Source organism: Eschrichtius robustus, chromosome 2 (assembly GCF_028021215.1).
Source record: "Eschrichtius robustus isolate mEscRob2 chromosome 2, mEscRob2.pri, whole genome shotgun sequence".
Classification (NCBI taxonomy): domain Eukaryota; kingdom Metazoa; phylum Chordata; class Mammalia; order Artiodactyla; family Eschrichtiidae; genus Eschrichtius; species Eschrichtius robustus.
In genome coordinates, this window is record NC_090825.1 from 56,338,250 (window position 1) to 56,462,093 (window position 123,844).

General features: G+C 42.7%; 1 protein-coding gene across 1 annotated transcript; it reads right to left on the reverse strand.

Moving 5' to 3' along the window:
- Nucleotides 1-21,852: 21,852 nt before the first annotated feature.
- Nucleotides 21,853-85,673, reverse strand: ZNF366 (zinc finger protein 366). The gene is made up of 5 exons (XM_068535488.1): nt 85,551-85,673; nt 39,422-40,779; nt 36,072-36,263; nt 25,703-25,877; nt 21,853-22,733 (listed from the first exon to the last, which is right to left on the reverse strand). Exons 2-5 carry the CDS (start codon nt 40,763-40,765, stop codon nt 22,210-22,212), a joined length of 2,235 nt encoding a protein of 744 aa, XP_068391589.1. The 5' UTR covers nt 40,766-40,779; nt 85,551-85,673; the 3' UTR covers nt 21,853-22,209.
- Between the last annotated feature and the right edge of the window lie 38,171 nt (nt 85,674-123,844).

The window sequence follows — 123,844 nt, forward strand, 5'->3', positions numbered from 1 at the left end:
CGCCGGTCTAAGTGCTTTGCATGTGTGTTTGTGTATGTGAGAGATATAATCCTCACAACTACCCTATGAGGTGAGTACTATTTTTATCACCATTTTATAGATGAGGATATTGAGATCACACAGCTAGTTACTGGCAGAGCTGGGATTTAAACTCTGGCATTCTGGCTCTAGAGTTCCTGTGCTTAATCACGAAGCCAATGGTTCTCAAGTTTGAGCATGCATTAGAATCACAGAGGGCCTATTCAAACATAGATTGCTGGGTGTTTCCAATTCAGTAGGGCTGGGGTGGGCGTGAGAATTTGCATGTCTAACTAGTGCCTGGGTGATACTGATGCTGCTGGCCTGAGAACCACTAGTTGGTGCTGACTGACTCTTTCTCTTGATCCCCATTTTGATGCCTGCCTGGTACCCCAGCCCCTCAGGTACTGGACAGTTCCAAGTACCAGAATACGGCTGGGTATCCTCTCTCTGCTGTCAGATGCCCCTGATACTACGCGCTTTCCTGGACCTCTGCCTGTGTTCTGTCATCTGCAAGATGTTCCTGTTTCCATCCACCTTCCTGGGCTCTCAGATGCTAGAAACTTCCCCAATCATAGCCACTCTGTGGTAGGTTTATCTGGTCTGTGGATTCTACTCTGTCCTGTCCTATGACTGACCGAGCTGTGGCCGACAACTGTCACATAACCTTTAACTTTTCTCTGACCTAGAACAATTAACCTAGGTCCTGTGTTCTCAAGTGACATGGTCTTCAGATCTGTCACTGTTCACATGACCCTCCTCTGACCGTCCTCTAGGCCATCAATGCCTGTCTTTAGTGTGTGGAGCTCAGAACAATGCCCTTATGGGATCCGACCAGAATTCACTGGAACCATCACTTCCCTTCTCCCAGACTCTTCTATTTTATTAATACTGCCTATGATTGCATTCATCTACCCTTTTGGCACATATAGACTTTGAGCCCAAGACTTCCAAATATTTTTCGTATAAACTGTTCTCAGGCCCATCTTTTTCCCATTTTACGCTTATGTAATTTTTTTTACCTTAACACAACGCTGTATAGTTATTCTTGTTAACTTTCATCTGGTTTGTTTTTATATTGTTCCAGACAACGGAATTTTTTCTTTTTGAAATGTCTCTTTATTATTTTTTTTATTATGAAAGAAATACTTGTTCATTACCAAAAAAAGTCATAAAATATAGATAATCTAAAAGAAGAACATTCAAACTTTTATTATGCCACCCACCCAGAGTTAATCATTATGAATACCTCGGTGTATATCTTTCCAGACCCTTAACAAACAACTTTCCAAATTATCCATAAATACACTTCTGTACATAGATGACCAATAGAGATCATTTTTAGACTCATTCTTACATCCGATATATTTAGTATATATCTCTTCTAGCCCTGAGTCAGTCACAAAGTGGCTTCTGTGTTTTGGTATAAGTTGTCAAAAAATATTGTACAAGATGGCCAAGAACAGACTCCTGCAGCATAGTCCAAGATCCTGCCCTCCAGAAGGCTGTTGAATCATCATTCAACATGTATTGTATAGCAGTTTCCAACCAGTTAGAAATCCACGTATTAGGACTTTTAATCCAGTTTTCCATCTTGTTCTGATGGACGGCGTGAGGGGATTCACCTAAGTTGTGATAATCACTATATGGCCCGCAGGTGTGATCTAAGTCTTGTAATTCCCCAAACACCAGGCTTCATATTAAGTAGACTATTTGTAGATTACAAACCCCAGTATTATACTATCCTACCTCCTTTCAGGCACCTTTTCCATTCCATTTCCAATTTTCAGGCACCTTTTTTATTCTTCTTGATTTTCCAAAAATTACTGGCAATAACTCTGCAGTTACTTTGGTTAGTTCTCTCAGCCCCTTGGGATAGAATTCATTCAGGTCTGGAGACTGCAGCCTTTTACAGAGAGACATCCTGTTCTCTTACTATCTTGGCTCCTATCTTGGACGTCAATGACCCCCTAACCATGTTTATTCCACACAGTCAGGTCTGAAGATCTTTCTCTTTTATTGAGAAGGTGGAAGCCAGTTAGGAGTTGTGAAGAAATTCTTTTCCTCTGCTGTCATCCACTGGCCTTAGGACATCAGCCTCAGTACACAATCCTGGCCATTTGTGTTCTCATCATATCCAACAAAAGACTATTTTGATGACTCCAGATTTTTCCATAAAAAAATTGTTTTCTTGGCTTCAGCCTTCCAGCTACAATTTTTACTCTTTTATACCAACCTTTCTTTTTCCCCTTAGTAATGCACTGTTCTCTGATCTTCTGTGTGTGTGTGTGTGTGTGTGTGTGTGTGCATGAGTGTGTGTGAGTTCTTTTACAATCTGATTTCATTGAAGTGGCCCATTTGCTTCCTATATTCCTCTCTCTTTTCCTTCACACCAAGATCATTTTTTAAAATAATTTTTTTCAGATTTATTTCTTTATAGTCTTAAGCCACTTCCCCCTTTATAGGATCTAGATATACCAACATATCTATCTCTTTGAGTTTTTGAAATATCAGATAGATGCCTCATTCATGCCCTCTGTTTTCCTCTGGGCTATCACAAGGATGATATAGAGTATAATATTCAATAAAGAGTGTGTGGATGTCATATTCAATATGGTTATTAGGTTAGTAGCAGCAGAAACAGACTCTGGCTAAGTTAAACAACAATGGAATTTGTTGGGAGGGTTATCAGGAAGCTCACAGACTAATAAGATTTGGAACCGGGCTCTGAAACTGACAGAACCAGGATGGCTCCAGAAGTTCACTTACCAGGAATTATTCTCTCCTTGTGTCAATCCACTTAAAATTAAAAGTCTTAGGAGAGACAGTGCATCTGATTGGCCTAGCTAGGTCCGACAGCCATCCCTTGGCTAGGGGAAGGCAGGAAACCTTGACTGACATGCCCCAAAAGATTGCATGCAATGCTGGGGGAGGGAATCACTCCCCAGGGGATTGGGGTGCAATTACCTGTAGTGGGGTGAATAGAGTGCTAAAGAATAACAAATGTCCACTAGCTACTGTCTCCCAAGGATAACCTCACTTCCACTTTACCAATAGGATCTAGCTTTTTTCTCAAAATTAAGCTTTGGTCAGCATTGATTTTATCTGCTTCTGAAAAAAAGATGTTGTTAGCAAGGGGCATTAGGAATTTATGAGATGCTCTGTTTTGAGCAAGGAGAGACTTCCCACAGGTATCTGAATAGTGGAAGGAAATCCTAGGAATACCAGTAATCTCTGCCAATTTTAATAATATCTCTGAGATTCTATTTCCCTTGTGCTCCCAACTCTTCTAGAAAAGAGGATCAACAAACAAATGCATTTACCTCATATTAAAATACTAAATTACAACCATAGTTTGGGCTTATTATGTAGACACTGGGAAATCATAAATGTTGTTACTGAACCTTTCCCATTATTTCTTCCTCAAAATTATTACTTGTCCTCTTAATAACATTAATAACCTTTTTCATATGGTGCTGAATATGGACCTCCTGATACTCTGTTTCATCTTTCTTTCATTCCTGTACCCTTCATAATATTCGATGTTACATTTTTTTCTTAGACTTTTTTTCCCCTCATCACTGTTTCAGGAATGTCATTTATTATTAACCTATTAAATGTGTTCCTTCCAGGCTTTATAAGTGGCCCTCAACCTCTGCCAGGAACTTCTGCCAGTCATGTATGTAGCCATTCATTTCTCATGATTGTCTTCCTTTAAGGAGAGACTATTCAACAAGAAGGAATAAAAAAGTATTGTGATGCCTAGTTCTTCTCAGTTTCCTATCTAGAATCCCATCTAGATATGCAAGTTTCTTCTAATTTTACCATTTGCTCCCACGTGGCAGGTGACTTATGACAGGCTTTCCTTTTCAGACACCCTCCAAACAGATAACCCAGTTCTAACTTGACCAGGACATGTCAGCTACAGTCATCTCCTTATCCCTCACCACGGAAAAGCTCCACAAGACACCTTCACCCGGAAAATCATTGAGCACATAGATACTGGAGGAGTAAGCAATTCTTAGAATCATTGATTCAGAGGCAAAATCTTAAAAGATAATGACAGTGGGTGGAAGAATGAGATTAAGGGAGTAACGGGGTAGTAGAACAGCAAAATTCCTTGATAAGTTTTTCTCATGTCATCCTGGAGATCTCCCCCTGCCTAACAAATCAGAATGACAGTAGAACTGGGAGATTATTTTTTAAAACTTCATACTTCCAGGGACTGTATTTGAAACTGAGGAAGGGCACACAAATAGTCTACATGTCATACACAGGTGGTGTCATCAACCCCAGAAAGGCTTGGGCTTTATAAGAGAAGTTGGTGACTTGAGAAACCACAGCAGCCAAGACACGCTGAGAGCCCTGTTAAGATTTTATATTGGAACCTGTCATTGGGATGCCCTTTTAGTTTCAAGGACACACTAATCTGGAAATTTGAAACTTGCCCATGACTCAGTTTCCTTTCCTTTCAACTGTCTTTAATGAAGTCACGAGATCTGACAATGGCTAAACAACCAGACATGGATGGATCCTAGGCTCTGGCACTTACTAGGCAAAGTAGCTTTTGGGGGTACTTAGATGTGAAGGAAGCTGAGAGTGAAACAAGGTTTGTTTAAAAGAATGCTAAGTGTCAAATGGGGGAAGCCAGGTTCATGGTCCAGGGATTCAAGAACAACACAAGAAGAGAGGAGAAAAAGCAGGAATAAGGAAAGACCATTTTGTCCTGAGTGGGTCTGGGAGACTGGAGCTCTCTCTCTTTATATGACTGACCCTCTGGGGTGTGGGTAGGGCAGCCTGGGTTAAAGGTACTGGGCAGACTGAATAAGAACCACTGTTTTCAAAGAAAGAAGTACCCTTCATTCTCTTAACCTGACAGCAAAGTAAAAATCAAGAGACTTTCTCCTAGAATGCCAGCCAGTCAGCTGATCCCCTTATCAATAGAAGCTGAAACATCAAAGGCATGGTTTGTCACACAGTGTACCCAAACCAGCAGCTACCCCTGAACAGTGTAGGACAGCCTCGGGATGCAAACGTCGTTGGGAGACGGGGCTAGGAGGCTTAATTGAAGCTAGATTGAGTCAGATTGTATATTTATTTGGGGTCAGCTCTAAAGTTAATGGAAATGAGGGCTGATGGCTATGGAGAGGCCACAGTCCTCAAACCACCTCTTAGAACCACTTCCTTTCACAGTCAAATTAGCTGATGATTAAGGCATGTGAAAGATGCAGGGAACTGTGGAAAAGACGTTCGTGGGGAGCAGTGATGGTGGTGGAGAACAGGACACACAAAGATACCGTCTGACCCCAATAATTTAACTGACCAATGATTGTAAGGGAATACAATTCAGATTTGCAGTCTATATTTCCATTTTCACTCATGCAAATAGAAACACAATGAAAAAGATGGTGAAGGAAAAAGATATAATAGGAACGAGATTATTTCATCATACCAAGGAAAAGAGAGAGAAAGTGTTAATGAGTAAGTCAAAAAGGGATGTTGGGTAAATAATGGGCACATGTTCTCCGTGATGTCAGGGTACACATAATAAAAGCAAACAGACTGCAGCCACAGCCAGAGGGGACATTGACCTGGTAGTAGAATTTCCTCCTCGGGAGGTCTTTAGAGCAGAAGGGATGCTCTTGTTCTAACACGGCTTCCGGCTTAGCTGCAGCCCCTGCCCCTCACTCACACACATCCTCACTGCCTCAGGCGTGGTAAGCTCACCTCAACCAAACACACCCCGCTCCTGTCACCAGTCTCTGCCTGAATTCCTGACCTACAGGATAACAATTCACATTGTTGTTTAAGATGCTAAGTTTGGGGGTGATTCATTACACACACAGAGAACCAAAACAGCAACCTGTGGGGCAGGAGGGAGGGAGGTGTGTCCAGGCAGAGGGAGCAGTTGAGCTGTGAGAGCCTTAGCTGTCCCTGTGAGAATTTCTGAAGCCGGCATGACCCTTTAGAGTAACATGTTTTCTTTTTTTAAGCTATAGCAATTTTATTTTTTCACCCGCTCCATGTAAGTATATAAATGGCTTCCTTATTCTTTTCCACAGCTATATAGTATTCTACCGTGTGGAGGTAGGTACCATCATTTATTTAGGAAATCCCCTATTGGTAGGCATTTAGATTGTTCTGATATTTCAAAGCATGCTTCACAGTACATATGTACACAGTCTTTTTCATGCACAAGCACAGGTCAAAGCACAGAACAAAACCCTAGAACTCGAATTGCTGATATGCAGGTTTCTCACTCATGGTCCAGCACTGATCTATAGGAGTTGTGACCTGGGAACTGCCTGAAGACCCCACTGTACCCATCACACAAGGGGCACTTCATGTGAGCTCAGAAGAGATGCTGGAAAACCTTATGGGTGCATTATACCAAGACATTAAAAGAGAACTGTCTCAACAAGTCCTCCGCTGTGTCCTGCACAGACTTTCAGGTCAATACAAAGTTCTCAAACACCTTCTGTGCTAGGACACCGTGAGACAGCCGAAAGAAAGAAACGACTTCAGGAGCTGAAGATCAAGTCTACCCACTCAGTGGGACCCAGAAGAGCTGCATCCAATCAGCTGGGTTTTCTCCCTCACTGAGGCAGGTCCAGTTACCAGGGGAGAGGCTGCCCTGAGGTCACTGAAAGACCACACTCTGTGGAGGTCTTTCCCTCCCTCTCACCTGCTCTCTCTCTCTCTCTCTCTCTCTCTCTCTCTCACACACACACACACACACACACACACACTTTTTATGATAAAGTACACAAAAACAAAACAGAAGACACTAGCTGAATGGTTTGGGTTTCCCATTATCTGCATATAATTCTTTACTCCGGAGTGGGTGTTTTCATTTGTTTTGATAAAATGCACATATGTATTTCTGTACATCTAGTATTTCAGTGGCTTTCAAACTATTTTGACTATGACCAACGGTAATAAAAACATTTACAACACAATCTATCCATCTATGTATATCTAAAAAAAAGTAGCAACCACCAAAAGCATTTAGCTTTATTGTGCATAAGACTCTCGGATATTTTCTATTCTAGTCTATTCCATTTTGTAAAAATGCTGGTCTCAACCCACTTGATTTCATGACTCACTCATGGGTCAAGATCTGTAGTTTGAAAAACAGGGCACACCATAGGCCTGGGGTAAAACTCAGGTGTTTGCCTTGTGTGATAAGAGCCTTAAAAGCCTGTGCTGTCTGCTTGCTAAATTGTTCTTTCTTTAAAAGTTAAAAGTCATCCTCGTTAAATGTACAGGAAGCAACATAAATCTGCCTTTCTCAGAAGTTGGCATTAATGTGCTGTAATTTGGTGCCGGTGCTGGGAATATCAGTAAGTACACCTGGCTCTGCCATTCTGCTTGCCTCTCTGTCACAGTTGGGGCATCCCTCTAGATGCCCTTTGATGCAGCTCAAATGAAGAGAATGCAAATGCTAGTCAGCCTGGGCCAAGAATCTGTCTCCCTGACTGGGCCCCGTGGCAGAGAGAGGCATGTGCATGTCTCTGTCACTCGCAAGAGTGATTTCTTGCAAGGGGAAGCCAGGCAATGGAGTAAAATGAGAAGCAAGGAAAGGGGTGCAGGTGTGGAAGAATTCTCCCTAACCTTATGCTATCACCCCCAAAGCAGTATAAATGATGCCACATCTGTGTTCAGGTCAGTTCAGGAGGATGGGGGAGAGAAACCGACATGTTCTGTAAGTCACCTGTGTGTCAGGTCCTTTTCCAGGCGCAGTCCCATGTGGTCACTGTAGTAAGTGTAATAGGAGCTAACCTGTATTGAGTGCTTATTTTGCTTTAGGCATCTATAAGCATTATCTCCCTTAAATCTCACAATTCTATGAGGCAGATGCTATGTGATTCCTAACTTTGCAGAGAGAAAACTGAGGCTTAAAGGGGGAGAATCACTTCCTCCAGGTTACATCACTGGTGTAAGATGGAACCAGGACCACAGCCCAGGTCTGTCCGAGCCCAGAGCCTGAGCTTGTCACCACTGATCCGCATCATCTCTATTTGGCACATAGGAAACCAGCTCAGAAAGGTTAAGTAGTCTGCCCAAGGTCACACCTGTCGAGGTGACACAGCCAGGATTCACATGGAGTCTGCCTTGACACCGTGTTCTTTTAATAGAAGCACTCAGCACTGCTGCATGCCAAGCCCACAGTGACCTGGAATAATCTAAGGGGAAATGTGGTTCTTCCAGGAATGCAAGCATGAATGTGGTTGGGTGGACCGACCCCAGGGCTGCTACTGAGAAACGCGGACACCGCTGTTGATCCTCCACACGATGGCTGGGCGGGGGGCGGAAGGGGGCAAGTCTCAGATGAATCATCCCATGTCTTCAGACAAATAGCAGCGCAAGCTCGTGGACATTTCTGAGCTCCCTAAGGGTCAAACCTAAAGTTGTGATGGCTTTGAAAATTTTTCAACTCAATCTAAAGCCTTGACTTAAAATTCCATCTTAAACCAGGCCCCTTCTGAGAGGCCAAGAGAAAAGTTATACTTCATTGCTTAGAGAAATAGAAGCAGATCGCTGGAGGGCAGGAACCATGCTGCTTGGTTCTTAGAATACTTAGTACTCAGGTCTTTCTTCACTATTACCTTCTAAAGCCCCAGAAAAGGAATTTCTAATGCCAGGGAAGACATTTAAAACGTGGGGGAAGGGAGAGGTGTCTAGATAGGTAACCTCTACCAATTCCACTGAAGGCATTTGAGTAATAGTTGTTAACATTATACATAGTTAATTTACATGAGTAGAATTCTAGAATCATCCCCTCAACAGGAACTTAATTATTCTGCTTGTAATTTGAGAACTTTCTATACAGCTGATGTATAGCTGTTTATTAGGGCACTCATATCAATGGTCTTTTTATATATTTATTTAAATTTTTTTTTACCATATGATATCACTTATATGTGGAATCTAAAATATGACACAAATGAACTTATCTATGAAACAAAAACAGACTCACAGACATAGAGAACAGACTTGTGGTTGCCAAGGGGGAGGGGGATAGAGGAAGGGAAGGATTGAGAGTTTGGGATTAACAGATGCAAACTATTATATAGAGAGAATGGATAAACAACAAGGTCCTACTGTACAGTACAGGGAACTATATTCAATATCCCGTGATAAACCATAACGGAAAAGAATATGGAAAAGAACGTATATATGTTATACATATATATGTATATATAACAGAATCGCTTTGCTGTATGCCAGAAACTAACACAACACTGTAAATCAACTATACTTTAATAATTTTTTTTTTTAAATTGAATTTAAAAAAAAATTGAATTTCAATGATGTTAGGTGGGGATGTAGTTCCCACTTGGTCACAGTTCCCCCAGCTCTACATTATCTCACACAAGCCCCGATTCTGATTTTATGCTACTTGCCTGACCCTGCAGGAGTCAGTGTTTGTATCCTCTCTGTTCAAGGCAACCCGTCCCTTTGCAGAGAAGGAGTGTGAAGCCCAGAGAGGCTGGGTGACAGGTCCAGGGTTGCTCAGGGATCACTGTCAGGGCACAGAGGAGGGAACCCAGGGGTCCTCCCTCCCAGCCAACATTCACATCTAGAGTTGCCAATGGCCTTTTCATAAAATGGCCTCCCGAGGTCAGTGGGGAATGGTGACTGTGTGATGCTCATTCTGGCATCTCCAGAGCCTCCCAGCACAGTGCCTGTCACAAAGCAGGCACTCAGTAAACATTCACTGAATGAATAAATGAAGTTGCTGATGCCCCTTTTTAAAATTTCAAATGGGAAAATAATGGTTGGTAATACTACAGACAGATTTTCAATTTTAAGAGTAAGGATCAAGGTTTTGATGAATGGATACTGTTCCCTAGTTTTAGAGGCTAAGTATAGACTTTGATCACTAAATGACTCATATTAGCACTAAAGTAGCCAAACATGTTCTTTCTCCCTAAACAAACAAACAAAAGTCTCATAGAGGTGTTTTGTTAATTTTTTAAAAAGTTTTTACAGTGTAAAATTGTAAGCTTGGACAAGGGGATAGACAGTTCCCAGCAACTTGGCTCCCGGTTGGATGCATGTTCTACTGCTTCCGTGGGCATGGGTGTCACCACCCTCCAGCCTCACCCAAACTGAAGGTGCAGCTCTGCCCACTATTCACAGACAAGTCCCAGCAAAGACTAACCCCAATCTTTTTGGTACAAGTTTTACAAGGGCCAACCCAAGGTATATCCAGCTTACTATAGTTATTAGCTCACCTGGCAATTCAGGGTCAAGGGAAAATAGGATCAGGGAACAAAAAAAGAAAATGGACTAGTAAAACAAAATAAAGCAACTGGGATTAAGACTTCTTTTCAAAACTCAAGCAGAGTCTTTGTCCTTTGAAGGGTAGGAGGTACCAAAAAACAGCAAGACAACCGGAATAAACCCCATATAAATCACTGGAGCATCCACTTTCTGTTTATAAGGAAAAAGCTCCAGTCCATCTTTTATTTTCTATTTTTATATTCATGAGAAAAAAACAAGTAGATTATAAAATGAATTATGGATCTCAGCAGTAGCAGCTGAACAGATAAAGGAATAAATAAAAAATTATGATCACAATGAGATACCATTTCACACTCATTAGGATGGCTCTTATCCAAAAAATGGAAAATTGCAAGTATTGGAGAGGATGTGGAGAAATTGGAAGTTTTGTGCATTGCTGATGGGAATGTAAAATGGTGCAGCCACTGTAGGAAACAGTTTGGCAGTTCTTCAAAAAGTTATACATAAAATTACCATATGACCCAGCAATTCCACTTTTAGGTATATATCCAAAATAATTAAAAGTAGGGACTCAAACAGATATTTCTACACTAATGTTCATAGCAGCATTGTTCACAATAGCCAAGAGATAGAAACAACACTACTGTTCATTACAAGACAGATGAATGGATAAACAAAACGTTTATCATACAATTCAGTCTTAAAAGGGAATGAAATTTTGATATGTACTACAACATGGATGAACCTTGAAAGCATTGCTAAGTAAAATAAGACAGACACAAAGGACAAATATTGTGTGATTACACTTATATGAAGTTATCTAGAGTAGTCAAATTTGTAGAGCCAGAAACTAGAATATAGGTTACCAGAGGCGAAGGAGAGGGGATACTTATTGTTTAGTGGGTACGAAGTTTCTGTTTGGGATGATGAAAATTTTTTGGAACTGAATAGTGGTGAGGTTGTACAACATTACGAATGTACTTAGTACCACTAAATTGCACACTTAAGAATGGTTAATATGGCCAGTTTTATGCTACCCATCTCTTACCACAATAAAAAAGAATATATTGTAAAACCTGTGACTATATTAAGTATCTTCACAATATCGTACAAACATCACCACCAGCTGCTGCCACCTCCCCCAGAATAGGTGTTCCAAAACACAGAGTCAGGCGAAATGGGATCTGCTGGTGTTCACTGGATGCTCAGCTGGCCTGGAATAGTTTTCCTACACCAGGAACTGGGGGAAATGGGAGCTGCCCCTCGGCTTCTAAATCCCCTGGACTAGCTCTTGCACAACGCAGGGCTGTGGGGAAGGAGGGACTGCACTCACCACTGCCCCGCTCAGCTCCTCCTTAGTGAGCAAAGGTTTGGGTGGGGGGAACTGACACCACCGCCTGGTCACCCACCCAGGATAGGTCTTCTGCACGGAGCTGGGGAGATGGGAATTACCACTTGGCTGTCAAGCCCATGGCAACAGTCTTGCACAACATGGATCTGGGCAGGTGGGGGGCAGGGGCGGTGCAGACATGCCTACCACTGTTCCTACTGAGTTTCTGCAGATTTTGTTGAATAAACATTTCTGAAATTGTAAGCTTTTTGGTCAATCTCCAGAGATTTTGAATGGTTATCTTTGCTAATTTTTACCAGGCTAATAAATGTCTCTCTGGGAGTGAGGTTGCACTGGGATCCTCACACCACTGTTCTGGGAGCCCCTCCTTCTCCACAGAGTTTTAACCATAATGGAAAGATGCATATTTTTGAACAGCAGCCTTTTGTACAGGTCCCCTTGAAGGATGTTCCTGGTAAGTTCATGTGCCGATTTTACACCCTTCGTACAGTATTCCAAGGAGAAGCAGAGATAATGGCCACATCCAATCTCAAGTCTGTCTAAAACCCTGCTGGAGGTGGTGTAGTGGTGGCCAAGCCCTTGGCTCAGAGAGCTAACAGTCTGAATGAGGAGAAGCATCTGATTAGATAAATCTGAGATCAAAAGTGAAGTGTCCCTGCTGGAAGGTGAGAGGATTAGCATCTTGGAGGCACACAGAGCTTTTGGAAAGACAAGCCCTTTGAAATCCACAAAATCACCTGTGTTCTGCAGATAGGCACTCAGAGTGACTTCTGAAGGGATTAGACCCTGTCTGCAGTGCTTGCTTCACAGAGATGCATTATCATATTTGATGAATGTTTATCGAATGTCCCCTGGGAGAGTGACATTGTCATTATCTGTTTCTAAGGCTCTGGATAACCTTGTTTTGATTTGTGCTTTCTCTTCCTGTAAAGATGTGGCTGTTGCTGGGGATTTCATACTTCTTTTATTTTTAGTTGGTTTTTAAAGAGTGAGAAGAGGTAGCTGACTCAATGTTCTATATATACAGTCTTGCAAAACCACAGCTGAGGATATTAAATAATATTCTGACTTGGATAAACTGCCACTCTAAGTGAAGGTGTTTTCTTCACTAGACTTGCTGCAGGTTGGAAGGGAAACTGCCCTTCAACAATGGCAAATGACACAGCCATCATGTCTGCAAGTCCAGAATGATTGATAGATTTTACCTCATCTATTCCCTCATCTGACACAGGCTGGAGACCAGTTTCATTATTACTACTTTCTAGAAGAAGAAATAAAATTATTTGCCAGCATGCTCAATGTGATGAATTGCTAAAACGAACGAAGTAACCCCTTTAGATTTCTCTTAATGTATCTCTCCATTTTCCTTCCAAAGGCCATTTGTTTATTAACATCTGCCCAGTGAAGAGACTTGCAATGCATATTTCAAACATCAGTTTAAAATGATTCTTCAGGTACGATGCCAGAAACTAATAGCCCCCCCTTCACATTGCCTCTGTGATCTCCGGCATGTCCTTCCAAGCACCCTCCCCCTTTCCCCCTCCCTGCCCACGTGCATGCTGAATAGCAAGGATTTCTGGCTGGACTTATTGTTTGGGTCAAGTTCAGAGAGTGTTCTTGTGTTTCTTTCATCATCTAATAAAGATGAGGGGCGGAGGTCAGAGGAAGTACGTCTTGGAGATGAAGGGCAAATTGAGATCTTTGATTCAAAGACTGTGGCTCCATCACTTTCTCTTACATTGAAATGGTATTCATCCCACACTTCCTACTGCAAATCACTCTGGTACGACGTGACAATGCAGCAGATACACAAGGACTTTTCCCACATCACACTACAAACACAGACACCCTCTCCGGGGAACCTAAGAGAAACTTTTGGGCTTCCACTTCCCCTCCATTTGTTTGAAGGATCAAGAGAACACAGTTCCATTTTCAACAAAAATTAAAAAGGAAAATCATGAAAAGAGCCAACCTCCTTTTTTTTCTCTCTTAATATATTGTTGCATCCAGGGAAGAGGAAACAGTGAGCGCCACTGATACTGGGTCCCCAGAGACCCTGTAAGGGTCACTCCCCAGCTCTCAAATGAGCTCCTCTTCCTCAGCTTGCAGAGCAAGCTCCTAATGGGACTGGAAGTTACTCTTGGCTCAGGGCTGCTGTGCAAAAATGAAATGCCATGGGGCTTCAGGGAACCAGGCTGCGTGCGCACCTGGGTTTTTACAGGGAAGACAGTTTTTAGCTGTAAGGCTTTGGAGATTTGGATACGGAGATTTGAAAAACCCTGTTCCTGCCACCCTCCATAGGCCTGTAAGAACTGTGTGTTCCTTAAGGGCAGGGACAGACTCCTGCCACACATTTTTGTTTTTTATTTCTTCTTAAGGTACTGTCTGTGGTGCCATGGACCAATTCACTTTGGGACGCAAAATATGACAACATCTTGTTTATTCTGCAGTGTTGCAAAATAATGTGTGTACTGGATAAAATTTTCCAGATAGCTGGACTGCCACCCTTTGAGAATTGAATAGTTTAAAATGAAAGTGGATTTGGAGTACATTTAGTTAGTAAATATGGTAGAGAGGATGCACTGTTCTTTGACTGTGCAAATCCATTATCATGAACATGTATTATTTTACTGGCTGGATCAGAGACGTCCCGAGGGCCTGGGGAGATGAAAAGGACTCTGAGCCTCACCTTACAGTCTTGGAGTTCTAGCCTCCTTCCCTTGGTTTACTGAGTTCTAACTCTGTGTCCCTTTCTCTTCACTGCTGCCATTTCTTCCCAGGATCCGTGTAATAAGGTTCACTGCTTTTTCCAGTCTCGACTATTTTCTTTTTCACCAATCATAACCCAGAACAAAACTGAGAGAAACCAGATGGACTTACTTTTACATATATTACTTGGCAAACATGCTCTTGCCAATAGAGTAAAGATCATGGGTTTTATGATAGCTATAAAAATCTAATTCACCCTTTCTGTCATTATGTGAGGAGAGGGACTTTATATCAAGTGGCATTCTATTTTGTACTTAGAAAAATATGTGTTTATCTTGTTATTAAAATTAAAATTTGCTTTAAGCAGAACAAGTCGATTGGACCTCCAAAACAGATTTGGAACCATCCATTTCTAACTTCCTCTTTGCTACCTTTTAAATCCAGGCCAGTATTACCTTCTACAGACTATTAAAACTGCCTCTTACGCAGACGTAGAGAATGGACTTGAGGACACGGGGACGGGGAAGGGTAAGCTGGGAGGAAGTGCGACAGTGGCATGGACATATATACACTACCAAATGTAAAATAGATAGCTAGTGGGAAGCAGCCACATAGCACAGGGAGATCAGCTCGGTGCTTTGTGACCACCTAGAGGGGTGGGATAGGGAGGGTGGGAGGGAGACGCAAGAGGGAGGAGATATGGGGATGTATGTATATGTGTGGCTGATTCACTTTGTTATAAAGCAGAAACTAACACACCATTGTAAAGCAATTATACTCCAATAAAGATGTTAAAAAAAAAAAGAATTAAATGTAAGACCTGAAACCATGAAACTTCTAGAAGAAAACATAGGAATAAAGCTCTTTGACATGGGCAAAAAAAAATGCCTCCTAATGGTCTCCCAGCATCATCCTGGCTTCCTCCCAACCCACCGTTCACACGATAGTCAGATGAGCTTTAGAAAATGTAAATCTCATTATTTCACACCCACACGCAGTGGCTTTCCGTGTCAGCCTCACCTTGCATCTCCCTCCCTCTCCTGCTGTGTTCTCCGCACTGTCCTTCTCTCCTTGGCCATGTTCCCGTAAATCACAGACCTTTGCAGATGCTGTCTGCTCTGCCTGAAATGCTCTTCCCTTTGTTTTCTCCACGGCTGGGTCTTTCCATCCTTCAGTTCTCAAATTAAATGTCACTCCCTGACCACACTAATTAAAGTAGATATTCACTATTATTGTCTATCTAGAGTAGAGGTGTGTGGATAGACATATGGGAGTGAACACAAAGTATGAAAATCTTTGTATCACATGCTAACACCCATCAGATAGCATCCACCATGGATGAACATTAAACAGTGAGACAGACAAGTGACCTTGCCAGTTGACTTCAGCTCTCTGTCAACAGCCACTCCAGTGCTGTAACAAAGAGCATATGAATGAAGTGGCCACAGTGGCAGAGATGGAGGCTACACATGAGCACAACAGCATGAATTGCATTTACCAAGGCTGATCTATTGCTGAATATCCAACATACCAGCAATGAAGACTGATGCTGAGCTTCCAATATGGCACCGTTGCTCAAGAAGACCAATTAGTCACTTGGTGAGAAGTTGACTATATCGAGTCCCTTTTGACTTGAAGAGCCAGTAGGTCTTTGCCTCAGGAATAGATGCATAGTACTTCAGATGTAGGCTTGCCCTTTCTGCTGGTAGGACCTCAGCCAGCACTACTATGCAAGGGGTAGGGTTATGGAGTGTTTGTTCTATTGGCACAGAATCCTATATAATATCACATCAAACCATAGCATTCACATTACAGTAAATGAGGTGAGAGATGGGCCTGTGACCACAGGATCTATTGGTCATATCACATACACACCACCCAGAAGTGGCTAGCTCCCTAGAGCTCTTCTTGGAGGAAATACTCCACAAGGATGGGGTGTCACCTTCCAGTGCATGCATTGAATCAAAGACTTTTATATGGTCCTATGTCCTCAACAGGAAGAACGCATGGGTCCAGGGATGAAGGCTGGAAGCAGGAGTGGCCCTACTTCCCTTCACTCACAGTGACATGCTGGGAGACTTAGTATTTCTCGTCCCTGTGGCACTGAGCTCTGCAGGATTAGCAATTCTCCTCCTCAAAGAGGGTACACTTCCACCTGGGGCATAGCAAGAGGATCATTGAATGATAAGCCATGTCTGTCGCCTGGGCACTTTTTAGTCCTTGCTTCCAGGGACCAGCAGATGAGGAAAGGAGTCACCATCTTGGCAGAGGTAAACGACCTGATCATCAGGAGAGAGTAAAGCTGTTGTCACACAAGGGGTCAGGGAAGAATACACGTGGAACCCACTTAGGGTTCTTTTGGTATTTCCTTCCCCACCTGTGACTGTAAATAAACAGGTACAGCAACTCCATTCTGAGAAGGACATCTGTCTTAGTCTGTTTGGGCACAGACTGAGTGGCTTACACAACAAACGTTGATTTCTCACAGTTCTGGAGGTCGGGAAGTCTGAGATCAGGTGCCAGCAGCTCCTGTGTCTGGTGAGGACCCTCCTCCTAGTTTGCAGATAGCCACCTTCTTGCTGTGTCCTTACATTGTAGAGAGAGAAGACTCTCATCTTAGCTATCCCATCATGGGGGTCCCATCCTCATGAATTTATCTAAACCTAATTATCTCCCAAGAGTCCTACCTCCAAATACCATCTCACTAGGGGTTAAGGCTTACGGGGCGGGAGGGTGGGGAGGACAAAACCATTCGGTCCAGGGCAACATGATGACCAAGGCTCAGACCCTTTGGAGATGAGGGTCTGGGTCAAGTCACCTGGAAAGCCACTGAGCCTGGCAGAGAGGGATCTAGACAGGTAACGGAGGAAGGAGAAAATGAACATCAGTGTGTCTCCTAGACTAATTGCAGCGATGGGGCTGAAGTTCATCCACTACTCTCCCTTTTCTTAGTTTTCCCTCAGGGAGAGAGGCCCACTGGAATCCTGGAGAAGATATTCTGTGAGTGTATGTGAAGAAGTGGATTGGAGTGATGCAAAAGGTGGGCTGCGGCAGACGCAGAGATGAGTGACCCAGTCTCTCTTCAAAGCCGGCCTTGTGCGGAGCTGTGGGGAATGCAGTCAGCAGACACCTCCAGCCACCAGCTCCCTGACCCCCTCAGGGTCTGTCCCCGCTGCAGGGTCACACCTTCCTGAGGTCACACTCTTCCTGGGCAGCTCACATCTGGTGACTGAGCAAGGCAGGTGCGCAAAGGCCTGGACGTCTCTGCCCAGTGTGGCACAGCTCTGATGGGCAGACCTTGCCCCGGAGCTGCCCACCATGTTGGGTGAGGCTTGGTCGGGCATGCATAACAGTCTGGCTTCTCTTTGCTCAGTCTTCTTTCCTCCCCCTTCTTTTCACTGGTACTGATCCCTAATAAACATCTTACACCCAAATCTGTCTCAGCATCTACTTCCAGAGAACCCAACCTGCTACAGGCTATATGCTCGGAGGGCAAAGGAGGAACTTGCTAACTAGGTAATTTGGAGCAAGTCATTTCACTCTCCTGACCCTCCATTTCCTCATCAGTAAAATGGAGATAGCAACCTTTGCCTCTCAGGGTTGCATGAGGCTTAAATGAGATCGAGTGTGTAAGTCACCTGGCACAGTGCTTGGCAAATAACAGCATATAACATTTAAAAGGGAAGCTTCCTGGGAAACGGACAGCTTCCCATGCCGACAGAGCTTTGCGAGTGCTCTGTTGAAGAGAGAGAGCTGAGCGTTCAGTTTTCTGGCCAATTCACTGATGGTAATAATGATGGCTACGTCTTACAAGGCGTACACTGTGAGCCCGGCACAGGAGTGTCTTCATATACTAACTCATTTAACCCACAAAACAATCTGGTGAGAAGGTGCTGTGCCGGGCCCCATTTTACAGATGAGGAGACTGAGGCACAGAGAGATGCTCACAAACTGGTCTCAGGTCCCAAAGACTGGAAGTGAGAGAGCTGGGCTTCGAATCCAGGAACCTGGCACCAGAATCTGTGCTCTTGCCCACGAGAACATATATTGTACAAAGAACTTGACGCAGAATAAAGTAATCCTGCCTCTAACCTCCCACTTCTCCGTGACACCCTTCCAGAACTAATTTTTCTGAATAGGAGAGAAGAGCATGAGGAAGATGTCACCTGCCTGCTGATGAGCTGAAGTTCATTAATCCTTTTTGAAGCCTTGAGGGAGGGAGACATCACCCGTGTCTCCCTGGGGCCAAGACGCCCACCAGTAGGAAGTGCTCTGGCAGAGCGTCTGAGGGCAGGAGTAAGACGTTGACAGTAGCAGCTTTCTTGCAAAATTTCAGGTATTCACAAATAATTAACTCAGTTTTTTCAACACGTCTTTATTTGCTTAAATTAACAAAATATAGGTTACATGCTATTTTCAGGTAAACTGCTTTTTCACTGAATCAGAAAGCAATATTCACAACTTGGGTTGCTACACACTTCGAGTTTTATTTTTAAATAGCAAGCCAGAATTCTGTACAAAATCAACATTTGGTGTAATGTTGTCCAAATATGTGAAGGATTTTAAATGTTAGCTCTGTTACATTTTGTTCCAGCAAAGCAGACAAAGATCATAATTCAAAACACGATGTTAATATTTTATTAAACGCCCTCAGGGCTTAATAAATACAGTATGCACATTGGGCTGTCTCATGTAACTACTCATATACAAATATACCAGTTACCCTTCTGGGGTCATGGAAAGTCAGCCTCAGTCTCATGGCCAGCGGGGAGTCAAATTTTTAAAAAGAGAGAACGAGTTGAAAGGCAACAAGAGGGGGTAATCATAGGCCGGAATAAAAAGGATAACAAAAATATGCCGGTTGGCTGGGTCAGTTGGTTGGTTCAAAGACAGTGGTCAAAAGCCTGGAAAGCATTTGGTAGTGACCTATTTTCAGAGTGTCACAATGTGATGGATTTCATGCTATCTTGGTCCTGGGATTGCTGATGACCTTGGATGGTTTCATCCCTTAATTCTCTTGAGGATGGCCTCATGGCTTCTCTTTCAGACTTGCGTTCTGGTTAATTAGCTCTAGGCAAGGTTGGCCAACCCTTCCCTTAGCTCTGCACTTAATGCACAGGGTGCCCATATAATTTATCACCCAAACTGGAACACTTTTGAGAGTTAAGGTGACACTCTTAGTAACTACCTGGGGACAACAGGTATAAACCCGGGTTGTCCCAGGCCAACCAGGATGTTGGTCACATACAAAACCAAGGTTTTAGCCTTGGTTCTCAGAAGGTCAATGCATATGAACCAGTGGGTTATATCTAATGAAGTCTCTCACATCCAGAGTCAAGAATGAAAAACAGGCTTTAGAATACATTCCATAAGAATTTTTTATGACTTTTCCTAGACCCTTTTCTCTTCCTCCAAATGAAATTTTACTTGGAAGGCTAACATAAAACAGATGGAATTTGAGCAGCTCTGAGTGAAGTGGGGATGTGGGTTGAGAATTTTCCCTCCCCTAGCAGCTCTAGAAGGGCCTAAGAGGGGCCTCTTGCTTCTCAGCACACAATGTGGAAACCAGCATTCTAGACCATACTCTTTCCATCTCAACATTAACTTGTTCCTCAAACACTCCCACATGATTCGCTTTGGGTGGAAAAGTCTACAGCTTGCTACTCTAGATTTTCTAGTTCCTATTCCAGCTCAGCACACCCAGAACAAACTGGAAATCTGCAGCCTTTGTAGCAGGTCCTCAACACCTTGCTGCTGAAACAATGAATATGTAACAGGACCCTAGGAGGAGGCCTCACAGGACACTCTGCCAGCCCCAGAGTGATGTCATCAGAGGCACTGATGAACTGTATTAATAATAATGGGTGGAAGGCAAACTGCCCCTATGAAGATCTGGATGGGTTCTTGGCCCAGAGTCGTGCTGGTAACCGCAGAAAACCACACTCTTCCCTTCACCATCCCCTCTGCAGGTGCTCTGACCTTGGGGCACAGATGGCAGTAGCCAACCCAAGCAGCTTTGGCACGTTGTAGTGGTGGTGAGGCTGGACGAAGGAGCCTTAAGCAAGGCAGCGGGAGGAACGCATCAGGGATTGACAAAGCGCACGTGTGACTGATGAGAACTAGATGAGGCTGACGGCGAAGCACCTTGGCCAAGAGAAAAAGCCAGCATCCCACAGGCAGAGATGGGCCGGGTCGTCTAAAGAAATGTACTGGTAACTTTGGGAGGAGAAGAAGCAAATAATAAACAGTACCTAGCTCTACAAATACGAGTTGAAACTACCAAGGGACAGTTTTTACATAAACACAGACACAGTACCAGAGGGTCACTGCTTATGGTCAGTCACACATATGTGACATTCTGTCAGCACTGCTTTATTTGTCAGATGCCGGTGCCTAAGGGAAGCCTACCTGCGGGGCACGACCCACCCTTTACAGTCACTACCACTCACTGGACTCGTGATTCACGCATCTAGGAAGAAATAATTAGTCACTATAGGCTGGCTATGTATATTTAAACATTAAGTGACCATAAGCATCACAGGCATCATTTCTAGTACAAAAAGTGTGTGTTTATACAGTGTGTGTGTGTGTGTGTGTGTGTGTGTGTGTGTGTGTGTGCGTTTCCTCTCGTGAGGCTCTTACAGAACATGTAAGAAGGCCTAAGTCAGCAGTATGATTTCAAGGTCTCCTGCTTTCTATCTTAATGAGTCTAAAGCCAGAAGCTGAAATATTTATGGAGTCCCTGGGAGGGGGTCTTGGGAGCCACTATTTTAGCCTAGTCAATCTTTCTCAACTCTGGCTGCACATAAGAATCATCTGGGGTAACTTGGAAAATAACCGGTGCTAGAGCTCCACTCTAGACCAATTAAATCGGTCAGGCCCCAGCATTGGCATGTTTTAAAAGGCTCCCTGAGATGATTCTAATGTTCAGGTAGCATTGAGAATACAGCCCAGAGACTCCTTTACTAGTGATTAGCTGATGGTTATTCTAATACTCTAAATAAGTTAGAGCTTAAATTTCAGGGAGAATTCCTCCCCCCCACCCCCAGCTCCAGCACTGAGGAGAAATCCACTGCTCATGGGGTGACAACTCTTCCTGCAGCTGCTTTATGGGGCATGAAGCCTCGAGCAAGGTCTCCAGGAGGGAGCTCTGCTCAGGACATGGGGTTAGCCTGCAGACGCTGAGCACCGTCGGACCATCTAAAAATATGCTCCAAATGCCACATCTGATGAACGTAGCAGAAGCCAAACGAGGCAGACCCAGGCAGGAATCTAAGTATTGCTGGTTTTTCCTTAGTCAAAATTCTTCTTATTCTCTTGAAATGTTATCTTACATCTGCAGCAACTACTTGAGAACATCCTCTTCAATAACTCACCCTCCTGTGTCATTTCTGGCGCTTTTTGATTATTTAATGAAGCAAATTTTAAAATATATACAACTACTAATATTTTCATCTATCTGGAAAAATATTATACCTTTTACACATTCAACTAAAGAGTCATTAATAAGGTAACATGTCAAGCACCATATTTTTGCAACTAGAAAGAAATTTACCGTATTAGTCGATGGAAAATATAATTTCTAAAAGCACCTCAGCATCAGCTTACAGTTAGATGTCTAGAAGAATATGTACAGTTTATTACACTGGAGATCCATGAAATAACATTGAAGAAGACCTTGCATGTGTGTTAAAAATCAAGGGCCCAATGCATGACCTGAGAAGCGTTTACATGACTGAGGACGCCCCTGCTCATTTAGTCTGAGCCATTTGTAAAGATTCGTGCCCTTCTCCGGTCTCCAGCAAATGAGAGCTCATGCGGAAAGCTGTACTTGCACAGCCTAGTGCTTATTTTCCAAGTGTAATTTTTCAACCGTCCACTTAGATCCCTAAAAGCACTGCTTGTTTTTCCATTTTCCTCTCCAGTAATTCTTTTAAACTCTCATCTCTGTGCTTGAAGTACAAGTAATCAGAAAAGGAGGGGCCCCGCCGAGCGCTCTGCAGGGCCCGGAGGCGGGGACACTCGTCTCTGCGGGCAAACTCTCTCTCCCGGCCGCCGTCGGGCCCGGGGCTGTCCCGGCTCTTCGGCTGGAGGTCCCCTGGCGGCGCGTCCCCCTCCGCCTGCGCGTCCGCCCTGGGGCCCGGCTCGGGCTTGGCGGACAGGTCCTGGGGCGCGCAGAGCGGCGGGCGGCGGGGGCCGAGGCCCGGGCTGTCCCGCTCCACGTCGTAGCAGTTGTCGTCGTCCTCCTCCTCGTGGCAGGAGCTGCCCCTGGCGCTCTCCCCGTCCGACTGGAAGGCCGGCCCCTTGGCGCGGCGCTTCTGGGACAGGTCGAAGGGCTCCTCCTGCTCCAGGCTCCTCAGGCCCCCCGCCGTCTGCGCCAGGGCAATTCTCCCCCTTCCAAAACCTGCCGGAGCAAAGGCACGTTCAGGCCCCGGGAAGCGTTCAGGTCGCTGGGTGGAACCCAGGGCCGGTTAGTGTAGCTTGCTTTTGCATTTTAGAAATAGATAAATCCCCAGGAAGGCTGTAGAGAGATGGGCCTTGTCACAGATGGAGTCTACATCGGTAGGACTCCTTTCAGGGGAATTTGGCAACATGCGAGAAAAGCTTTAAAAATAAGCACACCTTTGACTTAGCAGTTACACTACTGAGAATTTGAACTATGAAAATAGTCTGGCAGATGCACAAAATGTATATGTAAGGATGCTCATCACCACGCTTTTAATAGTGAGACTGTGAAAACAATGATCAATTTAACGATAGAGGTTTGTTTAAATAAATAATAGTACCTCCATACAATGAAGGTATTATGTGTGTTGAAGGTGCTTCTATGTGTAGAAGATGTAGAGACCTATTACTGACCATAAAAGGTATTCTCTATATACTTTAAGTAAAAGAAATATATATTTATCATATATATTATTTATCATATACATTAATAGTGTAGATTCTATTTTATATATCAAAAAATATCTGGAAGGACATATGCCAAAAATCTCAAAAATGATTAACTATGAGGTGATTTTTACATTTCCCTTTTCACTTCAAATATATTTCTTTTTATTTTAACAGCGAGCACATATTGTAACCATAAGAAAAAAAAAATAAAACAATAATAAAGATATTTTCATCTTGAAAAACCCCCCAGATATTCCATTTGGGACCAAGGGGGCCACCCCATAACTGGGCCCCCTAAGCATAGACAGAGTAGGGAGGGCGCAGGAAGGTCCTCTGAGGAGCTCAAAAGCCCTTGTGTCCCACCACAAGGGTCCTTGCTGTTGGGCACAGTGATGTAAGAGGGTCTCATTTTTAGTCTCAGTTTGAAGGCCCTTGTAGGGATGGACTTTTCCGCGGCCAACAGGCATGTGGTAGGCCTCCACCTGATTTGATCTCGGAGCTGTCTGCCCGTGGTAAGCCAGCAGCCAGGCCCTGAGGACCAGGCGGGGAGGACTGAAGAGAGGGATAGGAGGGAGGGGGCTGGGGTGCGGCCAGACCCTGCTGCACAGGGGGAAGCAGGCTTCTGGGGTGGGGATGCACAAAGAAAGCCGATGTCCGGTGCTGCCTGCTTTATGGTGGGGTCAGGCGGTGAAGCTGTCTGTAGCTTTAATCTTGTCAGGGGCACAGGGAGGATCTTTTTAATCTGGGTCTTGATTTTTGAGCCATTTCAAAACCTAGAGTGGAGAAATGCTAACACCTTTTGTAGTTGAAAACATTAAAATTGCTGAAAGTCTGTTAAAAACTTTCAAAGCAACTCTCTGATATACGGTGATGCTCTTGACTTTTCCAGAAGGATGATGGTCTTTAGGTGCCTGTTAGGATATGAGTATCCACATGGGGTGAGTCCTGGTGACCAAGTCAGGCTTTCAGATGGAGGACTGTCTCCTCATCACCTTCTATGTCTCTAGCCCTGGTGACTGAGCACACTTCACCTATTCTGGAAAAATCCAGGCCTAGCTTGGGAAGTAGTTCAGGCAACTAGAGATGCAAAGAATGATTCAGAAAAAGAACATTCTCAGCGAAATAAAGTGCTTTTGTTTTTTAACCAGAACTTTTTCAGGGCTTTTGTACAAATTCCAGGCCTTGTTTTATGATGATCACAGTTTCCTCTCAACCAAGAGTCACCATAAACTCAGTGGGTGTTTGAGAAATCTGAAAGCTACAATCATTTTGTTTCATGCTGGGTGTGCACGCGTGCATCCTATTCATGAATACGGGTGCCTAGTCGACCACCTCTTTTGTAAAGGGGTGGGAGAAGCAGCAAACATGAACAAACCACCCATGTTTTTACCCAGTGCAGTAAGCACTGGCTTGAGCCAGAAATTCTTGAGTTAGAATCTCAGTTCTGCCTTCAGACTTGCTGTTTGACCTTGAGCAGTTTATGTAACACCTCTTGGCCTTGGTCTCCATTTACATAAAATGAGAATAACACAGTCTACTTCGTGGAACATTGGGGATGAGCAATAATATCTAAGTGCATCACCCTGTGCTTGGATCATATGTGAATCAGAACATGTCAGCCAGTTAACATGATACTGTAAGTTACATATATGTGTGTCTTCTCTCCCCACACACAGACCTCCCAGAGGACGAATGAAGATGGTCTCATTCCCCTGGTATCTGCCATGGCATATAGCACACTGCATTGGACAGAGAGCATTTACTGCCCATTTATTGAAGGACAACCTACTGAACCCAGTACATGTGGAACATAAACTCTTCACTGCTAAGGAAGCGACCGAGAAGATGAAGGAGGCAGAAACTTTCATCAGTTCAGTTAGGACTCAGCTAGGGAGACTCAGTGCTCTGCCTATGGGCCAATCAGCCCTACCAAGCAGGAAAACTGTCCTTGCGAGTTTCTGGTTGTGAACAGATAGACGAGACCTAGCCTGCTACAAACACACTTCTGCTGACGGCAGAACTTGCAGACCTGCCCCTTAGCAGCAGTGTGATAAAGAGGATACAATAAGGCTTTAGAGTCAGAAAGGTCTGTGTTCAAATTCTCGGTCTGCTACTTTTCAGTTGAGCAAGTTAATATTTCAAAGCCTCATAACAGAAGTTCCTCCAGCCTGGAGTTACTATAAAGATTCACAGAGACCAAGCACCTGCTGCAGGGTCTGGAACAAAGAACTAACAGTGGTAACGACTGGCATCATTATGATATTCTAATCTACTCCCTAAAATTCACTTTTACTTACTACCTTCAGATATCAGCTTTACGTTTGTTACAGTAACTCTGCCAACCTCCTCCTGCTACTCTGCTGTGGGCTTGAAAATTATGCTCCCTTTTATGACGGTAAGAATAACCCCCCAAAGTAAAGCTCCCTAAAGACAAGTTCAGCTCCCATTTGTTACTCACGGGCCTGGAAGGGTGATTACCTTGAGAATGGAGGCCCCGCTCCATGACCCCATGCTTCACTTTCATGTGGCGTGTCAGGTTCCCCTTCAGGGTGAACTTGCTGGGGCAGTAGAGGCACTTGAAGGGTTTGCTGTCAGAGTGCAGGTGCATGTGGCCCATTAGGTTGTGCATCCGGTTGAATTCCTTCCCACACAGCTGTGAAGACAGTGATGAAGAGAACACAGGTTACTCAAAGGCGGGGACCCTGCCCAGGTGACCACACCCAGGCCTGTGTGAGGATGGATGTGTTGCTACTTTGTTTGGATCTTGGCATTTTTAAGTTGCTTCCAAAGAAACTGTCCCCATGGAAGCCAAGGAGGGGTTGGATTGAGCCCAGGCTCAGAGGTGGAACAGGTAGGGATGGATTCATGAGATTTTATTCCTGTTGTATTGGGATTTTTAAACTCAAGGTAAAAATTGCAAAGCTATTAAAGCTTCTTTTGAACGCAACCTTTTGGAAAGGAGAAAAGCTGCTCTGAAAGCAATTGCTCAAAGTGTGCTTCACTTGAATGATAAGGATACGATGACTTGTTTAATATTTATGGAGCGTTTGCAATATGGAAGGCACCGTCCCAAGTCTGCCATGGAATTTCTCATTTAACCCACATCAGTCCTATGAGATGGGTGCTGTTCTCATCCCTATTTTACAGATGGACAAACTGGGGGATTAAGAGTAAAGACTGGCCAAGGCGCACAGCTGGAGCTGGGATAATAAACTCAGGTCCTCGGACACCAGAGGCCACACCGTCAATCACCACATCCTACCGTGTCCCCCCAGTACAACTCTTCTGTTAGACTATCTCAGGCAATGCTTTTCTAATTTTTAAATTTGCTAACTTTGGGGATGGCTTTCAGAGTTAAAAGGAAGGAGTGTGTCTTTTCTCTGGGTAGAGATCTGAAGTACTGAAAATATCATCCTAGGTATACAAAAAGCAAACATACTTTATTCACTTTTTTAAAATTTCTATTTCCATCAAATTGCAAATGCATGATGGACCACAGCAGTGGTTCTCCAGCTCCTCTGGGAAGAACAGAACTGCCTTTTCAAAGGCAATGTGTGCAGATGCAGATGGTGTAAGACAGAAGCAGTTGTTCTGGGGTGCTTTCCTTTCTTTTCTTGTCCCCAAGCTTCAGCAGAGCAGGGTTTGGAAACTCCAGCCCTTCCTTGACTGTGCTGTGAGGAATGCAAAGGAGGATTCTGTGTCTGTGCTGGGACCAGAGCATTAAGGGAGGAACATTCTCCTTCCCTTTTCCCTTCCCACCCTCAGAGGCCCATGTCATGAGGGTAGTGATATGAAGCAAGAGGTGCCCAGAGAGAGGATGCGGGGTACGGCATCCTCCGAAGCTGACACTGGTCTTCCTTTCTCACCGAGAGATGTTTTCAGGGCCATCGTGGAGGTTCTGGGTTGAACTTTTATTAATGAAGACAGTGTTTTCTTCAGGTGGCTATGGAGGTGAGAGCTGAGCTGAACTTGGAAGAATGGGTACACCTAACAACTGTGACCTTGGGAGATTAGCCTAAAAGAATGCGGGGCAGTAAGAGGAAGCCATCCTGGGATTACAGATTTGTCACAGATAATCCATGCATGGATAATAAACGGCTGGTTCTGTATTTTTAAATGATTCCTATTTGGGGGTTTTACGTACTTTTTCCCTTTTTACTTCCTTACTAGTGAGAATGAACTCAGCATACTGGTACCCCACACTGAGTATTCAGAGCACCCCTCACCACATTCATTTGGAAAAGGTGACCCAAGAGGGGAAAAGCTGAGACAGTGGGTCTAATTTAGGGGAAAGTATGGATACTTGCTTTCTCTTTATTCTCAACCAAGACAATTTATAAAGATATATCAGCCTGTGGCTCAGTTTTGCCCATGTGTGAGAGTTCTGGTAGAGTTCTCTTTATTAGCTTAGTTTATCCAGTTCTCCATCCTGGCTAAGAAAAAAAAATTTGTATCTAGAGCTTCTACATTAGGTATTTCCAGTCATGGGTCATTCTGGAAAAGATAGATCTCATTTGGTTTCATGGGACAGTTCTGATTACTTGGAGCAATGCTGCTGCTGGACTTGCTGAGCTGAACAGTCCTTCATTAGACTGCAGCATCTCTGAAGGCTCTGCCTGCCTTTCGGCTACAGTCCCTGCCTAGCACCAGGCTTGACACATGATAGTTCCTTAGTAAGTCTCTGTGGAGTGAGTGAAGGGGTGAGGCACATCGCAGCAGAAGATCTGAAAACAGCAAAAGCCATGGGTAGTTAAGCACAAGGCATGTAGGTGGAGGGGAGATAGAGGTTGGAAGGTCAATTAGGCCACTGCACTAGTCCAAGCCTGGATGGGTCTCATGGTCCTATAGGCCAGACGGAGAGAACTGAAGGAAGAAATGGGTGCCTTCTTCCTTCAATGACTTCCGTGGAGGGTGATATTCCACTTTTAGCTATCATCTGTGGTTGCTGAGGTATTAGAAGCTGGATTGGTCTGAAAGGGTTTTATAAAGGAGATGAAATTTTAGCCTAACCTTGAAGAATATGTGGAGTGCCTTTTGTTTTTGTTTTGACACAAGAATAAAGTCTCCTCATTAAATATTTTCAGACACTTCAATCAACCTTAAACTACAGGCACAGTAACTATTACTATTGTGATAATGATCCACTGCTTGCTTGTTGCTGCTGCAACTGCTGTAACTTTGGGGTTAGAGCAGATCCTGTAATTCACCTGCCTGAGGTCGCAGCTCCCGTCCCCCGTCACCCTACCTCCACCCAACACACATGTGCACACATAAAGAGGGCTACTGCTGGGTATTTTCCAGATTCTTCCTCAGCCTCAGAAAAGCAACCTTTTATGATCATCATAGCTGAGTGTGTGTTTTCTACTCTAATGCTTTTCTGGATCAATTCATTCAGTACTGAACTTCCTGGGACATTTTAGTGGTATATGGAGATATTAGGATGTTTTATCATTTTAATAAATGATGTTGTCTCCTGAAGTCAAGGCCTACAGCCTCAGGGAAGAAGATCCACTGTGGAACATGGCTGGTCAGCTATATTATCCGATGTGTGATTGGTAAAGAAGACTAATTTTGTTGCTGTTGATAAAATTTAATTTTTATATACCAGAGTTACCCTTCATGGTTTATGATAGCCTACCGATAGCCAATGGAGAGCTTTCCCAGGGCTAAGCAATAATGTGTCAACCCTGAAAGATGTTTAGGGCACTAAAAGGTGTCCCAGGTAGTATTCAGAAACATAAGAACTACCTTCCTCTTCTCTAAGGCCAACCCCAGTATCAAGCACAGGGCTACACACATAGTAACACTTAATGAATATCTAATTATATGGTTAGGAAATAAACAACCAAGTCAGGAAAAATATCACTTCCTTATGCAAAAATTTCACAAAGCAGCCATCACCAACTCTCTCTCGTGCCCCCTTTAAAGCTATACACATTAGTTTGCAAACCAAAATCCTCAGTGGCAGAAGGATAGAAACAATTAACTCAGGACCTGAAGTACTTGGACACCACTCACATCTCAGCGGTTGGCACCCTTAGCTTCTTCCTCTCAGCCTCTGACCCTTCCACAAAGCCCTTTGGTCCTTATCCAGAACACCTGGCCTCTTCATCCTTCTCAGAGGATGGTCCTCACATAACTATACACAAACGTATGGATATATTTTGTGTCTGTGAAATTTGGAGAGGTCTCTCAGTCACCATCAGTGAAGAGGGGCCACAGAAGGAGGATTGGGACAATTAAAGATGGCACCCTCAGGTGGGGTTTGAGTGTGAGCTCTAAGCAGAATCCTTGTAGTAGAGGAGAGGAGTAGACGGGAAGGAAGAAAAGTTGGGAGGGAGCATCAAAACTCTAGTTTCTTCTCCTGGGAAAAGCAGTCATCTACAAGGCCCCCTTTAATCATGAGACATGTGGCTAAGAGCTTGCCCAAGTCAAGACTTGCTGAATCACCTGCTGCCAAGGTCTGTGGAGATTAAAGGCAGGCTGGGTATTGGTACAGGAAGCTGCTGGAGTGATAAGGAGTCAGATTTCATCTTGCAGGTGGTCATCTCAACCAGTCCAGCCCTTTTGAACTCTCAGTTGCTCTAATGAGCAGTATTAGTGTGCTTCTGACGTTAAATATCAGTTTTTCCACCAATACCCACTTTTATACCTACTTTTAAAGAGAGAGGTGGAAGTCTGTTGCTTACTTCCCTGGTGGCACAGTGGTTAAGAATATACTGCCGGGCTTCCCTGGTGGCACAGTGGTTGAGAATCTGCCTGCCAATGCAGGGGACACGGGTTCGAGCCCTGGTCTGGGAAGATCCCACATGCTGCAGAGCAACTAGGCCCGTGAGCCACAACTACTGAGCCTGCGCGTCTGGAGCCTGTGCCCCGCCACAAGAGAGGCCGCGACAGTGAAAGGCCCGCGCACCGCGATGAAGAGTGGCCCCCGCTTGCCACAGCTAGAGAAAGCCCTCGCATAGAAACGAAGACCCAACACAGCCAAAAAAAAATTTTTTAAATAAATAAGTCAGGAGCTCAAAACAAAAAAGAGTTAAGATCTCTAATATGTAATAAGGTCATAAGACAGGCAAATTAAATATATTTAAAAAAAAAAAAAAAAAGATTATACCTGCCAATGCAGGGGACACGGGATCGAGCCCTGGTCCGGGAAGATCCCACGTGCCGCGGAGCAACTAAGCCCGTGCGCCACAACTACTGAGCCTGCGCTCTAGAGCTCGCGAGCCGCAACTACTGAGCCCGTGCGCCACAACTACTGAAGCCCCTGCGCCTAGAGCCCGTGCTCTGCAACAAGGGAAGCCACCGCAGTGAGAAGTCCACGCACTGCAACGAAGAGTAGCCCCTGCTCGCCGCAACTAAAGAAAGCCCACACACAGCAACGAAGACCCGACGCAGCCAAAGATAAATACATAAATAGAGAGAGAGAGAGGGATGGACCTCGAAATGTAATAGAAAATTGGAACAAATGTTTTGGACTGTCCTTTAAAGATGGGTTGCATGGATCATGAGGCTTTGAGATGGCAGAGCAGAGAGGCGGTGGGGAGACCCCAGAAGGATACAGAACTTGCTCCATTTTCTCTTCTGTAAAATGTCGATGATAATCTTAGTTTCCCATGAAGGGCTTTTTTTTTTTTTTTAATAAATTTATTTATTTTATTTATTTATTTTTGGCTGCGTTGGGTCTTCGTTGCTGCACGCGGGCTTTCTCTAGTTTCAGTGAGAGGGGGCTACTCTTCGTTGCGGTGCACGGGCTTCTCACCGCAGTGGCTTCTCTTGTTGCGGAGCATGGACTCTAGGCGCGCAGGCTTCAGTAGTTGTGGCTCGCGGGCTCTAGAGCGCAGGCCCTGTAGTTGTGGCGCACGGGCTTAGTTGCTCCGCGGCATGTAGGATCTTCCCGGACCAGGGCTTGATCCCGTGTCCCCTGCACTGGCAGACGGATTCTTAACCACTGAGCCACCAGGGAAGCCCCTCCTACGAAGGTTTTTGATTCAGGTAAAGGGATTGGCAAATAGTAAGAGCTCAATAAATATTAGCTCTTATTACTATCATTATCATGTACATTTTACATTCTAGAAATGGCAAGTTCTTTGTGGATAAGGGTACTGTCTTTTTAAACCAAATTATGTGGAAGGAACATTAAGGAAGGACCTCAACATTAAGGTATTGAGTAAATACCTGCCAGGTTACTTGAGGCATAAGAGAAATGGAAGCAGGTGTGGCTGACGCAGCCCTGGGAATGTGGATGGAAAGAGAAGATTCATCCTAGATTGCAGGCTTTGGGGAGCCTATTATCTGGCTCTCTGATCCTCTGTCAGCCCTTCAAACAGCTGGCAGGGGCCCTGTCCCCTTATCTTCATAGAAGCTCCTAATTCTGGCCTCCTGACGCCCCTTCCCTCCCGGGTCCAGGCAACTTCCTGTGAGTCCCAGAGACAGCGCTGACAGCCAGAGTCACAGAGAAGTCTCTGTGCACAGAGGCATAGTGATGGCAGTGGGCAACCACTGGGCTGGGGCCAGAGGCCCACAAAGCCAGAAAGAGGCACGCTACTGAGACTGCGATGCACCAGGAAGCCTGTGTTTCCCTATTCTGAGAGGAAAGGTCAAAGAGCTGCAGCCTGCAGCCTCGGAGAATGGCCTCCGCTAAACTGCCCTTCCCTTACATCCTTCTCTCTCTCTCTCTCTCTTTTAATAAGAAGGGTGTTCCTTTCCTCAAAGGGAGAGAGAGAGGGAGGGAGGGAGAGAGAGACTGTAAACTGTCCAAAAGGACCGTGAGAAAACAGGAAGCTTTGAAAAGTACAAGAGAAAGCAAGATGAAATCTATTTGCAGGCGGGCCCCTGGGGACATGCGGGGCATTGTTAAGCAGGCAGTTCATACAGCTATATCCTTCCTTCTGCTGAGGAGGGCTTTGCTGCCAAAAGGCTGCTATCTGGTCACTGCCTTAACCCCCTCGATGCCAGCCTGAGAACCCTGATCCCAAGCACTGGGCCCCTACAAGTCCCCACTGGCTTTCTCCCCTGATAGAGCATCCAAGAGCTGGAGGGGGGAGATGGAGCCAATTTGGCAGAGGCGGTGGGGACCCTTTTCAGGGAGACCTCATCCTTTTCTATCTGTTCTTGCCTCAGCCTTCAGCCCTCTGCTTCGGGCCAGGCTGCAGATGACCTGGTGATTCATAACATAGGCAGCCCCCGGCTTCACCCATCTCAAAGGAGAATTTGTCCCGGAAATTCTGGATGACTACTTTTCCTGGACAGGTTTCCCAAAGACAGCAGCTGGTTCTTTGCTATTATGGAGTGTGGCTGCTACGAGGATAGCATCCAAATCAACCCCTGCGTGCTTACGCAGGATCTGGGAAGCATATTTCTGAAACATGGCTTAAGTCTACAGGCGCAGGTCTCTGGAGAAACTCCAGCTGGCTCCAAGCAGCAAGCAGTCCAGAAGTCGAGCCAATAGCAAAAGAACCCAGAAGGGCAGTAATTTTTTTATAAGAAAAAAAAAACCAGAAACCTTTCCTCTCCTCGAATTTTCCATCCTATTGTTAATGCCTAATCCCGCAGTAAACGAATGTTTCTGTTTGCTGTGGACAGCTGTTTCCACTGAGCCAGGGCCAGAGAGAACCAGTTCATGTGGCCACAGCGGGAGGGATTTATGTTAGGAAGAATTTTTAGTGGTGAGAATCCCAGGAAATTAGAATCTGTTACTTAAAGACTCTCCCTTTTTTTTTTTTTGGCAAGTTTTGGGGTAAAGGAGATGGAGTCAACTCTTGGAATATGGCTGGAGCAAGGTCTGCCTCTTTTTTCCAGCCATGTCAGTCACATAAATGGAATAACCCTTCCCTGTTACCGCAATACAGCTCGGGTTTAGTTGTCTGGGCCCGTTCTCCAGCATCACCGTGTAGCCAGCCATCCACTCCTCTCTGAGGGCCGTGAATTGCATGGTGATGAGCAAATGGCCCTCTGTTCCTCTCCCAACTCTCAGACCCCAGGAACCCCTACCCAGGGCCAGATTTCCAAGAATACAGCACAACGTGAGTAAGAAGCAAAGTCCACAGGACACCATCTGGAGATGGCCTATCCCACAGTGGGATCTGGAGCTAGTTTATAAATACACAGGGCCCCATTACATAATCTGTAAATTCAGACATGCTCTGAAACTCCTTTGAAATGAAGAAGGGTGATGGTATGAAGAGGACACCTAGCAGGTGGCACTTTGCAGGGAGATGGGGACAAAGAGAGGAAGAACCTGGCAGTATGTTCTGGCACTCGCCAGGGGACAGAGGGCTCCTGATCGAGGTGATTGACACCTGTTCTTATTTCAGGAATGTCTAAGAATGGAGAGGGGCCACCTAAGTTTGACAAACATACACTTTAACATCCAGTTCTTTTTGTTCAAATGATACATACTGCCTTCTAGGCAGCCTCCGACCTCCTGTGGTCTCCTGAGAGAAACTGCTGCTCAGGAAGAAGTGACCTTTGCAGATGACCAGTCCAATTCCTGTGCCAGGCCCAACTCCCACTGGAGAGTTAAACTGTATTCTATCACAGCTGGCACTTCACGCTATAAGCCCCTCTCTTATGGGGTTTGATGGTGTGACCAGATATCTGGAGCCTTATCCACCCTCAAGGAGACGTCAGATTGAGTTTCTGAACTGTGTAGTTGACCAGCAGACACCCTTTGAACCCTGTGTGGTGTGCTATCATTGGGGTGAAGGGAGGCCTGTCATCACTGGGCCCGTCATGTCCCACCATGTCCGGTCTCTATGCACTGGTACCAGAGAGAACCCTCTAAATCCTCAAGGACCACTTGGTCCAAGATCCTCCAGGCCCCTCTGAGGCCCTTGAGGTAGAGAAACAGGACTGCCTCTGTGCCCCCAAATCACACACAGCTGGCAAGCCCTTCTCCTGCATTGGCTCTGCCCTGACGTATCCCTCTGTTTCAGAGATGTTTTCTGCCTGGTTTAACCACTACTGCTGGCCCTGAATTGGTGAGGTGGAGAAGGGAGTCGGCTGGGCTGGATGGACGTGGATTTTTAGGGGACTACAAACTATGCAATGGCTCCTGAATATTTTAACGACTTTATGTGCCCCGCCACCAGCTGATAAAAATACAGTTCATGCTCGAAGCCCAAGAGTAAACTCAACACAAGGAATGAAGAGGGGCGATGAGCCCCTGATGGCACCTCTACTGTAGGAGACAGTAAACCCCCGGCAGGCGGGAACAGCTCTGTTAAAAGTGAAGTGTTCAAGGGACTCAGTGAGGCGGAAGGGAAACCAAAGGCATGTCTAAAGGGAGACAGAAGAGCTGGTCTGTGGAGTCCACAGGGTCCCGCAGTCAGGCCTGGCTTGACGGGTGTGTGGCCTGTGTGGTCACACGAGGCCCTGAACTCAGAAGTGTCCCGGGTTTGGTGTTACGCTCTGCTTTCATCGTCTTGAAATTCTGAATAGCATCTGAACAAGGGGGCCCCGTGTTCATTTTCCACCAGGCGCTGCGAATTACGTACACCATCCTGCACGCAGCTTCCTCCCCCTTCAGCTCAGATCACTCAAGATGGACATAAGTTGACTTTCAAACCACTGGGAACTTGAAGGAAAGGAGGGGAAACACAAGTAGGTGGCAGGAAAAGGGCTGGAGGGAGACCCCTCCCTCCCCCACCTCCGGAGAATGCCCACACAGGTCTAGGGAAGCTCTGGCTCCTGACCCCTCTCACCCCGTCCAGGAGTGGCCAGCACAGGAAAGAAGTCAGCTTCACAGGGGGTTCCTTCAAGTGGGGGGACATGCTGCTGAGGGATTAAGGCAGGAACAGCCCCTGGAAGCAGGGAACCCTACTCCAGAAACAGGGGTTGACAAAGAATATCATTTGGACCCCATCAGACACGCAGGACAGAGAGAAGGCAAATCCGTTTCAAACAGAAAGGCTCTAACGATATCTGAACGTGGTGATCTCCCTCTGCTTCCCCCTCAGCCCTCTCCTCGTGACTGAGGTGTCACTTGCCAGTACCTTCCTTGAATTAAACTGCCCAATCCTGAGCAAGCTTCCTCCTCATCTTAGGAGTGGAGGAGAGAAACAATGTGGGGAGGGGAGCCAGCCTGGGAAGCCTGAGCATTTCTGCATCATACCCGTCAGTGCCTTGGGCTTTACAAATCTCCAGCTCACACTTTACCTTAGCGCATGAAATAAAAACCCCACCAAGTTAACGTGACACAGAGATTGTAACGAAGACGCTCCTTCATATTCAGTAATAAACAAGAAGCACTTCAGCTGACCTTGCACACAGTTGTTCCTCGGCCGACGCAAGCATCTCTGAGGTCACCTGAGGGGCTAGCCTTGGAATCTCTTCCATCCCCTCCGGGAGACCTGCCCTCAAATTACAGTGCTCAGTCCAAGTGTCAGGAGGGCAGGAGCGGGGGCAGAGGGAAGGGAAGGGGACAGGGCTGGAAGCTTCTCTGACTCCTCTCTGTGTTCTACTCATTGGCTTGTAAGGGGAAGAGGGCTACACCTGACTGCTGCCTTCTAGAGCACCAGCTCTCACAACCACCTTCATCCTTTAACGACCTCATTCCCCAAATGGGCCTTCCACCCTCAGCGCTCCCTGTACTGGCTGTCTCCACGCCCTGTGCACTGATTCCACCGCGAGACCCACAGGGCAGCTCCTAGGGCTCAGCTGAGCACAGCTGCGGCGGAGAGAGGCACAGAGCAGCAGACAGGCCTGGGCTTGGCCGCAGACCTACTCTGAGCCGCAGAGGTCCCTCTGATGAGACTGAGTAGAAGGTTCCCTGGAGATTCTTCCTGCGCGTTTGCACAGCCCTCTGAGCCCTCCCTCTCCACGCTCCTCCCGGGCAGCCGCCCACCTTGCATTTGAAGGGCTTCACGTCCGAGTGGACGATCATGTGCGCCTTAAGGGTCTGTTTCTGCACAAAGCTCTTGTAGCACAGGTGACACTGGTAGGCGCGGATGTTGGTGTGGATCAGCACGTGTCTCTTCATGTTGGCCAGCAGCGTGAACTCCCGCCCGCAGATCCCGCACTTGTGCTCCTTCACGCCCTGGAAGGGGGCAAGAGGCGAAAGAACCGTGGTTAGCAGGTAACAGACTTTCATCAGGACAGCGGTCTTTGCTTTTCTCTCTGCCACATAAATCCACAAAGGATTTGGTGAAAGATGTTGAGTTCCAAATGGTGTGGCTGTAGCCTTGTTAAACTACTATTTTCTTGAAAAGTGTTGATTACGTAATCCTTTTTTTCTTCTAAAAACCATAAACTAGCCAGACTGTTAGAGGAAGAGAAAGCTACTGCTTTTGTTGTTCCTGCTGCTGCTGGGGTTAATTCTATGGTAACAGTTCTCAGGGATTAATAAGATTTTGGTAAGAGCACCATGGAATGAATGGTATGTGAAATGAGTCTAATCCGGCTTTCATGATAATGAAAAAACAAAGCCCCCTAAACTGATAATATCATTTCCCATATGAAAACCAATGTTCTCTTGAGTTCTCATTAATGGACTTGAAAATCCAAGAAGAACAACTCACATCCACACTTCAAAAAATTACAACTCGATAATCGCCACTTGAGATGGTCCCCTGGGCTCCCACGGGCCACAGTGGCCTCTGTGATTTGGCTATGAAGCCTCCTCCAAGCCGGCTTCTGTCCGACAGAGCAATTTGGCAGAGGACAGCTTTCTGAATTAGAAAACGGGAAAGAAGGAGATTTTCTAGTTCCCTTGCTGTTTGTGAAGTGTTTTAATACTTAAGCATCAATGCCCTCAACTGAAAGCATTTCTAGGGACTCACGGCGTGAGTAGAGCATTACCTAATCCTGACTAACCAGTGCTTCTCTGAAACAGCTGATACAAGAAATCTTGACCCAGAATGACTTTTTGGAAGGACCCAGAACCATGGTATTAAAACTAAGGTTATTACAGGTTTAGAACAAGTCATTTAGCTAACAACTGTATCTTATAAAACCCATATGGCCTGATAGTCATAGTGACCTAAGGCAGGAGGGGTTCCAAGGTTCCCTCTGCCTATATTTTCATTTCTTTAATTTGGGACACGGTAAGAGAGTACCACTCCTCAGTTTAGGTGAGCCCATGGCACTAAAGGGTGAGTCTGGGTCTCTGCCCAGCTGTTTACTGGCTACATAACCTTAAATGAGTCCCGCAGCCTTTCCTGGTGAAGGCTTCCTCATCTCAAGTTGAAGTGCTGGGACATGAGACCCCGGGGGCTCTTTCTAACTGGAATACTGTCTAGTCTAGATGATTGCAGATGAGTATGGATTTATGCTAATGAAGAGATCTAAATTTTAATGTCCTCCTAAGAAGACGAATTTTTGAAATGTGTTGCATATTCAAACAGTGAGTTAAAAAGTATTAAATTAATAAAAACTATTTTCTTGATGGGTTTAAAATTTACTTCAGTATCTTTCTTCTCAAGATTGTCCCTATACTTGGTTATGATCTAGTTAGTACCTACTTATCACTGTTTTTGGAATTCTCTAAAAAGAATTCTGTGAACAAAGTAAAATTCACATGTGGGCTGGCCTAGACCTCAAGTAAATGAGAGACTGGACACAGCTTTAGGAACAAAGGGAGCTGCTGTGTCTTTAATAAGATCAATGAAATCTCAGAGAGGGGACCTGCGGAGCTGCTGGGTGAAGGGAAGGAGGGAGTAGTCTTGATAGTTGTGTTCAAGAGCTCAGGTGCTAGAGACAGAGGTGCTGGGTGACTTCCCCATGGCTTGGTGTCTTCATCTGCAAATCTGGAGTAACGATACCCATAGGTAGCTCTTACAGTTGTTGAAGAGGATTAAATGAGAAGTAGAGTACCTGGCACTTAGCAAGTGCTCAGTAAATGCTACCTCTCACTGTTTCCTGACTCCTTTAATTAAAATGCATTTTGCTTCCTAATTCAAACAAGACCTATTTCAGATACCAGGCTGTTTTCTCCATTTTGAGTTCATTTTCTACCATCTTACAGAATTTTTATCTGTTCTAAAATGCATCTCTGATTCCTTTTCCACACATGTAGGAGTCCCTGAAATTAGCACATGGCCCCCCTGCTGGCTGACTCTCAGTTCAGGCTCTTTGTTGATGGCTCCTGCACTAGGCGGGCACCTCCTCTCTGGATGCATCTCAGGTGCCTTTTGCAGGGCAGCTGTTTGTGCAGAGCCCACAAGGCAGTCACGCATTTTGCCCATATTTGGTCCTAACCTATCAAATGAAACCCACAATGCCAGAGCAGAAATATTATCTTGGCTGAGCAGAGTCCTCCACTGACCTTTCAGAATGAAAGAATGTTTTAGAAACTCTGGCTTGCTAGAAGTCTCTTCTGCCAAGAAAACCACTTGAGGTCAAGGGTGTGAGAGTAGAGGTCAGTGGGGCAAACTTCCCCTCTTGGAAGCTCAAAGCAGACCCAAGTTAGCTTAGCTGGGTAAGATTTCAAGAATGCACTGGGGCCTTGTTTTAGTTCATCCTGAATGACTCCAGGGCTTTGTTTGCAAACTAGGCTGAACTTAGACACACGGGCCTATATTTCTCCTTGAAGACCTGAGGCTGGGGAAGGTAAAACCAAACCCAACAGAGAAGAATGCTCTCTCATGCTTCCTATAATACAAACCATAGAGCACTGCCACCAACTAGGCAGCTCAATGGGGGAAGCACAGACCCCGCCAGACCCAGGCCAGGTCTGCTGCCCTCAAAGCCACCTGCAAATGAAGCAGTTGAGGCAGAAAATAAAGCAAAAGGTAGCCACAGCTTTAGCAGAAAAAGACCAAGAGAATTTTCTAGAGTTTTCTAGAAGGCTCCGATTAGTGTATCCCAGGCACAAAGCTGGTCTTGGGTAGATAGGGACTGATGCACCCTCATGCTAGCGCCCCGGATGAAGTTTCCACAAATAAAATTTTAGGGATTCTGGGAGGTGAAGAAGCAACAGCCCAAGCAGCAGCTGCTTCCTTCATCTTTCCGCACCCTCCTCTCCAAACTGCGTTCTTTCTTTCTAGGACGGTCTGAGACTCCAGAAGTCGAGATGGGAAAGGGCTTGATGGCTAGTATCCTCACTCTCCCCCATTTCAAGGTGAGGAAGAAGAACGTCTGGGCTCAGGTAAGGGACGCCTCCTGCCCAGGGTTACACGTGTCAGGGGTGGGGAGCGGCGCAGGTCTCCTGGGCCCTCAGCCCCGGACTCGCTCCTCTCCCCTGGGGCCCCGCAGTACCTTGTGCGTGAGGGAGTGCTGCTTGAGGTGGTGGGGCTGCACGAACTCCATGCCGCACTCGGAGCAGATGTAGGGCCGGATGTCCTTGTGCTTCATCATGTGGTTCTGCAGCTGACTCGGGTACTGGAAGGTCTTGTCGCATTCGGAGCAGCTGTACTGGATGGGGCCCCGGTGCGTGGTGAGGTGCCTCTTCAGCTGGGCCAGGGTGGGGAAGTCGAGGCCGCACTCCACGCAGATGTTCTCCCGCCCGCTGGCGTGCTTGGCCTCGTGGGCCTTGAGCTCGCTGGGGTAGGCGAAGCCCCGGCCGCACACGCGGCAGTTGTGCGGCTTCACCTCGCTGTGCTGCATCATGTGGCGCTTCAGGTGGCTGGTCTGGGTGAAGGCCTTGTGGCACACCTGGCATTTGTGGGGCCGCGTGCCCTGGTGGGTCAGCATGTGGGTGTGCAGGTGGCTGAGCTGCTTGAAGAGCTTCCCGCAGCGGCTGCACGCGTGCGGCTTGATGCCGCTGTGGCCCAGGATGTGGGTCACCAGGTTGTACTTGGAGGTGTAGGACTTCTCGCAGGTGGGGCACTGCCAGCGCTTCTGCGCGCCGCCCACGTCCACGTAGTAGCTGTCGTCGATCTGCACGTTCACGTCCACCCTCTCCACCTTCTGCTTGGTCTCCTCGCTCTCCCGCGGCTCGGCTTTGCGGGGCAGCAGCGGCTCCGGGGGCCGCTTGGGCTGGAAGGTGTGCCGGCTGAAGGGGAAGGGCGAGGCCGAGGGCACGAAGAAGGGGAACACCAGGCCCGGGGGCACTTTGGGGTAATAGGGGTAGGGCGTGGGCAGGAACGGAGGGGGCGTGGGCGCGGGCCACGTGGCGCTGGGCTTCACGGGCTCCTGCTTGACGGCCTTGCCCCCCAGGTGCTCCAGGCTGCGGTAGAACTGAAAGCCCACGTTGCAAAGGTCGATCATCCGAGAGTCGTACTTGGGCCGTGGCGGCGGCGGCGGCGGCGGCGGCAAGAGCAGGCGGAGTTCTGGGGGCCCTGGGTTCTTGCTCTCCTCCGGGTGCAGGGCAAGAGCGGCTTCTTCCGAGGGGTGGTTATAGGGCATCTTGGTGGGCATGCTCTTCCGTTTGCGAGACCCTCCTCCTTCAAAGACCCCCGGGAATCCGTCTAGGTCTCCTGGAGGAGGCTCATACCGGAACTGGGAAAACGGCCCCCGGAGAGCTTCCGGGAAGGGGTGACTTGGAGGAGCTCTTCCTCGGGAAACCACTGGCTGCAGGCCGTGGGGGAAGGAGGGGGCCCTCTTCGCACCCAAACTGAAATGCACATCCTCGTCTTTGACCATCTTCATTTCCTTCTGCATCCTTGGCAATTTTCCTTTAAAGAGAAAGAAACTTATCGTTAAAAAAAAAAAAAAAAAAATCCCTTTTTCCATGAAGGGTTGTGGCTAGATGTCAGTACTAATTTATGAAGAGTAATGCTTGTTTAATACCGCTCCCCATTTATCCTAAGGCTGTTTAAAATATCATATTTTCCCCCTTGCAAACCCGGTTACTAATGTGGAAAGCACTGGCCTCCTGGAGTGGGACCCTAGGGCTCCAGTGTAAATCACAGCCACAAAACCATAGCTGGGGGTGGAGGAGGGGAGGTATGAGAGTGGGCTGGATTGGGAGGAAACCCGAGACCTCATCTGGCCATTGTCCCCATCTGAGATGAGGGTACCAAGGCCCAGAGAGATGAAGCAACGTGCTTGAGTCCCACAGCTACTCAGAACAGGAGTCAGAACTGGGACACATTCTTCTGCGACTTTTCAGCCTGAGATGGAATTGCATCTGCCAAATGGCGCTTTAAATGTCTTTTAGGGTCAGTTCTTCTCTAAGTGAATTGATTTCCACTGCCTCTGCCTGTCTAGGGGCCTTTGCTGCTGGAGGATGGGGATATTGAAGGCCACACAGGAGAAGGGACTTTACTGCTTAACTCAGATCTCAGACTTTCTGAGTATCCACCCCCAGCAAAGTGTGCTGCTGGGGTATATCGAGCAGATGAGATCAATGTGATTAAGAAAAGCATATAATCCAATGTTACAGAGTCATCCTGGCAACTTATGCATTCTAATCCTCCACCTGAAGCAACTTCAGGGAAAAAAATCCAAGATCGTGCGTCTCTAAAACTGCACTTGTGTCTCTTCCTTCACGTAGGTGTCATTCAGAATAAAGCTTGGCCTTTGGTGTTGGTGACTCCTGTGGTGCCTGTCATTTCCCTGCTGAACCAGTTACTGTGTCCTGGTGACAGCATCAGGTATATCTAGGAGAGCCCGTAGGGCCAGAATCTAAACCAGGGGCCATGCTTCCTTTCACACATCTCCTTGCCAGTTTTCTATCCTCCTCACTTGGATACGAGTGGAAAGAGCCAAGTGGCTGACTTCACATTTCCAGTGAAGGCCCTTTCTACCTAGATCCTCTGAGCTTGAATGGGATTGGTCCCCTTTGCTCAGCAGAGGCTCCCACAGAACCACTCAGCCTGGTCAGGTGTCAGGTCTGGCCTCAGGCCACTGAAGACAGGGCTGGGATAGGTTCTGGACTAACTCAGGTCTCTGGCCCCGGGAATGACTACATGCTGAGCAGTGCAGGGTGAGGGTTCCAGGGGTGAGAGGACCAGTGATTTTCTGTAGTCCCTGGTGAGGCAAATGCAGTTTTTACAAGTACCTGGATATTCCCAAATAGCGTGTGTGTCTTTATGAGAGGTTTGAGAACCATAGCACAATTAGAACAGAAATGGGTCTTTTTTTGTTGGATTACCAATTCATACACAGAAATCCGACTGAGGGAAAAAATATGTGCCCTTATTATATGAATATTTGGACATTCTTTAAAACTGTTATGTGAAAGTGTTAGAGAACTAAAGCATAATGTCAATTAGTCTTTGCTTTGTGTTTCCGTGAGTGGGAAGATAGCCCTGACTTGTCTTCTTTCTGTGGGTTTGGGGCTTAGTAATTAAGAGGGGGAGTTTGACTGTCCAGCCTGTGCCCCATCCTTTTTTTCCTTCTTCCTAAAATTCTTACTGAAATGCTAGGTCTTCTATCACTGCTGCCTCAAGGACCACGTACTTGTAGGAAGGGGTGAGAGCAGTACAAGAATGCAGTGTCTAGCTTTGTGAGTCCAGGAGGGGTGTGGGGACGCCATCAAAATGAGGGGAGTAGTGCAGCTGCTATGAAAGGACCAGGACAAGGACGGAGAGGACAGAGGCTCTTGGATCATTTCCTAGATCATCTCTTGCCTAATTCATCAGGTCCGGAGCCCTGGATTCACACACAGCTAACGAGGGGGTGGCCCTGGTCCACGAATTTGTTGCATCTATAAAAATAATTGGCTTTCAGACAAAGCTAATATGTCCTATTGAAATAGAGGGGAAAAAGTGGCAGCTCCTTTCTCTGGAATTTCATTTTGGCCACAGTTGGTTGTATAGGAGATCCTATTTGCAAAAAGGCTGCTCAGACTGGAGAGAAATGTTCCAGGCTGCAGTGACTAGGGCAATCCACAGCAGAGCCCATCCAAATGCAAACAGGTTTTGCTTTATTCTTATCTGGTTAAAAATGGCAATGGTTCCTACGTCATATTAGAGAGCTTGATTCGAGAATTGGTAAAATAGACACATATCAGAACATGGGCCATAACTTATTGAGTTTTTTGTGTATTTTATTGTTAAAAAGCTATTTGAAAGTGCACGGCTAATGCTGTCTGGTACCTTTATACCATGTGCTGTATCATACCAGAAAGTTACTTACTTGGAAAGGAGTGTTATCACTAATTTTGAAACTGAAATTATTTTGGTTTGTACACATTATTATGGTCTTTGTTTAATATTTTTGTTTTTAGTTGTGACAGTCTACTAATTCACTCATTTTAATGTATTAGGAGTGACACTTCTAATATAATGTTAAGTTCAAAAGCATATTTATTTTCAGTGTTTACATTTTTATTTTGTCACCATTGACCTAGTAAAGCAAAGAAACATTGTTGAACAGAGCTGAGGTGATTTTTAACATAAACGGCAGAATTATGTCTCCCGAATCCAGAGATTTTACATATGTACATTTTAATTTCCTCCCTATTTTAATATGGTAAAAATGTTTACCCAGTTTCTGACTTGTGCATATACATACCCCACCTCTAAAATAGTAGTCTGCCTGCTCTAGAATAAAATCAGTAACTCAGGAGGTTTCAGAAAGCATTGAGATCCATCCATGGACATTTTCCCAGACCTGTAAAACAGCAGCCCCTTTCTGCATAAAGATCTGAAGGAGCACTGCCAATCCCTACAGAGGTCAAGGAGAACTAGATCTGCTTCCTCCTGACCTTCTTGAGACATAAGTCAGCTGTAGCTGCCGCTAGTTATTAATATCCCTGTCTTTTGAGTCCAGGGTGCCAAGGAGAGCCCTGGGGGGCGGGTAAAAGAATTACACCCCCAAAACAAATCCATATCAGGGATGGGGAGTGTTGAAGGGAAGAGCAGGGAAAGGATGTCTTCCTCTGGAGATCATTTATCAGTCAACTTAAAACTCTGAACGGCCTCTACAAAAATATTAACAGATTCCTAGAAAACCTGAATGTGTGCCACCCCACGCTCCCCTCTGTCTCTAAAAATAGCTCCGCAGGCATCCATGACAGATGTGGGACTCCTATGTAGGAGGCAAGAGAGTGCTGGGGGCAGCGTAGGGGGTGGGGGAACCGCAGCCCCTCCCCTGGCCAGTAATCTGTGGCTGCTCCCAGAAAACCAGCAGGTTAGAAGACCATTCCCCACCAGGATGTGCTGAAATAATGTGCAAAAATAAAGAACTGAAATTGTCAAAGTAGACAGCTATGGGAGAGTGCAAAGAGCGTTGGTTTGGAGCCTGAGGATCTGGGCTTGAACGCTGGCTTTGTGTTAGCAGCTGTGGGAAAATGAGCAAATTAATTTGGAGGTTTGATTTTCTCATCCATGAAATAGGGGTTGGGATATCCCCATGGGATTGTTGGAGACTTAAAATAGAATGTGTACGTGAAAGCTTATTGACACTGGACAATGTGGTAGTACTCTTGAGTGGTAAGAAAGAATAGACACGAGAGGAGGGTTGGGGTGATGATCAGTGGATTGAAGCTGACTGACCTCATCTCTGTTTTCCAAGCTGAAGCTCTTGGTCTACAGTGACTGGTATCTGGGCCTCCTCAAAACCAAGGCTTTACCCATTTACCCCGAGCTGGTCTTATCCCAGCAGTGAATGTGAACCACACTAGAAAAGGCCAATGGGTAAAGCCAGGATGAGTTTATTTATTCAGTGTGGAGATCAACCTTCTAGTATAAGAATACTCCCCCATCCCTTCGCTATGGCTCTTTCCTCTTACGGACATATCTTCAAGCCTGCATTAGTAACAGATGACTTTGGTTACAAAAGGGATTGGGGATTGGGTGGGGACGAAGGGGACTGGGTGGTCTCATGAGCTATTTTAGCCAGTCGTTGGGAAGCTGAGGAATTGTCCCTATTTTAATATCAGAGGTCACCTTCCCAGAGACAAGAGGACCTGTTTGTCAAACCCAAAGTCTCAGACACGGGGACAGTGCTGGGTCAACACTGGCAAACCAGCTCTTGCAATGCCTGCGGGACTGTGAGGGCAGAGACTGGGTCTGTTTGATTCACTGCTGGGTTTCCAGTCCCCAGCATGATGCCTGATGCAAAGTAGATGCTCAATAAATTGCTATGGGATGAGAGAAGGAATGAATGGTTCTTGTTTTTAAAGTCTCTATATGGAACTTTAAATGTTTAATTTTATCTTACATTATCTAGACTGCAGGTGACTTTTGGGGGACATCCCTAATCAGATCATGAGCACACTCACAAATTCTCGGGTAGTTATTGTGGGAAGAACCTGATTTACGCGCCTTGTGTGTGCCCTTGCTTGGCTCCGTTCCCAAGGATACCACTCTCTGAATTGACCCTCAGGTTTAGGGTGAGCCCTAAATCCTGGCTATACTAATGCTAGGATACAAGATTCTGCACCTCAGTCAGAAAACAGATGCCTGAAAAGTCCAATAGGCAGCAGATAGAAAGAAAGACCCCTGGACTGAAACTGGGAAACATAAACCAGGAGTGGGTGGTCACCCCGCACTCTTCCACCCCAAGGAAATGTTTGGGAAGTTGGTAGCATCTACCCTTTGTACTAACGTGGGGTGGAGAGGGAGAGGCCTCCAAATAATCACGCATCTTCATTGCTAGAGTCAGACAATGTTCTAAGGTTCCTGGCTTTCTTCCATATATACTCAATCGCCAAACCCAATAGGCTGTAAGTCAGGAAGCAAATGGTTTGAGGAGGAAAATATTGGGTTGATCCGTGTTAGGGGAAAATGGGACTCAGGATGTCTTCTGTAACAGGTATTATCCGTAAGAGTTAGTTATGAGGAAATGGGGAATGAATGGATTTTAAAAACAAAAACAAAATCCCTTTGAACCATAAATACCAATTAGAAATGCAAGGCTTAACCAAGATGAAACTACTTTTAGTTTGGGGAAAAAAATTCTTCTAATAATGCCCTTTAATTGGGAATTCACCTACTGCACCAAAATATAAATATTCCCCAGATAAAATTACTGGTATTTTGTGGTTCTCATTGGAATCGGAGGTCAGTCCAGTAAATGCTATTAGAAGAGTCACTGTGAGTCAGCATCCCAGGGGCAGATCTCTTTATCCCCACTCTACAACACTGATTTCTATTCATTCTGAAATTCATGAAAGAATATAGTCTCTCACATTCTTTATTCCTTGAAGGTTTCCAGTGTTTCATTGGAAAACATTACATTTTACTACTGGAGACACTGACTTGCCTTTTACTTTGAGAGAATAGCACTTTACTTACGTGGTCAGCCCTGGAGCTCTGCCCTCAACAAAGACGGAAGCAGTGAGGAGGTGCAAGTGGAGGAGAAGTTTAAGAATAAGAAGCAGTGCTGAGAGCAGCGAAGGGTGGAGAGTTGTGGGAGGATAACAGAAGGACAGAATGGGAAATGTATGGACTAACTGCCAACGTCTCTCTGTTCATACAAAGGGATCCTGTTATAAGGCTCCTCCAAAGTGGGATTTTATTGGATCACCTGGTTCTTTCTGAATTTGTGACAACAGAAAGAGACTTTGAGTCATAGAATTAAACATTCTAATGATTCAACATAATTGTTTTAATATGTATGTAGTTGTACTGTTGAGTTCTTCATCTGCAGGTGTTTGGCAAGTAATGATTCAGTCTCGCATTCCTGATATTGGCAGGAATAGAAGGATCTCCATATGCATCTGGCAGGTAGAGCAATATGTTCTAAAGAGATAAATGGTCTGCCTTGTCACTCCCTGGGTTAGAGGTAGAGTCAAGAAGAGGGAACTAGAAGCCTGGTAGCCAGATCACAGAGCCCTACTGGATGCCCCTGTGGCCCCTGTTTAATTTATAAACCTGAATTCCTTGCGTTTTGTTATAAAATGTGATCTGTCAGCCATGGCATGAGCTGAGTTTTCTAGGTTGGTCAGAAAATATTACTTGGTGATGAGACCTGTTCACATGTGAAACAGTCAATTGAACTCACATATTTTTTTTAAGTTCCTAAATACCACCAAGACATAACATAAAGTCAAGTTTAGTTTTCCATTGTTTAAATTGCCCATAATGAGCACGCATATATACCATTTACATATAGATATAGATATATTTTGTAAAGAGCCCTTATTAAGACAGCAACAAGAAATTCAGCTACTAACTTGCATAGGTTAAGTGGATATGGGTTTCATTTAGGAAAGTGCTTAATGCCTAGATCTAGTTTCTGGAAAGCAGGGATAAATATAATTACTTGAGCCCTGGAACAGTTGCTAGCGTGTTGGGGTTATCACTGCCCTCGTGACCCATTTAAAGGAAGGAAATGAATTGGAGATATGACTTAGCAGTTCTCTCTCCCATCTCTCAGAGCTAATATATCTCTTGGGGATGGAGCTCCAACTGGAATGTTAGAATTTTTCTCCTAATTTCTTTAGAGTAATGTCCTTAGAATATATCTCAATTTTGTTGTTGTTGTTTTATGTTCACAGATCAAGTAAACTTGATACACCCACTCCTAGCCAAGCAAATAAACACATGCATGTTCAAAAGCTTCATTTTGTCTGTCTCTGAGGATGACTGCATACATGGTCTGGTGGGCCTTAGAATTGGTAGATAATACCAGAAAATATGACGTCTGGCAAGCAAAAGTAGTAAGAATCAACACATAATAGATGAGGTTAGCCATCTGTGGAAGAAACCTATTTAAAAATGTCACTCAAGGCAATATTTTTGTGGGGAGGGGAGTAAAAAACTCTTTTGTATCATGATTGTGGTAGTGGTTACACAACTCAAATAGAACTCAAAAAATGAATTTTACTGTATATAAACTCAAAATAAGTTAAAAAATATAAAAGAAACATACAACAAATGTTACTCTGTACATTATAAAAGGAGAAATTGAGGATATATGGGAAATATCCAACAACAGTTAAGGTGACCAGATTCTACTCTCTAATCAATTCATATCTTTGGAATGCATCCAATAATATGCATATGGTATATAAAGAGGGGTACTGAGTTTTAAGAATTTGATGATCTAAATTCCTGCTCTATCCAAAGGGGAGACTTTATATATGGCAGATACTAGCTTTTTTTTTTTTTTTTTTGCATGTATTCTATTCAACAAGAAACATTGTGAGGCAGGGATTGTGCATTAAGTTATACTTCAAGGTCTTCTAATCTTTGGCCCTTCTTGGATGTTCAGCAAATAGTCTTTAATTCCTCCAACACTCTTTGAACGTAAAGTAGTCTGCTATTAGTGGATAAGATCATTCTGGTGACTAGAAAATATACTCCTGCCCCTTGTCAATTAATAGGTTGATATTGACAGTTAGGTCCATAGATCACTCTTATGAATGAATCATTTACCCTGAGACTGATTAACTGAGTGCTCTTACAAAATGGAACTCATGAATCTCCAAACCCACTGACCAAATCCTGATTCATGGCAGCCCCACCAGGAGCTGCTACCCCATGAAGTCTACCTGAGCAGCCAGCTGCCTTCTTTCTCTGATACCTTTCACTGAATATATTAGCCAGACTGTCCCAAGTTTCTACAGGGCGGGAGGTGGAAAGAACCTCACCGACTGGTGGCTTTATGGAGACTTAGAGGTGAAACTTTCCATTCCACCAGAACTGGAAGAAAAGTCCTCACTTCTCTGAAGTCTATCACATTTGTTTGATGTTCCACTCATTGACTGGGTCCCGTGCTGCTAGTCACCTTTCAGTGTGGGTGGGTAGCTTATATTTCTAACAGAATCTGGTAGAAAGTCAGAAACTTGCCTGTTGCCTTATATATTGTTGGGATCTAATCATTACTTGGGAATTTATTTGACAAATGCCACGTTCTAGCTTGCTCTTGCTCCGTGATCCCAAGCAGAATTTTGTGTTACATGAAAGAAGGAATAACTGCTTTACTTGGCCTGTCCCAATTCATCCTGAGCCAACTTCACATCAATAAACTGCCAAGAACACCTCCAGTGAGGAGAGGGGTTTAGTGAAGGTGTAGCAATGACTAGGGTTGTGCTTTTCAGAAAACATGGCCCCCTCTGCTTTATCCTGGCTCAGAATCTTTGGCCAGTGTGTGCTGTATTCCTTTGACCTGGAAGATGGAATGTCATATTACACTGGAGTATATGAATGATTATGGGAGGGTTCTGGAAATGCCCAAGGGCACAGTGATCAAATGCCACTGAGTCTCCCGGGGAACATGTCACCGTAGAGTACAACATGCCCACGTTCTAGCAAACACTATCCCAGGAGGGCAGGCCAGCACCATTTCTCTCACTTACTCAACAACTGCAAGTGCCCCATGCTCTCCTGGCAAATGCTCATTAGCTTTGTGGAAACACCCATCCTAATGGGCAGATGGATCTGTGACCTCACCCTTTCTTTTTATTTTTACATGGGTAGGAGTCCTGTTCTTTTTCTGCCTTCTGATGAATAATTACTCTTCTTTTTATCCCTTATACTTTTTAGTTCAAGATCTTCTCACTGATCTGCTTTATGTTGATTTTTCTATTGATTCTGCTCACTAAAATCATTCCTGGAAAATATATATACTTACAAAATATATAGACTTATCTCCTCATGTACTTGTACCCACAACCTATTTTTGGCAAGAAACACAGGAATCTTGTAATATTACAAGACTGTATGGCTCGGGGTGGAAGGCTTGGGGGTCTATCTGGCAGCCAGGTTACCCACTTTAGGAGGACCAGTCCCATCAGAGTCTGTAGGAAGGTGCTGCTCAGTTGTACAGCTCCCTGGGCAGAGAGGAGACTTTTAAATGTATACCCTTTCAACTTATATTTTTGTACACTGTGACTGCCTTAGCTATTCAAATACTTGCATTTAAAATATAAAAATGCATATTGTCTTTCAAACAGCAAACATTCAGACAAAATTAGTCTTGAAATCCCCTTCCTTTTGAATGCTGACCAATTCTCTTGAAGCATTTCTTTGGACTCTCCATTTTTCTGCCCCTGGCAGAGTTTACCCTGATTTATACTTTGGGCATGCAGCTTTATGACCCAGGCTTATATCAACAAGGAAATAAGTATAAGCAACCACAAAGACCACATGAAGAAAGTCAGGTGTGTATAAGTCACAAATAAACTACATTCAACCTTGGAAGTTAAGATAAAGATGAGTCTGACTTGAAGATTCACAGTAATTACAGAATCACACTGCAAATATGACTAATCCAGTTTCTCCATTCTACCCACCCCTGAGTTTTTCCTTGGCTCCTTCCCCAGTGCTGAGAGGGAACACTAAGATGCTAAGGATGAGATTGTTGGATTGGGGGCAATGTCAGGTCCTCCCCCTGGGCCTCAAGGTAGTTAAGGATAAAAGTATGATCCTATTTATGCCACTGCAGAATCATAAAATGTCAAAGCGCAAAGCATGCTCCAGCCCTCAGATGGGATTAGTCCCTCCTTCCTCTCAGCCCCCGAGCCTGTACCCACACCCCTGATGTAGCCTCCGCCCGGAGTATTGCAGCCATCTGCCTCCGCAACACACTGTGGTCCCCTTGCGGTCGGGACTAATTCCCAGACTTTTCTGTGTCTTCGCTGACTTGTACAATGACTGGTACTTACCAACATTTTTAAGTGATACATTTTCAAATCGCAATAATTTTCTAGTCTTAAAATGATTTCATTCTGTTTTTATATGTAATAATATATAATGTAATATACTCTAGGACTTGTTATTCCTTCAACATGTCTCTGATTCTGGGATTTTTCTTTTATCAATTTCTCTTTTCTAATAAGTTCTGTCTCATCCACCCCAAATGTTAACTTTCAACATAGAAAAAAGGACCAAGAAGTCAGTTTGTCCACACCTTCCATCTTGACCATTCATTCTTGGATGGTCTTTACAAAATCCTGTTCATTGTTCCTTGGACATGACTATTAGCTTCTCACCTTCTTCCCATTCCCATACCTAGTATTCTAGTTCAAGTGCCCACCACATCACTGCAGGGTTACTTTCAACAGTTTCCATCCACTCTTCCAGATCTTCCTTCTCCTTCCTTCCAAATCCCTTGAATACCAATGCCAATTCCATCTTCTGAAAATTCATCACTTTTCAATATATTTTTGGCTGCACTGCATACTTGCGGGATCTTAGTCCCCTGACCAGGGGTTGAACCAAGGCCCCTTGCAGTAGGAGCTCAGAGTCCTAACCACTGGACCGCCAGGGAATTCCCTGAAAATTCATCACTTTTCCTAAGACAACTCTCTGTTCAGGATCCTACAACAATCGTGTGTTGAGATGCTGTACATCGTGTGTAGAGATTGCTAATTGCTGCTCCAATATCCATTCCCCGTTCCTTGAGAAATGGAACCCTGATTTTGCTTGTGGTGACAATGTGCCCAGCAAAAACACTAACCTTCCCAGACATTCTTTCAGTTAGGGTACCTTGTGCCACAGTTCTGGCCAAAACAGATGTAAGCAGAAGACTGCTAGGAATACCTGAGAAAGCCTTTGCATTCCTAATGCAGAAACCACCCACTTTATCCTTTCCTGTCTCTTTTTTCTGCCTGAAATGTGGTTATGAAGCTGGAGGTGGAGCAGTCATATTGCAACCGTGAAGCAATAAAGTTAATGACAATGCCTTCCACAAATTATGGCAGAAGGGAAGAGGGAAAGTGTCATTGTGGAACTCTTGAACCCACTTGGTGCTAGTCTTCTTGCTTTCTGAGCAAATGAATCCTTTACTTGCTTAAGAAAATGTATTCAGATTTCTGTGGTTTGTAACTAAACACATTCCCCATCTGATACACAGAGCAAATCAAATGTAAACATCGCTCCCTGACCTTCAAAGTCGTTTATAAGCAGGTCCAGCTCAATTCCCCTTTTCTCTAAAATTCTCTCAACCCCAGTTGAGACCAGGCCTTCACTATTCTCTACATGGGGCAAACTAATTCCTACCTCTTTGCCCTTACTTAGACTGGTTGGTCATCCAGGAATATTCTTTCTATTGACCCACCTCTTCTTCCAGACTGAACTTAGATTCAGCTTCTTTCTGGAAACTTTTTTCCCTACTCTTATGCCCAATTATCTCTCCCAAGAAGATAAATCCTACTGTGTCATCTCATGGAGCCCTGGAGATTCCCTAAGAAGTTAAAAGTAGAACTACCATGCAATTCAGCAGTTCCACTGCTGGGTACATATCCAAAGAAAACAAAACTATTATCTCAAAGAGGTATCTGTACTCCCATGTTTGTTGCAGCATAATTCACAATAGCCAAGGTATGAAAACAACCTAAGTCAATCTAAAGTTATGTAATCTAACGTTACAGATCTCCCCATCTTCCACCTCTCTTTCACAGTCCCAGCTTTACTTTCCTGGCAGCACTATTAGAATATATCTTGGCCATTCATTTATTTATTGTCTGTCTTGCCCCACTGGACCATAAGCTTTGTGAGACCAGGTACCTTGCCTATGCTCTTCACTGTTTTACCCACCTAGAAGAGTGCCTGGCACATAGTAGGTTGACACATTAGGTTCATTTGGGAAGTCTTAAACATGTAACACGCCCCCACACATACACACCCAAAATCAATGCAAAGCCTAGACCCCTCCCTAGACCTGTATTACATCAGGATCTCTGGGGGTGGGGCTCCAGGTAAGGCATTGGTGTTTTTTAAGAGCTCTGTAGTTGATTCTCATGGCCATTCAAGGTTAAGAACTAGTTTAGGGAGGTGCTCGATACAGAGCCTACACAATTAGGGAAGCACGAGCGGGCATGAGGGTGGCGGTAAAGGAGGGATTCTGATGGAAGAATCCCTGTGACTTGCAGTCATCCCTGCCTTTCTGCCTCCCGCCCAGGCTCCTAGTGATGGGGTGTGAGGGTGAGGAGAAAATTCTCCTCTATGCCAAGGCTGAGTTGATGAAGCATAGCCCATGGCAGTGGCCACTTTGGGGTCCAGGTAATCCACAAAGGAAAGCATCCTGGAGAGGTCATGCTGCACCTGGTGAGAGGGAGGGCACCACAGTGCACTATTTGCACACATACAAGTCCTAGACTGGAGAACCCTCCTGACCCCTTTTCCTCCTCCCAGGCCACCAACCCACCCCAGGGCCCTGCCTAGCCACCTTGCAAGAAGCTGAGCTGGAGATTTGCACCCACCCTCAGCCCCCCACCACAGGGATGGCTCTTCTTGGCTCTTTTAACCTGCAAAGGTTGACAATAAGGAAGAGGTATGAGATGATTTTCTCCCCACATGATTATGATACTTCTGAAAGGTTGAGCTGCGGGATTTTTTTTTTTTTTTCACTTCTCTCCTGGAAATCACCTCCATATGCTGATTGAACTGTAGGATAAGACTTCTTCTTTACACTGAGAAAGCATTTCCCACTATATTTAGGAGACAAGTGGAACGGCTATTTTTTCAGCTTCCTTAATGGCTTTCAATGCTATTTGTCAAGGTTGATTTTCTTTAAAAAAAATTTTTTTTTAATTTTCTAACAGTAAACAACTAGATGTAAAATCTTCCCTTGTACTTTGATTTGTGGTTCACACCTTTTGGAATATCTAGCTCATAATTTCAGAAGGAAGCAGCTGGTACTCTTGACGTTTAATTCCAACAAAATGCCTCATTCAATTCCCCCTCTCCCAGATAGGGTACACAGACAATTGGAAAATATTCAATGACACTGATCCAAATGTCCACAGTAAGTGTGGAGAAAAGGTAGAGTATGCTTTTAATATCCTGGAAGCTGAGCTAATGGCATTGAAATGTCTGATGTTAAGAAAACATGATTGTGCCAAGAAAGGGTGACTATTTTAGCTGCTGTTGATATCTGCATGGGGGACCTTTGAAACTAGGGTAAACACACAGGTTTTTGTTCCTGAGTCTGGGTGAGTGTTTTACCCAAGGAGCTTTGCTGTAAATCAATGGTTTAAGTATTAATAATGATAGCTATTGTTAACTGAGGACTCACCGTATGCAAGGATTTTACATAGATTATCTTGTTCAATCACTACTATCATTATCCCTATTTTATAGATAAGGAATTTGAGGCATAATGAGTATAAATAATTTGTCTAAGGTCACATAGCCTGGAAGTAGTAGCTCGTAGCCAGGGGTTGGCACACTTTTACTGTAAAGTGTCAAAGAGTAAATTTTTTTGCCTTTGTGAAGCCTACAGACTCCATTGCAACTACTCAACCCTGCTGTTGTAACGAAAGTAGCTATAGTCACCATGTGAACAAATGGGAGTGGCTGTGTTCCAGTAAAACTTTACTGGAGATAGGTATATAAATGGGAGAGAGAGAGAGAGAACTATATCTCAATAAAACTGGAAGAAAAGTTAAAAAAATAAATAAAATTTAAAATTATGAAATTAAATTTTAAAGGCTACTGTATGGTATATTTGAAAAAAATCCGTTAAAACAAAAGCAGGTGGTGGCAGCCAACATCGTTCTCAATGTTGAAAAACTGAAACCATTTCCTCTAAGATCAGGAACAAGGCAAGGATGTCCACTCTCACCACTAGTATTCAACATAGTTTTGGAAGTGTTAGCCACAGCAATCAGAGAAGAAAAAGAAATAAAAGGAATCCAAATTGGAAAAGAAGTAAAGCTGTCATTGTTTACAGATGACATGATACTATACATAGAGAATCCTAAAGATGCTACCAGAAAACCACTAGAGCGAATCAAGGAATTTGGTAAAGTAGCAGGATACAAAATTAATGCACAGAAATCTCTTGCATTCCTATACACTAATGATGAAAAATATGAAAGAGAAATTAAGAAAACACTCCCATTTACCACTGCAACAAAAGGAATAAAATACCTAGGGATAAACCTACTTAAGGAGACAAAAGACCTGTATGCAGAAAACTATAAGACACTGATAAAAGAAATTAAAGATGATACAAACAGATGGAGAGGTATACCATGTTCTGGGATTGGAAGAGTCAACATTGTGAAAATGACTATACCACCCAAGGCAATCTACAGATTCAATGCAATCCCTATCAAACTACCACTGGCATTTTACACAGAACTAGAACAAAAAATTTCGCAATTTGTATGGAAACACAAAAGACCCTGGATAGCCAAAGCAATCTTGAGAAAGAAAAACGGAGCTGGAGAAATCAGGCTCCCTGACTTCAGACTATATTACAAAGCTACAGTAATCAAGACAGTATGGTACTGGCACAAAAACAGAAATATAGATCAGTGGAACAGGATAGAAAGCCCAGAGATAAACCCATGCACATATGGTCACCTTATTTTTGATAAAGGAGGCAAGAATATACAATGGAGGGCTTCCCTGGTGGTGCAGTGGTTGAGAATCTGCCTGCCAATGCAGGTGACACGGGTTCGAACCCTGGTCTGGGAAGATCCCACATGCCGCAGAGCAACTAGGCTCGTGAGCCACAATTACTGAGCCTGCGCATCTGGAGCCTGTGCTCCGCAACAAGAGAGGCCGCGATAGTGAGAGGCCCGCGCACGGCGATGAAGAGTGGCCCCCGCTCGCTGCAACTAGAGAAAGCCCTCGCACAGAAACAAAGACCCAACACAGCCATAAATAAATAAATGAAAAATTAAAATAGCTTTACCTTTAAAAAAAAAAAAAGAATATACAATGGGGAAAAGACAGCCTCTTCAATAAGTGGTGCTGGGAAAACTGGACAGCTACATGTAAAAGAATGGAATTAGAACACTCCCGAACACCATACACAAAAATAAACTCAAAATATATTAAAAACCTAAATGTAAGGCCAGACACTATAAAACTCTTAGAGGAAAACATAGGCAGAACACTCTATGACATAAATCACAGCAAGATCCTTTTTGACCCACCTCCTAGAGAAATGGAAATAAAACAAAAATAAACAAATGGGACCTAGTGAAACTTAAAAGCTTTTGCACAGCAAAGGAAACCATAAACAAGACGAAAAGACAACCCTCAGAATGGGAGAAAATATTTGCAAATGAAGCAGCTGACAAAGGATTAATCTCCAAAATTTATAAGCAGCTCATGCAGCTCAATATCAAAAAAACAAACAACACAATCCAAAAATGGGCAGACGACCTAAGTAGACATTTCTCCAAAGAAGATATACAGACTGCCAACAAACACATGAAAGAATGCTCAACATCACTAATCATTAGAGAAATGCAAATCAAAACTACAATGAGGTATCACCTCACACCAGTCAGAATGGCCATCATCAAAAAATCTACAAACAATAAATGCTGGAGAGGGTGTGGAGAAAAGGGAACCCTCATACACTGTTGGTGGGAATGTAAATTGATACAGCCACTATGGAGAACAGTATGGAGGTTCCTTAAAAAACTACACATAGAACTACCATACGACCCAGCAATCCCACTACTGGGCATATACCCTGAGAAAACCATAATTCAAAAAGAGTTGGACTTCCCTGGTGGAGCAGTGGTTAAGAATCCGCCTGCCAACACAGAGGACACAGGTTCAAGCCCTGGTTCGGGAAGATCCCACGTGCCGTGGAGCAACTAAGCCCATGTGCCACAACTACTGAGCCTGCGCTCTAGAGCCCATGAGCCACGACTACTGAAGCCTGTGAGCCACAACTACTGAAGCCCGTGTGCCTAGAGCCCGTGCTCCACAACAAGAGAAGCCACCGTAATGAGAAGACCACGCACCGCAATGAAGAGTAACCCCCGCTCGCTGCAACTAGAGAAAGCCCACGTGCAGCAACAAAGACCCAACGCAGCCAAATATAAATAAATAAAATTAAAGAAAAAAGAGTCATGTACCACAATGTTCATTGCAGCTCTGTTTACAATAGCCAGGACATGGAAGCAACCTAAGTGTCTATCAACAGATGAAGGGATAAAGAAGATGTGGCACATATATACAATGGAATATTACTCAGCCATAAAAAGAAATGAAATGGAGTTATTTGTAGTGAGGTGGATGGACCTAGAGTCTGTCATACAGAGTGAAGTAAGTCAGAAAGAGAAAAACAAATACCGTATGCTAACACATATATATGGAACCTAAAAAAAAAGGTTCTGAAGAACCTAGATGCAGGACAGGAATAAAGAGGCAGATGTAGAGAATGGACTTGAGGACACGGGGAGTGGGAAGGGTAAGCTGGGACAAGGTGGCATGGACATATATACACTACCAAATGGAAAATAGAGGGCTAGTGGGAAGCAGCTGCATAGCACAGAGAGATCAGCTCAGCGCTTTGTGACCACCTAGAGCAGTGGGATAGGGAGGGTGGGAGGGAGACGCAAGAGGGAGGAGATATGGGGATATATGTATATGTATAGCTGATTCACTTTGTTATAAAGCAGAAACTAACACACCATTGTAAACCAATTATACTCCAGTAAAGATGATAAAAAAAAAAAAAAAAGCAGGTGGTGGGCTGGATTTGGCCCTGGGGCAGTAGTTTGCTCACTCCTGCTCTTAGCCAAGATGCTAAGCTCTGGTTTGAGGCCTGTTGCTGGACTCTTTTATTTCAATAATCCTCTTTCAAGATCTTTTACATTTACGTATGAGCCATTGAGCCTACTTACACAATGACCTACTGAGCAAATAATTGTGATTTTTTAATAAGTCATATTCTTTAATGCCAGCAACACTCTAAATGTTATAGGAAAGAGCTTCTGGATGAGTGGGATTATAAGCCAACCAGGACTCTTCAGAGGAGAGCCTCCGTGTGCATCTTAGCTCTCGGGAGCTTATAAGCTGGCACGGTGGGAGAGGAGCTGGGTTTCGCAGCATCCGCTCTGTGCCAGGCCCTGTGCAGAGGCTCTTCATGCTCTCCATGTCCTCAGAATGTCTATATACCACTCTTTCCATACAGGCTTCAAGGAGGCCCTCAAAAACACACAACGTCAACAAGATAAAAGAACTGAAGAAGATGGAGCACTGTATCATTTAATCCCCACATCAATCCTGCAAGACAGGCACCATTATTCCATTTTATAGGTGAGAAATAGAAGCTCAGAAGGGAAGTTACTTGCCTGAGGTCAGAGAGCGAGTAAGTGGCTGAGCATTTCACCCCAGACGTGCCCAGTTTCTTTGCCTGTACACCTTCCGATTGGCTACAATGCCCCTTTGTAGTGGACTGCACGCCTCACCTCACTTCATAACTCAATCATTGAATGAGTTTGGAAAGTCAGTTCAATTTGAAATTCTGTTTGCTTCTACTCTGTAAAAATGAGGATAGGAAACCTTGGTGTATCCTACTTGCTTGACATAGTTGCTAAGATAGTCAAGCGGGGTAGAGTACGTGAAAGATCCTTGCAAAGCGTGGAACTCTGCCAAGGTGCCATGGTGGCATGTGCCAGAGGACTGGTCAGAGTTGTGGTGAGGCAGCAGCTTTCACCCCCTCACCACACTGCTGGCTACTGAGAGGGTTCCCCTGCCCCCAGGGGACTCTGGGCCACTGAATCATTCAGATTGCCCAAGTGTGGAGAGGAATCGGCCCCCTAAAATCCCCTGAAGTCAGCCCAAAGCTCAGGAACTTGGAAAACGCAACAGAATTGTCATCCAATTTCTATTCACATAAATGACTCTTACGAAGGCACTCATAAGTGTCGTCACCATCTCTCCCCGCACCGCCTTCCTCCCAAGGGACCTTCCTCCTACTTCTATTCCTCTAGTTTCAAGAAGGGCTCTTTCTCCTCAGGATACGTATAAATCCAACCCTTTCTCCCAGCTCTAACCCCTGCCCAGTTGTTTCAACGACGTGGTAAGGAACACTGTGTGAGACGGCTTTCATGGGTCTTTGCCTCAAACCTGTGACGTTTCAAAACTCTTGGCTGAAAGTTAGAAACTAGAAAAGTGGAATAGCTTGATTATATTAGGAAAAACATGTCTGTATGTCAAAAATCACATAACATTCAAAAGGAAATGGCAAACTGGAAAAATATTTGCAACACAGGACACAGAACTAGTATTACTCGGTATCTAAGATCTTCTACAAATCAATCACAAAAGTGACTACTTAAAGTGGAAAACTGGGAAAAAGCCATCAAAATGCAATGCACAAGACCAATTCTAAAGACAAATTATAAAAAACTTTTTGCCTAGTTTGAAGTAACACCAGATATCCAATTCTTATGGAAGCATCAATAAAGGAAATGTTTAGACAAAACATACAGGATTACACCGGCATATTTAAATTGTGTGTGTGTGTGTGTGTGTGTGCACTCACATGGGTGCGTGTAATCTCTCTGTATAAACCTACACCTGCCTGAGACAATTTGGATGACTGGAGAGAATGATATTGGAGATGATGATTGGACTGAATGTCAGATTTAAAACTTATGAAAACCACATATACAAACATAGCCAGGATTTCAACTCTGAGAATTTTGACAAAGGGAGAAAGAAGCAGATATGTTTAGGGAGGAAGCAGCCTCATAAACTCTTGTTTTGCGACAGTGTCTGGAATGAAGTATATAAGGCCTGAGACTCCATCTAAGGCAAAATCATGAAACTAAGTCATCTTAATGCAAATGACATTTCATGAGTAGAGACTGAAACTAGTGTGAAGGACATTTTCTAAATCAATGTAAAAGTGTGCAGGAATAGCTGGATCTAAATTGAATAAGAATTGTGTGACAAATCGATGAGGTGGTGAGGAAAAGCCAATTAAGGTACTGATGGGCCTGTCAAGAGAATCTGAATGCTACAAGACCGAATCTAGAAGATTCTGGGTAAAGATGTTTCCTTGGAAGGGTTAGCAAAAGAAAGAGTTCTTTTGAGTGCTTTCCCAAAGCCTATTTTCTGTCCTTTGGAGCTTTTTGACTTTGAGTGGTTGGGAATGATTGGTTTTGATGATCTCAATCGCTCTCTCGCATTCTCTCTCTCTCTCTCTCCCCCTCCGTTACCACCAACAGGCTGACTCCCCTCGCCCCCTCCAATAACAGGCTGATTCTGTTAGATCATTAACCTTCTCTTTCTTATAAAAAGAGTGCATTTGATAACATCATTTAATGGGGCACTTGAGAAATGGCCCCTTTCAAGTGTTCGTCTTCATTTGTCCTGGTTGAAGAACTGGTGAGGCTAACTTAAGACAGAAGTAAGCACCTTTCTACTGAGGGTCTCACCTGATAAGTAGCTCATTTGGGTCCACTTAATGATAACAAAAATATGAACAAATCCAATATAGAGGTTAGGGAATTGCCTATAATTTCAAAAATCTTTGAGTTTCAGCTATTCTGTAGGGATTGATGGGAAATTCAACATGAGTGGAGAACGTTCCTGCCTTACAACTTCTTAGGGAGAATCAAGCAAACCACAATGTAAGAGTGACCCTTGGTATATCTTTTTCTAGAAGAAACGAGTCCTGGGCCAATTCATGTTTTCTGAACTTCATGTGAAGTGTGTGTGATATTCAAAGAAGGAGAGAGCACCATATGTGGACACCTTAGAATTGACAGGTGACTCAGCTCTCTTGGCACTATCTAGGCTGCTGGCAAATGACAGGCGTAATACAAAGCCCATACACTGTCGTGGTTAGCAGAAAAACTGGAAGAAAGTCATGAAAGCAGTTGAGATAAGCTGGCTGTTGATCAAGATGGATTAAAAGACAAAATGAGTTGGCACCAGAATTAGATTAAGATGAGCAGCTCTACACACTTTATTTTTAATGACCTTTAAATAATATAAATTCATTACCATTTTAAAATTTAATACTGCAATGTTTAAATTCTTAACCCTGGTGGTGCAGTGGTTAAGAATGTGCCTGCCAATGCAGGGGACACGGATTCGATCCCTGGTCCTAGAAGATCCCACATACCGCAGAGCAGCTAAGCCCGTGCGCCACAGCTACTGAGCCTGCGCTTTACAGCCCGAGAGCCACAACTAAGCCTGTGCGCCTAGAGCCCGTGGTGCCCCGAAACAAGAGAAGCCACCACAATGAGAAGCCCACTCACTGCAACTAGAGAAAGCCCGCGTGCAGCAAGACCCAACGCAGCCAAAAATAAATAAATTTAAAAAAAAAAGAAAATGAAAATAATCAATAATACCACCACCAAGAGTAACTGTGTTAATATTTTGGTTCGTTTCTTTCAAGTCTTTTACTATGCATGAATACATTTTCTTTTACAACACTGATTATTTACTATATACCTCTATGCAATATACAATTAACTCTGTAGTACACAACTTTGTACGTAAATCTTGGTTGAGTGTCTATCATTTCCTTAGATTAGATTCTCTAGAAATAGAATTACCGAGTCAAAAGATATGAATTTCGGACATGTGGACATGGGGCGAAGGGGAGGGTGGGATGAATTGGGAGAGTAGCATTGACATATATACACTACCATGTGTAAAATAGACAGCTAGTGGGAACCTGCTGTATAGCACAGGGAGCTCAGCTCAGTGCTCTGTGGTGACCTAGACGGGTGGGATGGGGTCAGGGAGGCCCAAGAGTGGGGGGATATATGTATACATATAGCTGATTCACTTCGTTGTACAGCAGAAACTAACACAACATTGTAAAGCAACTGTACTCCAATAGAAAAAAAGATATGAATTTTCAGGTCTTAACACGTATCACTAAATTGATTTCTGGGAAGGTCAACCTAACTTATTCTTAAATTATCCATTTCTTTAAATGCATCTTTTTACCTTCTCTAGAGCCTTCCATTTTCCCCTTGAAATTAAATAATCTCCTAAACTTGGCTCAATATTGTAATAGGAATAAAAAACAAATCCAGGTTTATTGAGAGAATTATTTTGTGATTTTGTGGTAACTTATACTGAGATAATTCTCAACTTTCTCAAATACTTTCATACCCGTTATTACATTTAGTCCCCACAAAAAAATCCCATGAGGTGAATGGAATTAATTAGAGAATGTTTTAAGCTTTGGGAGAGGGTTTCAGGCATTATCTTGTTCAGATTTTATTAAAGTTTCCATCCGACAAAGGCACAGGGAGGATATGAGACTTTTAAAGTTCTAGAGCCTAAGTGGTTGGAATCTCAGTTCATATATTACCTTCCCACTGGATGACCTTGACTTTATACTGGTCCATGTAAGGTTTTGTGTCACTCCCAATTTCCTCCTCCCCCTGCACTGTTTTATCAATGTATTGGGAACCACACCATTCAATCTCTCCCTATTATAGGGATATGCAAATAATTGGAAATCTGGACTGAGACTCATAAGCAGAGACAAAGCAAACTTGAAACAAACACTTTGTCTATGATGTGGATGATGACCTAGAAAAGTATCCCCAAGAGTATGTAGATGAAAATGAGCCAATGGACTTGAGAGAGTCAGGTTTGAACTTGGGGTGAACTTGATAAACCAAAGTGGGCAAGGGAAACTTAGTGAGAACAAGTTCAGAGCTTCAGGCTCAACATATTTTAGTACCGTACTGTTCTGACCATGAGGACTGCTGAGAGCTGGAGTATGCAGAGACTCAGAGGGAATCGTTTCCACTAGTAATTCTCACCTGCTCACGCGATTTAAGTAGCATAGGTGAGTTCTGTCAACAGACAGGAAGAATCCTCAAGAAGAACCATCAAGCCTCCTTCCACCCCAAATATTTGGACATTCTTTACAGATTATCATCTGCCTAAATCAGTGTGGATTACAACATATTGCATAGAAGTTAAAACAGCACTCTGCTGATGTTTGATGATCAGCCAATGGTCTATCATGGTCTCTGGTCGGTTGTTACTTTGTTTTCCCCCGGGGTCAAATTTATTTTATTTAAAAACATCTCCATAGCATTTCCATTTATTTTGTGTGTCTGTAATTTTAAATTCGGAGGAACCACTTCTTAAAATGCCTGACATTTAAGAAAATCTGGTGCTGTATTGCCACCACGGAAGCCAAACATCATGTGTATAGAAAGTAGCACGGTTCAGCACGTTGAGTGTACCAGATTTTCCTTAAAATTAACATTCATGCCATATGTTGGTACCCTAAAATCAATACTACTTTGGCTGATGAAAATGCAAAAGGAAAACATTCTCAGACTGAGTGCTGTTCTCTTTCTTTGTAGACAATGTTTTATGTAGACATTAGCAATTATCTTTGGGAGAGAAAATGATGAGTGCCTGCTCTGTAATTCTTGGTGAGAGGTCAAACACCCAAAGGCGTGGAAGCCAGAAGATCCAGACTGTAAGGCAAGGGAACCTGAAGGTATTGGCCCTGTAAGATAGTCCTGTGTTCTCAGTTTACTATTCAGCTCCAGACAATGCCTTGGCAGAAACTTGGAGGTAGACTCCAGACTCATCCACCATCATTATGTTCAAGAGGGCAAGGGGGAGAGGAGGAGGCCAGAAATCTTTCACTGAACTTAGAGAGGGCATTACATCAGAAATTTAGACAATGCCCTGGCAACCCAGGGCAACAAATGAACTATACTCACACATTCCCTTGTGCATCCCAGCTGGTGGGCCTTGTGACCTTTGAGGTCACACTCCATCTGAGTTGCTCCTCTGCCCCTGCCTACCTCTGCAGCATATGGCCTCCATGGTGCCAACAAGAAGTAAATCTTTATGCCTATAGCTCAAGCATCTGCACTGTTCTGGATTTGCAATGTGCTTTGCCTATATGTTTATATCACTATGCTCCCTGGGTCCCTCTATGGCTTGGGCAGAGTCTGGGGCTCTCCCTGACACACAGGGGGCACAGCCTTTTGCTTATAAATATTGATCCAAAACCCATACTAAAGGGAGGGACAAGAGGGCAAGGTCACATTACTACTAAAAACCACCAGACATATTTAAACTATGATGGGAATTTTGTGCCTGGGGCTTCGTTCTGCTGCAGTATTAAATAAGAATGGTGTGTTCTCAAAGCTGAAGCAGGCTTTTACATCTGTACTGTAAAGGATACACAGTATTTAAGGGGAACATTTGAAAATCCTACCAGTAGTAGAACCTAAGAAAGTTTGGAAATCTATCTTTTAAAAAAACTTTTTATTGTGGAAAAATTCAAACTATAAAAGTAAAGAGAATAATATAATGAATCCCCATGTCTCATACCAAGTTTCCATTATGACCAAGCTTATTCCACCTATACCCACTCACTCCCTTACCTCCCAACTAGGATGATTTTGAAGTAGATCCATGACATCTTATTATTCCATCTATACCTATTTTAGGATGTACCTCTTAAACATAAGCACTTTTTTCTTAAAACATTGCTACAATACTATATGTAATATCTAAAATAAATCAGCAGTTTCCTTAATCATTAAATATCCAATCAGTATTCAAATTTCACCAGAAAATCCAATTTTTTGCCTTGGAATGAAAAACATTCCTGGAACTGTGTCAGTTTACTAGTAAACTAGCCAGTTTTCCACCTTTCAGATATCATAGAAGAGTTTGAAAGGTTGAAAAGAAAGATCCTTTTGGGAGCTCTGATAATGAAGATAAAGAGAAGGAAGAACTACTTGGGCTTCCTTAACCCAGTGTCAATGAGTGTTGAGACTGAAAAGGTTGTTACACATTATCCAGCTCCACCACACTTCCTTGTTGTAAGCTGAGGCACAGAGGAGTAAACTGACTTCCTCAAATTCACACAGCTAATTAACGACAAAGTATTCAATTTTAAAATTTAAGAGGCTCTATTTAAGATATTACTTATTTTGTTTTTAAAGTTGTTTTAGAAGGACCTCTATTTCCAGGGCTTTGTGCATGGATTTAAGGTCTGTGTCGCTGCTTTGATGGTTTAGAGCTGTGCTGTCCTATTCAGTGCTCATCAGCCATACGTGGCTCATGAGCACATGAAATATGACTAATCTGATTTGAGACATGCTATGCATGTAAAACATATGCTGGATTTCAAAAATTCGGCAAAGGAAAGGTAAAATATCTCATTAATTTTTATTTTATTGATTAATGTTAAAATAACATTTTTGAGTTATTGGGTTAAATAAAATAGATTTGTTCAAATTAAGTTCACCTGTTTCTTTTTACTTTTTTAATATGGCTACTAGAAAATATAAAATTACATTTGTGTCTTACATTCTATTATGTTTCTATTGGACAATGCTGGTTTAGAGATTGTGTTTTTGATCCAGGCAGGATTCCATCAACTCATTACACAACCAGGCCTTGGGGCTGGAGAGGGCTGGGGGAGGTCACCTATCCTATCCATCTCTTACCACTAAGGCTGGAAACTAACTAAACCACCCTACAGTAAATCTTATTTTTAAATATTTGTAGAAAAATAAAACTTCTAACTTCCCATGGCGTTGCCTAATATAAGTAGGTGAGTTCTACAAGTAGGAGAGTCATACATCCACTTGTGCAAGTATTTTAAACAAAGCACTAGGAATTATTCTTGAACTCTCCCTCCATCAACCCTCATGGCCAATCTAAAAGCAAGTTCTACTTTCAAAATACGTCTCAGATCTCTACATTTATCCTCATCGTGACCTCCCCAACCAACTGCCTGGTCCAAGCAACCACGATCTCACCTTAGCTGCGGCGTTTGTCTCATAATTAGTCTTCCACACCATTCTTACTCCACTCTTGTAATCCATTCTCCACGAAGCAGTGCAGTGGCTTCTCAGAGAGCACATATGACCATGTCATTCCCCTCCTTGAAGGCCTCCAGTAGCTGCCCATTTATTTCAGGATAAAATTCAAGATCTGAACATGGCCTTCAAGCCCAGCATGGTCTGATCCATTTCTTCGGCTGCATCTTGACCATGTTCCCCAAGCTCTCTGCATTTTACTCATATTGGCCTTCTCTCAGTTCCTCATCCATACCGTGCTGCCCCTCCTTTCAGAATCTCCATACATTTCATTCCTATTGCCTGAAAACTCTTCCCCTCCCTCTATCTACCTTTGTCTAATCAATACATATTTATTCAGATCCAGTTCAAAGCATCCCTTCCTCAGCACTTCCTGACCAGGGCAGGTATACTAATTTCAACACTCAGCACAGATCAGAGTGGTCATTTTCACTTATTTGTGTGATTATTCACTTAATGTCTAACTCCCTTTGTAAATTGTTTGCTCCATAACTGCAGTGATCCCATTAGTTCACATTCACTACTATATCCCAGCACAGTTCCTGGCACATAATAGGCCCTCAATTAACAGGAAGGACAAAGGAAGAAAGGTGAGGTGGTTGTACCAACAAGAATCCTGTCTTGGGCTTCCCTGGTGGCTCAGTGGTTGAGAGCTCATAACTACTGGGCCTGCGCTCAAGAGCCCGTGAGCCACAACTACTGAAGCCTGCGTGCTGCAACTACTGAAGCCTGTGCACCTAGAGCCCGTGCTCCACAACAAGAGAAGCCACTGCAATGAGAAGCCTGTGCGCCACAATGAAAGGTAGCCCCTGCTCGCCGCAACTAGAGAAAGCCCGTGCACAGCAAAAAAGACCCAACGCAGCCAAAAATAAATAAATTTAAAAAAAAACAGAATCCTGGCTCTTCTTTCTTTACTACTCTTGAGTGGAGAGGAACACCCCTCATCACCATTCCTTCACAGCTCGTTAACTTATTCCTGGACAGACTACCTGAGTACCCCAGTTATGGATTAGCAAATTCTATGGGCTCTATTTTCAGTGTCTATCCATAATCCAGCCACTTCTCACCACCTCCACTGCCTCTACCGTGGTCCAAGCCACAGGTTTCTTCTAGGAACTTTGAGCTTTACTCTGAAATAATGGAAAATTGTTTTATAATAGCCTCTTAACTCTTCTCCTTACTTCCACATTTGGTTCCTTGTAGCCTACTCAACACAATAGTCAAACTGATTATATTAAAGTGTAAGTCAGATCTTCTCACTCTCCTGCCTAAAACTCTCCAACAATCTTCTATTTTAGAGTACAGCCAGAATCCACCCTGTGGTCTGCAAGTATCTCCATGATGTCGTTACCCCACTGACCTCATACCCTACCACACTCTCCCTGGCTTACTCCACTCCAATCCCAATGACCTCTGGGTTTTCTCACACACACCAGGCTTTCTCCCGCCTCAGGGCCTTTGCACCTGCTGCCCTTTCTACCTGGACAGCCCTTCCTCTGGATACCTACATGATTCTCTCTTTGCCTCCTTCAAGTTTTTGTTCAATATCACCTTTTCAACGAGGCCACCCCAACCCCGCCCTGCTCCCCACCCCTGCACTCCCTATTCTTTCTCCTTCCTTGTTTTATTCTTTTTTTTTTTTTAATTTATTTATTTTTTGGCTGTATTGGGTCTTCGTTGCTGCACACAGGCTTTCTCTAGTTGCGGAGAGTAGGGGTTACTCTTAGTTGTGGTGCGTGGGCTTCTCATTGCGGTGGCTTCTCTTGTTGTGGAGCACAGGCTCTAGCGCACAGGCTCAGTAGTTGTGGTGCACGGGCTTAGTTGTTCCGTGGCATGTGGGATCTTCCCGGTCCAGGGCTCGAACCCGTGTCCCGTGCATTGCCAGGCAGATTCTTTTCTTTTTTTTTTTTAATTAATTAATTAATTTATGGCTGTGTTGGGTCTTCGTTTCTGTGCGAGGGCTTTCTCTAGTTGCGGCAAGTGGGCGCCACTCTTCATCGCGGTGCGTGGGCCTCTCACTATCACAGCCTCTCTTGTTGCGGAGCACAGGCTCCAGACGCACAGGCTCAGTAATTGTGGCTCACGGGCCCAGTTGCTCTGCGGCATGTGGGATCTTCCCAGACCAGGGCTCGAACCCACCAGGCAGGTTCTCAACCACTGCGCCACCAGGGAAGCCCCGCCAGGCAGAGTCTTAACCACTGCGCCACTAAGGAAGCCCCCTTGTTTATTTTTCTCCATGTCTTCTAACATATTATATAACTTATTTATTTTATTCATTGTCCACTTCCCTCTACTAGAAGGCAGGCTCCAAGAGGACAGGGATGTTTGTCTTCTGTTTCCTGTTATATCCCCTAACTCATGGCCAATCTAAAAGCAAGTTCTACCTTCAAAATACCTCTCAGATCTCTACATTTAGAGAGATCTGTCTATCAGATCTCTCTAAAGTGCCTAAAACACTGTCTAACAAGAGGTGCCTAAAACACTGTCTATCAAGGGGTTGTTGCCGGATAAATGTCTGTTGAAAAACAGGCAGGCTTGCACCCAGCCATCCAGCGTGACCAGGCAGAACTGGCCTGTGTTGTCAGCAGGGCCAGCTTGGCTCTACCTCAGAGCTAGTTCAGGAGACTTGGAGGCTCTCTAAGCCCAGGTCAGCTGCCCAATGTCCTAGCTCAGTTCTGGTAACTGTCTGTGAGGCCAAGGAAGCAATATGGTTCCAGAGAGCGTCTAAATGGCTCCCCGCAACATCCTCTCCACCTCCCCCTCCTCCACCCCACCACACACAAATATACCACACAACCGTCTCCCTTTCCAAGGACACAACTCAGGCTATTTCTAAAACTGAGATTCTGATCCAAAACAGTAGCCAACACATAGTGCATCTCCATGTGCACAGGAAAAGACAGGAGACCTCTGAGCAATTTCCTGGCCCTATATTTTTCCATTCCAGTAAATGAGGCCTTCTTTAGCTCAGGAATCTATCTCTGAACCAAGCCAATGCCTTAATGGTGCATTCCATTCGTTACTGCCTGGGCTTGTTTCTTTGTTCTTTGATTTTCCATTTTAAGTGATGGACACCTGGATCCCTTCTGTCATAAAAATTTTGACAAGGAGCTCTCCTGGGTGTTGACTACTAGTTAAGGTAACGTTAATAGAGACTTCCTTTCCTAAATAGGCATTTTATTTAATAACACGTAATACTTAAATTGTACTCTCTGTCTTCAAAGAGTTTTGCAAACTTTACACTCTATTAAGCTGAGCAGCATTCGAGTTCATGCTTTATGGCTGAGAACCCAGCAAGGTTAATTTGCCTAAGGCCACAACTAGCTGTGCTTTGGACAAAGTACTTTGTCTTTTTTAATAGCTGAGGAAAATATAACTAATAAAAATTGTAGTTATTTAGCAACTGTCATGATCAGTAAATTAGTTTTGAGTTCTTTCTGTGTGTTTTTTTAAGGCCATGTTTGGAGTTCTTTCTTGGCTGTACTAGCTCCTCCATGTCTCCAGATACCATTCCATGTTCCTCTTCTTCTTTGTCCCCAACCCCTACCCCTCCTCCTCTTCCTCGTCTTTATTCTCTGTTGGGTCTGGGATACTCCAGCTGCCAGGAGGAACCCACCATATCCCCAACCTGACAGTTACCCTTATCCCTGTTTCTCTGGGACCTACTTTCAGGAGATAAGCGTATTGTCATTAACAGATTACGAAGGCTTGAAGTCAAGTTCCAATGGGTGGAGAAAACCAAAGAATAAGTTGTATAATATCTTTCTGGCTTATCAGTTTTAGTGGTGAGTAATTTAAAACATTTTAAATGCAAACCAATATGGATATGTTATGGAGCAGAATGCAAAAACTAGGACAGGTTAAAGGCTGAAATTCTACCTAAGCAGATTACTTAGGATTTCTTTTCTAGATTTTTCTCTACCATTAGCAGTACTTGGATTAGAAAAGTCTAAGAAGAACTGATATAACACGGCACTTCCTCTGAGCTCCATGGAGGTGAAATATCAGGATTGATTTTCTAAGGGCTGGTAGAATCAGTCTTGTTATTTTACTGTGCCTTTGAGCAAGGAATGTTTTTTTCTGGGGACTGTCTGGAAGGTGATGGAGGGAAGTTGGGGATCCTTTCCTCTGGATCTTGAACATCCACCAGGCAGCAGCCTTACCAAACTGAGGGCAGAGTGGCCTTTTTCTCATTATTCAACAAATAAAAGAAATAAGCAAGGAAACTTATCATACCTGAGACTATGATTAAAAAGAAAAATCTGGCATGTGTTCAAGGATGAAATTTCTATTACAAACTGATTTCACACTGAATGTGTTGAAGACCTTTAAAGAGAATGGAAATATGTGAAATAAAGGCTAAGCCACGATTACTTGGATTTGGCTTTAACCTGTCCATACTGAGGTGCACATACTCTCAAGCCCCAAGGATACTTAAGCTCATCACAGCACGTGGAGATAAGGTATAGCACCATGTATGTAACGTGCCTGTAGAATGCACTTGTTATAGAAGAGCAAAGAGCTCAGGACACAGTCAGAATCCCAGCTCCCCCACCTACTAACTTTCCTAAGCCTCCCTTTTCTTAACTGTAATAACAGGATAATAACACTTTATCAAATATTTCTAGCTCTTCTTCTGAGCACATAGTCAGATTGCACGTCCCTATTCCCTTTACTTGTAGGCATGGCCATGTGACTTGCTTTGGCCAACAAAATGCGAGTACAAGTGACATGTCATTTCCTTGTGGAATCTTTGAGAATCAGTCCATGGTTCCCATAATTTTCTTTCCCTCTACCATAGCAACCTGAAACATTTCCAGTATAGCTCTTCTGTCAGCCTAGGTCCTAAAGCTAAGGTGACCTGGGTCAAAGCCATTGTTTATTTATGAAATGGATATGTAATGGAAGGGAGATATAAATCCTTGTTTTCTTTCTTTTTTCTTTATTTTTTAAGCCGTGGGGATTTAGAGTGTGCTCGTCACTGAAACATTACCTAGTCTATCCTGACTAATACACTACTTCATGGATCTGGGGAAAGACTAAAATGAGATACCTAATAGTTGTTACTATTGCTCTGTACGTGCATGGCACATAGCAAGTGCTAAATAAATGCTAGTTCTTTCCTCCCTTACTAAATTTAAATTTCTCTGCTTTGTGATCCTTCCCAGCCCTTCTTTATCAGCCCTGAGCTATGCTGCTCTTCAGATGGTTGTTTTCAATTTGAGAAGAATGAAAATAATCTTCATTTTAAGACTTTTAAAAGTATTCCTTCATACACTTTAAGAAAACGAGAGAGCCCTTGAGTGGAGCAGAGTTGGGAATTCCCATGATGGGAAGAGAACCTCCTCTCTGAAATTTATAAAAGAGAAAGGAGCTAAGTGTCTTATCAAGGAAATCAGCCAGAAAGTAAAACCAGTGAACTCTGAAAATTTCCAACCACAGAGAATGCTCCACCCGACAGCAACATGCCTCTATCACGGAGCTGGGAGCACAGACCTTTCATGGGGATCCAGTTCTGACTCTCCTTTAACAGGCTATCTGTCCTGGAGGGAGGTGGAGTCCTTGATCTACTTAGTACCTGCTTTTATGACATTTCAGTAAGAATGATGAAGATGGTCAGACCTCAAACTTTTAGCTTTTTCCTCACTGGCTTCTTAAGAGGCCTCTCCCTTCCTCTACCCAATCCAGGCTGTAGCTTCATGGGTCTGAGAGGGGAAGCCAATGGGCCACTGCTGCTGCTTTAGCCAAATCACTTAGACTTAATCATTAACAACTCATTGAATTAGGCCATCAACCTAATACTTTTTTTAGGGTGTTTAGCTCCACGTTGGAGGGAAAAATTTCCTACCTAAATTTACCCTAGAAAGCCATGTCTTTGAGACCTATTCAAAGGGTAAATGTTTATTGATCAATTTAGAAGGCATTCATTAGGGCCGTGGTTCTCTAAACTGTTGAAAATTTCGAGCATAAGAGAAGGAAAGAGGAAGAGAATATATATGAGACAGATCTTAATAAGTCCTCCACTTTTGCAGTCACTTCCAGAAATTAGAGGCAAGCAAGACAGCTCTATTTCAGAACCTCCAGTGAGAGAAGAGACATGCAGAAAAACAGGAAAGGTGACAAAGGAGAACATTCATTCAGAGATTTGTATTAAGCATCTGTGGAAGGATAGGTGCTGTGCTGGGCATGGATAGACAATGGTGAGAAAAGTCATGGTCCTGACTTTCTCAAGGGGAGCGGACACTATTGCTATTTTGTGTGGGTTCACAGCAGAACTTTACCATCCCTGCCCAACCCCAACCACTAGATGCCAATAGCGCCCCTTGGTCATTGTGATAATCTCCCTGTTTCCAAATGCCTCCGGGGCATTTGGAACTCTACTGTCCCCAGTTGAGAACTACTGAACTTGAGTATGATAGTTGCTGACGGTGCTACATTAGAGAGCTCTCAAAGGGGCATAAAGGACCCCAGTGAGAGTAGAAGGAGCCAAAGAGAAGCTCATCCTGAGATGGCACTTGCTGCCTACATCTTGCCCTGATTTACAGATCCGAAGTTCCAAAGAAGGCAGGACTAGGTTTGAGGTGCTGGTGGCTCTGAAGATACTCTGAATTTACTTGAAGTTTGGGGAATGAATAGAATTATTGGAGGAGGAGGAAGCTCTAAGGGGTGCGGATTGGTTAGAAAGAACCGCTAGACATCCCTCAATAGTAAGCTAGTTGGCTAGTAGATTAACAGGGGCCCTTTAGAGCTGGCCCACAGCTCCTTGGAAGGAGCTTAGACGGCTAAAGGCACATCATGTTGGAACTGATGTCGCACGGCCACCTCAGGGGTCTGGCACATACTTTTGGCAACTCACAACCTTCTTCCTCATTTTTAGGTTGCATTAGTTGGAGGACGAGAAAGGCTGATAAGAGAAAGGGAAACTAACATTTATTGAGCACCCAGTATGGTCAGATAAAGCGCTAGGAATGTTCCAATGTGCTATATCACAGAGAGGCTGAGTGAGGTAGAAGGAGCATAAACTGAGAAGTTAGGCAGCCCAGGGTTTGAACTGTAGGTCTTTCACCTACCAACTGTGACCAGTTACTTAATCTCTGAGCCTCAGGTTCCTCATCTTGAAACAAACAAAAAAAAGAAAACCACCTCACGGGGTTAATTATGAGATTTCATAAAATAGGATATACAAAACACTTGACCGAAAAAAAAGCACTCAATAAATATAACTATACTAGTATTTTTGGCTTCCTAGCAATACTAGTAAGAAGAGATTCCCATGGTTGTAAAGAGGAAGGAGGAAGACCTGAAACAAGATTAGGGCTAGAGATCTAGAAAAATAACAAGACAAATAAACAATGCTCATTCCAAGTTGCTAGTTTGTTACTGCAGGCCTTTTCATCTGGACATTTTGAGGGAAAAATCTCAGCAATTGCTGCAGCTCTGAAAATGGGCCTCAGAGAGCCCCTCTCTCTACTATGCACTGGCCAAACCATTGGGATGGGGGGGGGGCGGCGCATTCTGGGTCAAACCTTACGGACAGGGACCCACTGGAGAGCACACAGAGGAGTGCAACCTGCTGGTGAGGAGATGCAAAACCACACCTTACTGAGATGGCTGACGGAACCTGGAGTGTTAAGAAGGAGGTGTGTTGGAGGTCTGGGGACTTGATAGCTTCTACTTGAATGCGTCAAAGGGCTGCTACTTGGAAGGACTGGATTTGTTTTGTGTGGTCCCAGTGAGTAGAAACAGTGTCAATGGATGGAGGTGACAGGGAAGCATATTCACCTCCATTCAGTATAACCATTAATTTACTGGAAACTTCTGGAAAGCTCGAATTGGGTTTTATTCATGTAGTGCCCACAGCACCAGCACAGAGCCTTGCCCACGTGGTACAGCCAACGATGAGTAGCTGCTAGGATTATTACTGCCTGGTCTTGGGAAAAGCAGCCGGTTTGGAGAAGCTGATTATATCTTCACTGGCCCATCAGCCTGAGACCTTTGTTAGAAACAATTATGTCAGGCAGTAGTGACACTCAGGGAAGCCCATTTTTAAAAGTCTAGCAACGGGTTCTTTTCTTCTACCTTAAACACCTCACTTTGCAAACACTGAAAAAAAAAAAGTTTCTCTCGGGCTCAAAGGTTGTTCATGGCATAAAGCTAAATAACTATCCATGGGATGATCTGGAAGTGAAATTTTAAGCTAGATAAACATTGAGCCTGCTATGAAAGGTCATTCTGACTTCCTTTGACCCTCTCATAACTGTGATCCTCAGCATTTTGGTTTGTGGCAAGAAAGCATTGCTTCTCTCCTCCTATCTAGATGGTTTACTGGTCTTGTTTCCTCTTATAGTTTCTAAGGAGGAATAAAGCCTGTACTTGACATCTGCTCCAAGCCCAAACTCTTCCTACCTGATCTATTAAATGCATATTTTGATGAATCTAATGCATAAGGTTGATAGATTTGTAACAGCTACTGGACCAGAAGATATAGAAACATCGTCTCTCTAGCTTGAGCTCATTGAAGCAAATACTCCCAAACACAGCATCTGCATAAAAGCCGCTGTCCTAACTGCCTGCCTGTGACTAAGGAAATGTAGATGAGGAATTACATATCTAGAACTGCCCTTTCTTCCTATTCCACATTTTCACTTATTCATTAATTTATCCCCCAAATGTCTATCAAGTTCCAACTACGTGACAAAAAGCAGCAGCAAGTGGTGCCTAACACAACAAGACCACATTTGCTGTTTCCTATGTGACAAGAATGTGTTAAGGCATCACGTGCATTAACTCACGTGACCGTCACAGCACCCTATGAGGTAGGCTCTACCCTTTTCCCCATTTTGCCAATAAGGAAACTAGTACGCAAATAGGTTAAGGAGATTGCCCAATGTCACGCAGGTCAGAAAGGAATCTTTAGGGAGACAGTTGTTAGACGAAGGAAGAAATTAAACAATAATGATGACTATTTCCAGACACTTTCTATCAAATATAGGTATAAGTAGCAGTTTAAGAGTGGAAAATCTCACTGCCACCAGAAGACCTAGATTATTCAAAATACCACCCTGTAATTTATTAGTGAACACCAGCTTTGGTCTACAGACAGTGATTCCCAGGTTTTTCAGCATGATTCCCTTTGTAAATTTCATAAATAAATAAATAAATAAACCCATTTTGCAAATCCCCAGAAAGTTTGAAAAAATACAAAATAACCAAAAGCTATTTTTAATTCAGCAACATTTGAAATTAATTTATATTTTATTAATTACCACTATATAACAAGATTTGAAAGCAGAGTGTACTTTCAAAACATTATTTAGTCAGTGTGCAAACAGTAGGTACTTGACATCCAAATACAGACCCCTTGACTCCTTGCAATAACTCCGCAGACCCTGGAGATTCACAGAACTTATGACTTCTGCCGAATCGCCTATCTTCTCTGAGTCTCGGTTTACTCATCTCTAAAGTGGGGATAATAAGAGCTTTAATGTGAGACCAACAAGAATTTGGAGGGCTCTTGTCTGAGAGAGTACAAAAATAGTTAAAAACAGCCTCTGACAAATATGGTTCCAATGTAGTTAGAGAGAACAGACACACATGAAAGAATTAGTAGGCAGGGCAACCCACTAAGCTAAACTATGCCTTCTGGAATCTAGTTCTAGAATGTGATCTGATAATATATAAGGCAGTGAGTGTATGCAAAGAGGGTTCACTATCACCTTACACACAGAGGGGAAATTCAATTCACTTAAAAGCCGTCAAATATTTTTTATTGTTTTTGCTGGAGGGCTGCTATCTATGGCTGAGACACTTGAAGTTACAGGGACGCACAGATACATCCCTTGCTGGGCTGCACTGAGACCGAAGCTGGGAGACACGGGCATATGCACGTCATGGTGATGGAAGAGTTTTGGCCTGGTTTGGTTTGGTTTGACGGTGCAACTCGTATTTATTAAATGACTACCATGGGGAGGAAGTTATACAATGGCCCTAATATTAATATTTGATGATATTTTGATCCAAATGTAATTTAAGGAACATTTTTCATACAAATTGAAACTTGCTGATTAATTTAACTGGCTCAACCCCCAACATAATGTCACAATCTTGCAATTTTCCAGCCTGCATTTATCACATTTTCAGGATATAATTGACTCCAGGGGATAGAATTGTGGAAGTAGGTTCCCTCAATGATTCTAGCTTGGAGGCAGCAGAAATTACTCCAGTCTCTCCCTTTGTGTTGTTGGATTGGGGGAAAAAAAGCCTTTGAATCACCCCAGGACTCTCAGTTCATGGTGCTAATGAGTACACAGCTTGATGACTTAGATGCTTCTCTTCCCCACTTCCCCAGGAAAGCTCCAGATCCCATGAGCAGGGAGAGTTCAGATAAATAATTAAAAGGGCTAACATTTATTGAATACTACCATAAGGCAGGCACTGTGCTAAGCAGTTGCATGGATTATCACTCTTAATCCTCACAACAAACCCTAAGAGGATGGTGCTATTTTATGCCTGTCATGCAGATGAAGAAATTAAACTACTCATGATCACACCGCTGGCAAGCGAGTGGATGGGGACTTGATCTCAAGCAGCTGCCCCCAGAACATGGGTTGTAACCACTCCTCTATACTGCCTTGCCACTCCCCCTCTCAAACTCGGCTTTCTGGCCTGCTTTCTCACCCTGGTTGACACCCATATTTTACATGTTGCCAAGGGAATGGGGACCCTATGATTTGAGAGTCAACTGAAGGAGAAGGAACAAAGCCATTGGTTGTGGCTTTGTATGTGGCGTTTAGTGACATGCGGGCAGGGAAAGGACAAGAGGAATGTAGATGGATGTGAAATGATCATCCTTAAAGAAATTATCAGAGCACGGAATTTAAAATCAGAAGCATTTTCATTATATATATGTACTGTACTTAATTGAGCCAATCCCTTATTGGACAATTATGCTATACCTCATCTGTTTTTTTTTTTCTTGTCTTGCATTGTAGGTATGTCTTTTTACATCTTACAAGTATATTTGTAATATAATTTCCAAGAGGAGTCACTTTTACACTTTGATAGACACTCACAAATTGCTCTCTAAAGTTTTACTAATTCACTATTCTACCATCGATATATGACAGTACTCTCCAGATCCCCAGAAACAAATATGCTAATAAATGTTTTATCTTTTGTTTCATCAAGTAGGTAAAAAATGGTATCTCATAGTTTTAATTTGCATCCATTTTTATGAAGTAGATTGAGTATGTTTTATTTTTTACATGTTTAAGAACCAAATATGTTTCATTTTATGTGAAATGTGTTTCATGTCATTTGTCCATTTTCTGGTCATATTAAGTTCTTTGTGATACATGTTTAAAATGTTTCCCCCAGTTTTTTGTTTGCCCTTTTGACCTTGCTTATTGAGTTTGGGCCCTATAGAAGCTTTTTAATTTTAATGTATAATAAATGTTAAGGCTTCTAGATAAAACTAGAAAGACTTTTCCTACCCTGCGATTCAAAAAAAATAAATCTGCCAGTTTCCTATTATTTTTATGCTTTTATTTTTAACATTTTAAATCTCTGATCTATCTGGAATTTTAACTTAAGAAATAAAGAAGAGATATGTTTGTTTTTTCCCAAATAGCTACCTAGGTGTCCCAACACCATTAACTACATAATCCAACTTTCCTCTCTGATATGCAATGCTATTTTTGTCATATACTAAATTTCCATATGCTTTTGGGTTCACTGACTTGCCTTCTATTCATGTGTCAGCGAGCACACTCAAGCCTCTATCTCTGACTCCAAGTTTAGCCTTCTCTTCTGCATTACTTACATTTTCAAAACAACACACAATAAGTGAATGGAACCCTTTACGAATTTCTTGCAATAACACTTAAGTCCTCTCTCACCTTCTCCCCTACTGCCACTAACTAACAAAATTCAAGCTCTTTTTTTTATTATAGCTAAGAAAAATATAATTACGATAGTAAATCTGTTTGAAAGTATAGGGGACTGAGAATCAGATACTACATTCTTGAGTCAAATAAACAGTTTGGGGCTAATCCACAGTTTCCTTCCATAACAGCCAATGATTTTGGATAGTCTGTGTGTGTGTGTGTGTGTGTGTGTGTGTGTGCCTGTGTGTTTATACACACATGTGTAAGGCACATGTGCCATGTACAGGAGAGATAACACACTATTAAGTAAACCAACTCCCCCTCCCCAAAAATCCATATTGGTTGTAAAGCAAATAAATTTAGCACTTTATGTCCTAATCCTTCTGGGATAGGATTTGCTTACAGCAGAACGTCCTTCCTGACTGCAGGTACTGAATATGTGATGCCGAAATTCCTCTCCTAGGAGGCTCAGAGAGAGCACAAGGAGCCAGTGTAAAGTGTAGAACACCTGAGCACTTAAAGGTTGTAAAGACAAACCAAAATGATGTAATATTGAGCTGCACCTTCTTTTCCAAACACTAGGCTCTCCACTCCTTCTCCAACATCCTCTCTAAGACTCACGACTCAGGCTACAGCTAGGAGATAAGAACTCTCCATCCCTGGGGACCCAGAGACAGGGGATTGTGCTGACGTGACTGGGATGCAGGAGAGCTGTGGATGATGTTGGAGGAGACGCCGACTTGCTTGCTGCATTACATACTGAATATCTCCTGAGTGTTAAGAAAGATGGTGCTTGCCCAACTCTCTCTCTCTCTCTTGTTTTTTTTTTTTGGCTGCACTGCATGAGAGCGCAGAGTCCTAACCACTGGACCGCCAGGGAATTCCCCCCAACTCTTAAAAAATCCGGTAGGAGGCAGGATTCTGGATATACCTAGGAGTAACCTTGTAGAACTTTTTGCATGTCCTTCCCCCTAAGAGTTCAAGTTCTAGTAGCTCAGGAACCCCACCTTGATGGGTTAAGTATGGTGCTCCTTAAAAGTTTTCAATGCATACATTTTTCAGGATAATGCTGAAAGATCCCCCTCTGTACATTTTTTTAACTGAAAAAGCTATTACGGGTGGAGGGGAGGGGAGGGAGCTCCACTATGCTGTGGGGAAGAAAACTGCCTGAATTAGAAAAACAGTAAGAGACAAGCAGTGGCTTTTGTGGTGGGTGTTCCATAAAACAGCGTTGAAAACGCAGAGTTCTTTCTCTCCCTGCACTTCCCGTGAGGAAGGCCAGAGGGCCTCGATTAAGGGGGAGAAGCCACCCTCTCCATCCAGGCACAGGCGTTGTGTCCAGGCTGAAGCAAACCAGAGGTTATTCCGGTCCTCTCCCTCACTCTCTTCCGGCCCTGCTTCCTTTCCCCCACCCCTCCAACAATAGCCCCTCTTGATTTCTGTTCCAAGTGAGAACGGTGAGTCCCCAGTGCAAAGGAAGCTCTAAGGATTCTTTCGAACTGGGAAGAGTGAGGGGTGTGTGCTGGCATCTGCTCCTTGGCGGTGATGCTGGGGACCCGCCCCCCAACCTTCTCCCAGAGGCAGGTAGCAGGGTTTCTTGTCCCCATTCTCCAGCATTCAAAGGGAGAAGCTGGCAGCATACCTCTTCTTCCCAGAAGGGCTCTGAGATACTCTATCTCATACTGTTGCTTTTAGATATTTTTTCAAACCGCTGAAAAAGCTGGACACCTTTTTGGAATGATGTTCCCAAAACTTGTCACTGCCCCTGCTGGGTCTTCCTTACCTTGAGCCAGTAGCCTGTGGGACAGTCAGAGCCTTAGGCCCCTCCCCAGATTCATTAGAGCTGGGAAAGGCCTAGTTATTGGCCCCAGGTGATTCTGATGTTTGGTTCTCAGAACACACTTGAAAAACAATACCCCAGACCTTTACTCTCTGAGATTATTAGGGTACCTTGGTATGGCGTTAACTTGCTAGGTGAGACCACAAAAATCATGCCTAATGTTGCTCAGAGCTGAATAGACTTGAGGCTTGTCCAGTAACACCATTATCCAAGAGGGAGTTATGTTGTTTTGGACAAGTTCAAAGTTTAAAAAAGGACTCTGTAGAACAGGGACCTACATTCTGAAGTCAATCTGTGTATACAACAGATCAAAGCCCTAAGGCAGGGCTGCTCCAACTTGAATGTGCTCCTGAATCATATGGAGATCATGTTAAAGTGCTGATTCTGATTCAGGGGGTCTGGGGTGCAGTCTGAGATTCCGCTTTTCTAACAGACTCCCAGGTGATGCCATGCTGTTGGTTCTTGGACTACACTTGAGGAACACTGCCTTAAGGGATACTTAATTAAAAAAAAATAATTATTAGCTGCTTCCTCCTTAATGAGAAACCTGCAAACAAGGAACATCAATTCAGTGACCTTGAGTAAATCACTTAACTTTTTCTAGCCTATCTGTTAAACAAGGTAGTTGCCTTTCCTCATCTCTGAAATGGGGAGAATAAAGCACCTACTTCTTAGAATGGGAGGGTTAAGTGAAATAATGTATGTAAAGTTCTTGGCAGTCCCCAAACATCGTCATGACTCCTCCATAAGTGTTGCGGGTGGTGGTGATCCTGTGGTTATCTCATTCTCCCATTAATACCAGTGGCCGTCACAGAATGAGGTCAAAGCGGGGCCGTAGCAGATCATAGGAAAATAGGAGAAGGGGTCAGAATTCCTTTGTGTGGCCCTGGTATTTGGCACTAAAGAGACAGGCTTTATCAATGTGAACAAAGAGAGGTTTTTCTGTTCCTACTATGGATAATGGAAACCTAAGACCCCAATGTTGTTATATTCATACTTATATCTACCACTTTAAATTTGCCAAATAAGTGCAAAACTGCCTCAGTCCAGGATTTGTTCATTTTGGCTGTCTCCAGTGCCTAATTATATAAAGGAAAAGGTATTGTGTGCCACAAGGATATCACATTTCCCTCCCTGAATTCACTCCTTCGTGTTTGTGTAAACTCAGTGGCATCCCTTTAACTTGGATTTACAGCCCTGCCTATAAAAAAACCTGAGAGCACTGAGCATTTCCTACAAGGCTAAATCCTGGCTCACAACTCTTTTAGTCAAGGAGAAACAAATGACCACTCTCTCTCTGTCTCTCTCTGTCGCCAAAAACGATGTGCTAACCCATCATCTGCCCAGAAAACAAATGGAAAATAAAATGCAACCAAAGTCATTTCTGTGTATCTGATAAATGTTTATCTCCCATAAGCAAGTGGGTGGGCTCCTTGCCAAGATGACACATTAATATACATGTAACAGCCCCATGCATGTAATGGTGGAACAAGCCATAATTCCAGTCAATTCAGGTGGGAATAAACATGTCAAGCTGGCAGTTTGGCACTGTCCAGAACCCCAGAAACTTTGACTAATTTTCAACTTACTAACTGCTGTATTTAGCATTATATTAAGATAGCATATTTCACTCTATAGCCCACTTATTTATTGTCATCTATTCCACAAATATTTATTGTGCATCTATTTTATGCCATGCACTATTCTTGGCCCTAGGCATATAGCAGTGAACGAACAAAGGCCCTGTCCTCATGGTGCTTACTGTCTAGTGAATTTATGTATTATACATAACTTCTGATGAAGACATCTTATTCTTTTATCTATATGTCATTGTTTTATCTAAATGTATTTGATATTTGAATGGTTAAAAAGAACAGCCATCATTAGGCTAGCTGTTTCTGAGAGTGCACATCAAAATATTTGCTGCCTCTCTGCTTCTGTCAGGTGGAGACCTGTGTTCAGTGCTGCTCTACTTATTAGCCATATAAACATGTGAGAAAAAAATTCAAGAGATTTGGGTAGAAATGAAATTAGGGAAATCAGAAATTTTTCTCTAAGCTACAGATTTTTCTTATGATTAAAGCAGATTTAACAGGACTTGTGGGTGCCGGTTTTTCAAACACCATTATCAATCTTTTGCCTTTCCATGTCAGTATTAACTTAGGGACAAGGATCTAACTTCTAAAATAGGCTCAGCACAACACACACTGTAAAAAGGTAAAAACAAAACCAAAAAACTTAAGAGATTGAATCTACAAATATTTTTTTTAAGTGAATAGAAAAAAATAGTATCTGTGTTTTCCTTGATTAAAGAAAGAATGCATTTGTATCTTAATGTAAGATGCAAATAATATATAAATGCATAAATCGAAGAGTGCTATTCATACAGAATTACAATATTTATAATTCTAAGTAATTGCTCTTTTATGATACATATGTTGTTATAGAACATTCATCAGTCTTATCCGATTGGTTGCATATTCCTTACTCCATAATGCTAACAGCTTCTAGAATAACAATTGATACGTCCAAAACTAATTTCTGGAGAGAACATCAAATGCCGAAAAGGAATTATGCTTAAAAGTATGGCTCTTAAAACATACGTTTTAATTTAATGTCAATGCAATCCTGAAGAAGACAGAGCAAGACAGTGACCATCTGTTTTAGAATATCACAGGATGTCAGCATAAGAATCTCACAGATCATCCAGTGCAGCGGGCCGGGGAGAAGAGTGTAAACAAGCCCCAGGTGAATTCTGATACACACTCACACACACAGACCACTTTGAGAGTCACTGATTTGGTCCAACCTCATCATTTTACAGAGAAAACTGAGGTCCAAGCAAGTGAAGAAACCTATCAGGTCACACGTATAGGGGGCAGCAGAGGTTGGACAAAACAGAAGTGTTCTGACTCCCAAACTGGTCTTTGTTCTCCTGCTCTAAGCCACCTTAGAAGACACATTTTGCACATTAGGGTAGAAAAACCCAGCTTCAAATTGCTCTCTGAGGGTTAAGTTGTCCAAACAAGTCTCTATTGTATCAGAGCCTCTTATTCTAACAAAAGAACCTCAAAGGTTTGTGTTATTGGTGATTTTGGTTGTTGCTGTGGTTGTGTGTTTTGCTTTTGGAAGATGGAGAGGGAAGTTTAACTAAGACCTAAGTTAAAGTATCATTATTACTTAACAGACTAACCAGGATGTAGGTTTTAAAGGTTAGAGTGAGAGAAAAATAGCAGTTGGATCACACACACACACACACACACACACACACACACACAAAGTGGTGATACCGGTGATAAAGTAAGTGGCTTGCCGCTAAAATATTTGAGGAGAGGGATCTCTTAGCCTTCACTGTGGGGAGAACATGTCACTTCAAGTCCTTTTCTCTCTGGCTGAGTCACTGCCACAATGGTCTCCAAAAAAAAAGTCTCCAGCCCTCCACTGCCAGGGAAAAGGTCACCAAGAGCACAGAGCTCGAGAGCTTGGGGAAGTGGGTGAAAGGGAGAATGAAATATCTACAATATCATGTAGTCTCTTCAAACATTCATCTAAGTTCAAGACTTTTATCCCAAGACAAACTCTTCCCTACTCTCCCCTCTATTGGACACAGCTGGCATTTTAATGAGGCTAAATCTGGCGTTTCTGCCATTAGTGAAGATGAACATCAAAATATTAAGCTCTGCTTTCCTTTGTTTTAAAAGAATTGAGCTTCACTCAATGTGTGCCCAACTCCAAAGCTATGAGGCATGATTTTTGTTCTGACAGACCCTTGGTATAGTATTGATCATGGATAATGACACAAATTATGGGGATATAGTCTACTCTCTACATTCCAAAGAGACAGTACCCTTAAGTATTAACATAAAACTTTAAAAATTACAACTGACATTGGTTGACTCCTATTACTTGCCATGCTTTGTGTTAATCATGTTACATAAATAATCTTATTTAATCCTCACAACAACTCTATTATAACGTAGATGCAATTTTACATTAGGGGAAACTGAGGCTTAGAGTAATTACCTGGCCGAAGTAAGTGTCACACAGTAAGCAACAAAGCTGGAATTCAAACCCAGATTTGTATAACAACAAAGCCTGTGCTTTTGATGTTCTGCTTGCTCTCATTTGATTCACATCCCAGCACACAGACCTACAGGACACATCCTAACATAATTTAACATTTATATGACAAATTTATAATTTAGTTATATGTACAGTTTGGGCACAAATTAATTAATGCAACCTCTGTGTGTCAAATTATGGCTCATTCCAAGCTGGAGTTCCCCTAATGTTATCACAGAAGAGCCTCTGATGACCCCAAAGAAGAATCACACACTGGAAGTTTCCACAAATGGCAACTCACTCCTTGGAGTTGAGTGAAGACAGATTGGTAGCAACTAGCCTAAACGAGTCAATGGCTTTTTTCATTAGGGAGCTAATTTTTTCCCCCCAGTATCCAACAAATATTCTCATGGCAATGACTTAACGACTCAAATGGAAATACTGAATACATATTTTTTCTTTTAAAGAAAAGAATCTATCCTGAGCTCCTTAATCTTGGGCCATAGTGGAGACACACGCTCGAGGCTGCTTTCTGCGCCATTGGCATACCCACCTTTTGCCTTACTTGTCTTTGGTCAGTGTGACTCTGCTGTCATTTTTTTCATATTGTGTTGCATCTGATGCTTTTATTCAATAACCCAAATGAGAGAGTGTTCTCTGATGTTGTTCTAATTGGGCATAAAATCAAATACATTATCAAGGAAAAATGAAACTGAAAGAAGCAAGAAAACTCGCAGCCCTAAGTTTTCTACTGGTGTCACATTTGCTGATAAAAGATGCAAAATAAAAAAACTGCCCAAGCTGATCAGTCCCGGCTCCCTTTTGACCTGAAGATCTATGAAATGGGGTGGCTGTGTAGGTGGTAGGGGAGCTGGAGAACACTTCCAACTGTTATTAGCATGATTTTGCCTCCTCAGCAGGCAAACGCTAATCACATCTCTTTTCCGTTGCTCGTTTTATAGTGCTCCTAAGGAAAGCCTCTTGAAAAAAAGGAGAAGAAAAAAGAAGTCTGACTAATGGAACAAAACCCACATAACAGTCCAGTTCTATCATATTTTCTTATTCTTATTAAGATGATGGCTCGGTTTCGAATAAAGATTAATTACTTGATTGTGGTTAATGCATAGTCTGGCCAAGTTAATTTATAAATGAGAGAACAGCTATTTTTATCACACTCTTCACATCCCAGATGACTTCAATCAGTAAATTTCATAGAAATGAATATAAGAGAAAACCTCTGCCTGTCCTTTGTCTTTCACCCATTCAACACCTCTCTGAGTTGAATGATTAATATTAGTAAATATACACAGTCTTTCAGAGTGACCTTGCTGGCCTGTTTTTGACAATGTGATCTTGGCTTCCTTGTGGCTTGCCATGATGATTTCTTCATAACATTATACTTTCTGCCGAATTTAATTAAGTAAGTTAGACTTTTAAAAACTAGTTGTGTGTGTAATCTTGACTAGTTTGCTGTATTCTATTTGGTGCTTCGAAAACCAGGCGCAGGGTAAATATTTTTCAACATTTAGCTTGGTTTTTCACTCCTACTGACACAAGCGATCAATCTCAATCTTCCTCTTAATGGCATGTTGTTTTCCAAAACTAAAGCTACATGCCCCAAAATCTTTGCCTTCTTTTGCGTGGCAGATGACATCTTCCACTGACAGTGGATAATAAATTTACATTCAACCCTCATGTGGAACCTGAACACATAAGCCCCCCTGCCATGAAGTACAATTCGAAGTGACATTCCCTTCTTTTTTTCCTCCTACCTCAGTGATGCAGAATAACAATCATAAATTAACAGTTCTCTTTGGGGGGGATGCTGAATGAAAAGAAAAGAACAAGAGAAGGCACCTCAATCTAGACAATGGGTAACAAAATCCCCAGAGCAAACCACAGCTCTTAGCAGACACCCTGATAAGGTTCTCAGGACACAGCACTGAGGAAGAGTGAATTCTCCAGTGAGACATATCACATACTCCAGTGGCTCCTGGTTAACCCGGCCATCTTATCTGTGCCAAAATTCAGATTTAACACAATGTCCTCCTTAGCCCAATGCAATTCTATGCCCAGTTCTGCCAGCCTCAGCTCTGCAAAACATCAGTATTCTCTTAAAAAAAACATATAAGCTTAAATTCTGGGCCATCCTTCAGTTGTACACTTTGATTAAGGATTACACCCAGTAAAGCATTTTCTGTTGAAGATGCCCACAGCAATATCCATCCCAGGGACATTGAAATGGAAGTAGAAAGGATTGCATGGGTAACTTACCAGCTCCTGAGTCTCAATGGCTGCAGCAGCCCCCGTGCTTTACCTGATCCCTTGCCTCTCTGTCTCCCTCTCTCTCTCCCTCCTTGTCTTGTGTACAGATTGCAGGGAACTTAAAGAACTCGCAGGGACAGTGTTTCAAATGACTTAAGAAAGAGAACAGGAACAATACTTCGTTCTCTTTTTCTCAGATGAGTACCTTCGGGAAGAAGGAAGGAAGGGAGGGGAGAGGGAGGAAGTCAACAACCCTTTGCTTTCCTGAAAAAAAATAAGGAAACAGAAGATAGACATCTCATTTTCTCTTAAACAAAATGTTGGAAGGGGCAAAAAAAAAAAAAACAAAAAAACTTTGAAAAAAGGAATTCCTCAAATATGCTCTCTGCCCTGGGAGCTTTAAAGAGATGAAAAGCCTTACTGGCTTGGCCTGTCCAAACAAATGGTGTTCCAGAAAGTCAGGCTCTCCTGAGCTTGCAGCCTCTGGTATCTAGTTTGCAGAACTGACACAGCCAAAGGGGAACAAATCATGTCTTGTCCACTCTGAGCAAGGGAAAGTTTGGTCTGTCATGCTAACTGAGGCAAAGCGGCAGCCTGTGAGGCCAGGCAGCATGCAGGTCAGCCAGAATGCGTGGCTCTTCCTAGGCTCTCTGAAACGCCAGCGTTGCTGCAGTTCTTCAGCCTGACTCTAGAGCCTTAGAGTTCTTCCCAGATCAAATAACAGATTCATGCACTGGTCCCTGCCATGGACCAAGACAATGGACTAAAACAAGCTTCCATCTTTGCTGGTGGATGAAAAAGGAAAAAAAAAAAAAAAAAGAAACCAACTTGCCACACTGCTGTTGGACATAGTTATCTCAGAACTGTTGTTTACATTGTCCCATCCTTTACATTCTTAATGTTTCTTGGATTTGGTCCCCTCTGGAAAAACTGGAAGGTGATTTCTAATTTGTTTTCTAAATATTGCACAGGTCTTAGATAAGTCAGCCACAGTTTGTGGGGTTTTTTTTCAGCAATATGTAAATTTTTTTTAATTTATTTTTTTATTTTATTTATTTTTTAACATCTTGATTGGAGTGTAATTACTTTACAGTTAGTTTCTGCTTTATAACAAAGTGAATCAGCCATACATATACGTATATCCCCATATCTCCTCCCTCTTGCGTCTCCCTCCCACCCTCCCTATCCCACCCCTCTAGGTGGTCACAAAGCACCAAGCTGATCTCCCTGTGCTATGAGCCACAGTTTTTGAAAAGGGATAGGGAGGCTGAATACAAAGAGCTAGAAAATGGAGGGAATATCCTTTACCAAGTTAGGGGCCCTAGGAGTTCAGTGGGCAAGCATGAGCTCTGTTTAGGGTTTGTTTCGCTTAGGAATAAGCATGGTTTAAAATTCTCTGATTTGTGTTGTTGTGTCTTATGCCCTTCATTCATCTGGTTAAGACCATTTTTCACCACGAACAGGAACCAGCAGTTATGCAGATCTTTGTGGCAGCAAAAGAAAAAACAGCTTTAAGTACTTCCTTATTTCAAGCAATTATGAAAAAATGGGGTAGAGAGTCACACCTGAGCACAAGGGGCAAATCAAGTGAATTCAGGAAAAGAATGATTCTGATTCAGTCTCTCTGTAAGACTTTAATTGGATTCAATGGACTATAAGATCATTCATTTATCCAGTTTTCTTCCCCCAGTAGTTATCTATCAATTTCTCTCTCTACTTGAAGATGTGTGTGTATGCGTATGTATGTGTGTGTGTGTGTATCATAGAGAATATAATGTCATTCGGTAAGTTTGTAAGAGCCAGGACAGTCTTATTCTTTGCATTCCCGTGGCACCAATACTGGCACAACACATGGCATTGGATTTCTGCCATGGGTGATCCAACCCCATCTACAGATGAAAAAAGTAACGCCCAGGGAAGACTCTGTACTCTTTGCCAGAAGTCACACACATAGTGACTGAAACCAAAATGCTCATGTCTCTCCTGATTCAGCTCTGGTGCCCTTTGCCCTCTGCTGGCCTTCCTCTGTATCCTGCCTTTGTAGAAATGGGAAAGAACACGAAAATGAAAATCTGAGAAAGCAAGAGAACAACATGAAAGAATGGCGTTGGGGAGGGATAGGAATTGATCCTTGTAGAGCAACAGCGATACTGGGGGCAAACCTTTGAGTAATTGTGAGGTTTAAGAAGCGCTCTGCTGAAATGTACAATAAAAAGTGGAAGTAGGTGGGAGGGAGGTGAGGGTGAGTGAGGAGAAAGAGGGAAATGCTGGGCTGGGTTTCTGAGGCACCAGTCAGCGGAGGCAAAGAGGGGATGTGAAGAACAAAGAAGCTCGGGCTGCAAATGTCTCTGATCACCTGGAGAAGCAATGACAGCAACATGCAGCCCTTTCCGTGTTCGTATTCCTCTTGCAGCCTCAGGGCAGAGCCAGGGCTGAGCCCCAGGAGCCCAGTCAGAATCCAGAGGATTTCCCTTTCAAGCCTGCAGAATGTGGGGACAGTCACGTTGAGGCGTGTTGTTTTCTCCAAGCCAGCTGACCCGCCCAAACACAGCCTGGATGGGGACATGTGCCATCCGAGCTGGATGGCTTTGATGTCACGGAGCTGCATCCAGCTGGGAGCTTGTGACTTCACCTCTGGAAAAGCTGGAAGGTGATTTCTAGTGTTTTCAAAATACTGTGAAGCAGCATGGGTCTTAGGTAAGTCAGCCACGGTTTTTCAAAAGGGCTTCTCAGCCCTGCCTGTGCCCAGCTGTTCCATTCGCATAGCTCGTTGTAACCCTCCTGTGAGATTCGTAGAACGGGCTTCTCCCTCTTTCCCTGCTCTGCCAGTCATACGAAGATGATCCCCTACTACTTGTAAAATCACCCGCTGGGTGTCTAGGAGCTGAGATTCCTAAGTCCCTCCCGTCAGGCTTCACGGGAGAGATTTCTCATCAGGTCACTCAGGCTGGTGAAGCTTCCTCTCCAGCCATCTCATGATTTATTCAGATTCTGAAGGAAAGTGAAGGGAATGGATGTTTGTACTGCAGACAACTGAGGAAAGGCTTGTGTAGAACTGGACTATGGCCGAGCCTCTGACCCAGCAGGTGAGCTCCACATTGCACTGGATATTATAGAGATCATTTGATTAGAGAGAGAGGGCTACAAGGTCAGGGGGCAAGGAGAAACACCAAGGTTAAAATTCACTGAGACAAAAGCAGTGACCCAAGACTCAGAACCAGCACTGCAGAAACATGAGCTCTACTCAAAACGGCTTCCCGCTTCTGAAGCATCCTAACTGGTACTTCTCCAACTTCTGAATATCCAGAGCTCTAGGGCTATCTGTTCACCCCAGGACTAATTTGACCCCTGGCCATGGAGGGTGGGGAAGTGAAGAATGAATTGAAATATAACATATGTTCAGAACAGTGCACAAAAAAGTAAGTGTATTCATCAGTGAATTTTTATAAAACAAACACATCTGAATAACAGAAACCTAACAGGAGACCCCCTGTGGCCCTCCAGCCTTCTACCTCTCCTCAAGGGTCACATGGTCCTAAATTCTCAAACCTGACGTAGATGCATATTACCTGGTTTACATAACAAATGGCATCAAATTGTACTTTCTGTTTTGTATTATATTTGTGAGATTCGCCCCTACTGTTGAGTGTACTTGTGGCTCAATCACTGTCATCGCTGGAGAATACTTCATTCTGTGACTGTACCACAATTTATATATATACTCTACTGAAGATGATATTTGGGTTGTTTCTATTTCGGGGCCATTAACCACGGGCTGCCAGGAATAATCCTGTCGCTGCCAGATGTCTTTTTAAAGCCTGGTGCAGGACTCCCCTCTCTCCAGGAAGATTGTCCACTCCAGTGATTCACAACCTTTTGTTTGGTTTCTTTGCACCTACTTCCTCTCACATGGGACGCATGGCATAGTTTTTTTTTTCTTTAATTCAAGTGGATTTGGTTTGAGGACATGGTGATGCCTTTGGAGACACTGGCAGAGTTCCTGAGTCGCTTCGCAAGGGATTGGGAGCCACGGTTCTCACTTCCTGCTACAACCTGGAGATGCTAGCTCCTGCTTCTCTGAGTCACTCTCCAAGGACTCGCCACCTCCCTTCCAGATTCTGTGGCAGTTGGGTCTCCCCTCCCTCGTGTAGGCTTCTCACGCATTAGACTAACGTGCGAAGAGAGGGCCAAGTCCCGGGCCTGAAACAGCTTTGAAACTTCCTTTGTTTCTTTGATTTATTCTCTTCATCTTGCCAGGCCCTAATATCCTCCAAGTCCCAACTCCCAAAACGTGAGAACATTCATTTCTTTCTTTCTTTTTAGTTTTTTTTTTTAGCATGAAAAAATGATATGAAAGATTATAAACAAGTTACTAAAGAAAGCCTGTTTTATGCATCTAGTTTCCTTATCTGACAAGTGGGAATAATAACATAACACCTATTTTTCATATTCTTAGGAGTAAAGAAGAAGAGGAGCTAAAATCTTTCATACACTTACCATGTGTGAGGCACTGTTCTAAACATACTACATGTCACAACTTATTTAATTGTCACAACAGTCCTCTGAAGTAGGTGCTATTGTTGCCCTTTATCTCCTCCTCTTTTTTTTTTTTAATTTAATTTAATTTTATTTATTTTTGGCTGTGTTGGGTCTTCGTTTCTGTGCGAGGGCTTTCTCTAGTTGCAGCGAGCGGGGGCCGCTCTTCATCGCGGTGCGCGGGCCTCTCACTATCGCGGCCTCTCTTGTTGCGGAGCACAGGCTCCAGACGCACAGGCTCAGTAGTTGTGGCTCACGGGCCTAGTTGCTCCGCGGCACGTGGGATCTTCCCAGACCAGGGCTCGAACCCGTGCCTCTACCCGTGGCAGGCAGATTCTTAACCACTGCGCCACCAGGGAAGCCCGTCCTCCTCTTTTTTAATAGATGAGGAAACTGAAGCACGGAGACGTTACACTACTTCCCAGTATCACACAATTAGTAAGATTCCAAACCCAGGGAATTCTGGCTCAGAGCCCTATTTCAACCAAAAGCTAACAAACACTGCCTGTCACACAGTAAAAACTGGTCCCTAGAATTGGAGAACATGTTGTATAACATAAAAGGAATTGGAGAACATGTTGTATAACATAAAAGGTAAAAATGTACAGCACAGAGGCGCATTCTGCAAACATTTAGTGAGCATGTCTTATGGACCAGAGGCTCCACGCTAGGAGTGGGCAATGCACTTAATGAATTTTACTTCCTGGCAGAGAGAGACACTTTCAGTTAAATAAATCATGCTTGGATATCTGAACAATTACAATTGCAGTCACTGCTCTGAGAAGGAAACCTCAGAGTTAGGAGATCATGTAGTCAGGTACCAAATCTGTACAAAAGGTCAGGGAAAGTCTTCTTAAGAAAATGAAACATAAACGGACACCTGAAGAATGAGCAGGCATGTGCCAGGCAAGGAGGGGAGGCAGCAGCTCCTGCAACGGGCAGCTGGGGGGTCCGAGTTCAGATTCTGAACTTGATCCTACGATGGTCGGGAAATCATTAAAGATTTTACACAGGAGAAGGACATGATCAGATTTGCATTTCAGAAAGCCTGTGTTGGTCACTGTGCAAAGAATGGCTTGTGGAGGGGCAAGAGTGGAAGCAGATGAAGAGTTGTAAAGTCTAGCCCAAATCTGGTTGTGTCGAGAAGGGCCGTCAGGAGCTGCAGGTGGACGTGTTGGTGCCTAGAGAGGTCATGGGTGGTAAAGTCTGAGCGCCACCCTCATACATTGTGTGACAAGGGTTTACTGGAGAGTGAATATAGGCAGTGCCTGGCACGCAAACAGCTGGCTCATGAAAGATTCACACTGTTGAACAGCAGCACCTTCTACCATGCCCCCACTCCCATCCCCAATCTCCAGAGCTTCCGAAGCTGAGGACCTACCTGCCTTTGCTCCACCCTAGCCTCTTGGTCGGCTTGCCTTACTCTCACTGTCCTCATGTGTATCCCGTGCCTGCATTTCTTAATTTTCACCCAACAGAGCTCCCTTTTCTCCAGCACACACCCATGCTGCTACTGAAAAGCTGGTAGCATTCTCAAAGCTGGCCCAGGAGGGGTGAGTCTGAGGGATAGAGCAGAACTCAGTGTTTGAACTACTAGGGTTGGGGAAAATGTACTCTAGGTATTCCATGTTAGGACCCGGGCTGAAATTCTCTAAGGAAAGTCTGTTAGATGTGGTAGATGGATAGGGTTATGATTTAGTTACAAGACTAAATCTTAAGAACTGGCCTGTGGATTTAATCACCAAGGAACACATGGTTTCTACAGGAAAATGCATTCTGAGCTCCAAATATCTGATAGAAGCAAATGAGTATTTTTAAGTTGGGGGATGGCAGTAGTTGTATTAAAAAGCACCTGTGGGTTTCTTGTCAGGCCAGAGGTGAGCAAGCGTCCTCCTCCAGTACTCACTTCCATTATTCGGTAGGGCTCATTTTTCCACAGTCTTCCTCCAGAGTGGTCATAAAGGCCTTTTCTTCTACTTACAGGCTCTCTCCAAGCACCCTAAGATCCTATGTTTCAGTGACACACAAGAGACAAGAAATAACTTTATTTTTATACATTACATTAAGTGTGATTAAAGTTCCCCCTCCTTGGTAAAGTTGGCTAACAGTTCTATATCATTATTTTTCATGACTCTCACACTCTTCCTTAGGTTGTACCAGACCCAGGACTTTCACAGCCCTAAGAAAATAGCACTGAGGCTTGATCCATGTTGGCTGATTCATGGTCCCCTCAGAGGTGGCTGGCTCTGCTCGTGCCTCTACACCCTCAGTGCCAAGTGCAGTCACAGGAACGCCCACCCAAACTTCCAAGGCCATATTGACCAGATCTCTATGGTTATCCTTGTCGTCTTTACAGCCCTACATAGATGAGACCCAAGGTTGCTGCAACCTGTCTTCTTTCCTAATCTTCTGGGATCCAACTCACACCAGGGGTCAAGCTACCCCCTTCTTCAACCCCATTGCCACACATTTCAGCCTCCTTGGACCTAGACCAGGGGTAAACTCAAATGTTAAACAAACCAAGCAGGTTCATTTAACCAGTGCCCCATGTGTAATACAATAGGGTGTGGTGGGGATCAAGGCAAATCGAAGAGATCATATCCCACCTAAAGTTGTTTGTGACCATGTGAGAACATAGGCCTAGTGTGACCCAGACCATCTTATTTTTTTTTAAAAAAGCTGAACATCTGAACTTTTAACGTGGAATTTCTTGATTTTAAAATTTTAGAATTGAAAACAGACTATTTTTAAAAGATATTAAGGAATTATTATTCATCATTTGGGGTGTGATCATGGTGTGGTGGTTTGCTTTTTAAATATATAGTGAAGTATTCACAAATGAAATGTGATCTGTTTAAGACTCTACATGAAAAAGTAAAATTTAAATCTGAAGGGAGTCTAAATTTGACGGTTTTAAACTATGCCCACAAATTCTTTACTCTTCTCTTTGAAAGACAGAGTCTAATTCTAACCACTTAGACTTAGTGATTTGTTCCCAACACTAGAATAAGGCAGAAGTGATGTGGAGTGACTTAGGAGACCAGGGCACAAAAGGCACTAAGGTTTTCTCTTCCCTCATTCTCAGATTACTTGCTCTGGGGGAGGTCAGCTGCCATGCCATGAAGACCCTTAAGCCACCTGTGGAAAGGGCCACATGGACAGGGACTGAGGCCTCCTGCTGTGATCTCAGCAATGGATCCTCCAGTCCAATCAAGCCTTCAGATGACTGAAGGCCCTGCCACATTCCGACGGCAACCTCACCAGAGATCCTGAGCCAAACCACCCAGCTAAGCTGTCCCTCAACTCCTGACCCGTAGAAATTGTGAGATAATAAACATTTGTTTTTTTAAGCCACTAGGCTTTGGAGTAATTTGTTATACCCCAAAAGATAATGAATACATTAGCATCAGGAAGGCTGCTAGTTTACGACTTTTGGCCTTATCTTTTCAAACCAAAACTCCCAGGTAGGAATATTTGCTCGTGGCAATCACAATTTGACTCTGAAACTCAACAAGGCTGTTAACTGTTACATCCACCTCCACTCACCACCAAACAAAGGGGGTCAACTTTAAAGGATCACATGCTTATCCTATTCTACATGGAATTCCTGAGAACAGAATGCACTAGTGACCCCCCCTGGCACCAATATAATGGACTATAAGAGTTCAGCTCATCATCTATACCATCAATTTCTTTCTTTATTTCACTCCCACATTTGTCAGTGAGTGATACTGTCTGGGCAAGTTTTCTTTTTAGGTGTCTTTTCTTGATAGATTTTAAACTGTCAGAGTCTGGAAGATCAGCAGCTGATTTGTTTTATGTAGTGGCAAAATCTCTACTTAATGTTGTGAGTGTTTGATAGGTACCAGTTAATGCTTTGAAAGCTAGATATTGGAAAGATTTTATTTGCTTTAAAAGAAAAAAAAAAAAATTGACAGAACCCTTTGACCAAAAAGTAATCTTACTTAGAAACTAATACAGAAAACAGAATATAAGTTTCGTGGGAACCCAGGCTTTGCTGGTTCCTTGCTGTATCTCCAGTGTCTGGAAGTCACTGGCACATGGAAGCTGCTCAATAGACATTTGTTAAATGAATGAATGAGTGAATGAATGAATGAGACCAAAGAGAAGAGACTCCATTGGAGGAGGAGGGTGGAGTTCCATCCAGTAAGCATTCTCCTCCCTTCCCCCATCGCCTCTCAAATGTCACCATCACTGAGGCACTTTTGAGGCAGGCTGACTGCCTGAGAAACACAGTTCTAAATGTGAGGCCTGGCAAGAACCCCTTGGAACTAAACACAAGCAGACCTGGCCCCCCCATTCTTCCACTTACTGGCCACAAGGCCTGGCAGTGGTTTTCAGCCGCTCTTCTTTGGTCCTGATTTCTTCTTCTGCAAAATGAGATAGAAGCTTCCAGCCTTAATTCCAGCGGTGTCATGAGTATGTCCAGGCTTCCCCTTCTTTTAACATTCACCCGGAAGGAGGCAAGTCACCACTTGTGAGGCACTTTGAAGCTGACAAACAGGAGGCCTCAGAGCGATGTGACCAGAGGTGCACAGCTTGGCAGATGACCTGATCTGACTGATGTTCAAAGCCGCTGTCTGTGAATAGAAGGTGGCCTGCACAAAGGAGTTAGCCAAAAATAATGAGGGAGGTGAAGAGAAAAAAGAAGGAAAGAAGGAAAGAAAGAAAGAAAGAAAGAAAGAAAGAAAGAAAGAAAGAAAGAAAGAAAGAAAGAAAGAAAGAAAGAAAGAAAGAAAGGAAGGAAGGAAGGAAGGAAGGAAGGAAGGAAGGAAGGAAGGAAAGAAAGAAAGAAAGAAAGAAAGAAAGAAAGAAAGAAAGAAAGAAAGAAAGAAAGAAAGAAAGAAAGAAAGAAAGAAAGAAAGAAGGAAGGAAGGAAAGAGAGAGAGAGAGAAAGAAAGAAAGAAAGAGAGAAAGAAAGAAAGAAAGAAAGAAAGAAAGAAAGAAAGAAAGAAAGAAAGAAAGAAAGAAAGAAAGAAAGAAAGAAAGAAAGAAAAAGAATGAAAGGAAGGAAGAAAGAAAGGAAGAAACGAAGAAAAATATGCAGGGCAGGGCTTGGGGTCACTTGGGCTTCCTCTGGTCTCACCACCGCCCCCGCCTCCCCGCCCCCTGCTCCTCCTCTGCCCAGTCCTCAAACAACCCCCTTCTGTCTCCTCCAGAAGAAAAGTTAAAAGCTTTCTTTTGGAAAAAGAGCAGTTTGCTTAGACCGCTGCTGTTTACCTTTGGTAGGACAGCCATTGGTGGTGAGTTCAAACACAGGAAAAGGCCTCTTGGTTACAGGAAGAGCTGCAGACAGGTCTGGAAGACTTGCCATGATGCTGCAGAGATGCACCTTCCCCGCCATGCACAGCCCCAGGACGACACTGGGTCCTTGCCTCCACATCAGGCAACCCGCCTCCAGCTATTTCTTGAACTTCGCCTATTCCTCCCTTCCCTCAGGGATATTGATCCTAAAGCACAAAGACGGTGAGGGATGGCCGATAGGACGGGGAAAGAGGAACAAAAAGAGAAAAAGAGGCTTACATTACAAACAAAAACACCATGACTTTATTTCCAGTCTAGTATGGAAAATACAATTATAACAAGCAGCAAACCTTGGGTTTACATTTGGGGGTCTTATTTGTTTTTGGTCATTAAAATCATCCTTCATGAACTAAAGAGGCCACATTTGCCAAAATAGGGCCAAAATTCTGCCCCAGAAAACTGATTTATCTACAGCTACCTCCAAAACTGCATGATTTATTTGTGAAAAGGAAGGGAAAGAATCTGCCTTCATATTTTCAAAGCGCTTGCTCATGAGACCTACCCACCCCAAGAAGGGTTAGACTAAATTGTGAGAGAAAGGAAGAAAATCACGCTAAGGGAACAAATGCTGTCAAATAATCAAAATCTTCTGGGTCTTTCCCATTTCCCCCAAATTTCTTTTCTCTAATTCCACTTCAAAAATTCCCCTGGCTCCAAGAAGCTCTAGACTTTCTGTTCAGACCATTCTCAAGTTTACCATGAGGATCTCACTTCTCTTTCCCTGATTTTAGAGTCATTTGGGTCAAAATCTTTATGCCTTCCAGAGAGCCTGCAGCATCCTGCTCCCTCCAGAAGACCTTACCCAACCAAAATCGAAATGAAGGGCTGCTAATCTCTTTTCCAGCCACAAACCTCCATCCTACCTGGCACTCATTGTCAACGAGCTTCTCACATAAAGGATGTGCTGTAGAGAAAAGCAGCCATTTCTCCTCCCCTGAAATATTCCCCCCAGTACTCCAAGTCCACTAAACTTTAGCTGCAGCATTTTACTTGGTGCGGAATGAGTCTGTAACAAAATCCTTTGGGTTCTTCAAGATTTTTCTCCTAAACTTTGGTTTTTAGCAGTTTGACTCTGATATGCCTGGGCATGTGTGTGTGTGTTTTTAAATCTGTTCTGTGAGGAGCCTGCTCTCCTTCCTAAGTCCGTAAATTCAGCTCTTTCTCCAAATTTGTACATTCTTTATCTATTTTTTTTTTAATATTCTTTGCTGCACCATTTTTTTCCTCTTCTCCCTCAGTGACTCCAATTGCACATATATTAGACCTTTTGATACTGTCCACAGGTCCCTGTGGATCTGCTCTTTTTTTTTTTTAATCTCTCTTCTGTCTGTTCTTCATATTGGATCATTTCTATTGAACTATTTTAAAGTGCACTGATTTTTTTTCTGTTCTTTCTATTTTACTGTTAAGCACAACCAGTAAATTTTTTTTTTGGATATTGCAATTTTCAGTTCTAGAATTTTCATTTTTTTAAATAGTTTTTTAAGAATCATTTTCTGATCTATCACCATACTCATCTGTGGAACATCCATATGAAGAATGGTGAGATAATTTTCTTAGCTCAATTTTACATCTAGAAAAATCAAAGAATTGAGAGGTTAAGCAGATTTATCAAGATTGGAGAGGTAGTGATAAATAGAGCCAGGATATATAATATATAGTATGTAATACGGTGGAGGGTGATGGAGAGAAGAACAGGACAGGAAGAGATTAAGAAGTGTGGGAACAGGGACTTCCCTGGTGGCACAGTGGTTAAGAATCTGCCTGCCATTGCAGGGGACATGGGTTCGAGCCCTGGTCCGGAAAGATCCCACATGCCGCAGAGTAACTAAGCCCGTGCACCACAGCTACTGAGCCTGTGCTCTAGAGCCCATGTGCCACAACTACTGAGCCCACGTGCCACAACTACTGAAGCTCACACACCTGGAGCCTGTGCCCCGCAACAAGAGAAACCACCGCAATGAGAAGCCCACCCACTGCAACAAAAGAGTAGCCCCCCTCGCGACAACTAACGAAAGCCCGCGTGCAGCAACCAAGACCCAACACAGCCAAAAATAAATAAATAAATTTATACAAAAAAAAAAAAAGAAGTGTGGGAATGGGGGGGAGTTTGCAATTTCAAATGAGATGTTTAGGGAAGGCTTCATTGAGAAGGTGAGGATAGAGGAAATATCTGAAAGAGGCCAGGTAAGGGGGAAAGGTTTTCATGTAGTGGGAAGATCAAGTGCCCTCAATAAGTATATATTTTGTGCATATGTTATATATGGATCACTGGATCTTCCATTATATTCTTATGAGTAGGTGGGGCATAAGTTTATTATACAGAATTTCAAAGGCCAGAAGTAGTCATGACTTCAAATTGTTTTATGAACTATTTCATTTCATACCAGATTGGGTTCTTTTAAAGGATTTGATGAGTCCTACATAGCAATTTTGGTTCTACAGAATATATTACATCCTTGGCATGTGTAAAGTGCTTTATAGGAACTAACAAATTGGTAAGCATGAAGTAGAGATAGAAGACTATGAAAAATTTTCTTTCCTCTGATGAATATATAAATTGTAACTTTTACTCCCTATAATTGATGACTAGGAAATTTAGACCAACCCTCCCACCAAGGAAACCTAAAAAACTGTATAAAGTATAAAAAATATTTTCTTAAAAGCATCAAAATGTTAACCAAGTAGTGAGGAGTTTAAAAGCCAAAATCTGGAAGTTAAGAACTCAGAGAACAGGACTGATACTTAAATCTGATTTCTCCCTAAGAGCATTTGCCCGTCCTAGAGAAACAGCTGCAAAACTGAGCTGTACTTTCAACAAATTTCTGGGGCCAGGGAGCAAAAGGCAAGACATGCAACCTACCAGAGGTAGAAATTCTAATAAACTACCTCCACTTTAGACTGGGGTCCCAAAGAGGTGCAGCTTCAGGTAAGGTGAATCATGAGTAAACCAATCCTTGCACATAATTTCCTTCTAGCTTTATGTTATCTGGGTGGTCCAAGGAACCTCAAGCCTTGAACTTGGTTTGAGATGGATCCAGACTGGTAGGACCTCAGGTGTCTGGCAGAGGCAAATGAAAATCCTCTTTGGAAGAAGACGCTATAATACTAAGCCTCAAATTATTCTTACAAATAATTTTTGAAGTACAAGGTCCAACCACTATCAAAAATCAATAGTCATACAGGGAAACAAAATACATTGAGCAAGAACCAGCAGAAACAACAGAAAATTAAAATAGGCTCTGGAAAATTAAAATAAGCACTGGAGTTAATATCTGTTGAAATCATTAGACACAAACTATAAAACCACCTTGCTATGTTTGAAGAAGAGAGCAAGAGGGAGACTCTTGTTTAAAGAAGGTTTTATGTTTGAGGAAGAGAGAGAGCCAAAGGTAATAATTTTTAAAGATATAATAACTGAGAATATTCAGAACTGATGAAAGACATCAATCCATAGATTCAAGAAGCCTAATTGTTTCTACACATTGTGTCCACTCAGCACTTCCAGACACATCATAGTAAAACCATAGCAAGCCAAAGAAACGGAACTGTATATATACCATACATTAAAAGTAGTCATAGGGGAAAGGACATAATGCCTTCAAAGACGTAAAGTTAAATTGACAGCTGACTTCTGAAAATCAATAATGGAAGTCACAAGACAGTGAAATGGTATCATCAACAGGCAGAAAGAAAACAATAGCCTGCTTAGCATTCTATTCCCAGTATATATATATATACATATATATATATATATATATATGTATATATATATATATATACTCTCATATATATATATATATGAGAGAGAGAGAGAGAGAGGGAGTGCTCAATAATAAAGATGAATGAAGACTTTTTTAAAAGAGAGAGTTTGGGAAATTCTAAAAGATGTATGTCAGAATTCTAAAAAATGATCCAGATGGAAAGTTTGGGATACAGAAAAATATGAAGAGCAAAAAAACAATTAAAGTATCTATGGAATTTTAAAATTATATAGAATTTAAAATTTTGACAACAATAGCAAATGAGTTGGGATGTGGGTAAATGGGGTTAAAGTGTCCTTATGTTTCTGAATTGTATAGGCTAGTGATAAAGATCAATATTTATACTAGATTTAGATAAGTGAACAATGCAAGGTTAAAAATAAAATAATAAATATTAAAAAAAATAGTTTCTAAGCTTTTAACACTGAAAGAAGAGGTAACTAGTGTAAATCTTCCAAAATAGTAAATAAGAAAAAATAATAATAAATCTTAGTCAATCCAAAAGAAGTCAGAAAACAAAAGACAAAGAATCATAGAAGAGGTTGGACATAGTGAAATCATGAAATAAGATGATAGATTAAAACTCAAATATATCAATAATTACATTAAATGAAAATGGGCTGGCGTTACTATTGCTTAACAAGTACACATAAGAGGGCTGTGCAGAATATTAGAGAGTGCACTGGGCAGAGGGTGGGGAGCTTGAATTCAGGTGCTGGTTTAGTTATCAGCTAGCCATGGAATTCTGAGCAGTTCTCTGGACTTCGGTTCCCCCAAGAAATGAATAATGAATAGAGACTGAGCTTCATTCAGCCCTTACAGATGTAGAGACTGCTCTCATGACCTCTTTTCATAGGTCCTAGGTCTTAAGACAGCCTCTTGTTGCTAAGGGCTTGCTACATTCCTAGAAGGAAGGGACGCCCTCTGCTGAGATAAAATTGAATTCTCTTAAGCCCTTGTCAGCTACTGGGCAAGAAGATATCTGAGATGGCATACGGAAATGGTATATTTAGAGGTGGAGAGGCCTTAGTTAAAGGTAGCATAAACACCCTTTAAATGACTGTTCATACTCTCGCCAGAATCTCCAACTTGAGTTAGCAAATGAAAGATGCAACTCATTGGTCTCTAAAGAAGGCTGGGCAGAACTCCCAAAGATACTTATATTCATCCTCCTGCATAAGAAATTTAGATTTATCAACATTTAGTATACCTAATCACACTGGTGCCCTCACTTGGTTCATATGTAAGATTGTCACAGGTCACAAACAGAGCTGGAGCTATTCTGAGGGAAAACTGGGAATTCCACAATGGAAAGGGGTTCACCCGAATACCATCATTCCTTCATTGGCTTTTGGTGTATTGTAACATAATACAGCTTGTATGTTGCCAACTAACAATTTGAACAATTGGCTTAAAAATATTCCTGCCAAAAAGTTACAAATTGAATAGAATATTAATAGTACAAGCTTAAGCAAAGAGCAAGAAAATGGCAGAGCTGACCTTTTTCCTACACCTTCATCCATATTACAAAGTAAAAACAAAATAATTATTCAGATCTGCAAAGAGGCCTGCTGAAAATACTATCAAGAAAGCTTTTTGAAATACAGATTTATACCTTATGTCAATAAGGAAAACCTCAACTAATATCAGCTGATATCCGCTCATGATCGAATAGGGCCACTGTAGTTAGCAGGAAACCTTAAAGTATGATTTATTACAATTTTTCCCACCCTTTTAAAATTTCTTTTGCATTTGTTTTATAATAAGCTAATATGATTGCTTGTGTGTATAATTAGTAAACAGACATTTTGGAGGTGGGGTGGGGGTAGGGAGTGGGCACTACACAGAGAAATCTGGAGACCCCAGGCCTAGTTAAAACCCAGATCCCTGGGGCTGACCTTGAGAATGACATGAATCCTAGGGCTACCTGGGAACCGAGTAGCCACAGGTCCTTCGACCAGAAGGGTTGAGCACTGTGGTGTAGTGGCTCTAAAGTCACACAGAGACTCCAGTTCCAGTCTGTGTCCTCTAGGCAAGTGGAACATGTCTAGCCATTGCTGGGAGGTCAGGCAGGGTTATTTCAGTCTCAGTTCCCTTGTGGAGGTGCTGCCCCTGCACCCAGCTTAACTCAGAAAACCTGGTCCGCCATGATGCATACAGTCCGCTTAGCCCCATTTCCAACGGAACTTTGACAGAACCTACTTTCCACATGCTCCATGACTTCAACTTTCCAAACGTTTGCTATTTTTAATTTTAAAAAGAGATTTTTCCTTTAGTTTCTGAGTATGAGTGATATTGTGATTTGTAATAAGAAATATGTATATTTGGTCTTCCTCCACTGTTTCTGACACAGAGCTCCTAAAACCCTTGGAATTTCCGAAGTGATGTGAGCGAAAAGGTGTCTTTTGTTATGTTAAGGATTTGACTTTTGGAGGCACCTAAGGATGGGGGCTGGTTGCCAGTAAAGCCAACCATGTGGTTAGAGGGCTGGAACTTTCAGTCCCACCCCCCGGGGAGGGGAGACGCTGGAGGTTGAATCAGTCACCAATGGCCAATGACTTAAACAATCATATCTATGTAATAAAGACTCCATAAAAACCCAGAAGTCCGGGGTTCAGAGAGCTTCCGAGTTGAGGAACACATTGAGATTCAGGGAAGCTCCTCAAACTTTTCCCATACCTTTGTCCTATGTGTCTCTTCCATCTGGCTGTTCCTGATTTAGGCCCTTTTATAATAAACCCGTAATCTAGTAAGTAAACTGGTTTCCTGAGTTCTGTGAGTCACTCTAGAAAATCAATGGAACCTGAATAGGGGGTGGTGGGAACCTCTGGGCCTTAGCAGTTTGGTCAGAAGCACAGGTGACAACTCGGACTTTCAGGTGGTGTCTGACACAAGTGGGGTGTGGGCAGTCTTGTGGGACTGAGCCCTTAACTGGTGGGATCTGACACTATCTTCAGGTACACAGTGTCAGAATTGAGTGTAGGACACTAAGCTGGTGTTCCCAAAATTGCCTGGTGGTGTGTGGAAACCATCCCCTGCGTCCCTCTCCACATTAAAATTGGGTCCTGAACGTTTTGGTATGACATATTTTTTAATGTTTTGTATTCCATTTATATCACCATTCCTATGTATTAAAGTAGGGAGAAATATTCATGTGATTATTTTGCTATCTTGACTCAAAATCTTTGAACACTGATTCGGAAGGTTAACAAGCTGAAGCCCAGACAGGGTCGTTGAGCTTCACAGGTGCCACAGCAAGGTGTTATTAAAGTCAGGTCTCTTGATTAGGATACAGTGCTCTCTCCTTTTCACCACACTGAGCTATGGGATTTTATTTGCTTTGTTGGTCTATTTATGTAAACATATTTATTAAGCTTCAGTAGCCTGGGGATCAAATAAAATAGCAGCTCTATTGTGTTTCAAGCTAAATCAGCTCAGCTGGGATAGCAGAATGTGTAATGACCCTTGCGAGACATGTGCCCTCTCCCTGAATTGTCCAAGAATGTCAGGGGTTGTTTAGTCCAAAATAGCCATTCTTCCTGTCATGGTCCTGGTTCTCTTTCTAACAGATGTCTCACTCCAGATTACTTCAAGCCATGCAGTATCCGATTACTGAGCTGGTGAGTGGCTTAGCATGAACTATTTGACCCAATTCTGGCCCATTAGACAAGAGAGCAAGGGGGGAGGTGGGAAGGGAGGGCACATCTGGAGAAGACTTCCTCACTCCTAATAAGAGAGATAAGACAGGTAACCACCCCCTCCCCTTTTGTTTCCTCTGCACATTAAAAATGTCTGGATGTGACTTTTGGGACTTCCACAGATATATTCCCCTTGAGCTGAGCCAGATCAGAGTAAAGTGGAAAAGTGAGAAGCACCAGGTCCTAATGATGCCACTGAGCTACTGTGTTAACAATCCCAGTGCTGGGGCTTCCCTGGCGGCGCAGTGGTTAAGAATCCGCCTGCCAATGCAGGGGACGCGGGTTCAAGCCCTGGTCCGGAAAGATCCCACATGCTGCGGAGCAACTAAGCCTGTGCGCCACAACTACTGAGCCTGCGCTCTGGAGCCTGTGAGTCACAACTGCTGAGCTCACATGCCGCAACTACTGAAGCCCGCATGCCTAGAGCCCGTGCTCTGCAACAAGAGGAGCCACCGCAATGAGAAGCCCGTGCACCGCAACGAAGAGTAGCCCCCGCTCTCTGCAACTAGAGAAAGCCTGCGCACAGCAACGAAGACCCAACGCAGCCAAAAATAAAAATAAATAAATTTATGAAAAAAAAAAAAAATCAACCCCAGCGCTTCCCAGCCCCGGACTGTTTTCTCATTATTATTTACATCACTTTGAGTTGAGGTTGCTACTACTTGAACACTGAAGCATCCTAACTGATAATCCCTGCTACGGCTCCAGCCTTGAGAACAGGATCATCTAGACCAGAACTGCCCAATAGAAATATTGAATACAATGAAAGCCGCAAGTATGGGCCACGTATGTCACTGAACATTTTTTAGTGGCCACATTAGGCTGAAATTAACTTCAATAATGTATTTTTAACCTAATGTATGTAAAAATTTATCATTTCTACATGTAGTCAACATAAAAATTATTGCGATATCTTACGATCTTTTTTTTGTATTGTCTTCAAAATCCAGGTTTCATTTTACACTTATAGCACATATCTTTATTCACACTACCCACATTTCAAGAGTTCAAAAGCCATCATAATGTAAAAGAATATGAAAAAGAATGTATATAGGCATAACTGAATCACTTTGCTGTGCAGTAGAAATACAACATTGTAAATCAACTATACTTCAATAGAATAAATTTAAAAAAAAAAGCCATGTGTGACTAGTGGCTGCTGATCCCGGTTCTCCAGCAGGCTGCGCTGGGGACTGGGCTGCCTCTCTCACTGGGGCATTCAGGATTGGAAATGGACTGAGTGGGGACCCCTGCTGGGGCTCCCGAGATAAGCATTTTGGTTGAGTCCATTATACCTGGGAAGTTGGGGGTGTGTTCCAGCTTCAACCACGGGCTGACCTGGACCAGGTCTCTTCACAAGGACATCCAGGCCTGATACTCAGCCCAGGTCACCAACCAGACCCTCCTCCTTCCCTGTGGGCTTTCCTGAGAGAGCCCTCGATGTCTTTTCCTGCTGGTGCGTACTTCAGTCAGGATCACACTGGACTTCAAAACAGAAGAGAGATCTTACAACTCTCTTCCCAGAAAGTTTCTTCATCTCCCTCCTTACAATTTTTTTTTTTTAACTCTTTATGGGCCACCTCTTCATAACAAGGGCCACTGGGATGGGCAGAAACTTGTTTTTTAGGCCATAAATGTCATTTTACCTTCCAGTGCATTAAGGCCCAATTCATCTTATGTTTGGATAATTGAGGGGGGACACTTAAGTCCCAGGCAGGCAAAGAAATCAGTAGCTACTTTTAAAAAGAAGCATTTCTGGCTCAAGTTCCATCTAAGCAGCTAACAAAACAAAACTGAAAAAACAAACAAAAAAAACCTTTCATGTTTTCTTTCAGTTAGAGATTTGGAAGTGTAGATAAATAGACACAGTAGGTGCCTGATGAAGTCTAACTTTATTATTTTTCTAATAGCTGAAGAGCTATTGCTGGTAGCCACAGACAGTGCATCAACCTACCTTAAATAAGGGGTGTCATGTGGCAGTAACAGAAGTAACGACAGGAAAAGATAGAGGACCTGCTGGAGGAGGGAACAAATTCTACATCTCTTTCTCTGTGAGATGCTTAGAATCAGAATGGCCCTTTGGACTGAGTAAGCTGCAGGGGTTTTCTTGGACAATTCCAAGGTCAGAATGAGGGGGAGGTCTAGAGAGGGAGGTAGGGTTTCCTATGAATTAGTGCTGGTTCGGGGGGGGGGGTGTGTGGGGAGGCTCACATGATTATTCTGAACACTAAAATTGAGTTTTAACCTTGTTTATACACATGGCAGTCCATACAATTACAGCAGATAAGAAACACCAGATATTGACCATCTGTAGTTATTGACATTAGCTTTTAACTGCAACTACATATCTAGTTCTGTTTTCTATGTAGAATGTGTAAAATAATGATGTACTATGATGATGTTTCTCAAATTTTCCTGTTTTTAGAATCACCTGGAGAGCTTTAAAAAATCCCCATGCCCAGGCTGTGCCCCAGACCAATTAACCCAGGATCTCTGGAGGAAGGACCCTGGCATCGCATTTTCTAAAGCTCCCTTACATGATCACTTTGTGCGGTGAGGTTTGAGAACAAGTAAATTATGAAATTCATGGTGTCCTTTTTAACAACGACTTTAAAACATTAAATAGGTTTAATACAAAATATCCAGGTGAAGTTGGTGCTGTTGACTGTCTGCTCAACAATTCTTCCCACTTCTTGTTTTCCAATAGAGCCCTCATTGTGGCCCTGTGCTTCAAAGAGTTAATCATGATTGGTCTTTCCTTTGTGGTAGGGGTGGAAGGATTGGGGATTACATGCTGGGAATGGGGATAACATCCCTCAGTGTACTTGCTGAGGCCTGACCTTTGGAAAAGACCAAGTAATACTCCTGCAGCAGAACAGAGGAGAAGGTGGGGAGAAGAAAGTGTTACGTTGTTCAGTGTGGGTGGAAAGATGCCAGTAGGGTTCTTTCCAGTCTAATGATATTGTGCATAAGAACCAGTCACCAAGTTGTGTACAGGGTTCCGAGAAGAACATGTGCTCCCAGGGAGTGGCACTGTTGGCTCTATTCGCTTTGTCCTTCCTGTCCCTCTCTGGTGTCTGTGATGCCTGGTAACATTCCTTGAGCAGGAGAGCTGTTTTGAACTCCTGCCACTCAGAGTGACTTTGGATGCTGGGTGAACCAATTATCAGTCAGTCAAAATGTGCCCAGAGAGGCAGGATTCCCGGGGAGCGGGGCAGCCACTGGAGAGTCCAGTCCAGCACATAGAGGAGGCAGGTCCCTGGTCTGTGTTTGCCTCCGGGGACACATTTCTAAAGGACTGCTGTTCTGCAGGCTGACTCTCCATACCCAGTCCTAGCCTGTGGGAGGATTCTGTGAGCACTCTCCTGCAAGTAGGCAAGAAGTCCTGGCAAATAGCCTCTGAGAGGAAATTAACTTGTTTAAATGTAAGGCAGTCTTAAAAAAAAAAAAACAAAAAAAAAACAGGGAAAGCCATTCTAGAGACTCACATATACATGGGTTATCACAAGTTATCATATGATCTATAAGAAAGCCTATATTTATATCTCTTCTCCTCTTTGATCTTCTTTGAATTGTTATAGGAACTGGACACCTCCCACAAGGACAGGGCCCACTTCCAGCAATATCTGAGGCACTCTTATTGAATCAACCCCCCTGAAAATAATAACTATAAACCCGTAACAGGGTATTAAGAGCCCACTACCTAAAAGCATTGAAGAGTAAGAAAAAGCAGGCAGATGTTGGAGAGGGTATAAAATCTGGAAGAAGGGAAGGACACTGGGTGAGCATCCTATTTTTTGTTTTGTTTTGTTTTTTAATTTATTTTATTTATTTTTGGCTGCGTTGGATCTTCATTGCTGCACGCGGGCTTTCTCTAGTTGCGGCGAGCAGGGGCTACTCTTCGTTGCGTGTGCGTGCTTCTCGTTGCAGTGGTTTCACTTGTTGCAGAGCACCGGCTCTAGGCATGCGGCGTCAGTAGTTGTGGCTCGTGGGCTCTAGAGTGCAGGCTCAGTAGTTGTGGTGCACAGGTTTAGTTGCTCCGTGGCATGTGGGATCTTCCTGGACCAGGGCTCGAACCCATGTCCCCTGCACTGGCAGGCGGATTCTTAACCACTGAGCCACGAGGGAAGTCCCTTTTGTTTTGTTTTGTTTTACAAATTTTAGCCTGAGGGCAGGCCCAGTCCCCAATCTGCAGGTCATAGAAACCTGTAATCTTATGCTTGAAGAACCAGGGTGCCGAGTTCAGGGCAACTGTAGCATCTGGAAAGGGAGAGGAGAAATTCCAGAGGCAGAGTCAGAGTCAGAGAAGAGAAGCCCTTAAAAACTGCTTATAAACTCTGCTTAAGTTTCTGGCTGACCTCTGAATTGTTCATGTGCAGGGCCAACTCCAAGCAACCCAGCTGCTAAGACTAAAGCACTGAACTGATGTTTTAGACTCTGGTTCTTCCTGCTTAAAAAAAAAAAGAAAAATCAATGTTCTTTGGAGAAACATAACAGAATCAAGATTCTCTACAACATTTGCTCATAATGTCAAGGATACGATAAAAAATTATTTCACATGAGATTGGTTCAAGATGGCAGAGTAGAAGGATGTGTGGTCACTCCCTCTTGTGAGAGCACCAGAATCACAACTAACTGCTGAACAATCATCGACAGGAAGACACTGGAACTCACCAAAAAAGATACCCCACATCCAAAGACAAAGGAGAAGCCACAATGAGATGGTAGGAGGGGCGCAATCACAATAAAATCAAATCCCGTAACTGCTGGGTGGGTGACTTACAAACTGGAGAACACTTATACCACAGAAGTCCACCCACTGGAGTGAAGGTTCTGAGCCCCACGTCAGGCTTCCCAACCTGGGGGTCTGGCAACGGGAGGAGGAATTACTAGAGAATCAGACTTTGAAGTCTAGTGGGATTTGATTGCAGGACTTCGACAGGACTGGGGGTAACAGAGACTCCACTCTTGGAGGGCACACACAAAGTAGTGTGAGCATGGGGACCCAGGGGAAGGAGCAGTGACCCCATAGGAGACTGAACCAGACCTACCTGCTAGTGTTGGAGGGTCTCCTGCAGAGGCGGGGGGTGGTTGTGTCTCACTGTGAAGACAAGGACGCTGGCAGCAGAAGTTCTGGGAAGTACTCCTTAGAGTGAACCCTCCCAGAGTCTGCCATTAGCCCCACCAAAGAGCCAGGTAGGCTCCAGTGTTGGGTCACCCCAGGCCAAACAACCAACAGGGAGGGAACCCAGCCCCACCGATCAGCAGACAAGCAGATTAAAGTTTTACTGAGCTCTGCCCACCAGAGCAACACCCAGTTCTACCCACCACCAGTCCCTCCCATCCGGAAACTTGCACAAGCCTCTTAGATATCCTCATCCAACAGAAGGCAGACAGCAGAAGCAAGAAGAACTACAATCCTGCAGCCCATGGAACAAAAACCACATTCACAGAAAGACAGACAAGATGAAAAGGCAGAGGGCTATGTACCAGATGAAGGAACAAGACAAAACCCAAGAAAAACAACTAAATGAAGTGGAGATAGGAAACCGTCCAGAAAAAGAATTCAGAATAAAGATAGTGAAGATGATCCAGGACCTCGGATAAAGAATGGAGGCAAAGATCGAGAAGATGCAAGAAATGTTTAACAAAGACCTAGAAGAATTAAAGAACAAACACCTAGAAGAATTAAAGAACAAACAAACAGACATGAACAATACAATAACTGAAATGAAAAATACACTAGAAGGAATCAATAGCAGAATAACTGAGGCAGAAGAACGGATAAGTGACCTGGAAGACAGAATAGTGGAATTCACTGCCACAGAACAGAATAAGGAAAAAAGAATGAAAAGAAATGAGGACAGCTTAAGAGACCTCTGGGACAACATTAAATGCAACAACATTCACATTATAGGGGTCCCAGAAGGAGAAGAGAGAGAGAAGGGACCTGAGAAGGTATTTGAAGAAATTATAGTCCAAAATTTCCCTAACACAGGAAAGGAAATACCCACCCAAGTCCAGGAAGCGCAGAGAGTCCCATACAGGATAAACCCAAGGAGAAATACACCGAGACACATAGTAATCAAATTGACAAAAATTAAAGACAAAGAAAAATTATTGAAAGAAACAAGGGAGAAATGACAAATAACATACAAGGGAACTCCCATAAGGTTAACAGTTGATTTCTCAGCAGAAACTCTACAAGCCAGAAGGGCGTGGCAGGATATATTTAATGTGATGAAAGGGAAGAACCTGCAACCAAGATTACTCTACCCAGCAAGGATCTCATTCAGATTCAATGGAGAAATCAAAAGCTTTACAGACAAGCAAAAGGTAAGAGAATTCAGCACCACCAAACCAGCTCTACAACAAATGCTAAAGGAACTTCTCTAAGTGAGAAACACAAGAGAAGAAAAGGACCTACAAAAACAAACCCCCCAAAATTAAGGAAATGGTCATAGGAATATACATATCAATAATTACCTTAAATGTGAATGGATTAAATGCTCCAACCAAAAGACAGGCTCACTGAACGGATACAAAAACAAGATCCATACATATGTTGTCTACAAGAGACCCACTTCAGACCTAGGGACACATACAGACTGAAAGTGAGGGGATGGAAAAAGATATTCCATGCAAATGGAAATCAAAAGAAAGCTGGAGTAGCAATACTCATATCAGACAAAATAGAGTTTAAAATAAAGAATGTTACAAGAGACAAGGAAGGACACTACATAATGATCAAGGGATCAATCCAAGAAGAAGATATAACAATTATAAGTATATATGCACCCAACATAGGAGCACCTCAATACATAAGGCAACTGCTAACAGCTATAAAAGAGGAAATCGACAGTAACAGAGTAATAGTGGGGGACTTTAACACCTCACTTACACCAATGGACAGATCATCCAGACAGAAAAGTAATAAGGAAACACAAGCTTTAAATGACACAATAGACCAGACAGATTTAATTGATATTTATAGGACATTCCAACCAAAAACAGCAGATTACACTTTCTTCTCAAGTGCACATGGAACATTCTCCAGGATAGATCACATCTTGGGTCACAAATCAAGCCTTGGTAAATTTAAGAAAATTGAAATCATATCAAGTATCTTTTCTGACAACAATGCTATGAGATTAGAAATCAATTACAGGGAAAAAACATAAAAAACACAAACACATGGAGGCTAAACAATATGTTACTAAATAACCAAGAGATCACTGAAGAAATCAAAGAGGATATCAAAAAATACCTAGAGACAAATTACAGTGAAAACACGACGATCCAAAACCTATGGGATGAAGCAAAAGCAGTTCTAAGAGGGAAGTTTATAGCAATACAAGCCTACTTCAAGAAACAAGAAAAATCACAAGTAAACAATCTAACCTTACACCTAAAGGAACTAGAGAAAGAAGAACAAGCAAAACCCAAAGTTAGCAGAAGGAAAGACATCATAAAGATCAGAGCAGAGATAAATGAAATAGAAACAAAGAAAACAAGAGCAAAGATCAATAAAACTAAAAGCTGGTTCTTTGAGAAGATAAACAAAATTGATAAACCATTAGCCAGACTCATCAAGAAAAAGAGGGAGAGGGGACTCAAATCAATAAAATTAGAAATGAAAACGGAGCAGTTACAACAGACACCGCAGATATACAAAGCATCCTAAGAGACTACTACAAGGAACTCTATGCCAATAAAATGGACAACCTGGAAGAAATGGACAGATTCTTAGAAAGGTATAACCTTCCAAGACTGAACCAGGAAGAAATAGAAAATATGAACAGACCAATCACAAGTAGTGAAATTGAGAATGTGATTAAAAATCTTCCAACAAACAAAAGTCCAGGACCAGATGGCTTCACAGGTGAATTCTATCAAACATTTAGGAAGAGCTAACACCCATCCTTCTCAAACTCTTCCAAAAATTTGCAGAGGAAGGAATACTCCCAAACTCATTCTATGAGGCCACCATCACCCTGATACCAAAACCAGACAAAGATATCACAAAAAAAGAAAGTTACAGACCAATATCACTGATGAATATAGATGCAAAAATCCTCAACAAAATACCGGCAAACAGAATCCAACAACACATTAAAAGGATCATACACCATGATCAAGTGGGATTTATCCCAGGGATGCAAGGATTCTTCAATATACGCAAATCAATCAATGTGATTACCATATTAACACACTGAAGAATAAAAACCATATGATCATCTCAATAGATGCAGAAAAACTTCTGACAAAATTCAACACCCATTAATGATAAAAACTCTCCAGAAAGTGGGCATAGAGGGAACCTATCTCAATATAATAAAGGCCATATACAACAAACCCACAGCAAACATCATTCTCAATGGTGAAAAACTGAAAGCATTTCCTCTAAGATCAGGAATGAGACAAGGATGTCCACTCTCACCACTATTATTCAACATAGTTTTGGAAGTCCTAGCCATGGCAATCAGAGAAGAAAAAGAAATAAAAGGAATACAAATTGGAAAAGAAGAAGTAAAGCTGTCACTCTTTGCAGGTGACATGATACTATACATAGAGAATCCTAAAGATGCTACCAGAAAACCACTAGAGCTAATCAATGAGTTTGGTAAAGTTGCAGGAAACAAAATTAATGCACAGGAATCTCTTGCATTCCTATACGCTAATGATGAAAAATCTGAAAGAGAAATTAAGGAAACACTCCCATTTACCACTGCAACAAAAAGAATAAAATACCTAGGAAAAACCTACCTAGGGAGACAAAAGACCTGTATGCAGAAAACTATAAGACACTGATGAAAGAAATTAAAGATGATACAAACAGATGGAGAGATATACCATGTTCTTGGATTGGAAGAATCAATATTGTGAAAATGACTATACTACCCAAAGCAATCTACAGATGCAATGCAATCCCTATCAAATTACCAATGTCATTTTTTACAGAACTAGAACAAAAAATCTTAAAATTTGTATGGAGACACAAAAGACCCCGAATAGCCAAAGTAATCTTGGGGGAAAAAAACGGAGTTGGAGGAATCAGACTCCCTGACTTCAGAGTATACTACAAAGCTACAGTAATCAAAACAGTATGGTACTGGCACAAAAACAGAAATATAGATCAATGGAACAGGATAGAAAGCCCAGAGATAAACCCACACACCTATGGTCAACTAATCTATGACAAAGAGGCAAGGATATACAATGGAGAAAAGAAAATGTCTTCAATAAGTGGTGCTGGGAAAACTGGACAGCTACATGTAAAAGAATGAAATTAGAACACTCCCTAACACCATATACAAAAATAAACTCAAAATGGATTAGAGACCTAAATGTAAGACCGGACACTATAAAACTCTTAGAGGAAAACATAGGAAGAACACTCTTTGACATAAATTGCAGCACTGGGATGGTGGGAGGTTGGAGGGAGAGATAAATTAGGAGTTTGGGATTAACATATACAAACTACTATATATAAAATAGATAAAAAGCAAGGACCTACTCTATAGCACAGGGAACTATATTCAATATTTTGTAATAACCTATAATGGAAAAGAACCTGAAAAAGACATTCATATATGTATATACATATAGTTATACATATATATGTATATGTATACCTGAACATATATATACACATATACATGTATAACTGAATCAGTTTGCTGTACACTTGAAACTAACACATTGTAATATATTAACTATACCTCAATAAAATTTTTTTGAAAAGAGCTATCTTTTCCAGAGAAGGGTGGAAAATTAAGGGAATATGGGGCACTGACAAAAGTTGAGGATTTTTTTAGCATCTCCATAATCTCCATTGTCACCTCCCTAAGATCCCCCTGTATCAGTCAACTCTCTGGCAAGTGCAGCTTTAAGACACGCCCCTCTGGCATCAATCTTCTAACTGGATTGCCTTTCCTAAACCCTCTAAGCTTCTTTTTTATAGAAATATAAGAACCTTCCTTGTTTAATCCTGTTCACAAAGTTAAACTGTGTTTTCAAACAACTGTCTTCCAGTAATCATTAATAGGAGAGTTATTTATATATATATATATATATATATACACACATATATCTGAATCACTTTGCTGTACACCTGAAACTACACAACACTGTAAATTAACTAGATTTAATTTTTAAAAATGGTTTAAAAAGCATAGAAAGCTTAATTGTTAATTCAGGAATAAAACTGGAGACAAATGAACAAATTACCTGAATTATTTTTAAAGCTGAAAGTTTAATCTTTTTCTCTAGGCCATATCAAAACGCCATGTATGCATCCCAGTATTAACCATTACTGAGTCTTATTTGTGATGTGTGCAGTTTCAATCCTTTTTAATAAAACCATATGCCACTAATTATTATAAAGGAAAACAAGTACTTGGAGTAGAAATAGTGAAAGTGTTCCATCTTCTTTAAACCATCTCCCCAATTAAAACTACAAAGCCTGAGATATGGCAGATTTAATGGCATTTTCCTAGAGCTAACTTTTGAGCGTAACTTTTTAAGTCAGTTGTGATGACCATTATTCCATATACTCAATTCTGCTTAACTGAGTTCGGTCTTAACTATGAATTTAACTAGCATTTCCCAAATAAAGATTCTAGAGTACACTTTGTATAGGAGGTCAAAACATAAGTCACAAAGAAAGGGTTTAATGATTAAATACTTTTGAGAAATACTGAGTTAAACAGATCTGTTTTTTCTGCCAAGGCTTTTCAGAGCCTTCAACATGGGAGTGTGCATTGTGAGTCACCAAGGGTGTCAGGTGGCACAAGGCCTGTCAATCAAGTGTAGAACAGAGGCCATGGATATGGCAAGGACTCTGAGGTTCTCCCAGGGGAGAAGCTCATTTATTCACTTGACAAACATTAATTGAGCACTTACTACGTTCTAATCTAGGCACTTGCAAATATATGATAGATCAGACTGTTCTCACTGAACTTATTATTTAGTGAGAGAAGCAGACACAACCAGGTAAATACACAAATAATAATATAATTCCAAGTAGTGCTACAAAAAAAGAAGCAATAGAGACGAATGGTGTGGGATGGGAGGCTAACTAGATAGACAGTTAGGAAAGGTCTCTCAGAGGCAGTGATAGACAACATGAGACCTCAACAACAAGAAATTGACCACGCATGAAGAGCCAAAGGGCGAGTGTTCAAAGGGGAGGAAGCAACTTGTACAGAGGTTATAAGGCAGGAAGTAGTTCTATGTGTTTAAGCCCCTTAGAGGGGACCATGTGGCTGGAGCATAGAGAGGCATTTAAAGACGGAATGTATTAAAAGGAAGAAAATGTCCGTTACAGAAAGTGACAAAATGAGAGCTGACTCTTAACTTGCCAGACAGGAAACACATACCAATGAAGAAATTCATAGAATTTTCTGCTAGTGAAAATGTAAAATAGTACAATTACTTTGGAAGGTAGTTTGGCATTTTCTCACGAAGGTAAGTGTATACCTATAACATGAGCCAGCCATTCTACTCCTTGGTATTTACCAAAGAGAAATTAAAGCCCATGTCCACAATGAGAATTGTAAACAAATGATCATAGTAGCTTTATTTGTAATACCTCAAAACTGAAAATAACCCAAATATCAATTACTAGGTAATTGGATGAAAAAATTGGGGTATTTCCATACAATAGAATAATACTCAACAACAAAAGGAACAAACTACACAATACATAATACACAAACAAATACGCACAATAAAAATATATGATTGGAAAGGGAAAAGTAAATTTGGCTTCATTTGCAGAAAACATAGCTGTAAACAGAAAATCCTAAGAAATCTACAAATTAATAAGTGAATTTAGCAAGGCCATATAAGGTAAAAAAAAAATCATCTGTACTCATATATATTACAATTAAGAATTAGTTAATTAAATTTTAAAAATTCAATTTATAAGTTCATCTAAAAACACGAAATGGGGTAAATTTAACAAAGCTTTTGCAATACTCCTACACTGAAATCTAGAAAATATTGCTGAGAAAAATTAAAGACCTAAATAAATGTAGTGATATGCTCTACTCAATATTGAGAAACTAGATATTGTTAAGATGTGAATTCTCCCCAAATTGATATATAGATTCAATGCAATTCTTTTCAAACTTTCAGCAGGCTTTTTTTGTTGTTGTTGTTAGAAATTGACAAGCTGGTTCTGTAACTTATATGAGAATACAAAGAACCTAGATGAACCAAAACAATTTTGAGAAAGAACACAGCTGGAGGATTTACACTGCCTTATTTCAAGATTTACTATAACACTACAGTAATCAAGACTGTCTGGTATCAGTGGAACAATACGCATATACATCAATGGAGAGTCCAGACATAGGCCCACACATAGACAGTAGATTTTTTTTAAAAGGTGCCACAGCTGGATGGGAGGGGAGTTTGAGGGAGAATGGATACATGCATATGTATGGCTGAGTCCCTTTGCTGTGCACCTGAAACTATCACAACATTGTTAATCGGCTATACTCCAATATAAAGTAAAAAGTTTAAAAAATAAAAATAAAAAAAATAAAAGGTGCCACAGCAATTTGATGAGGAAAGGATAATCTTTTCAATAAATGTCGATGAAACAATTGGATATCCCTAGGCAAAAGCCTTTGCAACCTTGGAGTAAGTAAAGATTTCTTAGATAGGACACAAAAACACAAATCATAAAGGAAAAATTTATCAAATTGGACTTCATCAAAATTAAAACTTTAAGTTCCTTGGAAAATACCATTAAGAAAATGAAAAGACAAGACACAGACTGGGAAAAAATATTCATGATACATATATCTGATGAAGTACCAGAATATACAGAGAACTCTTACACTCAATGATAAGACAAGTAATCAATTAAAAATAGACAGATTTGGGCATTCACTTCACAAAAGACATGCCAATGGCAAAAAAGCACATGAAAAGATGCTCAACATCACTGACCATCAGGGAAATGCCACAATGAGATATAATTACAAAACCTCTAGAAAAGCTAAAATGAAGAGGAGGAGGATTGGTAAGGATATGGAGCAACTAAAACTCTGACATCTTACTGGTGGGTACATTTTATTATATGTAAATTATATCTCAATGAAGTTTTTTTAAAAAAGAGTTAAGCCAATGAAGTTTCAAAACTGTGGCAACTGATTTACAAGAAAGGCAAAAAGAAAAAATTACAAAGGAGTAGTGAAGTACTACTGCTAATATTTAAAGAGGCACTATGCTCATTCTTTGCTGTATGTTTCCTCATTCAACCTTGACAAAGAGCTTATGAGGTAGGTATAATTATTATCTCAATCTTAGAGTTAAATTTACTTTAAACCAAACTCCAGTTTTATACACAGCACTGGATGTAGTAAGATCTTTATGGAAGAAAATTGATTTGAAAGGCTTACGCTCTAGTTCTGGCTCCACAACATGCTACCCTATAACCATGTGGAAATTCCTTACCCTTGGTTTCCTCGGCTGTGAAATGGAGACCTAATCCCTGCCTTCTATACTCAAAAGTCTACTGTGAGGATGAAATAAGCATCACATTTGAAGATGCTTTATAAACTATACAGCCTGACACAGTTGCAAAATCATCTGAATAAGCGAGAAAGTCATGGTGGAGATGACCTACGACTTACGTTTCCTTCTTCGAGTTCTTATTTAAATTTAAAGGACATGCAGGTGTATATATACTTTCATACATTGCATGAGTGAACCAACTAACTAGTATTCAATTATTCTTACTGTGTGACTAGTGCTGGACTATGGTAATTACCAGAAGATGCCTCAATTCTTGCCTTCAATCTCTGACAGTCTAGCCAAAGGAAAAAAGAACTACACAACACTGCAGAGGATTGAATTTCTTAACCCCAACCAGTAAGCCCACACCTCCTTGCTCATCTTGCCAACTTTGTCTTTCAGTGCCTAGTGCCACCTCTCCCATGACACCTTTTATATCTGTTCTAGGATGGATTCCCTAATAGGATCTCATTTAACATCCATCTACTTTCACTCGGTTGAATTTCATTTACTCATTAACGCAACATCTTCCTACACGTTGATTATATACATAGTATGCTCTAATCACTTTATTTCTCTGGCTCTAATTTCTCTCAAATTAGTAACCTCTCCAAAAAAGGGTTCATCTTGTTCTTTTGTATTTGCCACACCACTAGCAAAGTACCGGGAACAAAATGAATTAAAACTAAATTGAATGTGGTGAAAGAAGATGGCAGAGATGTGGTTTGACAAGACCACATGGAACAGTGGCTTTGGACTGTGGGTTACAATTCTGGCTTTGGCTCTATAGCTGCTGTGTATGCTCTTCATGTTTATTCATTTGTAAAAGAGAATAAAATATCTCCTTGGGGATTTATGGTCAGGATCAAATAAATTAACATATATCAATATAAAGTGCCTAGCACACAGCAGGCACTGAGATATATTTATTTTCTTCTCCTTCCTAATGGAAAGCAACATGTTTCATATTCTGATAGAAATTTAATCCTTAGGTCATATAGCAGTATTGAGTCCAGAATAAACTTGACAGTCTCTTTGGCTTGGGTTTTGAGTATTCATAGAGAAATCCCTGTGTACATTCATTCCCTAGTCCCAAACAAAACCCCATCTCCATGTAAATTGTTTAGAAAGTGAGAAATATTTATTCTAATTAATCCTTGATATTTGAAGGTAATCAAAATATGCTCACATCATTATCAGAGCCTGGGTGCAAATACAGGAAGAATCTGGGTTTGGTTAATCAAAAGAAGATTGTCCCTTTGAGGACGAGGGTTAGTGGAAGCTATAAGGAATCAAGTAGGAAGTAGGTTAAGTGGATTCTGCAAAAATTTAAATATAACCCAGTGCTCTTCCCTAGTATAATTCTATTTCTGGTTCTGCCAGACTCCGCTCTATAAATCTCTGATTTGCTTTGTCTACTCCATCTCTCTGGATTTGGCTGTCATGTCCTTGTCTGCCTTGAGTAAGGCCAAAGACCATTTTCTCCACTAAGAGGATTCAGCAATTATGTGGACATCTGTGGCAGCAAAAGAAAACCAGCCTTGAATTGTCTCCATTTCACGAAAGTTTGAAAAATAAAATGTGGTGTTAAGTTACACCTGACAGCAAGGAGCTACTATGATTCAGTCTCTAGCTGTGTGTGTGTGTGTGTGTGTGTGTGTGTGTGTGTGTGTGTGTGTGTGTCAGAAAAAATGTAATGTTATTCAGTAAGTTTGTAAGAGCCAGGACAGAGTTTTATTCTTTGCATCCCCATGGCACCAATACTGACACAACACATGGCATTGGATTTCTGCCATGGGTGATCCAACCCCATCTACAGATGAAAAAAGTAACGCCCAGGGAAGACTCTGTACTCTTTGCCAGAAGTCACACACATAGTGACTGAAACCAAAATGCTCATGTCTCTCCTGATTCAGCTCTGGTGCCCTTTGCCCTCTGCTGGCCTTCCTCTATATCCTGCCTTTGTAGAAATGGGAAAGAACACGAAAATGAAAATCTGAGAAAGCAAGAGAACAACATGAAAGAATGGCGTTGGGGAGGGATAGGAATTGATCCTTGTAGAGCAACAGCGATACTGGGGGCAAACCTTTGAGTAATTGTGAGGTTTAAGAAGCGCTCTGCTGAAATGTACAATAAAAAGTGGAAGTAGGTGGGAGGGAGGTGAGGGTGAGTGAGGAGAAAGAGGGAAATGCTGGGCTGGGTTTCTGAGGCACCAGTCAGCGGAGGCAAAGAGGGGATGTGAAGAACAAAGAAGCTCGGGCTGCAAATGTCTCTGATCACCTGGAGAAGCAATGACAGCAACATGCAGCCCTTTCCGTGTTCGTATTCCTCTTGCAGCCTCAGGGCAGAGCCAGGGCTGAGCCCCAGGAGCCCAGTCAGAATCCAGAGGATTTCCCTTTCAAGCCTGCAGAATGTGGGGACAGTCACGTTGAGGCGTGTTGTTTTCTCCAAGCCAGCTGACCCGCCCAAACACAGCCTGGATGGGGACATGTGCCATCCGAGCTGGATGGCTTTGATGTCACGGAGCTGCATCCAGCTGGGAGCTTGTGACTTCACCTCTGGAAAAGCTGGAAGGTGATTTCTAGTGTTTTCAAAATACTGTGAAGCAGCATGGGTCTTAGGTAAGTCAGCCACGGTTTTTCAAAAGGGCTTCTCAGCCCTGCCTGTGCCCAGCTGTTCCATTCGCATAGCTCGTTGTAACCCTCCTGTGAGATTCGTAGAACGGGCTTCTCCCTCTTTCCCTGCTCTGCCAGTCATACGAAGATGATCCCCTACTACTTGTAAAATCACCCGCTGGGTGTCTAGGAGCTGAGATTCCTAAGTCCCTCCCGTCAGGCTTCACGGGAGAGATTTCTCATCAGGTCACTCAGGCTGGTGAAGCTTCCTCTCCAGCCATCTCATGATTTATTCAGATTCTGAAGGAAAGTGAAGGGAATGGATGTTTGTACTGCAGACAACTGAGGAAAGGCTTGTGTAGAACTGGACTAAGGCCGAGCCTCTGACCTAGCTGGTGAGCTCCACATTGTGTGAGATTTACAGTTTAAATAAGAGCCAGAGGTCTGAGAGCCTTGAGCTGGGCTGGGATAAGGAGGAGAAGGACTATGGTTCGCAATTGATGGGGTGGAAACAGTACCAGCAGAACTCTGAATGTGCACCCCCAAATCCTAAACTCATTCAAATGGCTTCCCACCATCTGGCGTAACTTTATTTCTATTTCCTATTTCAGGTCCAGTTTTTCAGACTAGCAAGGCTGTCCATTCAATCCAAGACTGATTTAACACCAGACTACTGTTGTTTCTTGTTTGTTTATCTAATTTTTTAAGCCTAACATTTATACACAAAAACACCCAGATCATAAGCAGTCAGCTTTATACCCAGCCAGGTCCAGAGATAGAACATGGTCAGCACCCAGAAGCCTCCTCAAGTCCCTTTCAGCGACTGCCTCCTCAGGGATAACTATGACCCTGACTGATTTCTGACCATGAGGATTCGTTTTGCCTGTTTCTGGACTTAGAGTCATACACTGCATCCTCTTCACTGTCATTTTTGTTACTCAACCTTGTGTTTGTGAGATTCGATCTTGCTGTGTGTAGTTGTAGTTTGTTGACTCCTTCGATGGTTGTTGTAAAAGTATTCGGTTGCTTAAACGTACAGGATATGTATATCCAGTCTACGGGAGAGGACATTTGACTTAGTCTGGTTTGCCATGGCATGCAGAGTGTTGCCATGAACATCCTGCACATGCCAGGTCATATTTTAAAAGTTTGATGCAGTGCTGCCTATTGTTGCTCTGACCCTTTCTACCAGGAAGATGGTTCACTCGCAAGATTCACAACATTTTTGGAGTTATGATACCCTATTTTTATTTCATTAGAGCATCTTCTTCCTCCCCAAATGGTGTATTGTATAGACTTTTAAAAATAAGAATTAACCTAGTTTAAGGACATAGCAATGTCATCAGCATTTACTCACTTCTGTGTGCCCATTGCACCTTGTCCTGCGCAGAGCAAGTCATTACAACATTTGTTCAACTGCATTGAATTCTTTGGGAACAATCCCCCCACACACACACCAGCAACATTTCTCGCCTCTCTTCATCTTCTCTAACTAAAATATCATTGCTCCCTTAACAATTCTCTACAGCAATTGTACTCTCTTCTTTGGCTTTGATATCCCCAGGGTAAAATATTTTTGGAAAACTCTATACCCATTCACACATTTTTAAGCTGGCATCTAAAAAAATTATCATCAGTTTAAATAAATGTAAAGAGTAGAATTTCCACCATGTTTTAAATCAACACTTTAACTTTTAAAAATTTTAAAACTACGAGCTTAAAATAAATAAAATGCAGGAAACAAAAAGTATCTAGTGGATTTATACCAACTGTAGCAGGATGATAGAAGACTGCATTTCCATTATAATACCTTTAGAAATGGAGACAAATGTCATCAGGTCACAAAAGATCCGTCAGTTTTACACTGTGTGACACATGGGGAAGAATGTGAATGATTAGTGGTTTTCCAAAGTTCTTTGTAATTCAACATCCTGTGTAGATATTACTTGAAAAATATTTATAGCTTCTGAGTCAGTGAGATGCAATTTATTCCTCCATGGAATTCATTCTAGAACGTGTGGAATATTGCCTTGAACCTTAGTTATTCCAATATATTCCCTGGAAGTATCATTATTGTCAATAAACAGGTTGTTCTGCCAAAAAAAAAAAAAAAACTACAAGCTTAGCTCATACAATTTATAGAAAATGGTCCACCATGTTACATAATTGGCAAAGCTGTCTTCATTGAAAATTAATTAGCAAAGTCAGATTTACTTTCATTCAGATAGGGCTTTCTGTATTTTTAAATTTTTATCATTTCAAATAAATACGTTAATACACATCCCTTGGCAAAAATTACATCTAAACTTTAATCCTAAACTACATGTATGGATGGATGGAGGGAGGGGTGGAGGGAGGGATGAAGGCATGGGTGGAGACTTGGAAATTCACCATGACCTTTTCCCCTGAATGAAACAAAGTGCCACACCTTCAATATTTCCTCCCAAAGCTCCCTTTGCTTTGCTTTCATGTGACTCTCTCAGAAGGGATGCATTCCTGGATGTTTATTTGTTTGGTGCTCAGAAGTCTTTTACACTCCAGCGTAATAATGCTCCACAGTAAGGTCCAGGGTGGATGAGAAGTCTGTTTTTCTACCCTTTAAAGTGGGACAAGGGAAAGGGGGAAAGCTGTGCTCTGAACCAATTTGTTTCGTATTTTCTTTCTATAATCATGCAGAGGAGAAAGTGGTATTTTTAAAGATGTTGGATCACTTTACTTTCTCTTGGTATTAGGCCAAGCTAATCCCTATTTCCAGCTTTATCGGAGAAGTAAAAGACCCATGGGACTTCCCAAACTAGTCAAAGGACAGGTTTTCCAATCTCTTAAGAAAATGGACTCAGAGATTTCCTGATAGGATATTTGCTTACTATGTTCAAGTGTTTTCTAGACAGTATTAGAATCAGCACTATCGTCAGTTCTTAATTATATAACAATATTTTTTCTGTTCATTACCTGAGGTCAGTTTTTAATTCAGGTTGATTTTTTCCTGAAATTTAGCACAACAAACACCTTGGCTCATTTGCCCTCCGGTGCTCAACTAGTTTGAGCGAGTGGAATGCAAACTAACTTTAAAATAAGCAAAGGACTCCAAAGGCAAGACTTTGCTGCTAATAATAATAATAATAATAATAATGCATTGAGCCAACTGATATTACTCTGACATCTGGCACCCCCTATTCTCCACTACAGCTGCAAACCTGAAAATATTTCCAAAAGCCTCTGGGAGTGAGCACCCTGGGAAGAATCAAACCTTGAAGGTCACAGAAGACATAAGACAATCAGTTCTTCCCCCAGACAATAGAGCACACCCAGGAGAGAAGGACCTCTGAAGGTTATAAAAGTCAGCCACGGAAATGTCAAAACTCAAAAGCCCAGGAGAGTTAAGTGGGAGAAAAACAGAAGTAGCAGAAAAACGTGATGAAAAATGAGAAGCAAGTGGCAAAAAAGAGAAGCCAGAGCAAAGCTAGAAATGTTGATGATTCAGGAAGAAAGAGAGTCCCCAAGAGTGAGGAGAAGGGACTTAGGGAAACCCAGAAGACAACATAGGAAAAACAGTAGCAGCCCAAAGAGCCGAGCAGACTGGAAGCCTTCAGTGTTGGCCCCCCTGCCATCAGGGCCTGTACATAGTATTCAGTAAGGGTCCTTGTTCCATTTCTGTCCTTTGAGCTTCAAGGGACAGAGATCCACTCATGAGCCCAGAAAAAAAGGAAGGTACTGAAATAATCCATGTGTATTACAACACAATTTAGAACCGGAATGCCATCAGGAAGTAAGATGGCTCAAGCAGTTGGCTATTCCCTCCTCTTCCTGGATCACAGTATTCCCAGAGACCCTGCTTCTTTCTGCATATAGGCTCCTTAACCCTCCCTCGGTTAACTTTTTATCTGCTTCTTCATGGTTACTGCTTCCTTATAGCTGAGCTTACTTACAGACCTTCATGGAGTCTTCAGCCCCAACTTTTTTGTCACACAGTTTGCCAAAGATCAGCCTGCCAAGTATATGTCTGTTCCCATATTCGTCTATACCAGGAGCGTTATTATTATAATTACATAATATAATTAATTGATAGGTAAACTCAAAGCATGTAAAGAGAAAAAAAAAAAAGAACTGTTTCTACAAAAACTAATTTGAATGCTTTGAAAAGACTCATAAAGTTGAATCTCACACACACAGAAACCTCGCTATCAAATCAGATTGTGATAAAGACAACTTTAAAAGATTAGGGAGAAATATCCCCAAAATCTAGAAGTGTTCTGTACTCAGCTTACTTGAAAATTGTCTTTAGGTTGTTGATTCACTTGAAAGAAACCCAAATTGGAAATGGTAGATGACTTACCATGGGTGTCATTTATTCCAGAAAGACAATACAGAACTCCAATCAGCCAATCCATAATCAAAGCAAAGGTCTTAGCCTTACATGAAAAGACGGCAAGTGAATTTACATTTATAGGTATTTATATGAATTCATGTGTGCATCTACTAATTTACATGTATACATACAATTAAAATAAAAATTTTAGGTAGTATCATTTTTTAATTATTTTCCACAGTAACTGTCAAGCATCACTGCAGTCAGAGTGGGTAGGAGGATTTCTGCTGCAACGTTCATCCTTCCTGCTGCCCCCCACTCAGTGACTTGCTTAGCACCAAGTACATAACAGGCATTAATGGACCCTAGTGGCTTGAAAACCTCAGAGGAGGTAAACAGGTCAAACGGTGATAACATAAACCCTGCTCCTAAATTATCTTGAGGAGGCCCGATACTCCTTAAGCACTGAGCCAAGCATAAGTAATAGTGAACTCAACCCAGTTCACTGTTGGTTCCAAGAAATAAA

What these genes read in the sequence shown, in the direction of transcription:
- ZNF366 (XM_068535488.1), bottom strand. Translation starts at nt 40,765, where the DNA reads ATGCAGAAGGAAATGAAGATGGTCAAAGACGAGGATGTGCATTTCAGT. An exon ending in TGAAGCCCTTCAAATGCAAG is followed by an intron (nt 25,878 to 36,071) that starts GTGGGCGGCTGC and finishes CTGTCTTCACAG; the next exon opens with CTGTGTGGGAAGGAATTCAA. An exon ending in GCGGGGCCTCCATTCTCAAG is followed by an intron (nt 22,734 to 25,702) that starts GTAATCACCCTT and finishes TTGCTCCGGCAG; the next exon opens with GTTTTGGAAGGGGGAGAATT.